This window comes from Triplophysa rosa, linkage group LG5 (genome assembly GCF_024868665.1).
Source record: "Triplophysa rosa linkage group LG5, Trosa_1v2, whole genome shotgun sequence".
NCBI classification, from domain to species: Eukaryota; Metazoa; Chordata; class Actinopteri; order Cypriniformes; family Nemacheilidae; genus Triplophysa; species Triplophysa rosa.
The window spans coordinates 10,527,051-10,655,599 of record NC_079894.1 but is presented as its reverse complement, the minus strand read 5'-3'; the positions used below and the strand labels follow the sequence as shown (position 1 = coordinate 10,655,599).

At 41.0% G+C, this 128,549-nt stretch overlaps 4 protein-coding genes and 1 long non-coding RNA gene across 9 annotated transcripts in view; all 5 read left to right on the top strand.

Annotated features, from left to right (window-relative positions):
- The window catches only part of LOC130554903 (uncharacterized), a 52,090-nt gene extending 41,851 nt beyond the window's left edge, over positions 1-10,239 (top strand). For 2 of the 5 annotated variants that reach the window (XM_057334791.1, XM_057334790.1), the window contains exons 2-3: positions 3,129-3,265; positions 3,608-6,443. In XM_057334791.1, the coding sequence (XP_057190774.1) occupies positions 5,526-6,377 (852 nt within the window). In that variant the 5' untranslated portion in view covers positions 3,129-3,265; positions 3,608-5,525 and the 3' untranslated portion in view covers positions 6,378-6,443. The other 3 variants (XM_057334794.1, XM_057334793.1, XM_057334792.1) reach the window with 3 other exon arrangements.
- Positions 10,240-15,683: 5,444 nt separating this feature from the next.
- On the top strand, positions 15,684-16,991 carry LOC130554098 (uncharacterized protein F54H12.2-like). Its single transcript, XM_057333534.1, has one exon. It carries the CDS (start codon positions 15,684-15,686, stop codon positions 16,989-16,991), a length of 1,308 nt encoding a protein of 435 aa, XP_057189517.1.
- A 61,181-nt stretch (positions 16,992-78,172) lies between these two features.
- Positions 78,173-79,591, top strand: selenof (selenoprotein F). Its single transcript, XM_057333533.1, has 5 exons — positions 78,173-78,184; positions 78,233-78,400; positions 78,507-78,570; positions 78,840-78,889; positions 78,984-79,591. Exons 1-5 carry the CDS (start codon positions 78,173-78,175, stop codon positions 79,113-79,115), a joined length of 426 nt encoding a protein of 141 aa, XP_057189516.1. The 3' UTR covers positions 79,116-79,591.
- Positions 79,592-81,206: 1,615 nt separating this feature from the next.
- LOC130554706 (uncharacterized) lies at positions 81,207-83,832 on the top strand. Its single transcript, XR_008963012.1, has 3 exons — positions 81,207-81,393; positions 81,630-82,982; positions 83,404-83,832. It is a non-coding gene; the product is annotated as an uncharacterized LOC130554706 (long non-coding RNA).
- A 5,201-nt stretch (positions 83,833-89,033) lies between these two features.
- On the top strand, positions 89,034-128,302 carry fam110b (family with sequence similarity 110 member B). The gene is made up of 3 exons (XM_057334990.1): positions 89,034-89,161; positions 118,016-118,106; positions 125,828-128,302. Exon 3 carries the CDS (start codon positions 126,147-126,149, stop codon positions 127,338-127,340), a length of 1,194 nt encoding a protein of 397 aa, XP_057190973.1. The 5' UTR covers positions 89,034-89,161; positions 118,016-118,106; positions 125,828-126,146; the 3' UTR covers positions 127,341-128,302.
- The last annotated feature ends 247 nt before the right edge of the window (positions 128,303-128,549 follow it).

Here is a 128,549-nt window from a genome sequence, read left to right as displayed (position 1 = left end):
TCTATGTCTATGTGTGTTAGTACGTGTGCATATTGTGTGTGTGGAGTGTTTTGTATGTGGGTATGTCTGTCTTCTGTGTTTTCAACCTTTTCTTGTTTCTGCAGGTACAACTTTAATTATTTTGCTTATAGTCAATATGTCTCATGTACAGCTGCTTTGTAACAATGAAAATTGTAAAAGCGCTATATAAATAAAGTTGAGTTGAGTTGAGTAGAGCGAGGTCGGTGGCGGTGCGGAGTTCCTGCGTTAACCCTGGGTCGGTCTTACCCTCGTGGAGCTCTTTCAACGCCTTGGCCTGGTGGACCTCCAGGATGGCCATGGTGTGGAGAGAGGAGGCAGCTTGGCCTGCAGCAGTGTAGGCCTTCGACACCAGAGATGCCGAGGTCCTACACGCCTTGGACGAGAGTCTAGGTCGACCTCTCCAGGTGGCCACCGTCTGCGGGCACAGGTGCACCGCGACTGCACGTTCCACCTGGGGTACATCAACATAGCCTCTAGCTGCCCCACCATCGAGGGAAGAAAGGGCGCCGGAACTAGTTTGACGTGTACGAGCCAAAAAAGGGGCGTTCCACGTTTTCGTCAGTTCCTCATGCACTTTGGGGAAAAATGGAACCGGGGTTGGGCGCGGCTTGGAGTCACGCTCAGAGCCCAGGAACCATGTGTCCAGCCGCGAGCGCTGGGGGAGAGGCGGTGCAGTGCACTGCAGCCCCATGCTCACGGCGGCCCGGGAAAGCATGGCTGACATCTCGGAATCCGCTTCTTCCTGAGCTCGACCCCCCATGGGGGGGAGCTGCAAGGAATCGTCGGGATCGGATGCCAGCAGATTGCCCTCCGATGCTGCGATCGACATCTCATCATCTTCACGCACCGCTTCCGTCCAGACAGTGTGCAGCTGCCTTCTTGGGAACAGTCAGATGAGCGAGACGGGGTGCGAGCGGTTGGCTGACGGATTTACGCTCACAGTAGCCCCCATATCACCCTCGCCGCTCGCCCTGGCGGATGGTATGGCCTTAGCCATTCTCATCACGGCCCGGGAAGCATGCGAGGTGGTGGCTGGTTCTCGAGAGAAGACAGCCACCCGTGACCACAACGTCTGGATGACCATCCGCCCAGAGTGCGGGCAAGATGTGTTCATGAAGGCTGTCTCAGTGTGCTGGAGACCCAAACACTTGAGGCAGACATCGTGTCCGTCCCCCTCCTCGATGAGGGTAGTGCATCCAAGAGAACAGCGGGACATGCCACGCTGGAGAAATTTGCTCTTTTAGTCTCGAACACCTCTGGAACCGCCGAGATGCCCAGGGGAAGTCGCCGCAGGAAGGGACAGTCCGCTGCACCACGTCGTGAGAAACCGGCAGTCTTTAGTTGAGATTTGTAGTCTCGAAGTCTGTAATTCATGAGCGAAGGCTCCGAAGAACAAAAGGTGAATGAATACAGCACGCCGGGCGGAGTCCGGCATGCAAATTTCATTCGGCAATTTCATTGGCCTTTTCTAAAGTAGTCGGAAGCGATAGGTTCTCAAGGACGAACCCCATCTGTCAGTTCGACACAACGTCGAGAGACCGACAGAAAAAGGGAACTGTATTTTTCATAAATTCCCCCCTTCAAATGTATGGAAGGTAAATCCTGCCAAATTTAAATAAATAAATTTAACGATGAAAATTGAAATGAAAACCAGATTAACAATGTCATTATACATAAATGCGCGCACAATATGTGCTTTACACTGACGATGTGTCGTCCCTGTCAAATTGAAAAAGAAAATGCAATTGGTGATTTGACATTTCATTTTCACTAAAATCGCGAGGCAAGACTGCCAATATGAAAATGAAAAGGCAAATGTGAAAAATGTCCCCACTCCCCCGCTGGCCTGCACTCACACTGTACATTAGCATCCGCACTCGAGCAAGCTTTCATCATTACATTGTGACTGCTTTTAAGAAAACATAAACAAAGCTATCTTTCTCAGCACAATAGAATCCATCGTAATGTTCGGTGTGAGGTTTATTAGGTTTGTTTAACTTCTCGTGCACGGTGCGCAGAACAATCCGCTTATGATATCATAGTCATACGAGAGCGATATGAGAGTAAACAGCTCAGTATATTTTTAAATCAGCCCTGCATACTTAATTATGATAAAGCCAATCGTTATACGAAGCGCTGCACTATGTTATGAATGCATGTTTTAAATTATGCGTCTGTTTAAATTCCTCCCTGAAGTTCAGCTGTCGTAGCAAAAAACATCTAATACGCACAGCACTATTAAGTGCAGTCGTGTGTCACCGCGCCGTGGGGGAAAAGAAACCATTCGAATGAACGTGTGTAGACCTTGCTAAGCACTTGGTCTTAGCTCTTTGTAATGATTACTACTGACAGTGCCTGGTGCAATACCGAAAAATTGCGGTGTGGTGTTCTGACGTCTGAACAGATGAACAAACTAAGGTGGCTTTCACACTTGAAGTTTAGTTCGGAATGGGGCACGGTTCGCATGAAAAATCGTTAATTTGAAAGCTGTCAAGCGAACCCAGGTGCGCACCTGGCTACCGAACCCGAGACTACCTGAAGGAGGTGGTCTGAGTTCGGTTGCTCTTGAACTGTGAGCTTCGCATAATAGCACCAAATTAATAAAAACACAATATATTGATCCGTGTTCTGATTTCTGTCATGTGCCTTGCACATTTTTGATGACGTAAGACGAACGCAAACGCACCAGGGTCGACAGAAACAAGTTGAGTCTGAAACCAAACCAACGCTGCGGGGGGAGCCGGGAACAGGCTCAAATAGGCGTCCTCTACCGTCACGGTAGTTGTCAACACTAGTCCTGTTTGCTGAGAGCACGTGGTTTGAGTCGGAGCTCTTTCAAACTTATTCTTAATACATCGTTTATTCTTGTTATATCTTAAGACTTGTGTTTTAAATTGTTATTCACCGAGGGTAAAACATATCCTTAAGTATATCCCATACCAAAAATCGTACTTAAACGCACAGATAATTTATTTTTATCGGATCACTCGCTATTAGCCTCAGGCTGTTAGCATTCCCAGCCTGCCTGCTTACTGCTTAACACACTGTTCTCGTTATTACATCACTAATGGCTAATGTTTCAGATGTGTTTGTACCTCTGTGTGCAGATGAGGAAACGATCGCACTTCAGTCGGAACTGGAGGCTGTGGAGAAGCAGATCCAGGATCTACTAGAGAAGCAGACACGGCTGCGAGAACGAAAAACGGCGCTGGAAACATCCAGAGCTGACGCTCGCAAATCCGCGGTAAGTTTTCATCGCGATTTTAATACTCCTTCCACTTCTACTCCGCGTGTTTCTCTGCACAGAGCCCAGGCTTCGAGAACACGGTCAGCCCAAATGAACTTCACTCCTGCACCGGCACACCCACGGCGAAAGGCGCGAGCCAGGACTGGAGCGATGACCCAACCGCCGCCACCGGTCTTCGAGATCCCGACCAGGAACCGCTTTGCCGCCCTCTGCGAGACGGAATGCAACGCTGTGGTCATCGGAGACTCAATCGTCCGGAACGTACGCGCTTCCTCCACTAAAGGTAAGGTGCGCACTCATTGTTTTCCTGGCGCCCGTGTTCTTGATGTCTCTGCGCAGGTACCTGCGATCCTGAAGGACGATGCTAACGTCGGAGCTGTCGTGCTGCACACGGGGGTGAATGACGTCAGGATGCGGCAGTCGGAGATCCTGAACAGGGACTTCAGGAGTCTGATCGAGACGGTACGCAACGCATAACCCACGGTGAGGATCGTCGTATCAGGGCCGCTTCCTACCTACCGACGAGGGAATGAAAAGTTCAGTAGACTATTTGCTCTAAATAAATGGTTGATGTCATGGTGTATTGAACAGAAGCTACTCTTTGTTGATAATTTTGATCTGTTCTGGGAGCAACCTAGGCTCTTCCGCCCTGATGGCCTGCATCCCAGCAGCATCGGAGCGGATCTTCTGTCTGACAACATCTCAAAGACGCTACGCGCTCGATGACATGACCAGCAAATTGGGCACTATTTTCTCTAATAAATTAGAAGCTGTCGCACCTATGAAGTCAAAAAAGATTAATGAGAAAAACGTAGCACCATGGTACAATAGCACCACTCGTGCCCTTAAAAGAGAAACACGCAAACTGGAGCGCAAATGGAAACAAACCCAATTAGAGGTCTTTAAAATTGTGTGGAAAGAGAGTGCAAACTGTTATAAAAAGGCACTAAAAGCAGCAAAGGCTGAGCACCTCCGTAACCTCATAGAAACTAACAAAAACAATCCAAGGTTTTTATTTAGTACACTTGCTAAACTAACAAATAAACAGACTTCACCTGACCTGGGTATTCCGCCGCACCTTGGTAGCAATGATTTCATGAATTTTTTTACAGAGAAAATCGAAAACATACGAGACAAAATAGTAAAAACTCAACCTCCAAGTCTGTCCTATAAATTAGTACCAACCATCGCCCCAAAAGAAAGGCTACAGTGTTTTTCACCTATAAAACAGGAAGATTTAATTAAACTTATTGCAATATCTAAACCTACAACTTGCTTATTAGACCCCATACAGTAGTGTCCACTCAGTTGCTCTTTCTTACAAAATAATGACATACACGAAAAATTCCAGTCAGGCTTTAGACCGCATCATAGTACTGAAACTGCGCTCGTTAAAATTACAAACGACCTGCTTATAGCATCAGATAAAGGTAACATCTCACTCCTAGTCCTGCTTGACCTTAGTGCTGCGTTCGATACTGTAGACCATAAAATACTTCTAGATCGCTTACACAATTATACCGGTATTCAGGGACAGGCAGTACAATGGTTCAGATCTTATTTATCAGACTGACATCAATTTGTCCATTTAAATGGGGAATCATCAAATCTAACGCAAGTAAATTATGGATTACCTCAGGGATCGGTTTTAGGACCCTTGCTATTCTCCATATACATGCTGCCCCTTGGAAACATTATTAGAAAACACCCAGGACACCCATTAGCCCCAAGGACAGGCTTTCTGTTACACTTCGGTTCTTGGCAACAGGTTTGCACAAAAATCTATTCACAAATTGAGACCCCCTTTCTCTGTACTCTCCTTTCACCTAGGACATTGACATTACGCATCATTTATCCATCTGTACATCCCAGCATTACTATTGTAAGGATGAGTTCCCTTTCTGTCGGTCTCTCAACGTTGTTTTAAACCGACAGATGGGGTTCGTCCTTGAGAACCAATCGCTTCCGACTACTTAGAAAAGGCCAATGAAAGTTGGCCAATGAAATTTGCATGCCGGACTCCGCCCCCGGATATCCGGGTATAAAAGGGAGACGGCGTGCCTCATTCATTCACCTTTTGTTCTTCGGAGCCTTCGCTTATGAAGTACAAAGACTCGCTACTACTTAGCAACAACAGACTGCCGGTTCTACGACGTGGTGCAGCGGACTGTCCCTTCCTGCGGCGACTTCCCCTGGGCGTCTCAGAGGTTCCAGAGGTGTTCGAGCATTCTAAAAGAGCAAATTTCTCCAGCGTGGCATGTCCCGCTGTTCTCGTGGGTGCGGTGTCCTCATCGAGGAGGGGGATGGACATGATGTCTGCCTCAAGTGTTTGGGTCTCCAGCACGCTGAGGCAGCCTTCGTTGACTCATCTTGCCCGCACTGCGGGCGGATGGTCATTGAGACGTTGCGGTCACGGGTGGCTGTCTTCTCTCAAGGACCAGCCACCACCTCGCATGCTTCCCGGGCCGTGACGAGAATGGCTAAGGCCATACCGTCCGCCAAGGCGTGCGGCGAGGGTGATATGGGGACCACTGCGAGCATAAATCCGTCAGCCAAGCGCTCGCGGACCGCTCGCACCCCGTCTCGCTCGCCTCACTGTTCCCTAGCAAACGGTACCACACCGTCTGCATCCTCATTCACGCATTCAGACACGATGCGTGAAGAAGATGAGGTGACTATCGCAGCATCGGAGAGCGATTTGCTGGCATCTGATCCCGACGATTCCTTGCAGCTCCCTCCCACGGGGGGTCGAGCTCAGGAAGAGGCGGATTTTGAGATGTCGGCCATGCTTTCCCGGGCCTCCGTGAGCATTGGGTTAGAATGCACTCCGGTGCCTCTCCCCCAGCGCTCGCGGCTGGATACATGGTTCTTGGGCTCTGAGCGCGACTCCAAGCCGCGCCCCACCCCGGTTCCGTTCTTCCCGGAGGTGCATGAGGAACTGACGAAGACGTGGAACGCACCTTTTTCGGCTCGTACACGTCAAACCAGTTCCGTCGCTCTTTCTTCCCTCGATGGTGGGGCAGCTAGGGGTTACGTCGACGTGCCCCAGGTGGAACGTGCAGTCACGGTGCACCTGTGCCCACAGGCGGCGTCCACCTGGAGAGGTTGACCGAAACTCCCATCCAAAGCGTGTAGGACTTCGGCATCACTGGTGTCAAAGGCCTAAGCTGCTGGGGGCCAAGCTGCCTCCTCTCTCCATGCCATGGCCATCCTGCAGGTCCACCAGGCGTTGAAAGAGATCCACGAGGGTAAGACCGACCCAGGGTTAACGCAGGAACTCCGCACCGCCACCGACCTCGCCCTACGGGCGACCAAGGTGACCGCGTGGGCCCTGGGTCGGGCGATGTCCACTCTTGTGGTCCAGGAGAGGCATCTCTGGCTTAACCTTGCGCAGATGAGCGATGCCGAGAAAGTCCGCTTTCTCGACGCGCCCATTGCGCAGGGTGGGCTGTTTGGTGACACTGCCGAGGACGTATGTAACTTAGCATTGTTTGCAAAGGGTGTCATTTGTATAATATAATGATATATTGTCCATCATGCAACAATGTCCATAGTAGCTTATACAGCATAGATTGTCATCAAGTTTATAAGGTTGTATCATAGCATAGCATACCACACGGGTGCCAACACTGTGGGCTGTACTACAGGGCTATACTAGCTACATGGCTACTACTATAGCTACATGGAACATTTGTTTTTACCCGAAACACAACGCATGGACTTGAATGTGTTTTGTAACCTATAGTACTTTTCTTTTGTTATTATATCGGAAGTCACTAAACACAATCGCGACCAGGCGTTGTGTTTTGTGTAATATATGTAATAACTACAGTCAAAGTATGAAAACAGCGCATAGCATGTACATATATATAATGACAACATTAGCCTAATCAACGATTGAACTGTTCAACATTTGCGTGGTTTACTGCTCTGAACAAAATAATCTGCTACTTTTTACCACAACACGTTTAGTGTGGTTTTTTAGTCTTTATTTACAAGCACTACACACATTCATGACGAGACACGACAACATGCTAGCTATCGACACCGGCAACCATATATTATCTCTCAGCTACCTTACGCTTATAAAGTGCGAACCGGTGTTGTGCCAATGACACAGACTAATAACAAATACGTTCAAAAGTACAGGACAGTAACAAAAAATGTACAAATAACACTTACAAATCCAGGAGCCGGACCGCTAGGTCCGCATCCGTTTTATAACCCGTTGCCTCTTGCTGCTCGCGCCACCGAGTGTAAGCCCGTCTGATATTGATTCGTGACCGGCCTCGTGTCCGATCACTCTCTCGCTTTCTTTTCTTTGCTTCCTCCGACAAAACCCTCTTTGATTTTTTGGCTGGCTCTGCCATGGTGATGTTTTGGATAGTTTCGTCTTACTGTTAGCTCTGCTGTTGGCCAACTTCTCCCAGGCTACGAAAGCAGGGGATAGGCGGGGCTTGTACCAGGGGAACACCAAAGTTACAAGTGCAATTTCAGCCGATAGGAGGCTGCTTAGGTAGTAACGGCAGTAAAATTCGTCCAGTTAAAAGTTGTCCTACACTAAAATAATTTTAGAGACATTATTTTAAGGTCAAAAAGTTACTCGTTGCCGCTTGGGGCGTATAAAGTATTGCAACCAAGTGGGGCAACAGTAAGCAAAAGTTAGAAGTGAATGGGGTGAAGGCATGAAATAATTGTTAGTATGCACTGTTTACTTGTAATTGGTTGTTGACAAAGTAAAATACTTGAAAAGTTTGAGCTTAATGATGATGGTATAATAATAATAGACTACAGACTAAAATTACTGATGTTCATTATGCTGATCATCATCTGTCCAATTTGCGTTTCACAGACACCAAACACAGAATCTGAGTGGAAGGCCATTGCAAAAGACTTTGCTGACAAGTGGCACTTTCCCCACTGCTTAGGGGCTGTGGATGGCAAACATATCTTCATTCAACCCCCTGCCAAGAGTGGTAGCATGTTTTTCAACTACAAGTCCAGGTTTTCTATCATCCTTATGGCTGTAGCTGATGCCAACTACAGGTTTGTTTATGCTAGTGCAGGAACCCAGGGCAGAGTGTCAGATGCAGGTGTGTTTGCCCAGTCAGACCTGGGGGTTGCTATGGACACTGGTGTACTGCATGTTCCCCCTGATGATACCCTACCCAACACTGATGCTGTGATGCCCTACATGTTCATTGGTGATGAGGCCTTTCCGCTCAGAAAGAATGTCATGAAGCCCTATCCTTTTCGAAATCTGAACATAAATCAGAAGATTTTTAATTATCTTTCCATGGCACGCCGTGTCGTTGAAAATGCCTTTGGAATTTTGACTAATCGTTTCAGAATTTTTAGGACAACTATCTGCCTGGATCCAGACAAAGTAGTACACATTGTCTTTGCATGTCTTTGCCTGCACAACTTTTTACGTGACCACAGATCTGATGCCTATGTGCCACCTGCCTACGTGGATTATGAGAATGCCAACCATCATCTTATTGAAGGAGCATGGAGGACTGAGGGAGCACTACAGACTGCATCAATGGGAAGGGCAAGAAACCCCCCAGTGGAAGCAAAGAAGCAACGAGACACACTTTGCCAATACTTTGTTTCATCTGCAAGGAGTGTTTTGTGGCAAGAGGATATGGTGTAGTATGGTGGTTGATTTTTAAAGACAATATATTTTTGTTTACAGTTATTAATAAATAAAAATAAATTCCCAGCAATGTGAATTGAAGAAGTGATTTTATTCCAAATAAAATACATACTTCACCAAATAGTCTTCATCTAACTGCACATAACAGCAGTTGTTAAACAAATTTATTTTTCCTTAAATGTGAACAAAAGTCAAAACCAATGTTTCATTAAGGCACATAGGGTTTTTTGGAGTCATACTGGAAGCATATTTTAAACTGACAAAGCTGTGTGCAAGGTAGCTTTTTGCAAAAAAATAAAACTTGTATTTACATTCCAAAAACCTTTCATTCAAATGAACTGCACTGGAAAGAACAAAGTGCTCACTCGAGTAATCAAAGTAATACACAGCTCTGCATACATACACAAAATGGTTACTGCTGTGTCATAGAAAATATTTTAATTGTTTACACATACAGTAACTTTGTGGTCTATGCATTTTCATCAGTTTGCGCACCAGTTTGCAGATGCAAATGCATAGCACATATTTACACGTTTTCCTAGATTCAGATTTGAATTGCAACCACAAACAGGCATCCACAACCTCTCAAACCTTTCACTGCAGTTTCAAATCTTCCCGCCTTGACTTTTGCTACTACTTTCGATAAACCCGTTGCAAAACTAACTTGTATGGAACGCGAACGGGGACAAAACATGTAACGCGAAACACGTGAAATTTGGACGCGTCAACATGACAATTTTGTACGCGTAAATACGAAGGTTGAGTTCGGGTGATCGCGTCAGACCGTACACCAGCCAATAGCGTTGCTCTGTTTAAGATTATATTTGCATTTGTGATGCGATGGCACGTTGCTATATACGTATATAAACATCAGACGAACATTTTTTGCGTGAGGGATGATGCGCTGTTAGGTAATCAAATACCTATGCAGACGTCACACGTAACATTTGTTCGCGAATGAGATTGCAATTGTACGTTGGCATGTACGTAGGCAAACGTATAAGTTCTGAGTGATACGTTGGTTGTGATGTCAGTCCTATGTCATGGGTTGTCATCTCATCTTTACGTCCCAGAATCCCCTTTTTAACTTTGGCGGTTTTTGTCTCCGAAGGTGGAAAAGTTGAATGCTCTCTAGGATGGCTCTTAGAAGTTTTTTATTAAACTGTCAAAGAACCTTTACGGACTGCATTGGATTGGCGTCCTCTTATCACACAGAGGATGATTTGAATATTATCATAAACAGGTATGTCCAAAAACATTACATTTATAAGATGGCTGACTTCTAGCAACTTGAATGCCATGCCATCATGGTTCATTTCTTAAGGGTGTTGTCATTGAGTTTAACAACAGCAAATATTCACATTACATTTTTTTACTAAACTAAACTTTACTGATATCCTCTTTTCAAAACGCAACATATTTTTTATTTGCCACTAGTAGTTATGCAGTATATTTAACTAGCCTCAAAGTCTAAGCCAGAGTACCTAATTAATTATGTTTATGAACTACAGAATGCAGACAATGGCCAGAAGTGTGGTATGGTCCAGAGTGCGACTCCTGGATGCAGAAACATCAAATGCTATCCTGGATCGTGTGTCTGAATTCCTGGATATTCTGGAAACTTTGCCTCAACTGCAAGGTATGGTCCACATAACCAGACTGACTGAAATATTAATCACTTGGCTACGATTTGTTTATGATTCGCAGCTCCACCACACTACAGTACCCATGCATACACATCTTTAAGATTAATATATTCGACCCAGAGTTCTGGATACAGTTGTTCGACATGTGGTGAATCTGGCGAACGTTTCTACCTTGCCTGCCTTCACATTGCTTCGGTTTGGGATAGGCAGGTTGGTGGTTTAAAGCCCTGTCCACCTTCTTACTTCTCATTGAACACAGGAGGACCCCTATGTGACAGCAGTATTCTCAAAACGGGTGTAGTAGTTAGTGCTTTGGGCATGACATTGGCAGGTAGGTGGTTTGAAGTCCCGGTCCTCTTTGACTTTGTTTCTCATTGAACATAGGAGAAACTCCCCTCACAGCAACATTNGAGAATCTGGCTCTGGCACCGAAAAAACCACGAGGGTATATCGGTCTGACAAAGTTTCTTCACGAAAATAAGAACAACGTGACGGACGAAATTTTGATGGAGAGTAACCGCGTGATAGGCTACGCATTTAACAAAGAGTCTCGAGTTGTAACCCTCTACAGCGCTGACAAAAAAGGCGAATACGTACCCTGACAAGACACCTGCGTGGCGTTCCCTGACAAGGACTGGACGTTGTTTTACAACTACGTCTGGAAGGATTTAAACGACAGTCGCGAAGAACCTTTGTACATCGCAGAGTGGGACTCGGTAACGCCCAACGGTCGTTACCGTGTGGTCGGCGATCATTCTAAAAAGAAACAGCATGACTGCGTTTACTTTTTCTTCTGCAAAGACAACACAAAGCTTCGCGATCGCACCGGGGCTATCCTCCACGACGAACATCACGAGCTGTACGAGATGCAATTTTTGTTAAAATGGGCTGACCTTTATGTCCTGGAGACCCTTTTTTCCAACATCAACAGAATGATCAAGTGGTGCGATATGCGCGATGGCTATTCCAGAGTTAAAGTGCAGCTGTTCCACCCCGAGAAGTGCGCGCGCAGCCAGTGGGCCGTCTGACCGTCCCCACCCATTTACTATAGCCATTATAAAAATCAGTAGACAGAGCCTCTCCCGCAACAATGTCTCAAGACTACGCTTCAGAAAACATCAGCGACTATTCTCTCCAAACCGTTCCTGACGCTCGCGATGACAACGCGGTACACCACATACAGACGGACGAACCTGCAGAATCGTCCGGGTCCCTAATGGAAGTGGGCGATACTCCGATCGATGTCACAGACGGATTCTTCACGGACCTCGGCTACAACGTCATTAAAGGCGTGGTCACCGTGGTACTACAGCACATCATCAATGTCAAGCTCAAAGAAGAGTGTCTGGGGTGCGAAATAGATCACCCGAGCCAGATGCAGCATTCCTGTCTGTTTGAACCTACATCGTACTATTTTGCATCACACTTTTTAGAGTTCAGCCGCAAGCTGTTTAAAGACAAACTTTACCACCTCGCCGCATCCGCTCTACTACGCTGCGGGTTTAAGGCAGATACTCGCGCGATACAAGGAGCAGCGAGTGCTATTTACTACGAACTGAAAGACGAGCCATACATCGTCGCAAAGCTAGAAGAAATCCGACAGAGTCTTCTGAACAGCGACACCGACGAGGTTTTCTGCGACGTCGTCAATACCTGGAATTCCCAAACGGATTCGGACAAAGACGTCCGAAGCGTCAGCACAGATGCAAGCAAAGCCTGAACAAGACAAGATGGGAAGCGGCTGCAGTTGCCAAAAGACCATAGCTCCCATTTTTAAACAGCATTACAAAAGACAGATGGTGGACCTGATGCTTAAATTAATCAACGCGTCTTGCGATTCAGAAAACGATTGCTCTGCGGATAGCGTTCGTCTGTCAAATCTCAAGAAAAATATGATCACGGTGAAAGGACTGTCAAATTCGTGGGGCGAAATGATCAGCTTCTGCACGATTAGTCAAGAGCCTATCTGCGTGAGCGTCAGACAAGTTTTGGACATAGTGTCTGAATGTAGCGACGAGCTAGATGTTAAAGAGATCATGTGCATGTGCACGTACGTAACAGAGCTGTGCGTGGCCCTGATTTCTAAAAATGAGAAACACAAAGTTGGTAAAATTGTCGAAACCCTGGTCGACTACATTCTCGACAAGAGCCTAATGTCCTGCGTATATTTTCTGTGTTCGTTGGATAATATATAAGGCTTTATCACACGTGTGATCATCATGTAATCGTGACTTATTTTAGCGTCTATGTAACCATTGTCTTATTATGACTTATTTTATCGACTATGTAACCATTGTTTTATTATGGCTTATTTTAGCGATTATGTATCCATTGTTTTATTATGACTTATTTTAGCGACTATGTAACCATTGTTTTATTATGCCTTATTTTAGCGACTATGTAGCCATTGTTTTATTATGCCTTATTTTAGTAACCGATTGTTTATCCTCTTCTATGTCATGTATAGCTATTCATTTTCTTTTAATAAAATCTTAAAACGTATACATTTTTCTATTCATTCTTTTATGGAGAGAGGAAACGCTAACATGGCAGAGCTCATGAAGGATGCTTATTACACGCCGTCCAACCCTGGAGCGTTAGGAGGTAAAAAACGATTAAAAGACGCCGTTCTAAAGGACACCGGTGTCCGCTTGAGCGAACAACAGGTTACGGAATGGCTATCGGGAGAGGACGCTTACACGCTGCATAGAACGGCTCCTATAAAATACAAACGGAATAGAGTCGTAGTGTATGGTATGGATACTCAGTTCCAGGCGGATCTTGTCGACATGTCCGCCTATTCCGCGGAAAACGATAATCATAAATTTTTACTAACGTGCATAGACGTATTTAGCAAGTACGCATGGACGCGCGTGCTAAAGAATAAGAGCGGGCCCGAGGTTACTAAAGCCTTTGAATCTATACTCGATGAGGGACGCATACCGCGCAAATTACAGACAGATTTGGGGAAAGAATTCTTTAATAAACATTTTCAAGATTTGATGAAAAAGCACGACATTTATCATTTTGCTACGGCTACCGATTTGAAAGCGAGCGTCGTCGAGCGTTTTAACAGAACGTTAAAAAGTCGCATGTGGAGATTTTTAACGGCCACTAATTCGCGACGATACATAGATGTTTTACAAGACATCACGCAAGGTTACAACAGCAGTTTTCACCGGAGTATTAGAATGCGACCGATCGACGTGTGCAGAGAAAATGAGGCTTTGGTGTTTCAAAACTTGCAAGGCGGTACAAAGAACGAAGCGCGATCGTTTAAATTTAAAGTCGGTGACGTTGTGAGGATTTCTAAAGTGAGAGGGGTGTTCGCCAAAGGTTACGAGCAGAACTAAATGGAAGAATTTTTCACCGTAGCGGTCTGCATACCGCGACAGCCGGCAGTCTACAGACTGTCCGATTACGACGGAGAAATCATCGACAGAGTTTTTTACGAGGAAGAGTTACAAAAAATAATCGTGAGCAAAGACAAGACGTTTAAAGTGGAAAAGATTTCAGGACAGAAAAAACAGGGCCGAAATACGCTCGTTTTAGTCAAATGGGTGGGGTGGCCCTCGAAATTTAACAGCTATGTAGACAAAAACGTTCTGGTGGACTTGCAAGCGCCCTAAAACCCTCGTAGAATCATTTGCTATGTCATTCGAGTCAACGACTAACATGGACGACGAGGGGTTCTACGTTACGCTCCCGTGCAATGCTTCCATGTCGGTCTACCCTGAAAATAGGATATCTAGTTACAGAACCAAACTAGCCTCTTCTATCAACTTGAAAGGCCGATGGCACGTAGGATTGTGCGAGATCGAATATCCTAGGAGCTGGTACAACTTTAATCGGGAAGATAGTGGTTTTACGTTACACATCCAGCCCACCAGCGCTGCCGACGGAAAAAAGATAGACTTTACCCCGAATCCCAACCGCCACGCAAAAAGCGGTTACTTATCCAGCTTATTTGTTTCAAAGGCGCTCAGTATAAACCCCGGGTACTACGCTAATGTTCAGGCTGTGATTCAAGTGATAAAAGAAGTACTAGCCCCGTCGGTGATCTTGGGCCACGACCGCTTGACAAACAAAGTCTTTCTGAGAGCGAAGCCTAACATTTCAATATCGTTCTACGGCAAGCTAGCCAATATCTTAGGAGTGCGACCTGACGATGCTTTGGGGCTAATCAACTACGATGAAAAAGCTGATTTTGAAAGAGATGTTGTCACGTATGCCCCTCATCAGGCCGATATCCACGCAGGATTCTATACGATCTATGTTTACACCGACATTATCGAATACCAAACGGTGGGCGATTCGTATGTACCCCTTTTGAGATGTGTTCATGTTTCGGGTAAAGATAAGGAATCGATTACGAATCGTTATGAGAAGCCTCATTACGTGGCAGTCAACAAGTCTGTCATCACGGACATCGACGTGCTATTGAAGGATGACCAAAACCTCGAAGTACCATTTACGCACGGAAAGGTCATTGTAAAATTACACTTTAAGCCGTCGAAACAATCCGTTCTCTGAAAATGAACTAACATAAGCACGTGTTGGTTACCGACATCCTCATTACGCTCCGGTCTTCACAGACGTCGACATAGAATTGAACGACGACCGATCCCTTGAATTTTCTGCGTTGACATTTGAAAAATGAATTATTATAACCACCACGCTATGAATACGAACGATTACGTCGACTATTACCGTAATCAGGCAGGCGGAGGATTGCCAGGATATGCAGGAGGAGGGGTTATGTACGGTGCAGGCCTAGGAGGTCTTTTCAGAGGTCTGTTCAGAATGGCCGTACCCCTGTTAAAAAAAGGATTCAGCATCGCTAAGCCGCACCTAAAAACGGCTGCTAAAAACATCGTGTCAGATGTCGTCACCACCGCCCTGTCGAGAGCTCATAAGACTCAAGACGGATCAGGTCTGATGGTCATGGCTCGTAAACGTATGACTAAACCGCCGGGGGTAAGGAGGCGTGGTTATTCGATAAAGAAAACAAATAGCGGCCTGAAGAAACGCTCAGTAGCACAAAGAAAGCGTAAGAAACCTGTTAAGCGAAGCAAGTCGGCTAAGAGATCCGTAAAGACCATATTCTAACATGGCATTACTGCACAGCATGTCCGGGGAATGTATCAAGTCCGAGCTGGATTTATTTACAGTTCCACCGACGCAGACGGTTCTCGAGAAAAACACCTATTTAGAAGTACCGCCTTTTTCCGCTATATCAGACTCTGCGCCATTGGAGTTTTTTATCGCAGGGACCGGAGAAGATTACTTGGACTTAAATAATACGCTACTTTTTCTCAGACTTAAAATAACAAAACCTAACGGCGGTGACATACCTGACCCCGCGTCGGTAGGTCTGATAAACTACCCCGGAGCCACCATATTTTCACAAGTCGACGTGAGTCTCGGAGACCGTTTGATATCGCAGAGTTCGAGCACCTACCCTTATCGCTGCATGATCGAGTGTCTTATGAACTACAGTGAAGATGCGTTGGAAACGGTTTTCACATCAGGTCTGTTTCACAAGGACGAGGCCGGACAGATGGACGAGAATGACCCGTTAGGCGATAACGAGGGTCTGACGAAAAGGTCGAACTACACGAAGGGTGGCAAGGTGGTAGAGCTACTAGCGCCTATTCACAGCGACATTTTCTTTCAAGAAAAATTACTGTTAAACGGTGTCGACGTTAAAATACGTTTGATCAGAGCCAAAAACGAATTCTGTCTGATGAGAAGCGACGATGTGGCCTACAAAGTAAAAATCGTCTCGGCATCCCTATTTGTCAAGAAAGTCAGCGTGTCGCCATCAGTGAGGCTGGGGCATGCCCAGGCTCTGCTCACCGCTACTGCAAAGTACCCTATAGACAGAGTATGCCTCAAAACCCTTTCTATACCTACAGGATCCCGCGTTTCAAATCAAGAAAACTTGTTTTTAGGAACGCTGCCGAAATCAATCATTCTGGGGATGGTCGATAATGACGCCTTTACCGGAGCGTACGATAAAAATCCATTCACTTTCAATCATTACGACATGGAGTTCATGGCCATTTATGTGGATGGTCAACAAATACCCGCCAAGCCGCTACAGCCGGATTTCGATTCAGGAGCCGCGGTGCGCGAATATTACCAGCTGGTGATGTCTACAGGGAGACATCTGAAAAACCACGGTCTCGCATTCGATAGAGACGAGTTTATGAATGGCTACAGCCTGTTCGCATTTAACCTAACACCCGACGAAGAGTGCGGACAGCACCTGTCGCTCGTCAAGTCCGGGAACATAAGACTAGAAGTGCGGTTCAAAAAGGCACTAGCTAAGACCATTACGCTAATCGTTTACGCGGTGTTCGATTCGATCATTCAAGTTTCAAATCGCAGACAGATCCTGGTCGATCATTATTGATCTATAAAATGAACACTTTACAGCTCACGACAATCATGGACAAAATTTCGCGTAACGCTCATTTTCTCGGTGTTCTCGCATGCGATCAACTACCCGAAAGACCGATAAGGACCTTACCGGCGATGGCAATAATCAACACTCACGCTTCGGAGCTACCGGGTGAGCACTGGTTAGCCGTTTATTTAGGTCGAGAGGGACCCGCGTGTTTTTTCGACAGTTTCGGGAATCCGCCCGACGATGAACGTTTTCCCCGCACCATCAAAAACTTTCTAGTAACCAACAACTCGGATACGAGGTATTCGACCAGACGTGTTCAGGATTTTACGTCGGACGTTTGCGGACAGCACTGCGTGTTCTTTCTCTATCAACTAGTCAAGGGTCTCGACTATAACGATGTGATGGGGCTGTATGGCGATGATTATATTAAAAATGATAAAATGGTGTCGCTCTTTGTGAAAAAATTATGGATGAACGGACTTCATGAAAAATCGTCTCGATGCATTCTGTGTGTGCAGACCTGTAATTCTTTTGCATGCATATTCAAGTAATAAACATACAATGTACGACTAAATAAAAACTCTTAAAGACATATGCTTTTTAAATTGTTTTTTATTATCGTGTTTGTCCATAGGGTACACTATTATCGTCAAAATTCTAGCCACGCGCTTCTATCCATAGAAGGGGAATGAAATGATGAATCAGAAAAGGCATATCGAGGCGCCGACGCACGTGATTGCCTCCTGGTTTTTTTAGAACGAGTTACTGGAGCGGTGGGTCGCAAAGGCGTGCCTCTTATTGAATTAATAGCGCGTCTAACGTGATGATTCGGAACTGTAGAAAACGGTATGTTTAATTCGGCGAAGGTCCGAAGAAACTCTGTCCATCCTACCGGTCTTCTGTCATCCCTAACCTTTTGCGGGTTGGTAACATTTTTTATCAAATCCAGCATGTGCGACCCTGGTATGACGCTCCCCCTAAACACAAACTCCCCCGTCGAGCTCCACATAGAGGTTCCTTTATCTTTAGACATTTTTTCTAATATGTAGCCGCTGTTTTTCACGCTTCTCGACGGCATGTTTTTCAACACTTCCGCGACCACCGTGTCCGTCCGAGGCTCGACGTCGTCATCGATACCGATCGACCCGTCTTTATGATCAGCGGCAGAGGGTTGTGGTAACGACAGCGTTAAAACGTTGCCCTCTCGATCCCCTTGCTTAACGATCGCCAAATACTTTGTCAGGATATTCGAGTAGAGTTTAGCTTTCACATACTGATCCATATCAGGTCTCAGTAAAATATTCCTTATGGAGGTGTCCAGATCGTTTTCGACGACTTGTTGAATGTCCTCGCGAGCGTTTTCAGATTTCAACCTGTCCAACTGGTGACGAGGCACCAAATACATTTTCTCCGCGTGCTCCATTCTCAGCCCTGTTTAGAAGCTATTAGGCTGGAAATAAAGGGGACAGCCACGCTCAGGAGCGGTAAAAGAAATCCGCCCTTTTGGTTGATAATGCGTTTCTTGGCTGATAGGCCAATTTTTTTATCGGAGACCAATTTAATTTCGGCTTTTCTCCTTTTCAGCTTGCGATAGTCTTTGGCGCTGATTGGAATCGTTCCGTATAAGATGTTAAGAGCTACTTCGCAGAGCGTTAGAATCAGTTCGTCGGAAGCCGATTGTAAAATAAGACGTCGCTGTTTAGGCTTCGCTTTATGTAGCAGTTTCAGCACGGGTAGATGTTTACAAAGCCGCGCTGACATGACGAATGATTAGAGTCTTCTTTTTTTAGGGAGATAAACCACCTGGCGGTCGGAAAGCAGCCCCGTTCTGAGACGATATTGTTCGGGAGTTTTTGGTTTATAGTCTATCAGTAAATATCCAAAAGGCTGACTGGTCGCGTCGTGATAACACTCCATAAAGTACTTTGCATTTCCAGGATACATTTGACGACCTAGCACGGCCACCTGGTTGGCGTCGCGGGGGTTTTTAAACAAAATCAAATAATTGGTGTTTAAGCTAATGGTCCTGCTAGATTTCCCTTGAACAAATAGATTCTGAACAATGTAAACAGCGCTGAGATTACGATGATGTACATACTGCGTAAAAACCTTTTGAATTTCCTTGTTTACACTGGCCTCTTGCATCATATCATCGATTATCAGAAGACATGTCTTATCAGCAGGCAGTAAATGATCGTCATTCAGACTCTGTGGTATTCCTTCGACAAATTTAATATTGTACAATTTAAGCAGTTCATCATACAGAGGTTGCCAACAATCGTACAGAAAAACAACGTGCTCAACCTTTTTAGAAATCACATTAGCAGCATTTTCCAACAAAAGTTTTACAAAATAAGACTTTCCTGAATTGGATGGACCGCTGATCACGCATGAGAACGGATGCTGAAGTCTGAAATCAAAATCAGAAACATCCCGCATGCCCCTGGGGTCAGTAGCCATAAGGTACCGTGGTGAAATCGGTCAAAAGTCTCCGTTTATCATACACCACCTTGAACCTTTTAACGACTGACTTGTTGTGCAACGTGAGATGCTTTTTATCCCTCACAATGTTTTCGGTATGGCCAAACAGTTGGTACAGTGTACAGTTCTTTTAGGGTGTTTGTGACAGTCGACGTCAAAACACACGTTACAGACACGGCTACAGTGATGATGTTTAACGTTGTTGTATCCTTTATAACAGTACGTACACGCGTAGTCGGTACCTACGAACGCCTTTAGATTAAGAATCATATAAAAGTGTTCATCGTGTAAATAGAGGAATACTGTTTTCGAATGAGGTTCCCTCTGATTTGCATACGTTTCTAACGCTCCTCTGTTCGTTCTGTTAAAAACGATTATTTTGACGCCAAACAATCTTTCAAACTTTGCTATGTCGTGAAGACCGATCTTGTCTTGAATCGTAAACCCCGCATCATTTTGGATTACTGCTGCGCGGCTTTCCAGATCGCTCTCAGGTAATTCAGGGTCGAGAAAATGGGCGAGACATATAGAAAAGCACAAATTATTCGCAATATTGATAGGGCAAAATAAACTCATCTTTTTTCTTTTGATCACCTGGTCGAGAGCCAAATCTGTGAGTTTACGACGATGGCAACCTCCCCCTTGTCTGTTCGAAGCCACGGTAGCTCCTATCTCAACCGCGTCGTCTCACAATAACCTGTCATCGCTCTGTAAATTTTTTTTGATTTGATCGGTAAACACATTAACGTCGTAATTGCCGGGTGATAATATCGCTGTAACGTCAGATTTAAGACTGGGCCCTCTCAGGGTTAAACTAACTACGCTACCATCGCCACCGATTTGTCTGGCAAACGTCGCGATTTCGTTCATGGTCTCGTGCAGTCGAACGTGATACGTCGCCAAATCTGTAGCGCCAATATCCCGTAGATTCATGGGTCTTCTCAATTCCACGCTATTGAAACGAGGACTCGGTAAAACACGATAACCGTTTATGGTACCGCCATCTCGTATCAAAGCATCGAGGTCGACGCTGCTAGTCCTCTGTGTATCGGAAGTCGAGGGCCATTCGTTATCGACATTACCTCTAGGGGGAGCCGAGTCAATAGTCGGGACGATTGTATCTGATAACCCACTGCCGTCTTGTTCGGTGTTTGTGTCCCTCGTATTTAATATTTCGCATAGTCTGATGCATGGATTAAAATCTGTACTTTCACGTATCGCAGCTTCCAAATATTCCAAATTAGAAATCTGTTGGGGCGGCGCGGTATTAAAAGTTTGCTCATGTACAGGGTGTGTATTTAACAGTAGTAGTAGTCTATCGGCGTTATGATGATGGGTCTCTGCGTGCATTCCGATCGCATCCTGTAACAGGTCTGAGAGAGTTTGATCTGGATGACAGCCATCCCCGGCCTCTGAACATTTTTCATCGGCCATCCCTCCCGTATGGTTTCGGCACTAACAAAGAGGAATTATGTCACGTTGCATAGCCAATACAAAAATAAATGGTGAATAGATGTAAAATGGCAAATATAAAACAGATATAAAAATATAAAACAGATATAAAAATATAAAACAGATATAGATATAAATGGTAATATAGAAATATTGATTGTAAGATATAGAAATAAAATTGTAAATGTAAAATATCAATTATAAGATATAGAGATAAAATTGTAAATGTAAAAATCGATTATAAGATATAGAGATAAATGTAAAAAACTTATAGCGATCATTGGTCAATATAAAAATAGTGACTATCTAGAAAATAGTACAGCGTTTATAGCACAGAGGAGTTCAACAATTAGACGCATTTCTCTCATCTGTTCATTTGATGACTCAAGCAAACGGTTGAAAGAATTCTCCAGCGCTTCGTCGCGATGATTAACACCTTCGATAAAAGCATACAATCTCATAAGAATCGTATGTATCTCACCGACAGAACCCCACAGTCTGTCAACGGACTCGTGTAAAGGAATATTAGACTCCCTTAAGATAGCGTTGAATTGATCTAGCGAGACAGTATTTTGAGTTTGAAGAGCAAACGGTGTCTGTCTACCCCTCGCTCCGGGTCCGGAACCGCTCTGCTGGAGCCAACCTCCTCTTCAGACGCTGTAATAGATCTATCGACGCGCTGCTGGAGCCAGCGTCGTCACGTGTCAGGTCAATATATACCGGTCGCTCTATAGACGCGTGTAAATCTAGACGGAGGAAATAGTAGTTAGATGGCATGTCATGACGTATAAAATAATTGATTAATAAATAATACAATACGGATAAAAGATTTGGATAAAAAGATTTAAGATGATGATTAGAATTGATTCATGATTCATTGCGACATGCATGTGGGTATAAAGAATGAAGCTATTTATTTTATAGATTAGTGTCTCAACGTTCGTTTTAAATATATATTAGTATAGCGTATAGACATTTTCAGATAGCAAAACATGTTTACTTTACCTCAATATACAGTAATTCTCAACACAGCAGTGTTTTTACGGATCGTATAGGCTAGCGGACTTCAATACCCAGAGTTCATAGCGTAGCATAGTGTTACGTCACATGCGGATGTTACGCAGGTTCCAGCATCCGTACATGGCGGAATGTTTTCTAATATGATATGAGAAAAGGCTATTGTACCTTGATTTGAAGCGGTGTCCTGTCTCGTATTCACTATCGAAAACATAACATAGTTATAATTTGTAATGCGATTATTTATAGAAAGTGACTCAGCATTGGTTTAAAAAAAAAGATCAAATATAAACATATATATATATTTTTTTTTGCTCGACAAACACATGTAAAAAGATTTAACTTACGTATTGTTCAATGTTGAAAATTCGTCTTGATCGTAATTGTTTGAACCTGCGAGACAATCCTATTAAAAAAATACACGCAATACATTTACGATTCATACTCGCAGGTACAAGCATAATGTATTTTAAGCAAATTACTTTGTATAATACGATGCCTGAAACGGTCTGGTTGATCGCGTACGTAGACAAAGCAAATACTATTTTAAAGCACATATTTTAATCAAAAGAATAAGGGCGTTTTAGATCCACATAAATAAAACTACCGCATTCTAACCGTCCGATTGAAATGTACGTCATCACTCTGCGTCAATACAATAGAATCAAATGCATCACTGTTATAATCATTATATTCTATTAAAAAATAATAATAATACAAATAAAAACACTTTTAGGGTATCGACAGCATCTTGGCAAGACTACGGCTATTTAAAAAGAATGGCATGCTCATTTGACAGCTCACAAGTCACGTATCCATAATTTAAATAGTCAGTATTCAATGATTCATTCATTCATTCATTCAACAGCACTGACGATAAAAAGTCACTTACCGTTATAATCCATCTTGAAAAAAAATGTCGGTTGATTTGGACCGATCGTGAGCTGTCTGTCTCTAAAAGCTTTTGGAAATGAGCCAGAAAACCTTGAGGAGCTGGTTATATAGGTTTTACTAAATGCCTGAAGTCAAGACATTGCACATCCAAAAGATGGAGCCTTTGCGCTATGGAAAAGGCATCTTGTATACAAACAGAGGGGCTATTGATCATGCATTGCTTTCAAGCTACGCGTTTAAACAAAACAGATAACGAGGAGTAAAGCGGATATGTTTTAGCATTTCGTTTTAAACACGGATATGTTCAGAATGTTCCGTGAAATGTGTTTTTTTTTTTTTTTAATTTATTTTAGATTTAGATTCAATTTATGTCATTGCACATGTCGTCAAGGCAAGAAATGTGACTCTGCATTTAACCCATCCAGAGAGTAGTAACACACGTACCCCCGGAGCAGTGGCAGTATCACACAGGCCGGGACAAGTAGGGGTAGGTGCCTGTCAAGGGACATCGTTGTTACCGCGCCCTGGAAGAACCGGCAACCTTCTGGTCATGAGTCCGACTCTTAACCATGGCCAAACTTTTGGTGGTACACCACAGTCAATTGGTCACTCATTGCCCGAGGGCGAAAGCCGCAGCTGCTATCCTAAACAACGCATCCCTGTGTCGAGATAATACGCTCGCTCGTAAGCTACACAAATAACGTAATCCGGCAAATTTACGTAGGATAACAACATACCCGATTAAAACGTCCGACGCTGTCGCCCTGCTGGATGAAAACGCTGAATTACGCACCGTTTAAACGTCACGACAATTTACGAGTCGGCGTGTTTGCAACGCTGGAATGTCTGAAACACGCCTTTCAGTATAACGGCAGGAATGTGATCTTTCAACCAACGTAAGTTTTACCACAGTTTTATCACAGCCTAAATACAGTATATATATATGTATAGAGAGAGAGAGAGAGAGTGCTTTATTTAATTACTTATTCATTCCTTGCTTTGTTTATTTGTTTATTTACTTATACATTACTTGCTTTGTTTATTTGCGTATTCATTATTTATTTAATCACTTATATAACCAATTCTTTCTTTAATCACTTATTCGCCGATTTATTGTTTTTATTTACTTAATCATGCCTTTATTTATTCACGCATAAGATACGTGTCAACATCATAAAAACATGTCCAAACATGATCTCCGGAGAAGAGAGAAAAATGTTCGGTAACCGTACGGGCAAAAGTTCAAGAGTTCAACTCCAGACGTGGGCAATCCCTCACGACGTGGACAGATACTGTCAAAGGCCAAAAGTTCAACACAAAGGGGGGCAGTCCCTCACAATGGGGCGGATATGGTCAAAGGTCAACGCAAAGGGGGAGGGGCCCTCACTACGTGGGTGGTCCGGAAGTAATTCAACCCCCCCGCAAAGGTCAATGACCCCATCAATCATTTTGACAGTATGACCCGCATATATACTACTATAGTATTACTCTTACGGTCAGGAACTGTAAATCGTAAAGATACCAAACCAGAATAAGTGATCTGTGATTCATTTTGGTTTTGGCTCTAGGTTCACTTTTAAGCAATCATCCTAAGAAAGTTAGTAAACTACAACCACATTATTAATTATATTCTTAAGTCAGGAGCTGTTTCCAAAGCATCTACATTATCTGTAAAAAACACAGTAACTTAGTAGCAACCATTGACAATCAAATTGCTGTAAAAACACAATAATTAACCTCCAGCCATTGATGAGTAACTTACTGTAATAAACAATCAGAGTTACTAACTGGCAGCCATTTACAAGTAACTTACTGTAATAAAAAACACAGTAATTTACTGGCAGCCATTGACAAGTAACTTACTGTAATAAACAATCACAGTTACTAACTGGCAGCCATTGACAAGTAACTTACTGTAATAAAAAAACTCAGTTACTAACTGGCAGCCATTGACAAGTAAATTACTGTAATTTTCACAATATATTTCTTACAGTGTACTGTACTCCACTGGCCAGAGGCTGTTGAGATTCCTGCCAACCAATTCAACCTCTAAGAAAGACACATGGAGCAGCTTGTCAACCCAATTGGTGGAAATGATCTTCTGGAGCAAAATATTGACAATGACGGAGAGTAATTTACAATAATACATTTCAAATAGAAACTAAGTTTTCATTTTGCTTTGTATAGTGTTTAAAAACCTGACAACCTTAAAGTGATAGTTCACCCAAAAATGGACATTCTGTCATCATTTGCTCACCCTCATTTCATTTCAAACATGTATGACTTTCTTTCTTCTGCAGAACATAAAAGAAGATATTTTGAAGTAAGTTGGTAACTGAAAATCAGTGGTACCCATTCACGTCTTTTGTATGGACAGAAAACCAATGCAAGTGAATAGGTGCCAGTTACCAACATTCTTAAAAATATCTTTTTTTGGTTCTGCGTAATAAAGTAATTCAGGTTTGAAATGACAAGAGGGTGAGTATATGATGACAGAATTTTCATTTTTGGGTGAACTATTACTTTTAAGTTATCAATATTTCATTAAGATCTTTTATAATGGGCATTAAAACAAATCAAAAGTCATTTATTTGTGTAAAATGTTACAAAAATAAAATAAAGAGATCGTTTTTTGCAATTGGTCTTTTATTGTTCCTACAGAAAACATCAAAAAAAAAAAAGAACATTTAATTAAGGTCCATTAATATGCACCATTGCCAAGTTAATGTCCAGTTAACAAAGTCTGTGCTAATTAAAGATTTACATTTTTCAAATACATTTAAATTTATATTTATATTCTGTTGCAATTTCACAATAACATATTAGCAATGACGTTTGTAAACAACTTTGTTGAAAACATTCAATTTCTAAATGTTCAACTATAACTTTAATAATAATAGCTAATCAAATTATCAAATTATTCAGATGTTTCCAAATCCATGGTATTATTGGACTTTAAAGGCAGTCCTGCATGTTCAAAAATTTGTACTGAGACGTTCTTCAAAATCGATTAGAAGTTTATTATCATATGTAAAAAGGAGTAACAAAGCTTTGGGTTGCCAGTAAATCACCACTCTCTCCAAAAAGCCAACAACCCAAAATATTCAAATACACCCATATTTATAAAGTATGTGACGTCGCTCGTATCTTCTGACTCCTCCTCTGCTTTTTGCTCCCTTTCCACCAATCACCGTGAAGTCCTTTTTCTTAGTTCCTGTAAAATAAAACCTTCTCAAAACATACATCCTGTGGTCAGTCGCTAGTATTGAGGAATGTTCTCCAGGGACACCCTCCCCCAAGGAGTGGTCTCCTAAAAACCAGTCTCCTGTGGCCGAACAATATACTAACATTCCCAACATTCTTCCAGTAAAAAGAAAACACTCAATCATCTAATGTTTTTAATTATATAGCGTTGTTTCTTAATCCTATGATTCATTAAAACACATCACAACTCATGATTATACTTAAAACATATGCAGTGGATTAATTCATACTTTCTCTTCTGTGTGACCTTTGTGTGTGTGTTTATCTAGATATTTATGACTCCAACCCCCAACTTTCTCTGTTTTCTTTGTTTGCCACCAGGAACTTTTCACTGAGTGAAATAGAAAGCACATGACCAAAACACACAGCTTAATGAAACAAATGAAAGAAAACACTTATTGATTATATTGATATTTAAATCATACTTTTATCTGAAAAATATTCCCACAATTCCCTCTCTTGACCTCGAAAGAGGTCACACAAAATATTCGTAATAGGTCATACATAATTTTCTTCCTCATTTTCTGTTAGATCACTTGATAACAAGGGCATACTGTAAGGGTGGAGATTCTTTTTTTCAATAGCTGTAACAATTAACTATTGACACAGTGATCTAATACAAGGAAACAACAAATGCCCAAGTACATATGCTAGAAACTCCTATTGACACTAAAATAGACATCACCATGCCTTCCATTTCCCCAAGGTCTATTACTTTACATTAAATCAATTTAATGAATGGTTGAATTCTGTCATAATCCTAATTCTATCCCCATTTACATAAATCGAATTGGAAATGAAGTGGTTGAATTCTGTTCATAATTTAATTCTATCCCCCATATTTTGTAAACACATGGGTCTGTTGATGCAGTTGATCTTCTGTGTCTAGTTGCAGTGTGGTGCTATTACCTTCCTGACTTTTCTGTATTCCGAAAATTATCCCTACGATGGTTCCTGCAATTATCCCTAATACGCACAACAACTTCCAATTTTCCCACAGCTTCATCTTGTTGCTGCTGTATTCACCCTCTCTAGTAATGTCTTGTTATCTTTACAAAATCAACACTTCTTTAATAAGACTGACCTCTTAATATTCACTAACCACATCTTCTACAACAAACATCCTCTAATAAAATTACAACTTAAACATCGCCTCGCCACCTATAAATATGGACAAAACAATTAAGACACCAACCACTCGAACAAATAAATTCCACACATTGTAATCGCAAACTCGTGAAATATGCCAATATAGCGGACGATAAGATAAAGTCGGTTAATTTGTAAACCTGCCTCTATCTTCCCGTGCTGAAACCACCGTAATCCCTTCTCGGTTTTAACCATATCCCGTTCCCTCCGACACATGTTCTCTTCACCCATGATAAACCGCTCTCCAGTGATTTGCACACAATTCAGCACTTACACACGAGTTTCGCCAATATGGTATCCTACGTACGTACAAGCTAATTAAAAATTGTGCCCAAGCGTGTATAAAAAATAGTCAGCCATTATTTGAGAGAATATAACCTAATTGCGAACTGAATCAAGATGAGTGAATCCACAAAAAAAAGTGCTAATTCTATTACAAAGTAGAATCTGGAATTTATTTACTCTCACAAGTATACCGCCATCTACTACCGATACCATCACCCAAAACAATAGCCCAGCAGAGAACCTAGTCCCACACGCCGGCATCGCCCTCGCAACCAAGCGCTACACTCAGCGACCTGGTTAACCAACATGAAACACCAAACTATCAGCCTTTTGTACTACGCTAGACTGCAAGCCAACAATAAAGTTAACCAAGGAGCGATAAGACTTAATACCAGCAAAAACAGGTCTGTAAAACTACACATCCTGTACAAATTCTACACCAACCCTTCTTCTGCGGAAGCATCCATATCCTGACCCCAGTACACTTGCGACTAAAGCATGGACACAGTTCCTATGCCTCATACCGAATAGACTCCGGTTACACCACGACTCAATCCCTGAAATCGGGAACTAAACATTGGACAAAAAACAAAACGAAATCAACTCGTAGTATCGATCAAATACACAATAAACAGGTATGATCAGACATCAACATTGACATAGACACTTCGTCCTAATCGCTCATCAACCCGGATGGAGAAGGCGTAGGACCTGAACACTTCCCTGACAACAACGCGTACATAAGCAACTCTAGCAGCTAAACAGTAATAAAGATCCATAAGAATTCCCTGTTGACAGAAGAACCGAATAGACATAAGAGCCAAAGAGTAAAGCTAAGACATCCAAGGTCCAATTCGCAGTCTAGTGCACGAAAGTTTTACAACAAATATAGAATTTAACCAGTCACAGACGCAATTCACAACCCTATACCTTGCTGCCGCCATGGAATAAACCGCCGCACCCATACCATCGTGTTATAGCCCTAGAAGCCCTGACCGTTCTCAACAAATCAATAAATGTGCACAATTCATCAAAAACATAAGCCTCCTGAGCCATGTCAAGATCTGAATACGTCATCGACAGCCCATAAATGGATATTCTAAGGATGAAGATTAACACATTTATAGACATCTACCCTGTTCAACTTACATGATCGTCAAACCACGAAGATACTTCTGGGCCACCAACCAGTGAAATAATCAACAATCACCAAAACATAGGTTTGCCATGTACTCGTTGTAGATCATGTCTGTGAATCAATCACAATTCTCCTCCCCTGGACCTGATGTCAAAGGAAACTAACCCTTTGGGTTTGATGACTGGTTTCACATTATGTTCCTGACAGATAGAACAACTTGTCACAGTGACCTGACACCATGATTGCAAAAATGGATGCCACCAATGTTCGACAGCTACTGCATCATTCTGTTTGTCATTGACATGGCTTACCCATGGCTTGGTTAACATTGAGCCGGACAGGACACAGGCAATGCCGGCGTCCATCTGGCGCTTGCCATAGACCATCACTAGCACAGATGCCTCCATGCTGTGACCAGACTGATTGTTCTTCAGGGGCAGATTTCTGTTGTTCTTTGACCAAATATTCTCGAGTGAAACGAGGCAAAANGCAATGCCACCATATACAGTATTGGGGTTGTGGGTTTACCTGGAAGTTTCTTTTCTCATGGAAGGTTTGGATTTTTAACAGATGAGCTTAAACATATTTAATCAATATTTAGTGTACAATTATTTTCTCATGTGATAATTACTAGCCGCAGGATAATGCATCCAGTCGGTTGTTATCGCAGAATAAACCCCTTCAGTGTTATACAAGAACTGATTCTGATCATTCTGATATAGGAGCCTTACACAATGACAGGCTGACTGTACATTTTCTGTTTTTAATTTTGGTCATTATCGTCAGCGAACTTGCTTCAGCTAAGTTAGGTTGTTAATTAGGTTGCTAATTTATACATCCCCCTTATCAGATTCAAGATCATTATTGTCATACAGTATGTACCTGTAAAAAAATTATATTTTGCAGATGGGGTAGAAAAGCAATAAATATATAATAAAGGACAAACATAGAACAAAGATATACTGCAGTAAATATAAAAGAGAATAAAATAGAAAAGTTCATTTATAGTAAAAAAAGTGGCCGTAAGTAGTATTTTTGTTAAGGAAAATGTATTTATTGATTTAGAGTTTCATCTTAAAGTAAATACTGCATTAGTGATTTAAAAAACTCCTTTCATTGTGGTTTTTCCCGCCATTAGGGGGCGGTGTGACTCAGCCACATGACGTCATCAAATGCCGTTCTTTCTCTCGCCTCTGAGCTTTCAAGTGCACAAGTTAGTTTTGCAACGGGTTTATCGCGAAAGTAGTAGCAAAAGTAAAGGCGGGAAGATTTGAAACTGCAGTGACAGATTTGAGAGGTTGTAGATGCCTATTTGTGGTTGCAATTCAAATCTGAATCTAGGAAAACGTGTAAATATGTGCTATGCATTTGTATCTGCCAATGTATGTTGTAAATGCCAGTTTACACGTTTGTGAATATTTTTCTGCAACTTCAAATTCAGAAGACAGATTTGTGAGTTTTGTCCACGAGTGCAAATCTCAACATTCAACTTCAGTTTTTTATTTGACAAGTTTTCACATTGGGGCTGTGAGTGTACATTTTAGTGTACAGGTACAAATACTTACTTTACAAGTTCACAAATTAAAATCTACATGCTCTCAAGTTTTGCTACTGAAATACCTTCATAGATATTGCACTGGCACTGGTGTATAAAACCTTGTCTGAACTGAAGGTGGAGCCACATATGGTGGTTGACACAGACTTGCTTGCTGGCCAAACACCTCCACCTCCAGACAGTCATTTCTTGTAGCAGACAGAGTGGAATGCACCTGTTGTAACAGTGCTAGTTTTGCAGCCTCAATATTACTCTCGGGTGGCTTTGCTTTAGCTCTGGCCACCCGGGGTCTTTTAGCAGTGTCATCATGTATTGTGGTTTCTGCTGTTTCCCCTTGCAATGTGGTATGATCTGGACTGCTTGGAGACTGACATTTCAGACAATTGTTTGTTGTCTCTGGTGGATAAGTCAAGCATGCGATTGTCCTCTGCTTGGCTGTCCTCTGTCTGTCCTGTTTGTCGTATTCAAGCTGTAACAAACAGCACAGATAAAGACAAAAGGAAAAAACGATGACCTTGTTGAGAAAATGCAAATACATCCATTTATTTACCTAAGACAATTGTTAATAGCAACTAGCAATTCAGTTCGCTGAACGATAATGATAATAATTGTATTTAAAACGTCAAAAGCCTTTGCATGCAATACATGCTGAGTATAAGTTAAGCCAAGGGACATATACATGAAGTATTGCAATATATCGCAAATGTGTATCGTATCGAAATAGCGATACGATACACATTTGCGATATATTGCAATTTAAAACATGCATTCATAACATAGCGCAGCGCTTCATATAACGATTGGCTTTATCATAATGAAGTACGCGGGACTGATTTAAAAGCATATCACTTAACGTTACATTCATGAATCCTAGACCATACTGAATGGACAAATTTCACTCAGATTTTCAACAAAAGTATCTGTTCATGCTTTTAACCACTAAGTTACAGTAGGCCATCCTGGCAAACATAATTTTCAACATATTGTGGAAATATTATTCAGAATATGAGTATGAAGGAATTACTATATAATCAATAAGTGAATTTCNGGCCTCAACCCTGGAGGGGAATCCGACGACCTCAACCCTGGAAGGGAGCCCGGCGGTCTCGATCCTGGACGGGGTTCCGGCAGTCTCGACCCCGGAAGGGAGTCCGGCGGTCCCGACTCTGGACTGGAGCCCGGCGGCCTCTACCCTCCAAGGGAGTCCGGCGGATTCAACCCTGGAAGGGAGTTCGGCGGCATCGACCCCTCCCACTGAGATCCCTCGTTTGTCTTGCCTATATATACCCTCTTGTTTCTTTGTCTTGTGAGGATGCTGAGACTGCTGGGCTTCACGGACATGATTAGGTATGCCATGAATCGGCCGGAGCCCAGGGTCTCAGTCCAACCCAATCCATCTCCCCTACCCGCGACCCCGGAGGGTCGCGTCATGGAGATCGGGGTCATCGGCATGGCCGCACCATCCGCCTCTCCCCCGGCAGCTCCTCCTCTGCCCATCAGCATCCGTGGCCGGCGCAAACGAAGGGAGTCGTGGGACTCCCTGTCCGACTCCTCCGGTACGGAGCTAACCGGGCTCCCCATCGCTTCTCAGCAACCGGCCACATGTCCTGTGGCCCGGTCAAGGAAGAAGAAGCTGAGGAGGGGGAAGCCCAGTCCGGTGCAGCCGGCGTCCAGCCCGGTGCAGCCGGCGTCCAGCCCGGTGTCCAGTCTTGTGTCCAGTTTGGTGCAGCCGTTGTCCAGTTCGGTGCAGCCGGCATCCAGTCCGGTGGTGCAGCCGGCGTCCAGTCCGGTGGTGCAGCCGGCATCCAGTCCGGTGGTGCAGCCGATGTCCTGTCCGATGGTGCTGCCGATGTCCTGTCCAGTGTCCAGTCCGGTGCAGCCGGCGTCCAGGCCGGTGCAGCCGGCGTCCAGTCCGGTGTCCGGTCTTTTGTCCAGTCATGTGTCCAGGCCGGCTGGATCGCCGGCTGGATGGCCGGCTGGATCACCGGACTGGACGCCGGCTGGATCACCGGACCGGACGCCGGCCTGGACACAGCTTGACGCCGGCTGGAAGGCCGGCTGGACAGGGCTTGGTCGGATCATTCTGTCTCTGTCATGAATCTCGGGTGAGGTGAGACACAGTGACAAGGAGAGAGGACCCAAACGCAGACAGCGGGTAAGGGGTTAACAAGACTTTTAATAAATAATTAACCAAACTCAAAACAAAGACCCATGTGGGGGTAAACATAACAAAACAGAGAAACAAGAACAAGATTAACTAAACTGACAAGACTAAACTAATAACACATCACAAAGGAACACTTCAAATTAGACTAACTAACAAGACAAGAACTCACCCGCACGACACAGTGCAACATAACAGTACAATGAACCAGCACGAGACAGAAGACACAAGGGCATTATAAAGGGGATAAATCAAGAGGGGACAGGTGCAGGACATGAACTAATTAACAAACAATAACGAGGAGACGAAAGGGCGGGAACAGAGACGCCACACCGGAGAGTGGAAGACCAACAGGGACAAAACGTCACTCTCCACATAAAACAAGAGGTTCTATCATGGTTCTGCCACTAGGTCAAGAGAAGCAAGACAAGGTGGGGCAGAACCATGACAGAAGCCCCTCCTTAACTCTCCACATAAAACAAGAGGTTCTATCATGGTTCTGCCACTAGGTCAAGAGAAGCAAGACAAGGTGGGGCAGAACCATGACACTTTTGTATACATGAATTGTGTATGTGGATTTTGGTTAACCACATGAGTATGGACTATAGCAGGAGTCTTCAACTAAAATTGCTTGAGGTCCAGTAAATGAACCCTCCTTACCAGCCGAGGTCCAGACAATTAAATACCTAAAAATATGAATAGATGTTTTTTTTATATCTATACAATGGCATAACAATGTCTGACAACAATATAATGAAGGACAATGTGCAAAATGCCATAATCTCTAAACCTGCACTGAACATTCATTCATTTCAACATTGACAACTTTAAAAGAAAACTCAAGTGTTGTTTTCTGCTGAACTGAGATTAATAAATAGCAGCATCAAGTAGGGCTGGGCAATATGGCAAAAAAGTAAACTTGATAGTTTTTTTCTATATTGATCGATAACGATATTTATTTAGATATATAATTAATTAAAAAACTGTATTTAAATTAATCTATTTTAAATACAGTTTATTAACAAACGTTAACCTTTAACCAGTTAAAATTAAATTAAATGAATGCACTGTTGCAACACAGGATATTAGGCCATAAACAACATGTACCAGTTCATTCAGTCTCATTTTGACTCAATTGACTCGTTAAGTAAAGGGAGTGTTCATTCAGTACATTCAACCAATGAAAGGGCTCCGTTACTGTGTACATTCGAACGCTATTGGCTCAGCACCTGCGCACATACATAACGCTGCAATAATGTCTTGCTCGAGTAGTGGGATTCATTCAATGCATTCAGTGAACCTTAGTCTTTCAAAAAGACATCTCACATAAACTGTAGTACATTTCTTTAATCATGCAAGCATCTTACATACAAGGTTCAATATTTTAATGTGCACACAAACTCACTTCATTACATCTCTAATCTGTACAGGGCAGCGCTGGTTTGTTTCATATGCACCAGCTCATGTAAGCAGATATGTTTACGATGGATATAAAAACGTTTGTGCTTGAGTTTCGAAGTAACTCGCTTGCAATTGCGCCTCAAGTTTGTTTTGTTTAACCGGCGATTGCGAAAAAAAAGACACTTGATAAACCGCGTGATGACAACTCGAGGTTGGTTTCACCTTTGTTTCCGCTTCCAGTAATGTTTTTCTCCTCATGTTGAGTTTTCTTTGCCAAGTGCAGTATGAAATGGACTTTGTACTTTGACGCGTATGATAAAAGCTGCACGCTGACTGACTGTTGTTGCGTTTATTTCTGCGTTCTGTTAGACTGTAAGATTAATCCATATCGAGTCAAAATGCCAATAGCTTATCATCGTTTTTGAAATACATTCTATCGCGATTCGATATGATATCGTTTATCGGCACAGCCCTAGCATCAAGTTGTGACTGAACATCCTCTGATAACATTTCAGCTCTTCTTGTGGCTGTTGCAGCTGAAAGGGGGGGTTGTTTAATATTTTATTTTAGTTAATGTCTTTATTTTCCTTCTAAAAGTGTTTCACAGAAGCCTCCATGCACTCTTTTACTTTTTTCCCATCAGTAAAGGGCTTGTTATGTTTTCCTAAGATCCACTGTATTTTTAGGGAACATTCATATGCTGGTTGTTGGGCGGTAAGTGAGTGAGGGAGGACCCGTGTAGATCGCTACTACTGGGCTTTGAGCTAATATTGAGCTCATATATTTCCGTGTCCTTACCTCGGACTGCTGCGGGTAAGTTTCTTCAAAGTGTCCACGTCTAATTTCATAATGCCGTTTAAGGTTTCCACTTTTGACAACCGCAACAGACTCCGAGCAAATGAGACAAACCGGTCTCGTGCATGTCGATGCAGGAAGAATAAATGCAAATCTCTCGACCCATTAATCTCGGAAAACATGGTTTTCGGCTTCAACTTTTCTAACTTTTGAAAAGGACGTTGTTTTTCAGTCACTGACAGTTACATCTGTCTGCGCGCTGTGCAGCGAGTCTGTCTCGGCTCTCTTCACTCAACGACGTCTGAACTAGCGACAGTGCGCATATGTTAACTGTCCGTGGCGCCGTAGGACCCAAACTGCTACAGAGCGGACCTTGATGTGCCTGGTATAAATTTGATTGCATTAGAATATAATGTTAGGCGTTCATTTTTTTATTATGTCAAAAGTCTTTGAGGTCCGGATGGACGCATCTCGCGGTCCGCATTCGGACCGGAGTCCGCTAGTTAGTGACCCCTGGACTATAGAGTAAAAGGGGAGAAAATGAAAGTCATTTTTGCTGTTATATCGAGTTGTGTTGGCTTAAAGGGTATTCACACCTGTCTTGTTTGGTCCGATTGAATCGAACTCAAGTTCGTATCTTACCTTGGTGTTGATCTTTTGGGCAGGTGTGAATATAGAAATCACACTCGGGTGCGGACCAAACAACCGTACCGAGACCCAGCTGAAGAGGTGGTCTCGTCCAGTTCCAAATAAACTCTGGTACGGTTCATTTAAGGTGTGAACATGGCCCGATCTCGATCCGATCCAATTACAGAAAGCACTGTACCTTTTGGACTCATCAGGCTCCTGTAATCAGAGTTGCATCATGGGATGTGTGCTGTGTTTGCTACATTCCCACAAGGGGGGCAAAACAAACAAGGTCCAAGATAAAATAAATAATAAATCCAAAAACACGACTGGGAAAACGACAAACAGGAACAAGGTTATCCAGACAAGACGACACGACACGAAGGAGGGTACTCAGGAGTAGACGCATGAAAGGTATATGGGAAAAAATGAACCGACATGGGACAATGAACACAAGGGGTTTATGAAAGGAACACTAACAAGGCGTAATGACATAGGGCAGGTGACGGGAATCAAACACTGATGGGGAGATTTACTGGGAAACATGAGGGCGGGGCCAAGGCACACGACAGGAGAAAAACGTGGCGCAAAGTGACCACAATGGCCACGTGTTTTCCACACATAACAAAACAAGTACACAAGACATGGTACTGTCACGACTCTGTCCACAGAACTAGAAAACTCATGACAAGAAGGACAGAATCATGACAGTACCCCCACCCCAAGGGACGCCCCTTGGCGAACAAAGGGAGAAAACTCAGCGGGACAAGACAGACAGGCACGAGGACAAACACCGCAGACAAAGAACCATACAGACTAGGGGGAAGAAATTATTATTAAATGGATAAATTAAATGCAGAGGATGAATGCGGTTAATAACGTTTAAATTATTATTATCTTTATTATTGTTAATTATAATGTCTGTTCACTGTCACTGTTCCATGGGTGGGAAAAATTGCACTACATATATAGCCTGACAAACAGTTATATGCCACCACCATTTTGAGTTTTGAACGATGATGTGACAATAATTTTGGTAAAATCACTGGCCAGAATCATAAAAGAATTACTGTCACCACACAATACAAGAAGCAGCGAGCACATTTACAGCTTCCTGTTTCCTGCATCGGGCTTCCTGTTTCCTGTTTGTATCAGTGCACTTACACTTCGCTCTAATATTAGTGTATTTTATTATCGTTAATTATTATTGTCGTTGCTAACTTATCCTGATATCTCAATAACCCTGTTCTTGTTATTTACTTGAAGATTCTAAACCAAAAGTGATAGTTAACTTAACGCCATTAGCATAGCAATAGCGTGTTAGCTTGCTTTCTGTTTACACTGTGGAATATCATCTTGCCTCTGGTTTGTCTTGTGTGCTAACTGTTTCTCTTTTTAAGCGAGTATACTACGATTCATCGATCAACCTTGGTAAGTTGGAATTGCACTTCAAATCCGGTGAGTTATGGCTTCTATTCCTATTATTGTTACTTGCACCTCATGTCATATGTTTAGCTTAGCCTTCTCTGTCAGCTGCGAGGGATTTATATGCGATAAATGCAGGGAAATAGTTAGGCTGACAGAGAAGATCTTAGAATTAGAGTCTCGCATCCAATCTTTATCTGAGGATAGTAAGAGTTTAACGACGATAGAAAACACTTTGGATGTGAGCAACATTAGCGCACACAGCTCGGTTCCGCTTGAAAATCCCCCGCAGCTGGGAAACTTCGTGACTGTGAGACGGCGTAGTCGCAGGACAAAACATCACTCGACTGTTCCGATTACAGTCTCGAACAGGTTTGCCCCGCTCAGTGACGCACCGACTGAGAAACCTGCTGAAAGTTCCCTAGTTATCGGTGATTCTATTGTTCGGAACGTTAACATAGAGGCACCAGCCACCATAGTCCAATGTTTACCAGGAGCCAGAGCACCTGACATCAAGTCAAATTTAAATGTGCTGGCTAAGGCTAATCGTAAATTCAGTAAGATTGTTATTCACGTCGGCACAAATGATGTTTGACTCTGTCAATCGGAGATCACAAAAGATAACATTAAAGAGGTGTGTGAGCTCGCAAGCAAGATGTCAGACACTGTAATATTCTCTGGCCCCCTCACTGCTTATCGTGGTGATGAGATTTATAGCAGATTATCATCACTAAATGGCTGGTTGTCTGAGTGGTGCCTGCAGAATGATATAGTTTTTATAAATAACTGGAAGAGTTTTGAGGGCAGACCTGACCTGTTGAAACGAGATGGTCTCCATCCCTCCTGGGCTGGGACTTCCATCCTGTCTAGAAATATGGCAAAAAGTCTTAATGCTAATGCTAAAACTTGACTCGCTGGGGCCCAGGTCAGGGAGCAGACAGTATGGCTTAACCAACTGTCTGCTTGCCGTCTCACGTCGCAGAATACACAAAATGTACAACATGTAGTAATCCGTTCTCCCAAACATCACAAAATAGAGACTGTGTCTGTCCCCCGGATTAGCAAACATAAAATAATGCGTAAACCTCTTGAAAGTAATTTAATAAACGTTAAACAAACTAAACATGAACAAAATACAGATAATCAACTGTTACGACTCGGATTGCTAAATATTAGATCTCTCTCTAATAAAGCACTTTTTGTTAACGATATGATAACAGATCATAAAATAGACATGCTCTGTTTGACAGAAACATGGCTAAAACCAGATGATTATATTGCTTTAAATGAATCTGTCCCCCAAGATTATTATTATAAACACGAGCCTCGTCTAAAAGGCAGAGGGGGAGGTGTCGCAGCACTTTACAATAACTCTCTTAGCATTTCCCAGAAGTCGAACTCTAAATATAATTCTTTTGAAGTCATGGTTCTTCATGTTTCAACACCTAATACTAAAGATAAAACACTTTCTGATTCCTCTCTAGGGTCGAGTTGGGCTTTTTGACAAGGGTTATAAGCCACTTTATATGCTTAGGCACATCTGTCATATGTCAGAGATGAGTTAATACCAAGAAAGGATCTATAATTCTGGAGCATCTCTCTTCAGTAGATTGTAGTATAGGGTCTAGCTGCATGTTGTTGATTTAGATGATCTAATAATTTTAGACAGCTCATCTACGTATAAAATAATTCTCATTTTCTCCTAAGGGTGTTGTAGTTAGTTTGTCAGCGGTTTCACTTTCTGATTGCATTGTTATATATTTTTTCTCTATCTGCGGCCAGTACTAGTTCTGATAAGAACCCACCAAATTCTTTAATAAAATCTGTGTGGTGCCCTGGAGGCCTATATACAATAGCTAGAATCAATTTAAAAAGAGTTTTATCTTTAGTATTAGGTGTTGAAACATGAAGAACCATGACTTCAAAAGAATTATATTTAGAGTTCGACTTCTGGGAAATGCTAAGAGAGTTATTGTAAAGTGCTGCGACACCTCCCCCTCTGCCTTTTAGACGAGGCTCGTGTTTATAATAATAATCTTGGGGGACAGATTCATTTAAAGCAATATAATCATCTGGTTTTAGCCATGTTTCTGTCAAACAGAGCATGTCTATTTTATGATCTGTTATCATATCGTTAACAAAAAGTGCTTTATTAGAGAGAGATCTAATATTTAGCAATCCGAGTCGTAACAGTTGATTATCTGTATTTTGTTCATGTTTAGTTTGTTTAACGTTTATTAAATTACTTTCAAGAGGTTTACGCATTATTTTATGTTTGCTAATCCGGGGGACAGACACAGTCTCTATTTTGTGATGTTTGGGAGAACGGATTACTACATGTTGTACATTTTGTGTATTCTGCGACGTGAGACGGCAAGCAGACAGTTGGTTAAGCCATACTGTCTGCTCCCTGACCTGGGCCCCAGCGAGTCAAGTTTTAGCATTAGCATTAAGACTTTTTGCCATATTTCTAGACAGGATGGAAGTCCCAGCCCAGGAGGGATGGAGACCATCTCGTTTCAACAGGTCAGGTCTGCCCTCAAAACTCTTCCAGTTATTTATAAAAACTATATCATTCTGCAGGCACCACTCAGACAACCAGCCATTTAGTGATGATAATCTGCTATAAATCTCATCACCACGATAAGCAGTGAGGGGGCCAGAGAATATTACAGTGTCTGACATCTTGCTTGCGAGCTCACACACCTCTTTAATGTTATCTTTTGTGATCTCCGATTGACAGAGTCAAACATCATTTGTGCCGACGTGAATAACAATCTTACTGAATTTACGATTAGCCTTAGCCAGCACATTTAAATTTGACTTGATGTCAGGTGCTCTGGCTCCTGGTAAACATTGGACTATGGTGGCTGGTGCCTCTATGTTAACGTTCCGAACAATAGAATCACCGATAACTAGGGAACTTTCAGCAGGTTTCTCAGTCGGTGCGTCACTGAGCGGGGCAAACCTGTTCGAGACTGTAATCGGAACAGTCGAGTGATGTTTTGTCCTGCGACTACGCCGTCTCACAGTCACGAAGTTTCCCAGCTGCGGGGGATTTTCAAGCGGAACCGAGCTGTGTGCGCTAATGTTGCTCACATCCAAAGTGTTTTCTATCGTCGTTAAACTCTTACTATCCTCAGATAAAGATTGGATGCGAGACTCTAATTCTAAGATCTTCTCTGTCAGCCTAACTAATTCCCTGCAATTATCGCATATAAAACCCTCGCAGCTGACAGAGAAGGCTAAGCTAAACATATGACATGAGGTGCAAGTAACAATAATAGGAATAGAAGCCATAACTCACCGGATTTGAAGTGCAATTCCAACTTACCAAGGTTGATCGATGAATCGTAGTATACTCGCTTAAAAAGAGAAACAGTTAGCACACAAGACAAACCAGAGGCAAGATGATATTCCACAGTGTAAACAGAAAGCAAGCTAACACGCTATTGCTATGCTAATGGCGTTAAGTTAACTATCACTTTTGGTTTAGAATCTTCAAGTAAATAACAAGAACAGGGTTATTGAGATATCAGGATAAGTTAGCAACGACAATAATAATTAACGATAATAAAATACACTAATATTAGAGCGAAGTGTAAGTGCACTGATACAAACAGGAAACAGGAAGCCCGATGCAGGAAACAGGAAGCTGTAAATGTGCTCGCTGCTTCTTGTATTGTGTGGTGACAGTAATTCTTTTATGATTCTGGCCAGTGATTTTACCAAAATTATNGGAACTACAGGCCTATATCGAATCTACCTTTCATATCTAAAGTTCTGGAAAAAGTAGTTTCAACTCAATTATGCTCCTTCCTCCAAAGGAATGACATCAATGAAGAATTCCAGTCTGGATTTAGAGCATGTCACAGTACAGAGACTGCTTTGATCAGAGTTACAAATGATCTGCTATTGACGTCTGACCGAGGTTGTATCTCGTTATTGGTGCTGCTAGACCTTAGTGCTGCATTCGACACCATTGAATACAGCACACTCCTACATAGACTCGAAGATTACGTCAGCATTAAAGGAATAGCTTTGAAATGGTTTAAATCTTATTTATCCGGCCGTTTTCAATTTGGAGCATGAACTCCTTTTGTATTACAGTCCTTCACGTGCATTACACTCTCAGGCGTCCTGTCAGTTGGTAATACCTAGAATTTCAAAATCAAGTGCAGGTGGTAGATCCTTTTCCTATCTAGCGCCTAAACTTTGGAATAGTCTTCCCTGCACTGTCCGGGAGGCAGACACACTCTGTCAGTTTAAATCTAGACTAAAGAAGCATCTTTTTAATCTTGCATACACTACTATTCCATAATATAAATCCTCTGAGGGTTTAGGCTGCATTAGTTAGATCAACCGGAACCAAAAACACAACTGATGTACTTGTTGCATCAAAGAGTGCAGAATAGTACTCTACTCTCAGCCAGTCTTGTCTCATTGATCCAAGGTTACCACAGCGAGCAGGATGCAGTTCATGGCCTGACCTGATTAGAGCAGAGAATGGTAAGCGGCGACCTGACAAGAGCTTAGATGATAGACCTGGATAAAGAAGGACGCGGTCACCTGACACGTCTTCACCACAAAATTTCAAATGCTATTAGATTATTAATGATAATCTTAAACTATAATTTACCTTATTAGTAAGTTTATTTATTTTATTTAGCGTTGTTGTGCAAGCTCTCTGGAGCTTATGCAGAGGCAGCAGCTTTTGCCAGAGGGGAACTGGAATCCCCTGGTTGGGCCTGGGTTCTCCCGAGGTTTTTTTTCTCGATTAGAGTTTTGGGTTCCTCGCCACCATTTGCATACTGTTTTTTGCACTATTTGCCTGGCCAGGGGTGCTGCTTTAGAATTTGCAGGTACAACTTTAATTGTTTTTCTTATAGTCAATATTTCTTATGTACAGCTGCTTTGTAACAATGAAAATTGTAAAAAGCACTATATAAATAAAGTTGAGTTGAGTTGTGAGGATTTGGTGCAGCAGCTAAAATTGTCATTACTTGTAATAATGAACATGATTTTGCAAAGGACAGCAAACATTTTCCATATTCTTCCCTTTTAATTGTTTTTCTTTCTTTCTTTCTTTTTATTTATTTATTTATAAAGCAATTTCACACAACTATCAGTTGACCCAAAGTGCTGTACAATACAGCTCAAAAGAAAATAAAAGAAGAAAACCACAAAACAACACAACACAATAGACAAAACAATTGACAAGGCTAGATAAAAGCTATTGACAAAAGGTGTTTTTTAAGCAGGTGTTTAATTACAGGAAATGAATGCGCAGCTCTAATGGAAGCTAGAGTTTATTCCATAGACTAGGACCAGCAGCAGTGAAGGCACGATCACCTCTGCAGTGGAAACTCGTTCTAGGAACAGTGAGGAGACCAAGATTGCTGGATCTTAGCGACCTACTTGGTTTATAATTAGAGATTGCCTCAGAGATATGATGGGGCTTTGTTATGCAAAGATTTATAAACAAAACTTAGAATTTTAAATGTAATTCTATGTTTGACTGGTAGCTAATTTAATGAGATAAGAATGGGTGAGATGTGATCGAACCTCCGTCTGCCTGTCAGCATCTCTGTAGCAGCATTTTGGACCATCTGTAAATGCATTATAGAGGACTGACTTATACCATAATAAAGTGAATTACAGTAGTCTAAATGACTGAGAACAAACAAGTGAATGATCTGTTCAAACTGTTTAACAGAGAGTAGAGGTTTGATTTTAGATAAATGTTGGCCAATGGAAACATTAAAATTTCTGTTTGTTAAAAAAGATTAGAACCATTTTAGCACCTTGCCCTGTAAGCCAATACAGCTCTCTAGCCTGGAAATCAAGATATTGTGGTCAACCATGTCAAATGCAGAGAGCTTAAGTCTAAAAGCACCAGCACCACAGCATTCCCTTTATCTGTTTCTAGTAAGATATCATTTACAACTTTTAAAAGTGCAGTTTCAGTGCTGTGAAGAGACTTAAACCCCGATTGGAATTTTTCAAAAATATTATTTGACATCAAATTTTCCCACTGCAGATCTGGGCTAGATTATTTAGGATTATGACAAAAAGGCTACCCTACCCTACATTGGTATATCAAAGTTGTCAAATTTTATTTACATATACCATATTCCATACCTAGCAGCAGGTAGGCCTGCAGTAGAATAGGCTGGACTGGGTGAACAAATGCAGACCTCTGACTCTGATGAATACTAGGCTATAAAGGCTAATAGAATATGTAAAGATGCATGTGTTGCATTCCTGATGTTGCCATATAGAAGTCTATATAGGCTACAGCTTTGTAGCATTCAGTAACATATTTTTGCCTTTTTGAGTGTAATGTTTTTTTAACGACAGGAGAAAATGGAATAGCATCCACCAATCCAGAACAAAATGGCCCCACAGATGCTCCTCTAACCACATCCACTGACAAAGAGGACAGCGTTGCTTCACCCAGTTGTGATGGGCAGAGTGGAGAAAGCAGTGGAAGACCGACAATCCCTGGGGCTCAAGCTAGGAAGCACCTAGGAAGGAAACGTAAGGCCAAAGATTGTCAGGCTGATAGTGGGCTGCGGGCTTATATTGTTCAGCAAAACAAGCAGCTACAGGTCTATGTATGTAGCTGAGCAAAAACGGAAAACACAGGAGAACACAGACCTTGAGAATCTGCTGAGCGCACATTAGGAGGCAGAGGAACAGAGATTTAAAGCAATGCAAGCCCAGCAAGAGACAAATTGTTACATGTTTACGCAGCTAATGGCCACTAGTTGTCTTCTGGTAAGTCACATCATCCACCCCCAACCCACTTGATTCCTCAGGCTCCAATGATGTCAACCCCTTCCAGTGCCTGTTCAATTCCTCGGCCACCCAGGGCCCACAGACCATGGCCCTGCAGCCCATGCAACCATCTATGTTCAGACCAGGTGAAGAGGCTCCAAACGTTTCATCTTTTTAATCACATGACAACCTGCCTATGTCCACTGTACTGCATCAGGTGAATGCTAGTGAGCGTTTCTACAACTGGTAAATGGCACAGCTGTACAGCAATCTACCTCATGCTGTCAGGGTCCCTGTCTAGCGTGTCTTTGTTTTTTCCCTGTGTTGATGTTTTGTTTTGTGTGAGCACATGGCCTGGTTGACATCCTGCCATGTGCTTTCTTGTCATTGTGGTGTGACCCCGCCCTCTCGTTACCTTGTTAATTATCTCATTATTGTTTCATTCTTCTCACCTCGGTTTGGTCATTGTTTCTCGCTCTCCCCCCCTGTCCTTCGTTTCTGTTCTGATTTCCTTCCCTTTATATTCCCTGCGGCTCTTTAGTCCTGTGTCAGACCCTTGTAAATATTTTCACTTACACTAGTATATTTCTACCTTGCACTGACTGCCATAGTCCTAGTCCTGTTTTCTTTAACCATGTTGGCATTTCCCTTATCCTAGCCTAGCCCAGCCCCTAGTTTATAGTTTAGTGTTCCCCCCAGTCTCGTCACTAATCCCCAGTGCCTTTTGCCTCAGCCTCAAGTTAGGCTAATTGTTGTAAAGAGGTTTACATGTGCGTAGTTGCACAGCTATGGTTTTGACTCTAGTGTTGCAACACTACTGTTGTTTTTATTATTATAATTATTATTTTATTGTATTACTTATATTATTATTATTATTGTTGTTGTTGTTATAAGTTTACTCTACATTTGTGAAATGCTGAGCAAAGAAGGGACGTTTTCATGAACAGAGAATTTATTATCTCTCTCACGTACCTTCTCGGGATCGGTTCCACATTTATGGAATGACCTGCCCGCTGCTACAAGATTCTGTAGCCATATTTAAGAACCGTCTGAAAACACATCTCTTCCGTCAACACCTGACTGATCAGTTCTGACTTTTGAGGGGCCACAACAAGTCATTTGACATGTGACGTAAATGTATCATCACTGCTTAGCTAAAAGAAGGTTTAACTATCAAAACATTTAATGGTGTTTATTAACAGTAATAAGGTGCCAGTACAAATTAAAAAATATTGCAGTATACTTTATTATTTATTATAGTAATTTGTGGTAAAATTCCGAGGTGCTACAGTGTTTTTTAACTGTACCATAGTAAATATTAAGGTATAATACAGTATTTTCAACAGTTTATCAATTTACTATTGTAGTGTATGGAGTGTTCATGACCATCCTAGAGACAGTAACTCTGTTTAGTGTTATGGTTGGCCACCAGTGTTGTGCAAGTTACTTCCAAACTGTAATACATTACAGATTACTTGTTACTGCTATTTAAAAGTAATCCCTTACCTTGCAATATTACTGTCTCAGATTTGTAATACGTTACATGAATCCTGTATTACTTTTGAGTAACTTTCACCAAAATAACTACAGAAGTAGAACTTGGCATTCTAAAATGACAAAATGTATTTGTATTTTTGTATTTTCAAAATACAAAATATTTTTTGCCAATCAACCTCTTTATTAGACTGCTGATTTCTTGAATTAACTAGGCTATACATATAAATAAATGTTTGTCTCTGTTTATTTTCTGTAACAGATTAATCCAGGCAGGAAGCGGATCCACATGCAGTAAAAGATTAAATTAAAATAATTTAATTAAATAATTAAATAAACAAAGACAAAACAAACCAAGGTAATCCACAGGAACGTAGGAGGCACAAAAACAAGCATGAAACACAGACTGGTTACAGCATAAAACAAAGACCGACACCAAACAAAGGAAACACTAGGGTTTATATACACTGGGATGACAAGGAAACAAGAAACACCTGGGGAAACTAATTAACAAGAAAAACTACAAAGAACTACAAACATGGCACACAACAGGAAGTGACAGAAAAGTTCACAAAGACAGGGGAAACATGGACTGGGATCATGACAACAGCATATGACGTAGTTTAGATATATTCTTAAAATGGAAAAACGCAATTTTACAGGTGTTGGCGACGTGGCTCTCAAATGACAGATTACTATCGAATAGAACGCCAAGATTCTTTGCTGACGACGAGGGTTTTTATGGAACATCCATCAATAGTTAAGCAGTATTCTTGGTTGTTACGTATAGCAGTTTTCGGTCCAATAAGTAACACTTCTATTTTGTCCGAGTTGAGTCATAAAAAGTTGTTACTCATCCAGTTTTTTATATCGACTATGCATTCCATTATTCGATGGAACTGCTGTGTTTCATGAGGCTTCGAGGAAATATAAAGTTGAGTATCATCAGCATAACAGTGAAAGCTAACTCCGTGTCGCTTTATTATATCTCCTAGAGGTAGCATGTATAATGCGAAGAGCAGAGGCCCTAAGACTGAGCCCTGTGGTACACCGTACTGGACTTGCGATTTGCGTGACACCTCATTGTTTATTGTTACAAATTGAAAACGGTCAGATAAATAAAATTTAAACCATTTCAAAGCTATTCTTTTAATGCCGACGTAATTTTCGAGTCTATGTAGGAGTGTGCTGTGGTCAATGGTGTCGAATGCAGCACTAAGGTCTAGCAGCACCAATAACGAGATACAACCTCGGTCAGACGCCAATAGCAGATCATTTGTAACTCTGATCAAAGCAGTCTCTGTACTGTGACATGCTCTAAATCCAGACTGGAATTCTTCATTGATGTCATTCCTTTGGAGGAAGGAGCATAATTAAGATGAAACTACTTTTTCCAGAACTTTAGATATGAAAGGTAGATTCGATATAGGCCTGTAGATCCCTAGTTCTCTAGGGTCGAGTTGGGGTTTTTTGACAAGGGGCCTTATAACAGCCACCTTATATGCTTTAGGCACATGTCCTAATGTAAGAGATGAGTAAATAATACCAAGAATAGTATCTATAATTTTTTGAAAAAATTTTTTTTTGAAGGTTGTGAAGAATCCTGCAGCTCGGAGTTGTATGTGATGCTCTTCTTATCCAAAAAGAGATGTCCAGAAGGCAGGCAAAGACATGGGCAGAGATGGTAGGGTCAGCTGGCTGAAAAGAGAAATAAAGCTGCATATCATCTGCATAAATATGGTATGAGAACCCATATGCCTTAATAATTGGACCCAGGGATGTGGTATATATAGAAAAGAGGAGAGGGGCAATAACTGATCCCTGAGGAACTCCAGTTGTCAGCTGGTGAGATCTGGATGTCTCGCCTCTCCAGGATACCTTAAAGAATCTGCCTGCTAGATAAGAGTCGAAACAGTTGATTTCAGTTCCAGAGATGCCCAGTTTAGAGAGACTGGACAGCAGGATCTGTTGGTTCACTCTGTCAAAACCAGCAGAGAGGTCAAGCAGAATAAGGACAGATGACAAGGACTGAGCCCTTGCATGCCATAGGTTTTCGATGACAGACAGAAGAGCGGTCTCCGTAGAATGTCCTTTCTTAAAGCCGGATTGCTGACTGTCCAGAAGGTCATTCTGTGAGAGATAAGCAGAGAGTTGGTTAAATACTACCCTTTCGAGGGCCTTGGAAAGGAAGGGCAGGAGTGAGATTGGTAGTTGCTGACCACTGAGGGGTCGAGTGTTGGTTTTGGTTTCTTGAGTAAATGTGTTACCAGTGCCAGTTTAAATGAGGTAGGGGTGGTACCAGTGGTGATGGAAGTGTTTATAATGTGTGCGAGTTGAGGCAGTAGAGACATAGCCTGAGGAGGTGGGAAAGGATCGGGTTGAGGGGACAGGTGGTAGGCCGGGTGGAAAGTAGAATTTTGGAGACATCAGTCTCCACCGCAAGGTTATACAGTCTCATTTCAGTTTGCTTCGTTGACTTGTGAGGCTGCTTCCTTTAAAGTCTGAGTCCTCGTTTTTAAGTCTGTAACCCGAGAAGGGTCCAGCCTACGAATTGGGACACAGCTAAAGTCAGAAACGTCTCTGCTGTGTCCCGCTGCTGTCACCAGGCAACAGGAGAAGCAGGTGACACAATTAGGAAATCCTCCAGAAGGCTAGACCATCTCATTTCAGTTCACTTCGAGTCCTTTAAAGACCGAGTCCTCATTTTTTAAATGGGTGATATGACAGGGCTAAAACGAATATTATCGTTTGTTTTAGATGTAATGCAATGTGTATACGCGATTTAAGGTTCAAAAACGCTGTATTTTCCACATACCATGCATGTTTGTATCTCCTCTTTGCCCCGCCTATCTGAAACGTGCAGATTTTTTACAAAGCTCATCGCTCTGAAAAGCTATGATTGGCCAGTTAACCAGTGCGTAGTGATTGGTCGAATACTGCAAGCGTGTGATGGAAATGTAACGCCTCTTACCATATTTGGAACATCAGGTTGGTTCCATCCGTAACCAAGACGTTCCCTTTCTGTCGGTCTCTCGACGTTGTGTCGAGACGACAGATGGGGTTCCTATGGAAAACGCCACAACACTGTGCCCTGTCACAATCTCTAGCGAAGCGACGGTGACTGGCCTGGGCGTGTCAGCCGTGAGCGCTACCGAGAAATTGTAACCTAACAGTGGGTAGGTAGGGGGTCCCAGAGCTTTACTTGAAAGGTGGGAAGGCCCCTGCCTTCGGCCTCACAGGCGGCGGCCTTGTTTCTCTAACAGCGAGAAGCCGCCCGGTACCGCGGTAGGAAGTGGTCTTTGTAGCGCATCCCCCACTTGAGGAAGCGCTACTTCCTCAAGTGTGGGATGCGCTACAGAGACCACTTCCTACCGCAGGGAGGAGTTTAGTGGAGATACCAACATGGTCTCACCGAAGGGGGAGAACTCATGGGAAGAATGTGCGGACTAAAGGAGTTAACCGCGAGGTGGAGGTCCACCTAGGGAAGGTCATGGGTTACCAAGGTGGGAACCAATCATGAGGATACATCAGACAGAACCGCCCTGCTGGGGGGTTACAACGTCCGGTAGCACTAGGTCCGGTTAGAGCTATGTTGTGGATAACTCAGTTGGTACCCGGCCTAACGGGCAGGGCTGCTCTGCCCAGCCCGCCCGCAGGAGGTGCTTGCTTAGTGATGGATAGAGTGCCTTTTCTTCACCCAGTGGGGGAAGAAGGGAGGCTAGTTTAGTACGCTGACCCCTTAGGAGAAAGGGGGGGTACTGTCATAGGCGTACACCCTACCGGCCACCAGTCTTGCCTGATGCCTGCAAGACTCGAGCTGATACTGGTTTTACGCGAAGGCTGTAGGACCTCGCGAAGGTGATGGGTGTAGCCCAACCCGCAGCTCTGCAGATGTCTGTCAGAGAGGTGCCTTGAGCCAGTGAGAGAGCTCTCACCCAGTAGGCGCGGGCGATCTTAGGACAGGTACGCCATAGTGACGGCGTCCATGATCCAGTGCGCCAATCTCTGTTTGAGACAGCCCTCCCTGCTGGTCTCCAAAACAGACAACGAGCTGCTCAGAGCTCCTGTGGCTCTGCGTGTGGTCCAAGCAGAGGCGCAATGCGCGTACTGGACACAACACGGATGGGGTTGGGTCTTCCTCCCCAGTGGGGAGCGCCTGTAAGTTCACCACCTGGTGTAGGGGGAGTGGTGGGAACTTTGGGCACGTAGCCGGGCCGGGGTCTCAGGGTAGCGTGAGAATCACCGGGACCGAGTTCTAGGCAATCTGTGGACACGGAGAATGCTTGTAGGTCCGCTATCCTCTTGAGCGCCATCCGGAGAGCCGTCTTCATCGTGAGGTGAGAAAGAGCGGCATCTCCGAGGGGCTCCAGGACCGCATCAAGGTCGCAAGAGGGTACGGAGCGCGGGTGATGCGGTAGCCTTCCCGCACCCCTTAGGAACCAAATGATCAGGTTGTGCTGTCCTAGAGATTACCAGCAACTGAGTCGTGATGAGCGGCAATGGCGGCTCCATACACGTTCAGTGTGGAAGGGGAGAGATTACTCTCGAGTCTTTGGAAGGAAAGCATGTACCCGATCGAGCAACTCCGCTGGTCTTCTCTTCGAGAAGAGCACCAGGATGAGAAGAGGCACCACTTATAGGCGTATAGTCGCCTAGTGGCCAGGGCCCTAGCCTGAGTAGTGGACTTAACCGCCGCAGGGGGTAGGCCACTCAGGATCTCCTCGTTCCATCCAGGGGCCAGACATGGAGGTTCCAGAGGTCTGGCCTGGGATGCCATAACGTGCCCTTCCCCTCGGAAAGCAGGTCCTTCGTCAGGGGAATCGGCCAGGGGGGAGCTGTCATCAAGAGCATTAGCTCCGAGAACCAAGTCCGGTTGGGCCAGTATGGCACAACTAGTACACTTGATGCTCCTCTTCCCTGACCTTGCACAGGGTCTATGCAATGAGGCTCACTGGGGGTAAGGCGTACTTCCGCTTGTCCCACGGCCAGCTGTGCGCTAGAGCATCCGTGCCGAGGGGGGCCTCGGGTGGGGAGTACCTTAGCGGGCAATGGGTGGTGTCCAGGGAGGCGAAGGGGTCTACCTGAGCCCGCCCGAACTGTACCCAATGAGCCGGACTGCGTGGGGGTGGAGTCGCCACTCTCCGCGAGGCGTGAACTGACGAGAGAGCGCATCGGCTGTCTAGTTCAGGTCGCCTGGGATATGTGTGGATCGCAGGGATCTGCTCACCTGCGGACTCCACAGGAGGAGGCGTCAGGTGAATCGTGTTAGATGCCGTGAGCGAACACCACCCTGGCAGTTTATATACGCTACGGCAGTTGTGCTGTCCGACTGGACCAGCATGTGCTTGTCCTGCACGAGAGGTTGTAGCCCCTTCAGTGCGGGTAGCACATCCAACAACTCTAGGCAGTTGATATGCCTGCGCAGGCGGGGGCCCGTCCATTGCCCCGACACTGCGTGCCCGTTGCACACGGCACCCCAACCCTGCAGGGAGGCATCTGTCGTCACCACGACGCGCCTCGACCTGCCCGAGAGGGACTCCCATCCGTAGAAAGGTCATTGAAGACCAAGGGGTTAGGGTGCGTCGGCAGAGAGGCGTAATCACCATCCGCCTGCTGCCGGTGTGCCACGCTCTCCAGGGAACTCCACTCTGTAGCCAGTATTGGAGCAGTCTCATGTGACCGGGACAGGGACAGACCGAAAGGGAGGACTCTGTACTAATATGCCCGACCCTCGAAAGCGAACCGTAGGAACGGGCGATGACGAGGGAGAATCGAGACATGAAAGTAAGCATCCTTCAGGTCGATTGCCATGAACCAATCTTGACATCTGATAGATGCCAGGATGCGCTTCTGCGTGAACATCCTGAACGGCAGCTAGAGTAGGTGCCTGTTCAGGTTATGCAGATCTAGCAACCCCCCTTTTGGGGGACGATGAAGTACGGGCTGTAAAACCAGTTGAACATCTCGGCTAGAGGGACGAGCACGATCGCTTCCTCTCCAGAGGGGTGGCGACCTCGTCCCGAAGCACAGGAGCATCCTTGCCTCTGACTGAGGTTGAGAGGATGCCCCGAAACTTGGGCGGGCGTCTGGGGAGTGACCGCGTAGCCGAGACGGATCGTATCCTGTAGTCACCGTGACGGTTTGGGAAGCCTTGTCAGGCTCCCAGGGACCGATACAGGGAGGCTAGGGGTACGTTCTGCTTCATCGACCTCCCGGGGGGTGGTTCGATGGCCGGCAGTGCGGATCCCTTGCCGTGGGGGGGCCCCCGGAGAGGAGATCGGCTCTGCTGTTTTACCTGCCTGGTGATGATGTAGCACCACGCACCATCGATTGAAAGTGCTTAGGCTGATGATTATCCTCAACATTGGGTCTCGCCTCAACGTTGAGTTGCCGAACACCGTCGTGTAGAGGGTGAGAGTGGCTGTGATAATACCTAGACGATGATGTAGCACAACGCACCGTCAATTGAGAGTGCTTAGGCTACTGATTATACTCGACATTGGGTCTCGCCATTACGCAACGTCGAGTTGCCGAACACCGTCATGTAGAGGGTGAGATCGGCTGTGATAAACACCCAGAGAGAGAGAAAACTTTTAGAATGGGCTGTTGGGATGGGGCAGGAACCGTCCCGGATCGACCAACCAGCGATGGAATGGCTGGGGTCGGGCCCGAAGGTATTCTCGATCTCCCTGGGGTCTTCCCATGAGGGCCGCTTTGGCTTCCGCCGCGGCTGCTGACGGGGTGGTGGTCTCCTCTTCGATGTCTGCTTCTGGGGGCCGCCTGCGTGGGGGGCGCCGAAACCGGAAGGCGTCAAAGAGGACCAGGGCTGCTGGGAAGCAGAGTGTGCACGGGATCTCGACGGCCAAAGGGCGGCCGAAATCGCGGCGAGGGAGGATATGCTTGATATCCTCTGTCTGCTTCTTTACTGTCGAGCGTGGATCGAAAGTATCACCAACAGCCCCCACTTGCGAGATGGGTGCATCGAGAAAGCGGACTTTCTCACATTACCCATCTGTGCAAGGTTCAGCCAGAGGTGTCTCTCCTGGACCACAAGTGTGGACATCGCCCGACCCAGGGCCCGCACGGTCACGTTGGTCACCCCGTAGAGCGAGGTCGGTGACGTCGCGGAGTTCCTGCATAAGTGCTGGGTCGGTCTTACCCTCGTGGAGCTCTCTCAACGCCTTGGCCTGATGGACCTGCAGGATGGCCATAGCGTGGAGAGAGGGGACAGCTTGGCCCGCAGCAGAGTAAGCTCTCGACATCTTGGGTGCCGAAAAACATACATGCTTTGGACGGGAGTCTAGGTCGAGCCCGGGGGGACATCGACGTATCCTCTAGCTGCCCCACCATCGAGGGAAGAAAAGGTGATGGAACTAGTTGACGTGCACGCGCCGAAGGGGGCGTTCCAGGTCGTACTAAGTTCCTCATGCACTTCCGGGGGAAACACGGCACTGGGGGCGAGTATGGCTTGGAGCCGCTCTCAAACCCGAGGTACCATGTATCCAGCCGCAAGCATTGGGAGAGGCAGTGCGGTGCACTGCAACCCAATGCCAGCGGCACGGGAAAGCATGGCTGACATTTCGACGTCCGCTTCTTCCTGGGCTCGACCCCCGAGGGAGGGAGCTCCGAGGAATCGTCGGAGTCTGATGCCAGTAGGTCACCCTCCGATGCTGCAACGGACCTCTCATCATCACGCATCGTGTCCGAATACGTGGTTGAGGAACGAGACGGTGGGACCGTCTCATGGGGAACGGTCAGATGAGCAAGACGAGGTGCGAACGGTCCGCGAGCCAGTGGCTGACGGATTAGCGCTCACAGTAATCCTCATATCACCCTCGCTGCTCGCTGTAGCGGGCGGCAGGGCCATAGTCCTGCCATCACGGAACGGGAAGCAGACGAGGTGGTGCAGACCCGTGATGCAACGCCTGAATCATCAACCGCCAATCGTCAAGTGCGGGCAGGACGTATCCACAAGGGCTGCCCCAGCGTACTGGAAGCAGACCTCGTGTCCGTCCCCCTCCTCGATGAGTGTGTTGCACCCACGAGAACAGCGGGACATGCCACGCTGGAGAAATTAGCTCTTTTAGAGAAAACACTCGAACACTTCTGGAACCGCCGAGACGCCAGGGGAAGTCGCCGCAGGAAGGGACAGTCCGCTGCATCACGCCATAGAACTGGCAGTCTTGTAGTACTATCTTGTAGCGAAGTCTGTTGATCACGAGCGAAGGCTCCGAAGAACAAAAGGTGAATGAATGAGGCACGCCATCTCCCTTTTATACCCGGATATCCGGGGGCGGAGTCCGGCATGCAAATTTCATTCGCCAATTTCATTGGCCTTTTCTAAGAAGTCGGAAGCGATTTGTTCTCAGGTACGAACCCCATCTGTCGTCTCGACACAACGGCGAGAGACCGACAGAAAGGGAACTTATAACACACCAAAGACACAGAAAAACACGTGTTCGCGCCATAAGACCCCTTTAAGTCTTCGACCTAAGAAGATTGCGGCCTCGAATTGGGACACAGCCTATGGGTGTGAAAGGAAGGTTGCATATCTCGACTGCCACATCATCAAGTGCAGTGGCAGAGGTGGGTAGTAACGCGCTACTTTTACTTCGTTACATAACTTACATTGCGTGACGTTCCTTCGTTCCTTCATTTTAAAATATGCTTTTTAAAACGCGTTGTTTATTTCAAGGTTGTCGTCTCTTCTTACGGGCATTCCCGAGTGATCAATTCTTTTGAGTCGATTCTTTTGAAAACATTAATTGAACAATGGGCAAAACCAATTGAATAGGCTAATGAATCAGTTCAAATGATTTGTTCAGTTCGCAGCACGATCTGAATCATCTGAAGCAGGATTACTCACTCCTCATAGCGCGAAACTTAAGAACACGCAGAACACAAAGAGCGCTGGATGAAGTGGATATTAATCTATATCTATACAATCAAAACTGCAAATGTGTCATATTGTTTGCCAGCAATGATAAATGCCCGCCATATGCGCGCACCCGCGCGACCTGTTCGTCAGACACAGCAACATGCGCGTTACCTGTCAGACACAGAGACGTGGGCTTCCAGAAATATACATTTGAAGAACAGAAGGAAGAAAACTTGTTGATGGGCGTGTGGCTCACTGTTTACTGTTTGTTTACAAGTAAGAGCGTTTCACAACACACACGTGACACAACACGAGAAAACACGAGCTTTGTTCAAAAATGTGTATTTCATTTAAGAGAGCACTGCAGATGTTCTAGATCATCTTAGGAGTTTAGTTCATGCTTTAGTTTGACATGGTATATTTGTCACGAAGAGAGCGGAAGAACCCAAGCGCAGGCAGGCAGTAAGGGGTTAACAGAGATTTATTTATTAAACAACAAAAACAGAACCAAAAACACCCACAATGGGGGAAAACAGAACTAAGAAATATATATAAAACAAAAGACTTCCCACGAGGGGGCAAAATGAAAACAAGAACAGTAAAACTAAACTAAAAGACACGACCAAACGTCATAAATCAAACACGACATGACAGGGTAGAACACAAAACTCACAAAGGGAATAAGGGTAATCCAAACACGAAATCCACAACTCGACACGCGGGCAGGAACACACACAATACAAGAGCCCAGGACAAAGGAACATGGGGGTATAAATAGGGAAGACAAACGAGGGATAACGAGCAAGGGCAGGTGTAGAACATAAGACACAAGAGGGAGACAATACAGGAAACGAGAGGGGCGGGGCCAATGACAAGACCTGAGAAAACACATGAGATGTCAAAAAACAAACATCTCATGGTTTTCTCACATAAAACCTAAGGTTTTGCCATGGCTCTGCTACAGGACCAAGAAAAACATGACTAAGGAAGCAGAGCCATGACACTATTATTCTAAATAAGTTGTGTAAACTACAATGACATCAGGACTAGATGAAATTTACAGAAATGCTTGTCTCTTCTGTGTTTGTCTATTCTTTAGTCTCTCTAGTATATTGCAAAGATATCTGCTTATGATTTTGTGATAATTAAAATAAAAAAATGTAATTATGAATGTAATTAAAAATTCAAATGTAATATTAAAATATTGGCGTTAATATTAATTTTATGTAGTAGGCCTATATAATCAGATACAAAGTAACTAAGTAACTAGCTACTTGAGTAGTTTTTTCATTGCATACTTTTTTACTTTTACTCAAGTAATTTTTAAACTAGTGACTTTTACTTTTACTTGAGTAACAATTTCTCTAGTTACTTGTACTTTTACTTGAGTAAAGATTTTGGCTACTCTACCCACCTCTGTGCAGTGGAAGGACATCTCAAATAACTTTCCTTCACAACTTTCAAAAAACAGCTCAAAACGTACCTGTTCTGCATTTATTTGAATAACCAATAACTGTCTGTCTGTCTAAAAAAATGTTTAAAATATTGTTGTTCATTCTCTCCTTTGCTTATTCCAGCTTAAATCCTTCTAGTAGCATGGCCTTTTAAACTAACGGTACTGTTTAGTGTGTTGAAACAATGTTTACATGCTCTACTACTTGTAAGTCGCTTTGGATAAAAGTGTTTTCCAAATGAATAAATGTAAATGTAAATAGAAGGATGCTTGGAAGGCAGCCTTCATTTTGTGTCCTTCGTTCAGTCTGTTTGAAGGATACATGATGCAACATTTGCAGGTTCGTTATTCCCAGATAACACCTCTCAAAACTAATAACACACGGTAACCTGGAAAATCATTTTGAGTTTTTTTTTGCCAATTTAAACGTAAATATATATTTTAATAACATACACACCGTTATGTTCCGTAAAATAACGGTAAAATGCTGGCAGCAGAGACGCCAGTAATTTTACGTTATTCATGCTGTGGAATTATTTTACGGTATATTGCTGTAAGAATTAACGACAGTACATAGCTGTTTTTTAACTTCATCTTTATTGCACAATATTGTCCTTTGAGCTACACATGTCTGCTTAACATAAAATATCTATAATAAAAAAATTAATAAAATTATAAGCAAATGTTTTAGAAAGGACATAAACAACTTTTTTTATTTAAGAGCAGCAACACAAAAAAAGAATGACTCAAGTACCAAGCAACCAAGTCAAGTTTTTCAGTAGCAAAACAAATAATTGAAACTTACAAATTAAAACAATGGCAATAAAACAGGTTAAATAACAGAGGCTACCCCCTTTAAACTTGACATATTTAAAACATGAGAGTACATTTATTAAGAGTCCTATGAGATACTGAAGGTGCTGGCATTCAAAAATGTAATTAGGAACTATCCATCAACCATCTGTTGCAGATGACCGTAACGTTGGTTGCTTGTTTTTCTCCCTGATGTATTCCATGGAACACTGTAAAACAGCAGAAAAAAAAAATTTCTCTAATTAAATTTAATCAACATTTAGATAAGCGTTGACACTAAACACTAAATATGCAGCGATATAAGGCTCAAATATGTCGGAAATGAGACGAGAATAAATGGCTAAATTTTCCATGTGACCAATTTCAGTATTATACGGAGCCCTTTTAGGGACATGGTGGTGGGAAAAAATGAGAGGGAAGAGAAAAATATTTTTTAAAGCTTTTGGGTTATCTCGCAAAACTTTTGCGTTCACGCGAGAAACATTGCGTTCCCTCGCAAACATATTTGCGTTATCTCGCAAACACTTCATGTTTAATGTCCCGCTGGCAGAATTTAAGACTAGCTCCGTAGGCTACATAAACATTGGTCTATAGTCGCAGATTCCCGGACCAGTAACTCGTGAGCTAAACGTTCTTATAACACAAATTACACCTCATTCTATGTAACGTAAACAATAAACTTTAACTTAATTTTCCACAAATCGAGCCTTTTATTGATCTCAGGCGGGAGTTGGCTGAGACAATACCGAAGGGATCGTCTGCAAAGTGCAACACACGAATATCATTAGGCTACTAATAATAGTCATTAACTTCAGTGTTACATACTGTAGTATAACTAAAACCAGTTTAAATTCAGCAGGAGAGCATTAATGTGTAAACTGAATTTGGTGAGACTTCAGTGTGTAACATTTAAGTTATTAATTACTATTTTTGTAGTAACGGTTTTCGGATTTACAGTCACTTTGCAGACGGTTCCTTTGGACTTGTCCATGTCGCCTGCTCAGATGATATCAATTTATATTCTCGTTTTGAGGAAGACTAGGATATAGATCCTAATCTAAGGAATTGTGTGTTATTTGTGTTATAACAACGTTTAGCTCACGAGTTATTGGGAATCTACTATAAACCGCTCCATTGTTAATGTACGGAGCGGGACAACAGGACGTTTGAATGTTTTGCAAGATAAGGCAAATATCTTTGCGAGAGAACGCAATGTTTCTCGCGTGAACGCAAAAGCTTTAAAAAATATTTTTCTTTTCCCTCTCATTTTTTTCCACCACCATGTCTAATCATTACGCAAGTGATGCTAAGTCAATCTGTATTTGCTAAACACTTAAACTATCAGTTTGCTTTCCTTTCAAACATATGCCACATTTAAAAAGAAAATCATCGCAATTTCAAACATTATGTTTAGTGGTGATTTGCAGCAACTGTTATTAGCATTAGCAACAGACTGTTTAAGATTACTAACGTTAGCCAGTTTGCAATAACCACAGATTTGAAAGTTCAGAGATGACAAAACAAGCCGATAAAACTTGGGGTCTGTAAAATGCAAGTAAATATGAACATTTGGGTTATATCTCGTTGATGACGAGCCCTTTTTAAATCGCGTAAGTTACTTACTAACTACAGCTTGTTAGGCAGCAATTTCAAACATTAGGCTACTTGATAATACTTACTTTCTGAACCACATAGGCTACTCTCGATGAAAGTTAAAAAATGCTTTATTTACCGTGTAATTTGAACGTGCAAATGCAGGTTGGTGCAGATAAAACTGCATTGTACTGTTTTTTACCCTCTGATATTTTCCTATGCTAAAAGGATATGCAAAAATATTCAGCTGACATTAACTGTTCTTTAATTTAGAAACAAATGTAAAAAATAGGATTTGTGGTAACTCACGATTTTGTATGTTTTTTTTCAAGTCCACAACACTGTAAACCCCAACTGAAGCAACATAAAATTGCATGTTTTAACTATGTGAATTATAATTTAAACCTAAACAGTGTGATAGAAGTCAAAGTAAAAAAAATGCTAACAAAATACATATTTATTGTAGGACTGAGTAATACAATAAGTATATAGAAAAAACTTTTTTTTGCAGTATTTCAGTCTGTGTACCACATGTGTAGCCTATATATAGGCCCTATATGTCTGATATGCCTGTTGGGTTTCTGTGTATACTTGATGGCTGATTTGATCATATTTATGCTTGTGCTTGGTAATCAAGGGATCAATGTTTGTGAAATGCCAATTGTGTGTAATGAGCTCTAGTGCAAAAAAGTCTGCCATTTTATTATTTTTAAGACTGCATGTCCACTGGGATGGACATTAAATAAATAAAATCCTGTGTTGTACAACTCTAAAATATCTTTAGATTTTTTTTGAAAAACATAACATAATCAAATAAAATATAACAGGGGCAAGACAATGAGATTACCATTAACTTGGTAAACAATCTGTGAGGTATTATTAAAATGATAGAAACATGCAGTTTTATTGGTCTAAACCAAAAAAGACATAATGTCCATTCTTATTGAAGCAGGGTCTGAAGGGGTTAACACAGCCCACAATGCATTGCATACTGTACAACAGTAGATTACCGTTGACAGAATGCTGTAAATTAACAGTAGTTTCTTAAACTGCAAAATAATGCCCTGGATGCATTGTTTTCTACAGTATATTACTGTTTTAACAAAAAGCGGTATGTTACTGTCAGAATTTGGCTGTTTTTTAACAGCAAGCCCAGGATGCATTTATACAGTATATTACTGTTTTAACAAAAAAACGGTATGTTACTGTCAGAATTTGGCTGTTCTTTAACAGCAAATTTTTACAGTGCAGTATATGACATTATATTTACAAATGATTAAAGGTGCCATTCTTTGGCTGTTTTCGAAGCTTTGATTATGTTTTTTGGGGTGTTTAAGAATGGATGTTCATGTTTCTAGTTTCAAAAAACGCTTTATATTTTACATATTTCAAGACTATTGTTCACCACTGTCCCTCTTCTCACAAAACGATTAGATTTTTTCCAGTTTCTATAAAGTCCCTCCTTCCGAAACGCTCTGATTGGTAAAGGTAACCCAATCTGTCTTGATTGGTTTCCCGCTTAGAGCGTGAGTCTGAAGATGTCCCACCCATACCATATCAGCAAGCTTCCGCTTCTCAGGCTGTTGTGATTGGTCGGTCCCCCTCTCAGAGCAGGACTTCAAAGGGCGTTTCATAGAAGTGTTTTGGAGTTATGTGCACACACACACACACACACACGCACACACGCACGCACACACACACACAATAGCAGTGTATTACACAGAACAGCTTTCACAGCTGATGTTAAAGTCATAGAAGCTGTTATTTGACCGTTGGTTATCTTAGAATGTGTGTAGCTGAATTCTTATTTCCAGCTGTAGGACTGTGATGAAAGTGAAATTAATTAAGTGCGCAGCTCAGTCAAATGTTTACAATCTCTGATAACCAAACACTACTCCAGCAGCTCTTACTCTTCTATAAGATAGGCCTCGCCCCTTTTTTGGCGTATTCCTTTGGGCGGAGGTTATTCAAAAACTCGGAATAGTGACATCATTTACCTGGGATGTAGGGCTGTAGTCCGATTCCAGCCGTTCTCTGCAGTCCTCTGCAGTCCTTGAAAAGCAAATTCTGTTAAAGACAATATCTCGCTTGGCATTGAAGTTTGAGCTTTATCGTTTTGCAGATATTATTTATGATCTAACAGCAATATTACACACTACATTCTGTGTGTTCGAACTAAAGTTCGAAAATTGGCATCACAGGGATTGGCACCTTTAAACCAAATTCCCAGCAAACACAAAACGTTCCCCTAACGTTAGTTTTTGGTTCCCTTTTGTTCTAAGAACGTTATTTTCAGGTTTTATTTATTTTTTCAACCAGAAAATAACGTCCCCAAAACGTTGCAGGCTGTTTTTTTTTTAAATAACCCGAAAATAACATTCCCTGATGGTTATTTATTGGTTATTTTTGCAACCAGAAAATAGCGTTCCCTGGTGGTAATTTTTTGGTTATTTTTTTGCAACCAGAAAATAACCAGAAAATAACGTTTCCTGATGGTTATATTTTTGGTTATTTTTTAATGGTAAAAATTGTCAAAACTGGTAAACGTCAGTGCAATACAAAAATCAAGATCACATTACCACATGTTATACTGACCAAATGAAATTAATAAATGTGCCCTTTAATGGCTGAAAATAATAGTTAAGATAAATGAAAAAACAATCGTAAATCCATGTGTATTTCTTTAGTGCGGTTGTCTGTGCGCTCGAGCACGTGCATTCTCCGCTCTGCCGCGCTTAACGTCATTTAAAAATGAATGGTCATTTCGTTTACCTCCCTCACTAACACATTAGTTAAGCGTTTTAATTGTTTTATTTTTTATTTAAAAACGTACATATTTGAGAGTAAACTTATATTTTCGTGATTTTCGATTGATTTGACACATCTAAATCAACAGACCATGATGTAAGGACTGAAACTCAGGGCTTTTGATTGTTATATCTAAAAACGGAGCCGCGCTATACTTCTGTGGTGAGACAAGAATATTGTTAGCCTGAAGATAATTAAATGTTTATTCTTCTGTCAATGAATATCTGCTTTAAATCATTATATTGCGTTGAAGTCATTGGTTATTTTATTTCAATGTCTATAATGTCTGATGCTGAGGTACACACAGTGTGGCTTTATTAGAAATGGTATACAGTGCTGTTTAAATCGAAAATTACTTCAGTAATGAAAAAGGATCAGGCTAATAGAATAATCTAATGCTGATTTTATCCTCCATATTTTGATGTATTTTACTTATTTTAATTAGATTAGATTAGCGATGGATAAAAACACAGCATGGATGACCTCATAACTGACATGTAGTGTGAGGCCAAACGGACCCGAGAAGTACACCCTTACAGGGGCGTAGCAAGCTTTTCAAAAGTGCGGGGGATGGATGTGGTTTGTTTGTTAACAATAAAAACGATGAATACAATGACAGAAGGGTACAAAAGGTATAACATACAAGATATAAAAATGTTACCATTTAAATGAGTGATATTACATGGGTCTGACAGGACTGTGACTGCAAAATTTTGCTTACTCCCATCTTGAAAAGGGGAGATATATAAAAAAAACGCCCACACAAAGCTTTTCTCTGGTGGTATAAATAATGTAACAATTTACTGTTTTTAAAAATTAAAATAATATACACTTTTCTTTCATAGTTCTTCAACAGGTATGCAAACAATGACATCATTTCCCACTTTTTTCTCCTCAACAGGTGCAATCAAACACAACAGGTATCCACAAAATGTCACGAACTGTGGCAGGAAGAACCCAAGCGCAGGCAGGCAGTGAAGGGGTTAACAGAAAATATTTATTTAAACAACAAAATCAGAACAAAAACACCCACAATGGGGAAAACAGAACTAATAATTATATATATACAGTATATAACAAAAGACTTCCCACGAGGGGGCAAAATGAAAACAAGGACAATAAACTAAACTAAAGAACACGACAAAACGTCTTAAATCAAAACACAACAGGGTAGACCACAAGACTCACGGAACAAGGACAAGGCTGAGAACAGGAACACTGGACAAGGCACATAAACCATACACAACGTAACATAGCGTAATACACGAGCACAGGACAAAGAAACAAGAGGGTATATATAGGGAAGACAAACGAGGGATAACGACATGGGGCAGGTGTGGGACATTAAACACTCAGGGAAAGATAACGAGGAAACGAGATGGCGGGAACAGAGACGAGACACTGGAGAGAACCTATATTATTGTCAAAAGGACAATAATATGTTTCTCTCCACACATAACCAAAGGCTTTGCCATGACTCTGCTACAGGACCAAGAAAAACATGACTAAATGAAGCAGAGCCATGACAGAAGCCCCCCCTTTAATGAGCACCTCCAGGTGCTCACCAAGGGGTAGACGGACGAAGACAAGGCAGCCCGAGACAAAGACAAAAACCAGACAAACATGGTGAACATGACAAGGGGTAGACAGGACAACAAGACTACAGGATTGGGGTGGGATAACAAGAACAACAAACATGGGAGGGGGGGTGGTGCAAAACAAGAGTTCACGGGGGGAAAACCAAAAGGGTTGGGGGAAACAGTCCCAGTCCCCGGCTGCGCTCGAGGGCGCTGAGTCCTGGGGGACTTAGGAGGAGTCCCGGGGGCAACAGTCTTTGGCCCTGGGAGTCTCCCAGGGACCGGCTGGACAGGGCTTGACGCCGGCTGGAGGCCGCAGGGCTATGACGCCGGCTGGAAGGCCGGCTGGACACGGGCTGGACGCCGGCTGGACACCGGCTGGACAGCGGCTGACCCGGCTGGAACGCCGGCTGGATCACGGCCTGGACGCCGGCTGGAAGGCCGGCTGGAAGGGCTTGACGCCGGCTGGAAGGCCGGCTGGACAGGGCTTGACGCCGGCTGGAAGGCCGGCTGGACAGGGCTTGACGCCGGCTGGAAGGCCGGCTGGACAGGGCTTGACGCCGGCTGGAAGGCCGGCTGGACAGGGCTTGACGCCGGCTGGAAGGCCGGCTGGACAGGGCTTGAGCCGGCTGGAAGGCCGGCTGGATCACCGGGCTGTGACGCCGGCTGGAAGCGGTGGACACGGCTGGACGCCGGCTGGATCACCGGACTGGACGCATCGGCCCGGACTGGACGCATCTGGACCGGACTGGACCGGATCCTGGGCGCTGGATCACCGGACTTGGACGCCGGCTGGATCACCGGCCTGGACACATGACTAGACAAAAGACTGGACACAGATGACCAAGATGGACAAGACGCGCGCCGCACCGGACCGGACGCCGGCTCGCACGGACTGGACACTGGACAGTCGGAGCCCACGGCTGACGGACCGGCGCCGCACCGGACTGGATTCCGCGCCGTGAACCGATCACCGACTGGACGCCCCTCCGCTGCGCCTCTCCCTCCTTCTGCGCACCACCGGATCCATAGCCGACCTTGGCGAATCCGTGGGGACCGGAGTGAGTTCCGCAGCGGAGGAATCAGCCGAGTCATCCCCGGATCCCCCCTCCCGCCCGCTACCGGCGCCACCAGAGTGAACGGGACCGTGGAGCTCAAGCCGAAGGGTACCGAGTCCCCCCGGGCAGCGGCAGTCAGGTCAGGCCCTCCGGCGTGATCGACCGCGAGGTGGAAGTCCCACGTGGAACCCCACCCCCGGGATCGTCCCGGTTGGCCACGAACCTGACCATTGCCGCGAACCCTAGGGGACCCAGCAGCCTCTTCTCAGACGGGGTGAGGCGCTGAGTGAGGCAGCAGTTGAATATCGTCTTCAACTCTGCCTCGTTGAACTCAGCCCTCTCAGCCACCGCCGAGAATGCCCCGGCGAACTCCCGATTCCCGTAGTTCCCCTGGCGGAAACCTAGCAGCAAGCGGGCTTGAGCGGACCGTGAGGACGACGCCGTGCCTCCATCTTGCTGCCCGCTGGGTTCTGAATTGGCTCTTGTATTCTGTCACGAACTGTGGCAGGAAGAACCCAAGCGCAGGCAGGCAGTGAAGGGGTTAACAGAAAATATTTATTTAAACAACAAAATCAGAACAAAAACACCCACAATGGGGAAAACAGAACTAATAATTATATATATACAGTATATAACAAAAGACTTCCCACGAGGGGGCAAAATGAAAACAAGGACAATAAACTAAACTAAAGAACACGACAAAACGTCTTAAATCAAAACACAACAGGGTAGACCACAAGACTCACGGAACAAGGACAAGGCTGAGAACAGGAACACTGGACAAGGCACATAAACCTTACACAACGTAACATAGCGTAATACACGAGCACAGGACAAAGAAACAAGAGGGTATATATAGGGAAGACAAACAGGGATAACGACATGGGGCAGGTGTGGGACATTAAACACTCAGGGAAAGATAACGAGGAAACGAGATGGCGGGAACAGAGACGAGACACTGGAGAGAACGTATATTATTGTCAAAAGGACAATAATATGTTTCTCTCCACACATAACCAAAGGCTTTGCCATGACTCTGCTACAGGACCAAGAAAAACATGACTAAATGAAGCAGAGCCATGACACAAAAGTATTCAGCTAATCAACAAACAATGCTCAATGCAATAAACCCATAAATACACTGCTTAACAATGACAGTTTGTCCGCTGAACAATATCCCAATTAGCAATTACCATTAGTCTAAAAAACGAAATATAATACAGAACACTCGACATGTCAACAAAACATAAACAGAACATCTTCCCAAACACATATCAAGCTTATTTAAAAACCTCGAAAGCATAAACACTCATTCAAAGTACCTGGAAAAGGGAGATGTAAATAACCATAACCATAAGTTCCCGCCTCCTCAGCACGAGCTGACCGATAAATCTAACACACCAAGAGAGGCGGGACTTAAGGCAGAACAGCCAATCATCAGCCGGTCACACTCAAAGCCGGTGTCATGTTTGAGAGGGAGGGGAGGCAGCCGCAGCGAGCGCAGACACACAGCGGCCAGAGAAACGGAGGAGCGACTGGGCGTTTGTGCAAAACTGTGGAAAAACATGCAGAAAAACGTGCGGGTGTTGAACCCTCTCACCGGGAAAGTGCGACGCCCCCCTTAGGCTAACCTTCTGAGAACGTTCCCCTAACGTTAGTTTCTGGTTCCAAGAAAGTATTTTTAAGGTTTGTTTTTGGTTATCTTTACGGAAATAAAATGTTAGTTTCATGGTTTCTCGAACGTTATGGGAACCATGACTAACGTTCAATTTCCGTAAAGAAACTTTCCTGGAGAACCAAAAACGAACCTTATAAAATAACGTTCTGGGAACCAAAAATTGTTAGCTGGGTTGCCTGTTCGTGACATTTAAACGTCGTTTCTTACCTTAAAATCGAAAGTAAACGACTTTTCTTCACAGAACGTCTGCATTCTGTAAAAATGAGCTAATGAAATATTTCAAATTCACATTTCATGTGCAGTTTTTTTCTCATGTGGCAAGTAGCTGTGTAATAAGCGGGATAATGAACAGCTGGCTTTTATCGCGAAATAAGCCCTGTGGTACAAGATCACACCGTCGGGGTATATTTCTGCCATAACAACCGGCTGCCTGTACATTATCCCTTACATAATGATATAGGCTACAGTATAATATGGTAAATGACATTTTTAAAATGAAAGGTTGTATCTGTTAATATTATTTAACTAACACAAGCTCAAAATGAACTGTTGCGTTGTTAAGCACAACATTATTATGCACGACTGAAAATAAAATGAACAGTAGGAGGTGCTCTGTCTATGATTTTATTTATTTTTCTGTGGTCACACACGACTTCTCTCTATAAAGTAACGGAGGCGGAAACAGTAGTGTTAGGATGTGGCCTTGCATTTAATAAAAACATCCCTGCGTTCCATTCAGAAGTGATCATCTATGCCCTACTCCCTTTGAAGAGTAAAGCCCTTGATGTGTAAACTCTAGAGGGAAAAACGCAATTGTATCTTTTAATGTGTGAGTTTAAATTCATTTGGAAAAAGGAGGAATAAAAAACAACGTAATTTTCTCTTTATTTGGAGCGACGTTTTATGTGGTGTCCCNGATGTAAGGACTGAAACTCAGGGCTTTTGATTGTTATATCTAAAAACGGAGCCGCGCTATACTTCTGTGGTGAGACAAGAATATTGTTAGCCTGAAGATAATTAAATGTTTATTCTTCTGTCAATGAATATCTGCTTTAAATCATTATATTGCGTTGAAGTCATTGGTTATTTTATTTCAATGTCTATAATGTCTGATGCTGAGGTACACACAGTGTGGCTTTATTAGAAATGGTATACAGTGCTGTTTAAATCGAAAATTACTTCAGTAATGAAAAAGGATCAGGCTAATAGAATAATCTAATGCTGATTTTATCCTCCATATTTTGATGTATTTTACTTATTTTAATTAGATTAGATTAGCGATGGATAAAAACACAGCATGGATGACCTCATAACTGACATGTAGTGTGAGGCCAAACGGACCCGAGAAGTACACCCTTACAGGGGCGTAGCAAGCTTTTCAAAAGTGCGGGGGATGGATGTGGTTTGTTTGTTAACAATAAAAACGATGAATACAATGACAGAAGGGTACAAAAGGTATAACATACAAGATATAAAAATGTTACCATTTAAATGAGTGATATTACATGGGTCTGACAGGACTGTGACTGCAAAATTTTGCTTACTCCCATCTTGAAAAGGGGAGATATATAAAAAAAACGCCCACACAAAGCTTTTCTCTGGTGGTATAAATAATGTAACAATTTACTGTTTTTAAAAATTAAAATAATATACACTTTTCTTTCATAGTTCTTCAACAGGTATGCAAACAATGACATCATTTCCCACTTTTTTCTCCTCAACAGGTGCAATCAAACACAACAGGTATCCACAAAATGTCACGAACTGTGGCAGGAAGAACCCAAGCGCAGGCAGGCAGTGAAGGGGTTAACAGAAAATATTTATTTAAACAACAAAATCAGAACAAAAACACCCACAATGGGGAAAACAGAACTAATAATTATATATATACAGTATATAACAAAAGACTTCCCACGAGGGGGCAAAATGAAAACAAGGACAATAAACTAAACTAAAGAACACGACAAAACGTCTTAAATCAAAACACAACAGGGTAGACCACAAGACTCACGGAACAAGGACAAGGCTGAGAACAGGAACACTGGACAAGGCACATAAACCATACACAACGTAACATAGCGTAATACACGAGCACAGGACAAAGAAACAAGAGGGTATATATAGGGAAGACAAACGAGGGATAACGACATGGGGCAGGTGTGGGACATTAAACACTCAGGGAAGGGTAACGAGGAAAACAAGAGGAATGGGGCCAATGACAAGACACTGGAGAGAACGTATATTATTGTCAAAAGGACAATAATATGTTTCTCTCCACACATAACCAAAGGCTTTGCCATGACTCTGCTACAGGACCAAGAAAAACATGACTAAATGAAGCAGAGCCATGACACAAAAGTATTCAGCTAATCAACAAACAATGCTCAATGCAATAAACCCATAAATACACTGCTTAACAATGACAGTTTGTCCGCTGAACAATATCCCAATTAGCAATTACCATTAGTCTAAAAAACGAAATATAATACAGAACACTCGACATGTCAACAAAACATAAACAGAACATCTTCCCAAACACATATCAAGCTTATTTAAAAACCTCGAAAGCATAAACACTCATTCAAAGTACCTGGAAAAAGGAGATGTAAATAACCATAACCATAAGTTCCCACCTCCTCAGCACGAGCTGACCGATAAATCTAACACACCAAGAGAGGCGGGACTTAAGGCAGAACAGCCAATCATCAGCCGGTCACACTCAAAGCCGGTGTCATGTTTGAGAGGGAGGGGAGGCAGCCGCAGCGAGCGCAGACACACAGCGGCCAGAGAAACGGAGGAGCGACTGGGCGTTTGTGCAAAACTGTGGAAAAACATGCAGAAAAACGTGCGGGTGTTGAACCCTCTCACCGGGAAAGTGCGACGCCCCCCTTAGGCTAACCTTCTGAGAACGTTCCCCTAACGTTAGTTTCTGGTTCCAAGAAAGTATTTTTAAGGTTTGTTTTTGGTTATCTTTACGGAAATAAAATGTTAGTTTCATGGTTTCTCGAACGTTATGGGAACCATGACTAACGTTCAATTTCCGTAAAGAAACTTTCCTGGAGAACCAAAAACGAACCTTATAAAATAACGTTCTGGGAACCAAAAATTGTTAGCTGGGTTGCCTGTTCGTGACATTTAAACGTCGTTTCTTACCTTAAAATCGAAAGTAAACGACTTTTCTTCACAGAACGTCTGCATTCTGTAAAAATGAGCTAATGAAATATTTCAAATTCACATTTCATGTGCAGTTTTTTTCTCATGTGGCAAGTAGCTGTGTAATAAGCGGGATAATGAACAGCTGGCTTTTATCGCGAAATAAGCCCTGTGGTACAAGATCACACCGTCGGGGTATATTTCTGCCATAACAACCGGCTGCCTGTACATTATCCCTTACATAATGATATAGGCTACAGTATAATATGGTAAATGACATTTTTAAAATGAAAGGTTGTATCTGTTAATATTATTTAACTAACACAAGCTCAAAATGAACTGTTGCGTTGTTAAGCACAACATTATTATGCACGACTGAAAATAAAATGAACAGTAGGAGGTGCTCTGTCTATGATTTTATTTATTTTTCTGTGGTCACACACGACTTCTCTCTATAAAGTAACGGAGGCGGAAACAGTAGTGTTAGGATGTGGCCTTGCATTTAATAAAAACATCCCTGCGTTCCATTCAGAAGTGATCATCTATGCCCTACTCCCTTTGAAGAGTAAAGCCCTTGATGTGTAAACTCTAGAGGGAAAAACGCAATTGTATCTTTTAATGTGTGAGTTTAAATTCATTTGGAAAAAGGAGGAATAAAAAACAACGTAATTTTCTCTTTATTTGGAGCGACGTTTTATGTGGTGTCCCCTTCCAGAAGGGCCCTTCGGAGGGCGATATATCCCGTTTGGAACGCACCGCCTACGTTGAACTTATGTTTAAAAGTTTTTCTATCTGGATAAGTTGGTGGGGCGGCTCCCCTGCGCCCTCTATTGACCAGTCTCCACTTCACGCTTTGCTTCTTTGCCGAAGGAGATAACGTATTTATGAAACACGCTCTGTAGAGCAGTTTGTCCATTTAGGGCTACTGTTGAAACAACATGAATTCCATGCAAGGGGACCTGTGGTGAATGTAGATAGAAATAACTCATTATAAGATAATAAAAACATTACGTAAGGGCTTTATACACCTCTGAAGACATAGTTATGTATATTATATTGCATTTCTGTCAGATCCTCCAAAAATGACACATTGGACCTTTAAATAAAATATTCCATATTATGACTTGGGGACTCAAATGGCTCTGAACTATGGAATGATACTGCGGACTATATTAAAAAGGAATTGCAAACTGCATTTGCGAATGCGTTTTCTATTTGTTCGTGTCAAAATTGTGACATAATTCAAACGCAATTGCAAACCGTTTGCATTTGCATTTACACGAACGTACAATGTCTGCCAAATTTCAAAAGGAAAAGCAAAGTCTATTTGCAAATGAATTACCTGTGTCTTATGAGTTACGACCCTGCCATATTTAAATCGCAATAGCAATTCCCCATATGCTATTTCACTTCCTCTGGCGTCGCGTATTAAGCCTGCCAAAACTCAAATGAAATCGCAAATTCCTTTGCATTTGCATTTCCTCTGACTTGTACAGAAACCTGTCAATCAATGGCGGGGGTGGGCTTATTCAACGGGGTGTGTTTGTATCGGGAAGTGACATCCTTCACCGTCGACTGGAACTTAAGTAGATACATAGATGTGATACAGCTAAACACATTAGGAGTGAAGTTACAACTGCACTCACAATCGGCATTGAAAACAGTGCAGTTTTCAGTTTTTTGTTTGGAAATAACTCGCGCTGGAACTCTGGGCTCAGAGCGGCATCACTTAGCATGTGAAACTTCGGTGCAGGATGGATAATCATCACCTTCTGCAACATTCCTCTAAACATGTTTGTTTATGATATTCCTTTTCACAGTACTCCGAGGACATGACATTTCTTGACAACACTGTGACCGTATTTTGCATCATGATTAATACGTGTTGTAAACCATAACAAAACATGTTCACTTTGTATGAATAAACAGCATCCTGCATTATCATTGTTGTTCATTATGCATACAGTATAACAAGTTAATAATAAATTACAAAAGTACGTGAATTCTACATCTCTTTATTTGTGTATCATAACATAGTGAGACAAAGACAAACTTGTGCTCCAGTGTTTTAGTGAGTTTGCTGGACACAGAAGTAGCTGTCATCTACAAATTACTGGATGGAGTTGTTGCTGTATTTAAAATTTAATTTCCGAACAGCCTTTTCAACAACATGTGCAGTAAATGAGCCCATCAGCTGATGCACCAACCTGAGAAATTAATGTAATTATGATGAATCCACACGGCTTCAATATGACTTTTATTGGTAGCTCATTGAGATCACCAGACCACTGTTTGTGTTCATCTGTTTATCGAGCCCGTTGAACTTCTTTAAATTATACTTGTTAAATACCGCAATTGTGATTCATTGTAAAGATTTTCTCTATATGAAACTTTGCATCTGATCCTCATTTGTTCCATTATTGTTATTTTGGCTTTTAGCTGTAGCTGAAACCCTTTTAGCCACAACCGGTGTCACCTTAGTGTTGGACTGACTGCCACCACTGCGACGGTGAATGACGTCACTTCCCGATACAAACACGCCCCATTGAATAAGCCGCCCCCGCCATTGATTGACAGGTTTCTGTACAAGTCAGAGGAAACGCAAATGCAAAGGGATTTGCGATTTCATTTGAGTTTTGGCAGGCTTAATACGCGACACCAGAGGAAGTGAAATGGCATATGGGGAATTGCTATTGCGATTTAAATATGGCAGGGTCGTAACTCATAAGACACAGGTAATTCATTTGCAAATAGACTTTGCTTTTCCTTTTGAAATTTGGCAGACATTGTACGTTCGCGTAAATGCAAATGAAAACGGTTTGCATTTGCGTTTGAATTATGTCACAATTTTGACACGACAAATAGAAAACGCATTTGCAAATGCAGTTTGCAATTCCTTTTTAATATAGTCCGCAGTATAACTCCATACTGAACAGTAGGAATGACCCTGTCGCTATCCGATCCGTCCCGGAAACACGATTTGTTCCGCGCATGCGCGACACTGACGCCACGTCCGGTCGATACAATTTACGGCAGTTAAAAAAAGTTCGTTCCATACCGGAAATAGTTTTTAAATAAACTATTTATTTAACATTGCATTTAACATCAAAAGACATTAAACACATTACAATTTGTAATGGTTTGGAGAAACGTACGAGGGATACACTAAGAATCCTGTTTAGAGCGGAAAATAGTTTTTTTTCTGTTATTTTTTCTGTTGCTTTTTTATTTTTTAATACCAATGAAAATACAATATGACAAAATGTTATATGTCAGGAGTGAGAAATATATTTTTATTTATAAAAAATGTTTTTTGTTTATAGTAAAACTAAAAGTTAATTTTTTTATTAATGATCCTCTTCTTAAATACTTTTTTTGAAAAATATGTAAAGGTTAATATGTGGCACAAATTGTTACCCCAATTAAATAATTGAAAAATTAAATACAAATGTTAACTATTAAGTTGAATTTTAAGACATCATTTAGTAAAGTGTGTGTTTTATTTATATGTTATGCTCTATATATACATACTTAAACAAATGTCTGTATTTAACACAGAATTTTCTGAATTCATTCAATTTATTTATTTATACATTTGTTCCTTCTTTTCTTTAGTCATTCATTCACTCAATACCTTCCTTCCTCCCTCCCTCCCTCCCTCCCTCAGTCACTCACTACCTCCCTCCCTCCCTCGCTCACTCATCTATTCATCTACTTAAATTGCTGATTGAGGAACATGGCATTGACCTTTAGGCTGTGTTGATCAATACAGTATGCCAAAAAATGTTTCCATGTCTTCTTGATACTGAAATACAAACAAAAAGTCATCCTTCGCCTTGGACCCCTCAGGACCTTTCTGATGACATTTTGTTGATCATCCCTGTGCATCCGCAAAAATACAGGCTCTGTCACCTCCCCATGCAATAAGTCTCTGTGACGTGGTACTCAGTCCCATGCTGAATGTAGGTCTCTGACAATGGCTGGCTGCTGCACCTGGTAAAGTAAAGACACAAGTTTGTATTCATGTATTATGTGAATGCATGTATATAGGCACATATTCAGCATACATGCAATAGATTTCACTCCGCTGCCATGTTGAAATCGAAAAGGTGGGAAGAAAACCGGAAGGACAGATAGACTGCAATGGTTTGGACTACCATCGGGTGTCTGTGACATGAATAAAACAAATAATGCGTTTAAAAACAACGTTAGATTGGCTGTGTGCGTGCGAATGAAATCCGCAAATGGCAGTTTAAACAGTCACTAATATGTTCTCACTTTACCAACAGTGACTTTACAGACTTTACGGATAGTCTATCATACACTTGTTGAATGCACCACCACTGGCAAATCAATGGAACCTCCTCCTAAAACACACACATGCACGAACGCACACACAGTAGTTTGATGGCATATGTTTTCTTGTGTGAAAATCCAGCTTACCTCTGAATGTTAATGGACACGATGTGCAGGTGCATACTGTGAAACACAAATAACACTGTAAGAGTTTGCTTTTATTAGCCAACAGCTCTGACAAATGAAACATTCTTACCATCTGCATGCAGATAATTAACTAAGGCCTAGTCCTGGCGTAAGCTAAGCCTTGTCTGAGAAACCGGGCCACAATAGTACACAGTAAATGTTGTCGTGCAGCTTCTTCTACAATCTTGAGGCAAGCATTTCCCATCTGAAATTAAAGGCAGATCGGTTACATCCTTGTGAAAGCTGCCATGTTTAAAATTATGCATTATCTCAGCTTCAGCTGCTGTCTTAGACTGCATGGGTTCTGAAAACACCCACTTGGTGTACAGGTCAGTCATGGTACGGACATGTTCTGGTAGTGGTCCAATCAATCTAAACCAAGCACCTCCCAAGCTTCTTTTACCTGCATGGGACAAAATTAGCATCAGTCAAATGCTGGTAAACTGTACACAAGCTTGAGACTAGCTTGTTAGTCTCATGAGTATGCACAAATATCGTAAGCAGTACCTTAATGGAATGCAAGACTGGCACAACAGTTTGATGGGGTCATTCAGTTGGCAGCAGTGACAAGATCTCACCTATAAGAGCAACACAAAAATGTCTAGGTTGGCGAGAACAATAAACTAAAAATAACTTCTAAATCAAGAAGGTACCTAACAACCTGAGGTGGCAAAAGTTCTTAAGTACAGATATTTTAAAAAATGAGGATGTCACTTCCCGATACAAACACACCCCGTTGAATAAGCCCACCCCCGCCATTGATTGACAGGTTTCTGTACAAGTCAGAGGAAACGCAAATGCAAAGGAATTTGCGATTTCATTTGAGTTTTGGCAGGCTTAATACGCGACGCCAGAGGAAGTGAAATAGCATATGGGGAATTGCTATTGCGATTTAAATATGGCAGAGTCGTAACTCGTAAGACACAGGTAATTCATTTGCAAATAGACTTTGCTTTTCCTTTTGAAATTTGGCAGACATTGTACGTTCTGCGTAACATTAGCAATATGTAAAACGGTTTGTCAATTGCGTTTGAATTTATGTCACACATTTGACACCAAACACAAGTAGAGAATCGCATTTGGCAAAATAAGCAGTTTGTCATTTCCTTTTAACTATGTAGTCTCCGAAGGTACTCATTCCCAGGTAGTGGATGCTGCCTTTTGCACTGCGTAGCTACAATGATTACGCTAATACCCTAGAACGGTCTAAGATCGACTGTTCTTGGAAAACTGGATTACCGGAAGTGGCGTCAAGATGAGAAAAGAGAATGCAAGAGATCAATCACGAAGGAGATCGAGATGAGCTGAAACACACATAGTATAATACAACTGGGCTAACTATGGCTATAATTAAGAGTAATAGAAGAGAGAGATATAATCGTATATAGAATAATAGATTTATAGAGAGAGAATAGCGAAAGAGACAGCCATAGTAGGTGGGACAGTACGAGAGATGAAGAACTTACGCCAGAGGATATGAAAGTCAATATGAGTATGTAATTAAAAGAAAGTAGATAATATATGAGATAACTATCTAATAATAAATTAAATACACTTAAGAAAGAAGTAAATACATATAATATACAATACATTCTTAATAGAGTCAAATAATAAGAAGGTATATCCATATAGAAGATATATATATAGGATAGAAATCATAATGAAATCTAATAGAGAGATAGTACGATAGTCGAAGAACAGAGAACAAGAGAATAATATTATTGGATAAAGATCCTTTGTAGTTAAAAACTCAACAATATGTTTTGCATATTTCTTGTAGATTTTTTTTCTCTCAAACACAACACAACCAACAGTTACACCTTCTTGAATCCTTCAGTGCAAGTGCACAAATCCAGTTCTACAAATCACAAACTGAGATACTCGTGCACTCACATTTTTTGCTACAAATGCTGCAGTAAATATGGTGCAAAACACATTCACACACCTGCACCAAAAGACGTGCGTTCACAGACGAGTTTTGCACATCCGCAAACAGTATGTGAATTCATGCAATGAGAGTTGAATGCTTGTCAAATATTTTCTCACAAATTAAAGGTTTTATTCTTGCACATTGTTCTAGCACAAACACAAGAGCATAACTACAACTGCTTGAATCTGCTGCTGCGAGTCTCTGACACAAGTTCGCACACACTCTCATTTTGCACCACATATCTGTGTGATATATGGTGCAAAAGTGATTTGTGCATTTCAGCCAAACGAGCTAGTTTTGGCGGCCAGCAGGTGGCGCCCTAACGCGCAAGTGAAAAACTGCGAGAATCATCCTGAGCTGCTTTATTTTCCTGAAATCACTAATCGTAATAGAGTACAAGTGCCGAACCTAGACATCTGGGGGCCCTAAGCAAACCTTTTTGAAGGGCCCTTGTCATAATAGTTCAAACTAGATATAAACATAGCTGTAGACTATAAGAAATAAAACATATAAATCAATTAACACACTTAAACGAATAAAGACTGAAAGATAAAAAACATTAAACAGACATGTTTGACATGTAAATTATTATTTTCCTTAATTAACACGTGGCTTGGAACCATCTAGCTGTAAAAAAAACTTTAACGTTATGTGGTGTGGCATAACTATAAGTGGTGTGTTTTTCTAACCAAATGAGTGATTAACAAAAATAAAGCATGATAAATATAGTTTACTTAATAAAGCCAAGTATACGAAAACACATCAATAATTCTCTAATTTTTTTTACATATTATCATAGGCAAACCAAATGCAGTGGATTGCAGTGGTGTGCATTATAGCAGAAACTCACATGAACAATGTAGTTGTTTTAGTCCTGTAAATCATTCCCTCTAAATGTTATTGAGCTGTAAATATATATCTTTTGAAGGAACCCATATAGTAGATGGGTATAATATACACAGCAAAACACATGGCAATATTTACTTATGACTTCACAGTTTGCTGTAATAATCAAAGTATAAAAGTATAAGTATAAAAAATCAAAAGGTGTGCATTATAGCTGACACCCACATGAACACTGTAGAGCTGGTTTTGTGGTCTAAGTTATCCCCTTTAAATGCTACGGAAGTTAGAAACGTGTATTAATGTGTATGTAACATTGGAGACGGTCCCTAAATTCACGAATATCAAACTTCCAACCTCAAGCAACGAACTTAAGTGTGTCCATACTTAATTTGTAAATACGTTCTTGCATAATTTGGCAAAAACTAAACAAGAGTTTAAAATACTATGAAAACACATGCCTCTCGTTCTTTTACTTTGCGTTGTTGGCGTTTACCTTTTTTTTCGCTCCAGACGGATGGCGCCGTTTAAAACCATGGCAAGGGACATCAGCAGCACATCACGCGCATGTCATTCCCTGCCCCGCACTGATGTCCAAGAATGTCACAGTCATTAAATAAATTAAGTACTTCAAGGAAATTTCCAAATAATGCCTCTAAAGTTGGATCCACAAATTATAAAAATAACGTCTTAATTGTTTACAATAGTGTTTTTGATTCGGTACTCAAGGGGCCCCCTGGTGGTTTAGAGGCCCTACGCAACCTGCGTAGTCTGCGTATAGGCAGGATCGGCTCTGAGTACATTGGTTTAGTTTAAATAAATATGCTGGTCCGCTACATGACAATCCCTTACGAAAACTAATCATTCTTTTTCTACAGCAACCATATTTTTGTTGTTGTTTTAACTGTAAGAAAAACGTGTGTTTTGTTTGTTTAACTGTAGGCCTGTAATTTTCATAAGGGATTGTGAACGTAGCTGACCAGCACACTTATTTAAACTAAACCAATGTTCTCTATTACGATTAGTGATTTCAGGAAAATAAAGCAGCTCAGGATGATTCTCGCAGAGTTTTTCACTTGCGCGTTAGGGCGCCACCTGCTGGCCGCCAAAACTAGCTCGTTTGGCTGCAAATGCACAAATCACTTTTGCACCATATATCACACAGATATGTGGTGCAAAATGAGAGTGTGTGCGAACTTATGTCAGAGACTCGCAGCAGCAGATTCAAGCAGTTGTAGTTATGCTCTTGTGTTTGTGCTAGAACAATGTGCAAGAATAAAACCTTTAATTTCTGAGAAAATATTTGACAAGCATTCAACTCTCATTGCATGAATTCACATACTGTTTGCGGATGTGCAAAACTCGTCTGTGAACGCACGTCTTTTGGTGCAGGTGTGTGAATATGTTTTGCACCATATTTACTGCAGCATTTGTAGCAAAAAATGTGAGTGCACGAATATCTCAGTTTGTGATTTGTAGAACTGGATTTGTGCACTTGCACTGAAGGATTCAAGCAGGTGTAACTGTTGCGTTGTGTTTGCGGGAGAGAAAAAAAAATCTACAAGTTTGCAACTTCAAATTTTGACTACAAATTTACTGATACACATGTGTGGCCGACCTTTAACTCAACTCAACGCAACTTTATTTATATAGCGCTTTTACAATTTTCATTGTTACAAAGCAGCTGTACATGAGACATATTGACTATGAGCAAAATAATTAAAGTTGTACCTGCATAAACAAGAAAAGGTTGAAAACACAGAAGACAGACAAACCCACATACAAAACACTCCACACACACAATATGCACACGTACTAACACACATAGACATAGAGACACACACACACACACACACACGGATGCGCACGCACACACACACAACACACACACACGTACGTACACAGACAAGTACGCACACAAACACACACACACACACACGCTCAGTGAGAGCACACATTCAGGATAAAGGAGTGAGAAGCACAGGTCAAATATAACAGACTATAAATTCCTATATGCAATATTAATTAAGTAAAACTTTAAAATTCTAAAGCAGCCCCCCCGGTCAGGCAGATAGTGCAAAAACAGTATGCAAACGGTGGCGAGGAACCCAAAACTCTAATCGAAAAAAAAACCTCAGGAGAACCCAGGCCCAACCAGGGGATTCCAGTTCCCCTCTGGCAAAAGCTGCTGCCTCTGCACAAGCTCCAGAGACTTGCACAACGAAGGCTAAATAAAATAAATAAACTTATAATAAGTAAATTATAATTTTAAGATCTATCATTAATAATCTAATAGCATTTGAAATTTTGTAGGTGAAGACATGTCAAGTCAGCCGCGTCCTTCTTTAATTTTTATCGGCTCTACGCTCTATCATCTCAGCTCTTGTCAGGTCCCCACTTCCCATTCTCCGCTCTACCATCAGGTCAGGCCATGAACTGCATCCTGCTCGCTGTGGTAACCTTGGAACAATGAGACAAGACTGGCTGAGAGTAGAGTACTTGTTCTGTACTCTTTGATGCAACAAGTACATCAGTTGTGTTTTTGGTTCCGGTTGATCTAACTAATGCAGCCTAAACCCTCTAAAGATTTATATTATGGAAGAGTAGTGTATGCAAGATTAAAAAGATGCGTCTTTAGTCTAGATTTAAACTGACAGAGTGTGTCTGCCTCCCGGACAGTGCAGGGAAGANAGTGGCGGGAGTGCCGGGTCACGTGACCTGCCAGTGGCAGCTCCTGCCAGCCAGCTGAAGATTGAACCCCTACTGGAGTATAATCTGATGTTTCGTTTTGTGCTGAGGTGTGATGTCTCAGCAGCTACAAACAGCATACACTTGTTTTCATAGTTGTAACTAAAGCCTTTTTTTGTTGCAAAACTTGCACCTGTGGTTTACTCTCCATTTGCTATTTTCTTTGGTTTTTATGACCTTTGTATGTCAAAGAGGCTGTCTGTCAAAGAACAGCTGAGAATTTCAAACGTGTATATAAAAGTTGTTGAAATGACTGTGTATGTATACGGTTTTTAAATGTGTTTTAATGTCTTTAACATTTTTTTTCAGCTCGCAGCCTATGGAGCAGAGCTCTCCTCAGAGGCTTGCAGGGAGCTGGGTTTCTCCAGCAATCTCCTGTGTAGCTCTTGTGATCTCCTGGGTCAGTTCAGTCTGAACCAGTTAGACCTTCCCTGCAGGCAATGCTGTCAAGAGGAGGCTCAACTGGAGTCGAAGAAGGTGTGTGTAACTTTTCACCCTAATGGCCCGGTCAATGAAACACATATAATTCAATAAATTCAACCTTGTTAAGACTCATAAATTGTCTTACACATTTTTTACCCAGCTTTACCCCGGAGCCATCCTTGAGGTCTGTGGATGAAAATTGGGGAGGTTCCCTCAAGTCCAAGGTAGATTGAGGATTTTTAAGTATGTGTAACAAAAGTGGTCAATACTTTAAATTTAGTAGTTGGTTAAACAGTCGCTCAGTTTGTATATATAAAATATATACTTATCAAATGTTTGATAAAGTTCTTGTACATTTAAAGTGCTTCAATGGTTGTTTTTCTTATAGCAGCTGTTTCACTCAGCTTGTTGTGTGGCAGAGACCACTGCCTGGACTAAAGTGTTTGCTTTTTTACTCTTTTGGTGTCAAATCACTTTTGTGTTTTTTTTTAAGCTTTTGTCAGGAGTGACAAGCCAAAGATGTTCAGGGGTCTTCAAGTCAAGGTTAACATTTGTTTGTAAATAATTTCGAAAAAATGTATGCTTTCATTTTTTGCTTCAACTAAATGTTGATATCTTTCCTTTTGCACTATTGTAGTATGTGAGAGGCTCAGACCCTGTACTAAAGCTGCTGGACGATAGTGGGAACATTGCTGAGGAACTCAGCATCCTCAAGTGGAACACAGACAGCGTTGAGGAATTTCTTAGTGAGAAGTTAGAACGAATTTAGAGTCACATTTTCATGGTTTAAATTTGTTTTTCTGTGTCCTTTATTTGTTTAGCTCTTCATCTGAATTACAGGATCACAATTATTTTTTTCTCTATAATGGACATACTGTAAGTGGAACATCCCTCTACAATTTCACATCTTTTCTTGTGTAGTTTCTGAAACAGAATATATGTGTCTGGTTTAAATTTAAGTGATTGATACATATTTGATACATATTGTTTTTTATTGATGGTTTAGATTTTTTTTACATCAAATGTCTGAAGTGAATCTTGTTTGGAAAAGCTTAGTTTGTCTCCTCAGAAGCACATGTTTGTGTAGATTTGCACATTAGTGAAGGCCTGACAGTAAACCAGTCGCTGGAATGTGAGGCTTGAAGACCGTGTAACTCTCCAAGCATGTTGTTATGGTGGAATCTTCAAGCTGTACCCCAGTATGAGATGGTTAATTTTATTCATTAAAGTTTGTTAAAAAAAATACTATTGAACCTTTGTTTTCTTGGTGCACACACGCATTGAACTTACACAGTTTGTTATGTTATTGTCCTTAATTTCTAACAAGTGCCCTGATTTAATATTTAAACCTCTTTTTTTCATACTGTTGGTTTTATATTTTTCTGTCTTTGTGGTAAAATTGGCATCAAGGATTGCACAGACAGGTATCAGTAGAAAAATACATGTTTAAACATTGGCAACACTTTGGTCCAGTTTAATGTGGACAGGTTTATCCCTAAAACAACAAATTCCTAAAAAGTAACCTAGTATTCCACAGTCTTTTCAGTACCTAGCGTACTTTTAAGTTTAGGTCTGATTGATTTGATCATGAGATGATGTTTTATGGCAGGCGTGTCCAAAGTCGGTCCTGGAGTGCTGGTGTCCTGCAGAGTTTAGCTTCAACTTGGCTCAACACACCTGACTCTGGAAGTTTCTAGTCTACCTAGCGAGATCTTGAATAGCTGCTTCAGATGTGTTTGATTAGTGTTGAAGCTATACTCTGCAGGACACCGGCTCTCTAGGGCCAACTTTGGACACCCCTGCTTTATGCCATCTTGTTGCTTAATGTGAAATAATACCTCACATTAGAGGGAGCCCCAGTGTCATGCAATGAATACTTCCGTTTGGAATAATTATAATAATTTCCTTATTTTAAATGTTTCAATGAATTTTTTTTTACCACTAGATGTCAGCAGACAACTTTGACACAAGTTACAACCCAAGAACCTAACCTAAATATTATACATTTTATTACAGGCTTATAATAGACAGATTCCCTGGAATCTGTAAATATATCTATTGGATAAAGACAACTGCAATAGTTACAGCCGTGAAAAAAAGATTTGATTTTAAAATGTACTATTTACTGTATAGGTATATGTTTAGACAAAATGATAATTTTTTCATACTGTAAACTAACAATATTTCTCCATATTTAAAATAAAAAACAGTTTCCATTTTCAGAAAATGAAAACTGGCGCAACAGGTCGAAATAACAGAAAAGATGCTCTGTATTTATTTCAGACCTCAAATACTGCAAAGAATACAAGTTTCTTATTAAATTTTAAGCAATACAACAGTAATATTTGTACACATATTTAGGAAAAGCTCAACAATTTTTTGTGATAACCTCAGTTTTTATCACAGTTTTCATGTGTCTTGACATGCTGTCAATCTTTCACATTGCTGTTGGATGACTTTGTTACTCCTGAGGTTTGATATCGAAATTCAACAGGCACTGGACTGGAATGGCCAGAATACATCTAGAAATGCTGGTTAAATGAAAATATACGTAATAGTTATCTATTACATTCCCATTTATTTTAGTGTATTTTTTCATAATTCTATAACTTGCATATTTAATTGTTTTGCCCATCTTCTGAAGTTTTTAGAAAAATTCAACCATTACATAAAAATAAATAATTTATTTATTAGTTTTCTGAAAACCAAATAAGAAACTGCAAATGATATGATATATTAGGTTTATAGGCTAATCTGTGTTTTTCATTTAAAAAAAAATCTGTAACTTGTAAAAGTAACTGTAAAAAACTGTAAATCTCTGTTTTATTGCATTTGTCTGCACTGTAAAAAAAATCTGTACATTGACAGTTAAATGACTGTATATTTTAACGGACATTTTCCGTACAACACGTGTTACGGGTGTTTTTCCGTTTATATACATTTTCGAATTGCATTATGGGACTGTGATCGCGCCTCCGACAACTTTTGATGGTCATGGACGTATAAGCACAGCCGTAACACAACATTTTACCCAAGTTTTTACACTGGTAAGTACTCTTAATAAAATATTAACACGACATTTCAATAAAACGACTGCTTTATTACCATTATTACTGAACCGGCCATGTAAAGTACAATAGTGAATTTCGTTGGATATTGTTAACAAGAACCGATGTTTTATCAAGTACAAACTGAACTATGAGTGATTATTTGTAATACTTATTGGTTTTTACTTGTTTTTGCCTTCTCCCCATCAGTGAATATGCTATCTGTTAATTTACAGTTTATTTGTCAGTATTTTTAACCTGCTTGGTGCGCGCCCGGGAAGTAACGTCCCATCCCCCGCTGCACTGTGTGACAGACACGGTGAACTTCATCTCCGCTCTGTGTGTAAACGGTATGTTTTTAATGGAAATATAAAATTACTGTTTTCTTTGTACTGTACAATTAACAAGGGCTAGCATTCAAAGGTAGGTTAGTGATATTGTATAGTTTGGTTGACAGTTATCGTGGTGTATTTCAAATGAATTTACAATGAATGCTATTTTAAACTTAGCATTTGGCCGTCTGTGTTTCTGTTTGCATATTAATAACTTATTTTATATTATATGTAACGTTATATGTATCTATACAGTAGACACTGTGTAACGCTATATGGGGAATATACACACATGTAAAGTTAATATACATCCAGACGGTTGTAACAAAAAACCTGACAGGATGATGATCAGACATCGACGCGAAGCGGGGGCGAGTGGGTTTTTTTATGCAACAACCACCGCAGGTAAGTTTACTTACTTTAGTAAGGTTACGGTTATCCCGCTTAGACTGATTTCACGCCACCGCCATGTTGAAATCGAAAGCGAGGCAGAGGTGGGAAGAAAATCGGAAAGACCGATATACTGAAGTGGTTTGTACAACCAACCTAAAATCTTAAATGTGACAATATAAGCATAGGATGCATGTCACACGAACTGTTTTACTTGACCACTTAGCCGTACCATCACATATTAGTGACTGTTTAAACTGCCATAAACGGGTTTCATTCACGCGCACATTTACTGTAACGTTTTTTTAAAGTAAACGCATCATTTGTTTATTCATGTCACAGACACCCGATGGTAACGTTAGTCCAAACCATTGCAGTCTATCTGTCCTTACGGTTTTCTTCCCACCTCTGCCTTGTTTTCCATTTCAAAATGGCAGCGGAGTGAAATCAGTCTATTAGACAGCTACTTGCCATATCATGAGTGAGAACTTATTTTTCTTTCTACTGTCTTACTGATAGTTCTTTTCTAAAGGAGAAGAGGAGACCACTACCAAAGACAGAAGACATGATCAGGATCAGCATTGAAGACTTGCTACTGACACCAGACACACACACGCACACTTTCTGCATCTCTAACACACTCACACACACTTTCTGTATCTCTAACGCACACACACACACTTTCTGCATCTCTAACATTTTAAAGTTTATTTAATTTTTCCAAGCCAAGTAAGGTGATACATTTTTGTTGTGTTTAGAACAGGAGCCTGCAGCAAAAAAGGGCGCCAAGCAGTATAACATACCACCTAAACTCCTTCGATCCCTGTCAGACCTGAATGACTTTCAGAATCCTTGGAAGATTTAAAGGTAATTAAGCATATTTTTTTCATCATACTGCTTCTCTTTTGCCACCTATTGTTCCAAGTATTGTTGTCAAAAGTACCTACACTTTATTTGGTAAAATCTTATAGTGATAGTTCACCCAACAATGAAAATTCTGTCATCACCGAAGAGTGGCGGCACCACCCATTCACTTGAATGGGTGCCGCCACTCATACAATGCAAGTGAATGGGTGTCGCCACTGTTCGGTTACCAGCATTCTTCAAAATATCTCCTTTTGTGTTCTACGGAAGAAAGTCAGTCATACAGGTTTGAAATGACAAGAAGGTGAGTAAATGATGACAGAATTTTCATTTTTGGGTAAACTATTGACATGCAAGTAATCACAACAGTTGTAAGTTAAATGTTAGTTTGTATTATTAGTGATGTTTACTTTTTGTTTTACAGCCATATAAATACCAGTTATGGAGAGAAAGAAGACGAAAGACGTGGATGTGATATTGCAACATATCCTGCATGTTCATCAATGTAAAATGGAATTGTAACTATAGTAGTTGAAGGTTAAGTGTTTTTAACTTTTCATTTGTATGCCTTTTCAGTGGTTCAGTCCTGGTTTAGGTCTGGAATTACATTGCATCTCAAAGTTGACTGTTGAAGATGTTCCCAGTTTTCTTGCCATCTTGGAGTTAACTTGGTTTCTTGAAATGTATTTGTAATTTGCCCACTTGTCTTACACATGCACCTTAAAGTAAAATTTTACAGTATGTTTTTCTATTTTAGTCATTATTACTTATTTAGTGATTATTTGTAATTACAAATTATTTGTATTCATTAAAGAATCTGTTTTTATTACAAAGTTGTTGTTGTTTTTAATAATAATTCATATAATCATTGTAGGTACACAGTTCACTAACAATTCTTTACTGTTTCTTCACACTTATGTATACTGTAGAAAAAGGGTTTTGTTTTACTGTAGGTAAACTATACATTAAGAGTTTTTTTCCATTTTTTAATTACAGGGGAAAGTCAGTGAGTGTTGGTATACCATTAAATGAGTGAAATTGCCCTGTTTATTTATTGTAGGTATACCATTAAAACACAGAAAATGTCCACTTTTCTACTATAGGTATACCATTAAAACACAGAAAATAACTGTTTTCTTAATATACAAAACTTTTAAATAATAGAAAATGTTTAGTTTTTTTACAGTAGTTATACCATTAAAAACAGAAAGTTTCTTGTTTTTTTATTGTGGGCACACTGTCAATTAACAGAAAATTTCCGTTTTTAATTACGGTAAAAAGTCTGTGTAATAAGCTGCCAGTACTTTTTCCATTTTTTTACGGATTTTTTTTTACAGTGTGCAGATAATTTGCAGTGAATCACTAATGTCGCATGTTTGGCAAATCATGCTTTTCACAGATTTACAAAATATGTTTGAAGTAATTTTTATACATTTTTTCTAATAGTGTTAGTCATCAATCAACAATAAGAAGACAGACATGCCTATCTGAGTCTTGGATAAATTGTTGTTCAATCCATGCATCACCAGCATTTCCTGTTACATCTTTGATTTCTAACTCAAACCACATGTTTGTGTCCTCATCCTCAATACTGTCTGTATTTAAATTAAATTGTCTTCACAGTTCAACACAGTGAACTTCACAGTTCAACTATTGGTGCTGGTTTATGCATTTATCTATGTTTTCCATCTACCATCTGCTTTACATTTCAATGCCAGCTGTACTAATCTCGATGCATATTTCACTGCAGCAATGGTCAAGATGGAGAATATGTAGATAAATGCTAACACTATTTTAAATCTAAAACATGCAATTTTGGAATTAAATTTATCATATTCAGTAAAGGCATAAAAATGAGATAAATTATACACTGAAAGACCACTGGATATTTGGTATTTATAATGTAATAGTTGTTAAACATGCATGCACACGAACAATACACTATGAAACATGAGAAATTATCATTGTATTGTATGGGAAAATTGAATGGGAATTAACACATACTCGCCCTCCCAGGGTCCAGGGTTAGTAAGATGTGGCAGATCTACTGCCAAGCAGGACTACAAACACTCCTCATCTCTGATGAATTCCATATGTGCTCTGTGCTGCACTTCACGTCATAGCATATTTCTTCCATTACACCTCATTATTTATCTCAGTTTCATCCAAAATAATGACACATGCAAGCACACACACAAGAATACACACACAAAACACACTAGATGTCAATCCGTCCATATACACAGAATAATATTTTGTAGGGTATTCCCGGAAGTATTGGTTGATTATCATGATGTGGACAAAAGCACTTAATTTTTGTTGCTTTCAGCAATAATACATCCTGTTTATTCTCATACCTGGATTATACGTATAGTAATGCCTTTATACACATTAAATGGAACACTCATATAAAAAGAGCTTTTTTCCTAACTGTTTCATGCTTTCTGTCTAAAAACATGTGGAACACACACATTTACAGCCTGAACTTTGAGGGGGTTTCTCATGGTGGAACATTGGGGGATTATACAATAACAGTGAGTCCCTCCAACTGATATTGGCTAAATATCAACACCCCTTTGGCCTCTTTACACTGTGTTGTGTGCCTAACCCGTAGGTGACCTTTATTTGAAACATCAAGTGGAACTGACTCTATACTCACTGATTTTGATTATAACCAAGAATATTGTCCTCACAAAGCCTCGATTGTGTCTGTCAGACTCTGTCGAGGTAATGCAGATGCACAGGATAAAAGCTTTTTTGTACTCATTTCTGAATAAGAAATTCTCTCTCACTCTCTCTCATACCTCTCTGTTTTTTTATGCATCTGTGTATTTCTCTGGACCATTCAGCCTCCTGGCTGGGCTGCAGTTTCAGTAGACGCTTCCTTCCTGAATGAGGGCTTGTTGGATTCATGATCACTGAGGCTGTTGTTATGAAGTATGTTGAAAGTATAAACAATAAAATGAGCCTGAGCCTTTCTATCTTTTGGATTCTTTTGGAGGTCTTGCTTTTCTGCCTATCTTTTCAGTCACCTTTCATCGGTCAGTTCAGGCCTCGCGTCCAGCAATTCATTTATTCATCACTTCTTATCACAATCTAATGCACATTTCTTGTCCTCAGATCAGAGTGCCCATTTTTTAATTCCAGTTGTGGGAACTGTTCAACAATGAGTTCTAGCTGAAATCCCTTTGTGTAATGAGAGCAGGAAATTTTGTGGATGTGCCAGAGCTCAGCCAGTCTATGTGCAGGCTGGTGGGAACTTGACCTACATAGTGTTTTGGATTGGTTGCAGATGCTGCCCGTTGAGGGAAAGATGTAGCCTGAAATTAAATCAGTAAACGCTCAAGGAATCGAATCTTTTTGCAAAATCAGATAATAATCGTTGAATATTGAAGGGACAAATCTAACAAAGCATTTAGTTGAACTTTTTTATATAAAAATGTAAGCAGTTCTGTTAGGTTGATATGACAGTTGTCTTGGAGTTATACTGACTCTTGTGGCATTGATGGAGCATCACACAAAAGTGTTTTCGTTGCTAATTACAGAAATTAACTTTTAATTCAGTCGGTTTATTTTTTTATCAATATGGAAGGAGAAGCCAAGATATAGTCGAACCAGCTGGACATGTGATCTAAAAATGGCAGCCACTATGATGCAGCCCAAACTACTGGCATGAGTGGAATCTAATCTCATGTCATACTGTATGTGGTACTAATTGGTAAAACTTTTAATTATGAAAATTACTGAGTGTAGTCCTGTTTTTTTCTGCTAAAATAAAAGGTATTTCCTTTTTTTACCATGTTTTTTCACCAGCAACATATACTCCAGGGATGCACAGAATCAAACCAAGCAGTTGTGCAGCTCTGGGTCATTCTGTTTTAAAGAGAGCTTTGAGATCACTGACATATGTTGAGCTTCAGTACAACTCAGCCACAATTTATGGCCCAGAGGGTGGAATAAAAATTAAGCAAAGGAGAGCAGAGCTCTTTATGGATAAAACATTGTTCTTTTCTCCAAATGGATGACTCAGTGAGAAACTACACTTTTTTCCAGTTCTGTGGTTTTCCAGAAGGTTCATATCTTTTTCCACACATTTCCGTGGAATTAAATCAGATGAGCATGAATGTAGCTGTGGTAAGTGTAAACTATGTTTGCCTTATATTCAGGTACTTTATTCAGGTCTTTCAGTTTTGTGCCCTAAGGTCACTTGTTTTTTCTATGGTTTTTTATTCTCTCATCAAACAGTATTACATTTTTGTACAAAAGAAATACATCTATGACATTTGTTTCTTAGGTCTTAAGTGTGGTTGAACTGCTGCAGATGAACATAATCTGGTAACGTGTTTGACTAAATCATCTGAATTGTAAAAATCACAGTGCATTCCAGAAGCTCAGAGACAAATGTGTTTAACAATACAGGCTGGTTCAAGAGTGGGTCATCTAGGGCTTTTCCCCATGGGACTAGAGGCTGAATGTCACTCGTAATCTTCTCTCACAATGTCAACACTCTAGCAGCTCCTTCAGCGCAGCGTGTAGTTCTCTTGGAACAACAAATCCACATACGGAGAACATATGCTAATGTCTCACTCAGCATTTACAAGAACATTATGTAAGATTTTAAAGCCTGATACGAAAACAATAACTGAATAAAATGAAGCTGTAATACATTTTAGATCGCAGTTTTACGTGCTGATATAAAAACGAACATATTTTTGTAACATTCTGCACTATTTCAGCCTTTATATGGTCAATTCATTTCAAAACACGCAACAATTGTCTAGGCAAATGTCATGCTGTTATAACTTAAGTTTAGTGATGTATAATGATGTTGGGTCTGCCTCTGCCTGACAACAAGTATTCCAATTTTCAGCTCAGTTTAGCTGTTGCCTGGTAACAGAGGAAGGTCTGTGAAGTGAAACCACTCAGAAGCCCATGCTACTAGTCCTCCCATTTAGAGCATGCTATCACTAATACTATTTATTATTTTAAAATATGTTTCTCTGTTGAACATGACAGGGGAAAAAAATAAAAATGTTCAAATTAAAATGTTTTTTTTTAATTAAAAATAACTTTTGATTTGATTAATGACTCTCATATGTTGTATGCTTTTATAAATGAATGATGAGAGAATACCATTTTAACTAGCTACTTTTTGTACTTTTATAAATTAATAGTGAAAATTTATATATGGAAATTAATATAATACTTTTTTAAAGTCCCCTCACACTTTTTACTTCTTAATAATTATTTCTTTGTAGGCCTACATAGATATGAAAAGATACAACAGCTTTGGTATGGGGCAAATTAAATATTGTAGTTGTTTGTCTAGTCGTAAATCTTTACTAAATAAAAACTTTGCATGGACTTTTTATCTTAAAGATATCAAAACCTAACCAAGGCAGGGCATGAATGCTGTAATGTTTTATCTTATAATGTGTCTTAAATTGTATCATTTACAATTTAATTTAGGGTTTACAAATGCATAAAGTAGTAGCAATATATATTTTTAACTGCTTACCGACTATTCAGTTAAACCTAAAGTTTTAATGTATTTTGAATGTATATTATTATTTTTTAAAAGGCAAAACAATTATTTTAGAATAATAGAATATATTTTTTGCTGTAACATCAGAGACTATACTGAGAAATTGTAAACGACGGAATAAATGTGCTTTAAAAAAAAAAACTTCACGGTGTTTAAGTTTTACGCACATGGCACTTTTATTATTTATGCTTGACATTTCATGTAAGGGACCACAAGCTGTGCTCATCAGCTGTACGTCGTAAACCTGTAGCGGCCCCTTTAAGAAAATTGGACCGCAGCATTTTCTAAGCAGGGGTGCAATGTCAATTCAAAAACGAACAATCATTTGTTTTAAAAAGTACATAAGAAAAGCTTCACATGCTTACATTTTAAACATGAGTTTATGTTCTATAATGTAACACAAAAGATAATTAAATTAAAACAAACTAGAAGAGATACAGTCTGTTTGGGCGATCCTCCCTTTTCGCACAGCAGTATGTTCTGGATCATGGACTCATGATGCAGTGGGGATTCAATAAGCTGGTAGGAGGTGCAGCTTCCAAACGTGAGGCTTTCAGCTTTGATCTAATGCGAATGTGCACGGAAATATGCCGCAGCATCCTCATACATTTTGAGTTATTACATCTGGATCATAAAGGTAAGTCATTTGTTGTGTTGGTCGTTTCGATCCGCGATGTTTTCAGGGTTTGTCAGTGTATGTAAAGCTCATAAGCGTCATGTACCATAACAGTCTGTAGCATCCCTTACTTACCTATTGTTTAACTGCAGACATCAAGCTTTCACGGACATGAACACTGCTGATGACATGTTGCCTGTGATTTCACAGCTTTTCATTTATTTTCCCCGATTGTAATATTTTGCCAGCATTTATAAAGAAGTTGTCGTTCATTATAGCCAGCATTAGGTCTGTAATCTTTCTCATAAATAGGTTTTGCAGCAAAACGTGAAAATCTGTGGTCATGAAACCGCATGGATCCTTAAAGCATCAAGACAATTTTAGGCTTCAGAGTATCAGCAGTTTTTTAACATCTATGTTTATAATATTTAACTTTTTTAAAGCCATCTCTCCTATATAACTATCCCATAATTTAGATGCACAACCTTTCACTTGTAATGTGTTGACTTGGCTATTGATTGTCTATCAGGGCTGTTACTAAGGTAATTGCACCATGCCAAAAACAGATTCAGCAACGCCTTGATCCTCAGCCTGCTTGTTGTCCCCATTGTCCATGTTGTCATGCTAGTGGTTTGATATTCCTTATCTTTTGGAGCATTGTAGTGATTTCTCATCTCAATATATTAGACAAGGGTATGAGACAAACCAAATGAAAGCATGCTCAAGTCAAGGTGGAACTATTGACCTGTTGTGTTTATACATTATTAAACAGATGGTGTAAAATACTTCTTGCACACACTCAATCAACCAAAATCCTTGCTGTGGTACACAGCTGTTGAAACCAAGATTTATACGCAGTTAGATTGAACGGGGCTGTTTGGATTAGAATACCTTAAATGGATGGCATAAGGCCTATAGATGTTCGTGTTTGAATCTCAAATTCTTATTTTGAACATATGGTTAGTCATTAACCAAAGTACCATTCCGTGTTTGGTCATTCAGTTTGAGCAACCACAGACTATCCAGTTCAGAGTTCATGTTCGCTTCTCTTCAAAAAATGGCAAATGTGACTAGTGCAGTCTCAACCAAGGTTTCACTCTCTAGTAACAACAGACAGTTAGTTTAGGTTATGTCTTGTGGAATTCTTGGTTCAAGCTTATGGTATCAATGAAGACTCTTGCTGTTTTCTCAGTGTAGTCTGTAAGTGACAGGTGCAGAAGCCTGGAGTTAGTATCCATGAATACAGCAATGTAGCACTCTGATTTAAGCACTATGAAGGGATCTGCAAAAAATAGTGCATAGCTGGAGCCTGGAACAGTGTCATGGGATTATAAAGCCATGGTTATACGAGGAATGTCATGATGACTTCAGCAGAGATGCGGAAATGAACCGCGTTTAGAGGCAACTTATGAAAATGCAGGAGTTTCTGTCGGCACTCCACAGGGCTTGAGAAAATAAAGATCTTTAATACAGTGTCCACTTTGACTAAGGGATTATCTAAAAAAAGAAGAAAAAAAAACAATTGCAGAATGCAGAGTGGTCTATGAATAGCTGACAGTTGTTGACATCATATTGGCAGTGGCACATTGCATTACATAAACAAAGCCTAATAGCAAGCCACATGCGACTGGATCAGAGTTTAAGTAGATGATCAATTGAGTCATTCAGGGTGAGTTTTGGGATGAGAGGTGAGTCATGGGATTAATCGTGAGAGTAATTGAATGCAGTCAGCATTTCAGCCATGTTTTCTTTTAGATGGTGACTCTGCTGCTTTAAAAACCTCCTGAAGTGCTTGAAATGCACAGCTTCGTTTGATGCGTTGATGTAACTTCCACTTGAACAGGAAGTTTGGGTGGAGCATATTAAATGGCTCCTCCCCCTTTACAAGTAGCCAGTGGGGTTTAGTTTACCTCACAGCAGAATCTAATGTGAAGGTGCAGAATGATGTCAAAAATGTTTTGATCATTATTGGTCCTAGAGACGGTAGGTTTTAATTGATTATACTGTACGTTCCAAATGTGAATTTTGTCAATGGTTTTGGAGCACACTCATTTATAGATATCATTAAGGCTAACGTATCCATAGTAAAAGCCAAAACAATTCAATTTTGGCTTCATGGGGGCTTAAGCAAATTTGGTTTGATTCATTTGTGTCCGGCTGCCATATGACCATTACTTGCATAATTTAAATAATAAATGCTTAACCTTCAGAAAATGTCACTTTCAACCTTAGAAAGTCATTTTTCTTCAACTTGTTGCCAATGTTTGGGACAGTGAGTTGATCTCTAGTGGGAGCAGATGGCTACAAGAGAACAGATCCATGTTGTCATATCTGAAAACATAATGATGTGTCTCAGATTGGACTTGAAGTCATGGAAAGGTTTATTAATGAAAAAATTCAAAATCTTGTCATTTTGTTATGTCTGTAAATAAAACTTTATATAAAAATGTGAACCAGTTTGAGTGACTTGATATTATTTAGGCTACATACATGATCTTTCTTTTAGTTTTATAACTGAGATGAACCAAAAAAGATTTAAAGAGGAACTCTGGCAAAAGAGGAAAAATTTCCCATGAAATACTCACCCCTAATTCGTTGGACAAGCCTAGCGCATCCGTCCATCTTCACACAACGCAAATTAAGATAGTTTTGATGAGGTTCGTGAGCTTTCTGACTCCTGCCTGTAGACAGCAACTTTTAAAGTGCAGAATGTCAGTTACGATGCTGTCTACGGGCAGGAGTCAGAAAGCTCACGAACCTCATCAAAACTATCTTAATTTGCGTTGCGAAGATGAACGGATGTCCTAGGCCTGTCCAACGACTTAAGGGTGAGTAATTCATGGCAGAATTTTCATTTTTCAGTGGAGTTCCCCTTTAATGCAGGCAGCTCCAGAATAATTTGTCTGTCTTGACAGATTTCACAGCACAGACTACTAGTCTGGATGCCCACTGGCTGAATAGTTATCACTTGAAACCTTTTTTTTGTGCTCAGGTTGACTGTGGTATGGTTATTGTGGTTTCATGTTGCCTTTGTATTGTTTATTCTCTAGGGGTGGTTTAGACCCATCTGTTTGATTATTTACATCAATAGGGGCCACAGCTGCATAGCCTGACCCCCGGCAGGCCTTTGTAATATGTCCAGGCGTGGCGTGTGTTTGTGTCTGTGTGTGTGCACGTGTGTACCGTATGTAGGCATAGGTTGGGGGTGTTCTAAAGGGCTCTTGGTGTAGCTGGTGTGTTACAACAAACAACAAGATGCAGTGTTGTTTATAATGGGGCTGAACAGAAGTACATGTGTCAGGAAAAAGCACATCTCTGTTGTTGACTTGTCTGCATGCATGATCACTGTACGGGTTCTTAAAGGAACCGTTTATCCATGTTGAAACATGACATTGAGTTAAATTGTTTCTGGATAGGTGGGGTACACTGGGGTTAAACCTTTACATGTACCTTAACTAGCAAGAAAGCCCAACACGAAACCATTGATATTGTTTCATTATGTAACGTCCTGATTTTAACCTCCTGTTTTGATAACAAATGGCTGATAGATTTAGATGCCCTATTCTCAGATCACAACTTCAACTGACATTTTAGCAATACAATACATGTTACTAAATATTGCTTTGATTTTACCAAATGCATCATCACAATAATTTTTCAAACACAGTTGATCAAGCCTTTATTTGTCTCATGCCTTGTCGGCTCATATGGTAGAGAAATATAATCTGTTATAGGCTCCTGTGAAATATTTTTGAAATTAAAGTGGCCTAAAGCTGGGTCAGTTGAAGGAGGATTAAAGCCATACTGCTGTGAGTGTGAACAGCTCAACAGAAGGTGTTGATGAATGCAGCCCTATGGAGGTGCACCACAGCAGATGGCATACATGCTGGGGTCTGATGTTGGTTGCCAGGTCAAATTCCTTCTCCCATTTCCTGAAGATTATTAGAAATCACTCAATATGACTCTGTATTGTATTGTTTATCATTTTCTGTTGGACAGCATCATAATATCCTGCTTTTATTGGTGAACTGCTTAACAGATGACAGATGTGGACACTGAATTGTTGTCACTGTTATAGTCCCAATAATCAATATTATGAATGCATGTTAGCCTTCCTTACCTCTAAATACCTCAAGAATAATAAAAACGAAATGGAACTGAAATTGTTCTGATGTTCTCAAGCACAGTTTTGCTTCAGGACCCATGTTTCTACATGATACAGGGCTGGGCATTATGAAAGATTAAAATGTCAAATGTAACATGTTTTTTTATTTTGTGTATAACATGGTATGTAAATAAGGGGGTGTGGCACTTTACATGAGACTGAGGAGAGGAAAACATATATACATATATACACAGATAAAGATGACCCACATCCTGAGTAGAAGGAAACACATTAAAAGAGGTGCGACATTTGTGGTGTGAATAGTGGTATATATTTGTTACCATGAAATGAATTTAGTCTTAGTGTGAGAGAGGTTTTTGGTCATGCTGCCCACTTGTAAATGAACATGAATGCCCTATTGTACACTATGGTTGATGAACCAATCAGGTCTTGACATTAAGCATTGTCATGTGGTTGTCCTTCGGACAAGTAAATTTGTCAATCACAATCAAAATTACTTGTCCAAAGATAAAAAATTATATTTCATTTGATTTCTCAATATAATTGTTTCGGATTTAGATCGGTCAAGTTTGCTTCTAAGCATTTTAACTAGTGTCTGCTTTGGCCGCCTGAATTTGGTTATAGGCCTACTCTCCGTGACTGCTATTAAACAAAGGCAAGCAGTAATTATTATGTTAAGGCTTTTTTGAACATAGCACTGGTGCTACAGAGGTTTAAAGTTTGGTAGCACATGCCAAACAGTAGGAGCACAAGTAAATCGTCTGTTGTCATCATTAAAAAAAAGTTGCAAGTGCAGTTCATCATAAGATACCCAGCTTTACTTTATTAAAGAATTTCCCCTTCTCTTTGAAAGTTAATAAGGCATTTTATTTTGCCAGGCCGATTATAGTGATGAGACTTGCCACCCTCTGTTGGGTCGTGACCAGGGCATCATTTGTGCCGGAATAAGATGGATCCGGATCCGGCACCTCATTTGGCAGATCCCTCTCATCAAGCGCTAATGGAAAACGTTTGTGCTGACCTGTTGCGTGCATATATTTAATTAAAAATTACATAAAATAGTTATTGCCATTATAATTATTATATTTTGGTAATGAACAGGCTGTCAAATTTGAGATGCTGGAATATTGTGTGTGCGCGTAAGGCGCCGGTGTTGTGCTGAGAAATGCACCCCTGCCAGATTATGCACCCCCCTCCGAACAATGGTTAGGGTGAGGATGAGGTGTTAGGGGAGGTGTTAGGGTGAGGATTAGGTGTTAGGGGAGGGGCTAGGGTTAGGATTAGGTGTGGGGAGGGATTAGAATTAGCCAATCGGCCAGCATGTTATTGAAGGAGGTGCATAATCCGGCAGGGGTGCATTTCTCGGCACAACACCGGCGCAATCGCTTGAGCTGTTACTTATAACGGCATAAACAACTTAAAAGTACGTCATTAGATACTGCAAAGTTACCTACTTTTAGTCGTGTGCACAAACTGAACCAAACTCATCTGCATATTGTAACCGTTTTTTCCCTTTCTTTTTGTTAATCTGTTAATTGTCAAATATTCTGCGTATATTTATTCGCGTCGCATATTTTGCATTATATATTGAAGGGTACTTGTCGTGATGGACACTTTAGAGAGAGATATTTCTTGTTGGACAAATGCTGCGAAGAGACGCAGAAGAACTGATGAAACCGGATGGATAATGGATGCTAATGGATGATTAAATGCTTAAATGCGTTATACACGGCAGCATACACCTGCACCCGCAGGTGTAATTTAAATTTAACGGTAAAACTTCTGAATTCTACACAAATGTTGAGGGCTGTGTTATATTTGTTTACATTCACAAATATTCACAACATCATCATTATGACGATTAACTGTTTCCATCACCTTAACGGGCATTTGCACTAAACTCAAGATAAAATTCTGTAAAATTTCTTTGATAATTCTGAGATTATCTTCGCATGTCTGTTTCCATTTAGACTTATTTTGTGCAGATTTTCAATACATCTAAATAGTTAGTTATAAAAACCCACAGAGATTACACATTCCGTTACTTATTCCGGCACCTCGGAATTTACAAATTAAGCCCTAGTCGTGACTCGTGACCTACAAATTGAGAACAACATTGGCTTGAATCCCTCATCAGATGACAACCAAACATAAATGTTCAATCTAAAGCCAATTTTTCATAAATATGTGTATTTTATAAATCTGAGAGCATTATACATGTAATGTTGATTTAAAGTAATTAACTGTTGAACTGTGTGAGGTATGCAGGTATGTGCTTTACAATATCAGGAAAAACAGGCCGTTCCTGTCGTAGCATGCCTCTCAGCTTCTAATTCAAGCTCTGGTCATTTGAAAAGTGAAAGTGACCTATTTGTCAATTATGGTGACCCATAACCAAAATTTGACCTCTGCATTTAACCCATCCAGTGAGTAGTGAACACACACACCCGGAGCAGTGGGCAGCTATCACTGCAGCGCCCGGGGAGCAAACGGGGGTTAGGTGCCTTGCTCAATGGCACGTCAGTCACTACCTGCTGGCCCTGAGAATCGAACCGGTGACCTTCTGGTTACGAGTCCGACTCTCTAACCACTGCTGGCCTAGTTCAAGACTGGCCACAACTGCTGGTTCATATCAAGACTGGACTACTGCAATTCTCTACTGGCCGGCCTTCCAACAAATGCAGTCAAGCCCCTGCAAATGATCCAGAATGCAGTAGCACGTCTGGTTTTCAATCAGCCTAAAAGAACCTATAATACCCCTACTGATTTCACTTCATTGGGTGACAGTTGCAGCCTGCATCATGTTTAAATCACTGACACTGGCCTTCAGAACGATAACGGCAAATTCCTCCCTTTACCTTAACTCACTGCTCACTTGTAGACCACATTCCCTCCCGTCATCTTCGTCTGAAAATGAGCGACGCCTGGTTGTTCCATCACAGCGAGGCACCAAATTGCTTACAAAAACCGGTAACACTTTACAATAAGGTGCTATTTGTTAACAATTATTTAATGCATTAGCTAACATGAACTAACAACGAACAATACTTCTACAGCATTTATTAATATTACTACATGTTAATTTCAGCATTTATAAATACATTATTAAAATCAAACGTTGTCACTGTTAACATTAGTTAATGCACCATGAACTAACATGAATAGCTGTATTGACATGAACTAACATTAACAAGGATTAATAAATGTTGAAAAACGAAATTGTTCATTGTTAGCTAATGTTAGCTAATGCATTTACTAATGTTAACTAATAGCACCTTATTGTAAAGTGTTACCCAAAAACCTTTACTCACGGTTCCCCTGTGGTTTAATGAACTGAACTGCAGCAGCCTTCCCAACTTTCAAAAAACAACTCAAAACATACCTGTTTCGCATTTATTTGTCTTAACCAATAACTGTCTATGTTTTGTGTCTTCATCTTGTTCATTCTCTTCCTTGCTTACTTCAGCTTTAATCATTCTAGTAACATGGGCGACAAAATGTTATATGCTCTCCTACTTGTAAGTCGCTTTGGATAAAAGCGTCTGCCAAATGAATAAATGTAAATAAATGTAATGTAAATGTGAGGTTCGTCTGACTGATTGGAGGATTAAATGTGACCCAAGTCCTCCGGATTGGATGAGGAGCAGGCCTGGACCTGTGATCTTTTGTATGGAACGAAGTCTTAATTACGAAGTTGAACATGTTGTTGTTCCCAGTAAGGCATTTTCTCCAAAGATTCATCTAGGTGACACATGCCTGTTTGAACTTCATCCTTTGAAGGAAACATTTGATCTTTGAGATTTTTAAACCTGTTATTTCCCATGTTCATTCCTGTTTCCGTCTCTAGCAACATCCGGATATTTCCACACACAAACATTAGGATTAGTTTAACACGAGGGGCAGAAAACCGCTCCATTTTATAAATGATCAAATTGTAATGGGTTTATCCTGTGATTTGATTTTTTCTTTCATCTGTGCTGAATATCTGCCATCTTGCTTGCACACAACGACATTTATAGAAATCAAAACTAAAGGAATGATAGAAAATGAAGAGGTTTGGCAGATAGCTGACAACATTGGCTGAGGGCCAACCATGATAGTTGAACACTGACCTAATTTTATGTTGTCCGTAATGTGCTTGACTAGAGGAAAGATGAATTAGTATCCCCGCTGCCCTCACATTTCTGTTGCCTCACTGTTTGTTCTGGATTTTGGCTTTATTTCTCTTTCACCTATAGGTAGTATTGGCTAGTTGCCAACGTCTTTAGTCGCCTGCCTTAGGTTAATGGTATTTGCAGTTTCTCTCAGATGAACCCCAGGCTATGGACCCTCTTATGACGGAGTTTGCGCGTCATAATGACCGCTTGCTCTCCTGCCAGGTATCTAGCAGCAAAAACATGGTTAAGTGTCCACTTTAATGCACCCTGGAGGTTGGATAGATGCTTGAGTTGACTCGATGTGAGTCAACCCTGACCATGATAAAATTATGCCCCTTTGGGCTCAGTTGGCTTGGCAGTGCATTAGCACACGCCAAATGCTAATTCTCATGGTGACACAGCTAAGTTTCACCTTGTTACATAACAAACACAGCACACAATATACACACCTGAAAGGCTTGCGGGAGGTTAGGCTATGATGCAACTTTAGCTGCTTCCTGTTGTTTTACTACATTTTTCCACAAATAAGATTTTTTTTTAAATTTATGTAATCAAATCAGTAAGGCATGGCAAAAACATATAGTTTTGCATTACTTTAAAAACAAGTTGAACAATTAATAACTTACTATTTTAAATTTAGCCAAAATTTAAAATGGTAGGGTTGTCACGGTACCACAAACATGTCTTACGATAAGAATTCATTACATTTATATAGCGCTTTTCTAGGTACTCAAAGTGCTTTACATGGAAGGGGGAATCTGCTCAACTACCACCAAAGTATCACAGTACCAAGCCATAATGCCATGTTAGTAATTGAAATCTACAAAATAAACCAAATTTCCTTAATACAGAGATCTAGATTTAACATTTTGTATTTACTATAGTAAACTGTGTTATACACTACAATATTTTGTAGTATTAATAACTATAGTAATTGGATCGATTGTAGCAAATACAGTAGCATACTTTAATATTTACTATGGTAAGACTAAAAAACACTATAGTGTCTAAGAACTTTAGTAAAGTTTACTGTAGTAAGTACACTAGAACATTTTCCACATGGGAACTAATTCAAATGTGCGACAAATTTCATTTACAGCAGTGTTTATAAAGGGAAATGTTACTTAGGCCCTGCAACACTATAAAATAGTAAGTTGAAATGACTTACAGCTAATTTGATTTGTCAGTAGTGACTGGTTTTCATCACAGCTCTTAGTTGTTAAACACCCTACATGTAAATCACTGTCTTCACTGTGTGTTCTGTTTAATGCCACAGTTTATGTCCTCCAGTGAGAAGCTTTATAGATGATGCTGAGATGAAATCCCTTCAACTCATCCTCACCTGATGCTGGCAGTTCCTGCATCTGATTGGTCGATAGCTGTCACCATGTAGTGCAAGCTCACAAAAAGTCCTCAGATCTTTTTAGCTGAACTTTCAGTAGCTAGTAAAACCGGCAATGACAATGTAATCCCATAGAAATCTGGTTTGCAATCTCCACGGACAGGATTAAGTCGTCCCTTAACTCTCTCTTGGTTGGGTGATTCTTTAGAGCAACATTTTCGGCTATATCTGCGTGAACCTTTTAAACATGATCCTCTGGCTACTACCTTTAAATGTATTAGTTTATCAATAACATTTGGTAATCTTTAAAGTGGAGATTATTATTGTCATTAGTACTGACCACTTAAAGGAAAGAGGGTAAGCACTTTTATGTTGACCAGTGATTAAGCAGTCAGACTGTCTTAGGCTAATAGATGTTGATAGATCCTGCAGAATGCTAGCTTGCAAGACGCTCTAATTCTCGTGGCACAACTGTGAGTCTAGCTCTGCAATGAAGTATGTCAAACGATGTGTACTGTGATCTTGTGCTTCCTTATACGCCAGCTCTGGAAATGTCTCATCTCTGTGTGGCTTTCAAAAGAGGTGTCAGCACGTAAGTGTCTTTTGATGATTTTCTTTAAGCGAGTTAACTTTACTGCAGGTTTGGAGATGATGCTTTAGGATATTGAATACGACAGCAGTGTTACAACTAATTAGCATTTAATTAATGCATTAGCGTATTGCGATTGTGCAGTCTCGCTAATGGTTCAGGTCAGGAGTAGACCTGTAATATTGTTTATCTGGATGGATGACGGGCACATTAATCTCTTTGTAGATGTGTGTGAGTGGATTATTTAGATTCAAATCCATTTTATAAGGATCAAAGATATCTGATAAAATCATTTACTCGCCCTCGAGTTCTTCCAAATCTGTATAAATGTCTTTGTTGTGATGAACAACACAGAGAAAGATATTTGGAAGAATGCTTGTAACCAAACAGTTCTTGGCCACCATTGACTACCATAGTAGGAAAGATTGCAAAAAGCATTCTTCCAAATATCTTTCTCTGTGTTCATCAGAACAAAGAACTTTATACAGATTTGGGACAACTTGAGGGTGAGTAAATGAAGACAGAATTTTTACCTTTGGGTGAACTGTTCCTTTAATAACTTGGTCCTGGTGGTTGCCATAAGCTCTTTACGATACAGTCAACAAACCTAATGCATTTATCTTGTGGACACTCCTAAACATCTTGAATAGAATAACACAATTTTCCCACTTGTGTTTTCAAAATTGTACATTACTACAGATGACTGAGGTTGTGTTTAGACAGTTTCTTTAATGATGTATGTGCAGTGATGTAGTGGGAATGTAGAAAAGGCAAAACAAACATTCGAAACAAGCTAGATATTCTCTAGAGAGTGGAAAGTACATTCTCATGTACACAAGCTTGCTTGGCACTCTGCGTTCGCACAGTGTTCGGAAAAACGCAGCTCAGAAAAAGGTGAAACTGGGCTTATGGAAGGATTAAGAGCTGTGAGTCACAGTGGCCTTTCTGTGAGCCAACCTTCCCCCATACTGCTGCAATGAGAGAAATCTTCCACAAGCTCATGATATCAGCTGCACGCACAGCCACTTCATACGAGTTGCTCAACTCTGCTGTTGGTTCATTTACGTTTGAGTCGCCTCAGTTGTGTGTGGCTAAATAGGCTAATAGCAGGCTAACTGATGAGATTTTCTTAAAATTATTGCCAAGATCATTTGAAATGACAGAAAAGATGGCTTTCAGATAAGAAAAACTTTGAAACGATCTCAAAAAGTTCATTTTAGTCTTGTATGTGGACACCAGAGAACTAGTAGAGATGCGCAGAGGAATCCCGACGTTTTTTAACAGTCACTCTGTACGACCCGTTCTCTGTTCTTGCTCCATGAGGTCATGGAAGAGGAGCATCTGACACCACGCTATCTGACAAGATCGCTAGATGTCTGTTGTTCCTGCCATGGTTTTAAATTGCTGAGAATTCAAGATGTGTGTGCCGTAACAACAGCCTGCTCATTGGAGACTGTTCCTCAACATATCGACTCAAATGTGTTGTTTTCAAAAGCCCTTTAGTTTGTGTAGAAGTGCATTTCGAAGGTGAGGTTATGACGATGACTGTGGTTTTAGTGAATAGAGAGGGTGAGGTCTAGATCCACAGTGCTTTTGTCCACCCGGTCCACTTATTAAAAGAACGGCAGTATCAGGTTGTCCTCGGAAGATTTGGTTTATGAAAATTTAATATAGTTGATATTCTGCACCGGCCTCGGTTGTGAATCTGCTGTGTGCCGACACGAGCAGCTGTTTGAGGGACTGTAATTAGATTAGAGAGAGAGAGAGAGTGGGTGGCAGTGGGCAGATAAGCGTGCATGTGTTTGTGTGTGTCGTCTCTGCTAGTGTCAGAGTCACGTATGAGGCTGATGTCACGACGGCTGTCTGTAATCCTGCACACAGAGTTATCCCCCTCAGTACCCCCCCCATCTCTCTCTCTCTCTCTAACAGACAGATTCAACCCACTGCTTTTTATACTAATTTCTATAACTTTATCAAGGTTATTGAAGGCATAGTTCACCCTAAAATAAAAATTATTTTATCATTTATTCACCCTCATGTCATTGCATACCTGTATGGCTAGCTTTCTACTGCAGAACACAAAAAAGTTTTTGAAGAACAATTCCCCATTGACTTCCATTATATGCACATAAAACCACTGAGACATTTCTCAAAACATCGTCTTTTGTGTTCTATAGAAGAAGGAAAGTCATACAGGTTTTGAATGACACAAGGATGAATAAATGATGACAGAATTTGTATTTTTGGGTCAGCTATCCCTTTAAGCGAATTCTCTTGGACTATGTGGGATTGAGTTTGTCGCAGTGCACTCTGGGATTGCCTTCTCTACAAAAACTGTATTGCCTTGGTAGGCATCTCACAGGTTTGTGTGGTATCTGTGTGTGTTCTATCCATGCGGATGTGAGGGGGACTAATTCTTGCCTCTGTTTTTCAACATTTTGGCTGTAACCTGTCATATGTTAGTGGGTGGTTGTTTTTCTTTCTTTTGATTGGTTACTGAGGTGTTTTGAGTACCGGAGGAGCGAAGGAAGGAACAGGGATGACCTCCAGAGCTATTTTTAAAACTGCCAAGTAAAAATGGCTCTGATTTAGTATTTGAGTACATTTTAAATTAGATTAATTCACATTACTTGACCTATAGCATTCCTCAGTAATGTTGGCATGGAACATTATGAAATACTGATTAGCTGACGCACTAGTCTGAGAAGCTTTTGTCTGGGTTTCTAATAAACAGAGGCCCAAATATCGTTAGTCACAAGGGATAATATGCACCAGAGACTTTTTATAGACTTAATTTACACAAAAATCTGAATTTGGTTACTGTTTACTCACCTGCTTGTCAGTATGTATCTATGCTGTTTGAAGTTTTTCAAAATTCTCCTTCAATGTTACAAAACAATCACAGTTTGGAATGAGAAATAAATCATGACAAAAGTTTCTGTTTAGGGTGATCTGTTTTCTTAAACCAGTCTGAGTGAACACATTTGAAAGGCTTTATAGGTAGTTTACAAACTGTTAATTAGTGATGCACAATATTAAATTTTTGCCGATATTTTTCAAGTCATTTTAGCTGATACCGATAGACTGTAAGTCTATAAGTCTGTTTTGATGATGATAGAGCAAAAGTTGCATCTCTTAAGTTTTTTCTATCATGGCATTTCCAAAAGTGGCCACTAGGATGCTCTAAAACCACTCATTACCCAAAATTGTTAGTCTGTAATAAAAAAGCGTATTTATTTACGTGTCTCTGTTATATTTTACATTATGTAAATATCTGAAAAACTTTTGTTAAATTTTAAATTTACGTAATTGCATGAAGTTTGTAAAGGCAGTTTTACTGTTTGACAGCAATAAAAGAGCACATAGTAAATAATAACGTCTAATAAAACCTTTAAAGACAAAACCAACTGGTACCAAGTTATTTCCATACAGACTTATTGAGAATCATTGAGAAATGATCAAAGAATGGCCAATAGCTTTAGCTGTAGCTTAGTGTAAACGACTGCTGTATTTACAGTGATGGGCGACACGGAAAGCCTTCATGCAGCAATCTGCCATAAACAATGAGCTTTTGTCCTCATAATATACATTCATAAATACCTGCAGACTCTATGCTTACTGATTATGGCTCACTGATAGAGGGAATGTGGATGTACACGACTGGAGTACAGGACTGTGCTATAGCATTAGCCTATAGCTGACAAACTAACAACACAGCTGTGAAATAACAAACTTATCGTGTGTTTGTGAAACATGAATCGTGTGCGTGGGCTCATTATATACACTGCTCAAAAAAATTAAGGGAACACCTGATCATCACAGCATAACACCAAGTCAGGAATATCAATCAACTTTGTAGCATAAATGATTGTGAACCATTTTCACTTGTTTTGGTGCAAATAAAAGTGACAACAGGTACACCGGAGAGGCAACAGCAAGGGTGGTCTGGGGAGGACCATTCTCAGAGGGTCTTACAGACCTCCACGTGCTATAGAGTATCGGGATGAAATCCTCAGATCTATTATCAGACCTTATGCTGGTGCAGTGCAGAGCCCTCCTGGTGCATGATAATGCCTGACCTCATGTGACCAGAGTCTGTAGGCAGTTTCTGGATGATGAAGGCATTGATGCCATTGACTGGCCCTCACGTTCCCCAGACCTAAATCCAGTTGAGAACCTCTGGGACCTCATGTACCCGAAGCTGTCAAGTAGCACCATAAATTGTCCAGGAGCTCACTTATGCTCTGATCAAAATCTGGGAGACACCATATGCCAGGAGTCTTCAACTAAAATTGCTTGAGGTCCAGTAAACAAACCCTCCTTGCCAGTCGAGGTCCGGACAATTAAATACCTAAAATCATGAATTGATGGTTTTTGGCAGACCAAAGAAATAAACATGTCTTTTCATATCTATACAACGGCATAACAATGTCTGACAACAATATAATGAAGGAAAATGTGCAAAATGCCATAATCTCTACACCTGCATTGAACATACATTCATTTCAACATTATCAACTTTAAAAGAAAACTAAAGTGTTGTTTTCTGCTGAACTGAGATGAACAAATAGCAACATCAAGTTGCGACTGATCATCATCTGATAACATTTCAGCTCTTCTTGTGGCTGTTGCAGCTGAAAGGAGGGTTAGTTTAATATTTTCTTTAGTTCATGTCTTTATTTTCCTTCTAAAAGTGTTTCACATGCAGGCTCCATTCACTCTTTTACTATTTTCCCATCAGTAAAGGGCTTGTTATGTTTTCCTAAGATACACTGTATTCTTAGCCGAACATTCGCTCGTTGTTGGGAGGTAAGTGAGTGAGGGAGGACCCGTGTAGATCGCTACTACTGGGCTTTGAGCTAATATATTTTCCGTGTCCTTACCTCGGACTGCTGCTTGTAAGTTTCTTCAAAGTGTCTCTGTCTAATTTCATAATGCCGTTTAAGGTTTCCACTTTTGACAACCGCGACAGACTCCGAGCAAATGAGACAAACCGGTCTCGTGCATCTCGATGCAGGAAGAATAAATGCAAATCTCTCGACCCATTCATCTCGGAAAACATGGTTTTCAGCGTCAACTTTTCTAACTTTTGAAAAGGACATTGTTTTTCAGTCACTGACAGTTACATCTGTCTACTCGCTGTGCAGCGAGTCTGTCCCGGCTCTCTTCTCTCGTCGAGACGTCGACGTCTGAACGTAGCGACAGTGCACATATGTTAACTGTCCGTGGCGCCGTAGGACCCAAACTGCTACTGAGCGGACCTTGATGTGCCTGGTATAAATTTGATTGCATTATAAAATAATGTTAGGTGTTCATTTATTTATTATGTCAAAAGGCTTTGAGGTCCAGACGGATGCATCTCGCGGTCCGCATCCGGACCGGAGTCCGCTAGTTAGTGACCCCTGCCATATGCCATCTCATCGGGAGTATTTCCAGACATTGTTGGGAGTTCATACGGGCACGTAGGGCCATACACATTATTGACTAACATTACAAGTTACTGTGATGAAATTCAAACAAGTTGAATCAGCCAGTATATCCATTTTTTTAGTGATTTTACTGTAATTCCTGCCCTGAATGAGTTTATGATTTTGGCCTTCATTGACCATTGCATAATGTTGCGAGAACAAAATAACGTGACAAAGTATATAAGTGAAGAGTTCTAACCTAATATTTAGTTCATTGAGATCTAATACAGTGTGATTTAGGTTGATAAACTTTTTTTATCGACCTAAACTGGAGGTTGATAAAAAGGATCACCGCGCTTTTTTTACCGGAGGAACACCGCGCTGTCTGCATACTTTGTTGAAAAACAATGATGACAGATGGTTCTTTCACAAGAAATCCAGTGTACACAATGGGAAATATATTCACAGTTCTCTGATTTACTATGTTTATGGACTTAAAGTGCAAATGGATGTTATATTGTGAATGCTTGGCATGAAGGATTTAGCAGTTTGAGTGAGCTCGTCTGGATTTCTGTGTGACGTGCAGTATCATAATAAAGGTATGTTGCACCATTATGAATGTATGATCTGATTTGCACTCCTCGCTCAAATTATTATATTACTGCTGCTTGCATATATTTTATAAAACTCTGTTCGGATATCAATGCGAAACAGTATGTGATGTTTATTACAGTCGTTTGAACAAAAATACTAAGTAAATTAAAAAGTTGAGAAACAAAAATACGCAGGGCTCTTAATGATAACATTAGCACAAAATGTCAGAACACCGGCTTAACCTAAAACCTTGTGTGTTTTTAATACAATGACAGTTCATACGCAATAATACACGAAAATGAACTTCAGTACTCATCTGCTATGTGACAGCTGGTGTCTTTGCGAGTGCACGCTCATGTCAGAACGCCCAGGCATAATCAACAGTTTCATTGTTAGTTTTTTCCAGAATTTTGCTGTCACACCATAGGACACATGTACCGTGCGGTATATTTGTCAACTACATGTATACATGATTACATTTCTTAGCCTGCACATGTTTTGTACTGGAGCTGTCCCCTTAGTGAGTCTTCTTTGGAAAGTCTTGTGCCCCTGGTCTGTGTGTGAGATGAAGTTGGCCAGCTGAGCTCTGACAAAACCTATAAAGATAGTGAGGCAGCAGTCGCCTCTGCAGCACTCCTTACTCAGCACAATCTCTCTCTCTCTCTCTCTCTCTCTCTCTCTCTCTCTCTCTCTCTCTCTCTCTCTCTCTCTCTCAAATTTTTTCAATTTCAAGGTACTTTATTGGCATGATTGCGTGTAATACAATATTGCCAAAGCATTGAACATATCACAAAAGACATACAATAAGTACAAACATTAGAGTAAAATTAAAATAAGGTGCTGAGTAAGGCATAAATATAGAATGAAATATAAAATAAAGTATATGGAAGTAAACAAATGAAATATGGAAGTAAAATATCAATATCAAATGTAGATTTCAGACAGAAACTCTTTCCTTCTCTTTCTCCTTTCCTCCTCTACCTTTCCAGTGCTGTTCTGATTCTTCCCCAGACTCCTGTTTGTCTACTCTACAGGGGTGCAAACTTGTCACCTTTCGGCGAAATTCACCGTTTTCACCTTGAAATAGGTCATTCACGTGAATCGTGTAGATCTGTAAAAAAAATCGTGGGGGGGTCGTCGGTCGTCGTCGTCGTATCTGCGAGTCATCTGTCTCATGTCACCTGTAGCGTTTTTTCCCCCTGTTGGCAAAGTGATGGACCCGCCCTACTCTGCCTCTGATTGGCTCACTTAATGTTCTTTCCCTCATCTTCCAACCAATCTCACTCCTGAAGCCTCACTTTCAGACGCTGCAGGCAACTGTCCCTATTTCCAGAGGCTACGTAAAACCAGTGTTGCCAACTTGGCGACTTTGTCACTAGATTTAGCGACTTTTCAGACCCCTTTAGCGACTTATTTTTCAAAAAGCGACTAGCGACAAATCTAGCTACTTTCTGAATGAGCCTTGGCGACTTAGCGAAACATTCTGGTTCACGAGTTTTTGCCTTCCCAGCGCAGCACCGCCTCTGTTCAGTGAGCGGCAGGGAGAAGCAGCACATTCAGTTCAGACCGCACTGACGCGTGAATGAGAGAGGCATGTACAAACAGTGTTTCCAAGAACTAATCACTTATTGACCTTGTTTGAGCATTTATGATTTAAAACGCGATTACTGTATGGACACATGAACACAAACGGACTTTAGCTGTTCAACAAAAGTGACTGCTAGTTTTAAGTGGTTGAGTTCACTCACTATTACATAGTTTTTTGATGTCTGCCAACAGAAACAGAAAAATAAGTAATTAAGAGCCTATTTATTGTGCATTTGGGTGTATTTTTTAATATAATATTTTAATATAATACTGTATACAACCGCTCAGAGAGTAGAGATATGAAGCAGACCTGAAGCGCTTAGCTTGTCAGATACTACGTGATTACGTCACTATATGCAAACTAGCGCGTGACGTCATCTGGCGACATTTAGCGACTTTTCGGGTAGGCTTTAGCTACTTTCCATTGAAAAGAGTTGGCAACACTGCGTAAAACATGAAGGAACAAGCTAACGGTAAGCAACTTATTTTTTGAGGTAAATGATGGTTAGATTAGCCTGTATGTAGCCAGCTAAATTAAGTTCGCTGGAGAGCTGGACGGAATGCATTTGTATCTGCTGTAAATTATGGTGTTCCAGTTTAAATGGTGATTACCGCGTGAGGCTGGGTTTATTTTTTTATTTTTATTTATTTATTTATTTTTTGGGCGCGAGGCTGCTGTTGTGATAGCTATGAAGATTGTAAGTTACGTTATCGCTACAGTAGTTCGCTAACGTTACCCTTTGCAAAAATGCTTCTCAGTCTCGACCTTAACATTTGTCTCACATATCAGTAAGCTGTTACTCTGACATGAAGTCGATTTTAGAACTGTTCGACCTACAAGTAAAGCACATCGTGTAATGTACAGTAATATTAGTATCACTCAGCTCAAGTGTCAGCCTGTAACAGCCTGTTTCAAGACGTTTAGCCCGTCAGCTATGGCGTTATTATAATGACAAATGTCGCGAGCGCATTATTACAAGGCGAGAGCGCATTCTTGTCATACGAGCGCGCGAATCTCTCCGCTCGCACGCCGATTTCCTTTGCTCGTGCACAAAACTGGACGCGCGCTTTCAACTATACGCTGCTCTCTTATGAATTTTCTCTCCTCTCGCTCAGTGAGCGTGTGCGCACTCAAAATGCGTTCCGTGCGTCCACGAATCCTTTGGTACTCTTGCTCTCGAGAGGTCCTCCTGCGTGTTCCAGGCATTATAGGCTGTCAAAAGTAGTCAACCAATCAGGGATAGGCTTCCACGGCGGGCCAATGAAAACGCGACCTCTTACATGGCATCTTATTGGTTGAAAGTGACTCGACGTTTTCAACGAAGCAAGATGGATCCACCACGTTCTCAGGTAACAATATTAATATATTTGATGCAACATTATTAGTCAAATGTGTATTAGAAATGAACGGGGCATTAGGATGCTTTGTAGGCTACATATAAACGTCAGTTTAACTACCATGTTATTCAGACAAAACAGGCCAACACCCTCAAGTTCATGTGGTCCTCATGCATGTCCTACACTAAACATAGTATTGTCAAAATAGTACTAAATTGATTACCGAACAATTTAGATTGGTGTCTTAAGTTAGCTTTATTCTAAAATAATATTTACTACAAGTAACGGTACATATCAAAACAATAATAGCACTGGAGCATTTGGAAAATCATATAATATTCTATACCTATTTGGTTATGCATTTAATGCGTTTGCAGACAGACACTGTAAGTGTTCTGCATTCAGTGTTCCAGAAGTTCAGGGCATAAAACTGAACTTCTATGCAATATACCAAACGCTCCCTTACCGTTCATTTATAATATACATTTGATTAATAATGTTGCATCAAATATATTAAAATTGTTACCTGAGAACGTGGTGGATCCAGAGGCGTATTAAGACCTCATGGTGCCCCCCATCCACCCACCTACCCACACGCAAGAATCCACTCATTAAAAGATTTATATATTAAAAGATTTTATAAGAATGAAACTCAGCAATTTACAATATACTATTTTACAAGAATTACACATTAACATGACACTTTTGTAGAAAAGAACACAAAAAACAACTCTTTTCATCAAGCATTTTTAACAATTAGGCCTACTGTAGTTAAGAGGTCGCGTTTTCATTGGCCCGCCGTGGAAGCCTATCCCTGATTGGTTGACTACTTTTGACAGCCTATAATGCCTGGAACACACAGGAGGACCTCTCGAGAGCAAGAGTACCAAAGGATTCGTGGACGCACGGAACGCATTTTGAGTGCGCACACGCTCACTGAGCGAGAGGAGAGAAAATTCATAAGAGAGCAGCGTATAGTTGAAAGCGCGCGTCCAGTTTTGTGCACGAGCAAAGGAAATCGGCGTGCGAGCGGAGAGATTTGCGCGCTCGTATGACAAGAATGCGCTCTCGCCTTGTAATAATGCGCTCGCGACATTTGTCATTATAATAACGCCATAGTCAGCCGCTTCAAAAATTTGAGTGCTGAAATGAAGATTCACAGTGGTTTATTTGCCCTGACTAAGTTCATGTAACATCTTAACAACAATCCTTGTTGATTTTAGACCGTAGTTGTCGCTCAAACGTTTTTTAATCTTTTAAAGGTGTTTATCCTTGAACGGTGCACTGCAAAAAATGCTTTCCTACTTAGAGTTTTTGTCTTGTTTTCTAGTCCAAATATCTAAAAATTCTTAAATCAAGAAGCATTTTCTAGCCAAGTAAAAATTATTGTCTTGTTTTCAGGAAAAAAAGTCACAATTAAGTGAGTTTTACCTTAAAACAAGCAAAATAATCTGCCAATGGGGTAAGCAAAATAATCTTAAACAAGATTTTGACGTTTGGTTTATTTTTTTCTGAAAAAAAAAAGATTTGATTTAAGAATCATTAAATATTTGGACTGGAAATAAGACCAAAATGTAAGAAAAGCATTTTTTGCAGCGTGTTACATTTTCTCCCTATAAACTAGTTTGACTTGCCTTTGCATGTGAAATGTGCTATGTGAATTAACTTGCCTTTACCTACGTTGGCATTTAACTAGCAGGGCGGGGCTCGGGGCGGGGTTTAGTTTGTCACCTTTTTCACCCCAGACGAGTTTGCACCCCTGACTCTAATAATGTCAAGACATTCTCTCTATTGTGTTATTCCATTTCCTCAGCAGCCATACTGTAAAGTTCACGTGACGTGTCAGTCCTTACTTAAAGGTACAGTTGAGTTCACCTAAAAATTCTGTTACCATTTACTCATGTTGTTTCAAAGAAATATTTATAGTGATGCACCGAAATGAAAATTGTGGGCCAAACCGATAACGAAAATTTAGGATGCACTCAGCCGAAAACTGATACCGAAAATTACTTAAAAAAAACTTTTTACATTTACATTTATTCATTTGGCAGACGCTTTTATCCAAAGCGACATACAAGTAGGAGAGCATATAAAAATTTTGTCAACACGCTAAACAGTACCGTTAGTTTACAAGGCCATGCTACTAGGAGGATTAAAGCTGGAGTAAAGGAGAGAATGAACAACAAGGCTTTTTTTAACAGACAGACATACATAGTTATTGGTTAGTCAAATAAATGCGGAACAGGTATGTTTTGAGCTGTTTTTTGATAGGGCTGTGCACGATTAATCGCGATTACCAATAAATCATGCTGAAATCGAGCTGGCTCGATTATGCAAGGCATCGACAATTTTTTTATGCGTAGCTTGTCCGTGAAGCACGGCTCTGGGATCAGTAGGAAATTCTGCTCGATCTAAAAGCAGTGCGAGTTTGAGTCGCTTATAACGTGGAAGTAAAATGGCTTGAGGAACAGTGATAAAAAAACATGTCCTTAGGCATTTCCTAGAACTACGTGTGTTATGGTCTTCTTCTGCAGTGCGTATTTGGAGTTTCTGCACGAGAGCGCCCTCTGGCTTTTGGGTGCAGCAGCATTTTACCGTACTTCACTCACAAGCTGTGCATAAATCACGTGATAAATATTTCGGTTAATATATTTTGGTGCACAGCCCTACTTGTGAAGGATGCTGCAGTTCGGATGGAGGCTGATAGTTCACTAGTTTTGAAATAGTTTTAATTTAATTGTATTAATTACACACACTAAAAAAAAATTAAGAAGAATAAATTTAAAAAAAATAAAAATATATATTATTTTCATTGGTCATTGCAACACAATCAAATATAACTTTTACCAATCATCTAAACGTGTAGTTTTATAATTATTCTGGAATTATATTATATGCATAACAGTAGTCAAGTTGAAGTCAAACTCAGCAGCTCTTGCTTATACACGAAGTTTATATATGGTGCAAAATCATTTTAATGAAAACAACACGCAGAACACAGAGGAGCAGTGAGTCTGTTCATGTTTGCTGCATTTAAAGTTCGGCTTTAAAACCCGCACGAGTCGATGCGTGTGATCTCCGACAATAAAGAAACGAGCCGGTCACGAGCAGTCGCGCAGGTTTGAAAAACGAGTACTCGATTAATTGGGGGCGTGTCCCCCATACCATGGTGACAATGAAAATATTTTAATTACAATCCTGATACGAAAATGTATGTTAATAAAACTATAAGATTGAGTAAATAATCAATCAAAATAAATTGACACTGTTAGATTATTAAAAATTCACTATCAATGTTTTTGAAAATAAAGTAAACATTTAAAAGAAATATCAGCGTGAGATGAAACGTCATCTCTGCCCTGTCACATTTCTGTCTGATAGTGTCTGACGGTAAAGTGTCTTATGCTCGTCTGACTTGTCTCTCTGATAGTAGTGGTCTCACCTGACATTTTGTGTCCAAATATACTGGTGCGGAGCGGGGTGACCGTTTTTAATCCATTCTTATGAATTTAAGCGCACGTTAACGTGGCGCTCGCGGAGAAGAGGAATGCTCGCTTTGCTCCGCGAGCGCAACGCGAGCTCAGCTTCCATGGGAATGGATTGAAAACGCTCGCCCTTCCCCACGAGCCGCGCGAATACAACACTAAGCCATTATAAACAGAAATTCTGTGCCCACTGGATGCAGCGCAAAGAGACGCAACAAACGTCCAGTTTCTTTTTGCTTTCGCCATGTTGCATCGCGCCGCTCGCGTGCGGTGTAACGTTAGACAGAGTGTAAGATGATAACGGATCAAACTTGTAGTTGATTTGTATGTTTTGTATGCTGCTTGGCGCCGTACATTTTGCACTTGACTGTATTTTCGTCAGGTTTATCAAAGTGAAACCAAGCATCGCTGTGCGCTTTCAATATGTCCTTCTGTTCTCCGGACTTGACTCTGGACCGCAAACTCTCGCAACGCAACAATCAAATATCTGGGCACAACCCGAAATGCCAGCATAACCAATCAGAAAGAAAGAAAATAATTTTAAAAAGTATTTATAGACCCAAACGATCATCGTTTTCACCATCGATTGTCGCTGTCGCTTTCGAGTACTCAAGTGATCGAGTACTCGTGCCCATCCCTTGCATCACTATCATTTTCTGTCCCTGGTTTTGAGCTGTTCTTGTTATATTTATTAGTTTCATCCTTTGTTATGGCGCGCTTAAATTATCGTCCTTTGAGAACAGCTAGAGTAAGCGCGAGAACTGAAGGGAGAGGCGCAGGCGCCGGATATTTCAGCTTTTTTTCTGCCGAAAACTTTGGGCAGCCTAAATTTCGGTGCATCACTAAATATTTATATGCAAAGAATTTGTCTTAATTCACATGCAGTTGGAAGGTAAAATTGTCTCTGTCTTATTAAGCAGATCTGGTTGCCGGCCCGGGCTTGGCCTTTTTCTCACAGAAAAAATGTTTTAGTGAAGAGGCACTCTTTATTTCCAGCTCCTGACATACTAACAAACCTATTCATTTTCCCCTTTAAATGAGGCCAGCCTCTCCCACACCGGCCTTGTTTGTAAACAAAAGGGCCTGTGCAAAAGCTGCAACACCACCAACCTGTTTTCGCCGACGAAACCTTACTATGATATGTTCCTTAGTGGTTTGGGACTGTTCTGCTTACCTGTAGGAGAGCTCGGGTTAAAACGATCTGTCTGATGTCCCAAGACAAGCAATGATGGTTCCTTTTGTGTTTTCACTTTAGATGGTCCTCCTTGGTGGCATTTGAACTCCCTCTTGTGAAAGAGCTCTCAGATGTTCTCTGCTTCTTGCTTTTCTTGCTATAGCCTGTTGCTCATTAAAACTGAAGCTTTGAGAGAGAAGTACTGATGGTTTGGCATCCGCAGCTACACTAGTGAAAGGCATGATGGGAGTCCAGCAAAGAGAAGTAGCATTTAGATATCAGTCATTTCCTGGTAGATGGGCAACGCAACACTTTTCCATTTGAGAAATGCTCAATGGAACACAAAATGCAAGGGTCTTGAGAACCATGTTTTAAAACTATTTTTAACCTGACATGGCATCCTAAAAACGCAACGCTCCAGGCAGCACTCTCAAAAAACAACCCAAGAGCAAAACAACAGCAGTAGTCTGTCTAAATGTGTATGGATGTACTGTACTGGTGCTTTGATAGGGAGGAATTTAAAGGGATAGTTCTCCCCAAAATAAAAATTCTGTCTTCATTTATTCACTCTCATGTCATTCAGAACCTGTATTTGACTCTTTTTTTTTCTGTGGAACACTGAGAATTGTCTCAGTGGTTTTGTTTATACAGTGGAAGTCAATGGGGTAAATATTATTTGGTTACCAACATTCTTCAAAATAACTTCTTTTGTGGAAAAAAGAAAGTCAATCAGGTTTGGATTGGAATGACATGAGGGTGAGAAAATGATAAAATAATTTTCTTGTTTTTCTTGTTTGGTTGTTTTAATGCTGATATTACAGCATCCTAAATTAAGAACCACCACTAAAATATCAAAATAAGAAATGGCATATGTAGTAGTAGTATGTTGTTAGTGTGTGTTAAAGAACGAAACACCGAGGAACCCGGAACATTAATAAGCACAATGTCAGCAGCATAATGGGGCTCTTGGATGTAACTGATTTTGCCTTTTCTTTTGATGGCTATATTGTTTTATCTTTTATTGATATCTAAAAATGTACCTTCCCTGGACTATTACTACAAACGTTTGTTTCAGTTTTTAACTATTGTTTTTTTCTCTATGTTTTTTGTTTTATATTGAAGTAGTATACAGGTGCTGGTCATATAATTAGAATATCATCAAAAAGTTGATTTATTTCACTAATTCCATTCAAAAAGTGAAACTTGTATATTATATTCATTCATTACACACAGACTGATATATTTCAAATGTTTATTTCTTTTAATTTGATGATTATAACTGACAACTAATGAAAATCCCAAATTCAGTATCTCAGAAAATTAGAATATTACTTAAGACCAATACAAAGAAAGGATTTTTAGAAATCTTGGCCAACTGAAAAGTATGAACATGAAAAGTATGAGCATGTACAGCACTCAATACTTAGTTGGGGCTCCTTTTGCCTGAATTACTGCAGCAATGCGGCGTGGCATGGAGTCGATCAGTCTGTGGCACTGCTCAGGTGTTATGAGAGCCCAGGTTGCTCTGATAGTGGCCTTCAGCTCTTCTGCATTGTTGGGTCTGGCATATCGCATCTTCCTCTTCACAATACCCCATAGATTTTCTATGGGGTTAAGGTCAGGCGAGTTTGCTGGCCAATTAAGAACAGGGATACCATGGTCCTTAAACCAGGTACTGGTAGCTTTGGCACTGTGTGCAGGTGCCAAGTCCTGTTGGAAAATGAAATCTGCATCTCCATAAAGTTGGTCAGCAGCAGGAAGCATCAGAAGCGTCTCGCCTGGGCTAAAGACAAAAAGGACTGGACTGCTGCTGAGTGGTCCAAAGTTATGTTCTCTGATGAAAGTAAATTTTGCATTTCCTTTGGAAATCAGGGTCCCAGAGTCTGGAGGAAGAGAGGAGAGGCACAGAATCCACGTTGCTTGAGGTCCAGTGTAAAGTTTCCACAGTCAGTGATGGTTTGGGGTGCCATGTCATCTGCTGGTGTTGGTCCACTGTGTTTTCTGAGGTCCAAGGTCAACGCAGCCGTATACCAGGAAGTTTTAGAGCACTTCATGCTTCCTGCTGCTGACCAACTTTATGGAGATGCAGATTTCATTTTCCAACAGGACTTGGCACCTGCACACAGTGCCAAAGCTACCAGTACCTGGTTTAAGGACCATGGTATCCCTGTTCTTAATTGGCCAGCAAACTCGCCTGACCTTAACCCCATAGAAAATCTATGGGGTATTGTGAAGAGGAAGATGCGATATGCCAGACCCAACAATGCAGAAGAGCTGAAGGCCACTATCAGAGCAACCTGGCCTCTCATAACACCTGAGCAGTGCCACAGACTGATCGACTCCATGCCACGCCGCATTGCTGCAGTAATTCAGGCAAAAGGAGCCCCAACTAAGTATTGAGTGCTGTACATGCTCATACTTTTCATGTTCATACTTTTCAGTTGGCCAAGATTTCTAAAAATCCTTTCTTTGTATTGGTCTTAAGTAATATTCTAATTTTCTGAGATACTGAATTTGGGATTTTCATTAGTTGTCAGTTATAATCATCAAATTAAAAGAAATAAACATTTGAAATATATCAGTCTGTGTGTAATGAATGAATATAATATACAAGTTTCACTTTTTGAATGGAATTAGTGAAATAAATCAACTTTTTGATGATATTCTAATTATATGACCAGCACCTGTATATTGCATTAAGTTACATAGACACTGTTGGCTTTAGATTTGGGAACTGACTCACCCGCATACTGTTCTATGTGATTCATGGCTCTGGACCCGTTTGGAATGATAATCCATCCTTTAGTGTTTGCTTACAGATAAATGAAGCTGTGAAAGTCGTCTGCACGCTCTGTGAGAAGAATGCATGCTGTCTGAATGGAATACACAATGTCTACATCAAAACTGAAGACAGACCCATGTCAGTTTTTTTTAACATCTGAAGTTGTTCTCATTGGGACTTTTTAAAGTTTTTAAACACGGTCACACTTCAACATGTAAAACGATTGCAGCCCTTCAGTCTGATGTCAGGTTTAATTGATGGTTGAAAATATGTCAGCCAGTGATTTTAAAGATCCCAGACAGTCTTCCTCTATTCAAGAAGATAGGACTTTGTTTTGTATGTCTGAAATAGCTGCCCAGAGGTGTTGAAAATACGTCTAATGGGATGACCTCCCTAAAGAGACTTCGATAGTGTCCTATAGGGTGTTGTGACATTAGAAAGAATGCGCCTTTATAAACAACACGTACAACAAAAATAAATTGGTGGAGAAAAATCTGCAAAAAGTAGCATTAATTTGGCGTGAAGTTCAGAGTTTCGCAGTCAGGTTGTGTACTTGTCAAAACTCTCACCGAGGTGCAAATTTTGTTCTTGATCTCATGCGAGAAGTGCTGCATCTCATTCGAGCCCTGAGTAGCGTCTGGTTTGCAGCAGAAATCCTTGAGTTTCTCACTCCTAACATGTCCATGTATGGAGGAACTCCCTCATAAAATGACAAACTTGTAACCCCGTGAGTCTGCAAAGCTCCAGCATCTGCTGGTTTTCTGAAGTGTCATGATGATTCATTAACAGTGATAGGCAATGAACACTGTGAGCTCAACGCACGAATAATCATCATTCACTCTCTGTGTTTATGTGGTCTGCTGTGAATTCCCTGTGAATCCATAGACTTCAATCAATGACAATGATGTCAATTATAAAGGTTCTTATGAAAGAAATTCTAACATCTGTTTGTGTAGTTTGTTATGAAAGTATCTCTATTTTCTATACAGTATATGATGCATGGAGTTGCCCATGCACTGTAGACCATCCCAGTTGGCTGTTAAAAGCATTCCTATTTGCATAATAGCTATAGTTTAGTTTTCAATCTAAAAATAAGTAAACAAAACAAAAACCTAACCCTGTGATCCTTAGCATTATGATTCCCATAAACTCCATTCTCCCATCTCACTAAAGTGCTTTTAAAGGGGTCATATGACACGGCTAAAACCAATATTATCATTTCTTTTAGATGTAATGCAATGTGTATACTATTTAAGGTTAAAAAATGCTGTATTTTCCACATACCGTGCATGTTTCTATCTCCTCTTTGACCCGCCTCTCTTAAACGCGCAGATTTTTTACAAAGCTCATCGCTCTGAAAAGCGAGATGTGCTATGATTGGCCAGTTAACCAGTGCGTAGTGATTGGTCGAAAACTGCAAGCGTGTGACGGAAATGTAACGCCTCTTACCATTATAAAACACAACATTTGTTGCCTCTAGTTGGAACATAATTACTGATTATTAGGACTTATGTTGTCTTTTTTCACGTTGCGCGCGTGTCTGCATTTGCAGATCACAAACACACGACAAACTCAACTGGCGTTAGTCCATAACAAAGTCTTTTACAATGAAAATTTACTTACAGGCTGCGAATCTGAAGCGCAAGACTGTCCTTGTGAAGTTGTAATGGTTGGAATTTCCCCACCTTTTAACAAAAGCTTTCGTTCACAGCCGGCCTTGATCTCTCCCAGGTTCATGAAGCAATCATCTGTGAAATGCGCTGCACACACTTGAATATTCGGATTGTACTGTTCTGGAACATTATTGTAAATAAAATGTAACCATTCGTTTTTAGTTGTCTCATCTTTTGGAAGGGCAAACAAAGAGGCTTTCTTTTCGCAACGAAACACGCAGCGTCTCCACGACATGGCTGCGGCGGTGGCGATACAATGAGATTTACAAGTACGCCCACCTTACTTGCGTATACATTTGGGCGGTCTTAGTCAAGTCATATCATGAAATGACGTAGATTCGTGGGGGTGTGGTTACACAATGCTTTTCCGGCAGGTCTGGGTGAGCATTCGCTTTTAGATAGAATGCATCTTTTGTTCCGACACTTTCATTTTGAAATTTTACGTGTCTAATACATGCATGGGCAACTTATAACACCAAAGACACAGAAAAACATGTATTCACGCCATAAGACCCCTATAGCATGCAAGAAATGCTTAGGGGTACATTAAAGATTTATGTGGTGTATGTGTAATTTGATTTAGGTTGTAATGGACTTATGTGCTGTTGTGTCTTGTGCAGGTGTCACCCCCACTGAAAACCTACAGCAGCTGGATGAAAACGGCGACTCGGACAGCCACTCAGAGACGGTTAAAACCTGAGTCATTCACAGGTTGGTTACTTGCTCTTTAGCAATTGTTGTTTTATACAAATAAATATATTTTTAGAACTGAAATCAAAATTTTCTTTCACTGTAGACAATTTTTTTATATACCATGCTTGTCGCAGTGTATACTGGGGGTTTGTTATCTTTCAAAAGTAGGCCTATATGGTGCTTAAAATTTGGTTTAAAGAAGGAAGGTGTTTTAGAATTATGCTACAGACCTTTTGAATATCCTTCATGTTGCACACCAATAACTAAAATAATAATAATATCCTAAATGCAATCTAGGTCTGTTTCTAAACCCAGCTTCCTATAGAGTTAGAGCTCATTGCGGAGAGTTTATTATTGCAGTTTCTGGTCCTGGTTGTTGCTTTTGTGTGTTTTATCAGATTTAACCTCCCTGTGCAGCGGTTTGAAGAACACTAGTTACCTAAGGGACCAGCTTTTACTGCAAAATAAGTCTTTACCATGTCATTTCTTCTTAAGCTTATGAGATGTACAAGCCAAAACATTCTCTTTGAACAGTACCAACCCTGTACATCCCCTCAGCAGATCTGCTGGTAAAGGCTCACTAACAAGCCATTAAAAAATAATCACGCAATATTTTGAACACAGTATTTCATTGTCTACATTTTGTTTTGGCAGTGCAGACTGGCAGTTCCTTGCAGATTTTCAGTACAATGAAATTGCTTCAAATTTTCAAACTGTAAAACTAAACTTAAGCCTTAGTAATGACACAAAATAAGGAGTTCTCCACCATTTGGTTACTTCAGTTAGCCTTGACGAATGAAGTACAGTAGTTACTGTAACCTGAAGGTATATTTACAAACCATCCTTTCCCCTGCAGTAGTCTTATACGTTTTCTTGCATCAATGCACTTGGAATCAAACTCATGTTTTGAAGGTACCAGGCCAATAAGCATTTTGACGGGATAATGACTATTTACCAAAGACATCAATTCATTTTTATGTTCTGTGCTATCTATTTGCAGCGACTATCTTTTAGTTCATTTCAGATGAACTCATCTATAAACAACACGTAAATACAGAACAAACTGTGGTCTATCACTTCTCTTGTGAGCCAGACGGTCTTTTCCTGTCTAAGTGGGCTGCGCTTGGCCAGTAGGAGCTGCAATGTGGACCAGACCATATGCCGTTTAGTCAAAGGTCTGGCTGCGCGAGACTACGTTCTTTCCAGCTACATTTTCTAGTCAGAAAAATCTTCCAGAGAAGCGTAATAGAAGCTAAACTACATCATTATGGCTTTAGTGTAGGTGTCATGATGAGTCATATTAACATATATGCTGAGACAGCAACGTGATATAGTGAGAACCAATCCACAACATGACCAGCCAATTGATATCATCCTTAGTACTCGGTCACTGATGTCCTCTTGCTGCTCCCTGAGTAACCCTAACTGGATTATTTATCTTGCATTTGGGACAGATAAAGCATTAAGTGCAGAAAAGTGCTTGCTATATTTTTGATCGGTTATGAAACATGTGGGTTTCGCACTGTAAGTATCTGTGGTAAAACTGTGTGTACATTTGCTTTTTAAAGGAACAGTTCACCCAAAAATGAACATTCTGTCTTCATTCCAAATCTGTATAAATTTCTTTGTTCTTCTGATGAACACAGAGAAAGATATTTGGAAGAATGCATGTAACCAAACAGTTCTTGGCCACCATTGACTACCATAGTTGTGTTCTACTGAACACAAAATAAAATATTTTGAAGAACACAGCCTATTTAATAGCCTTAGAGTCTATTTACAGACAGAGATTTGGGCTTTTGAAAGCGGGTTAAAGGTCATTTGTTGAGGGTGATCAATGTAGCACAATTAAATGTTCCTAGAAAGTCAGAGGGAAATCTAGAAGTACCCTCTCTTACGCTTAAAAAAACCAAGAGCTCATCTCCAAGCTTGCCTTGAATGCATTGTTTTGATTTTGTGTTGTGACTGTGTCCTCAAAAGATTCACTGTTGCGACCTACGCTTGCCAGGTAGCCCTACACAAATCACAGTATGTCCTTTTAGTCTAGACATCAGACAGTGTCTTTTTTATTAGATTGGCTATTTACCTTTGGCTTTATTTTCAGACATTTACTTCCATCACAGGCCTTTAAGACCTGAAACACAGAGGATCTTGATCTACAGCGGAGACACGGAGTTCACAAATATGCTACAAAAACCTTTAAACCTTTCAGCACCAATGTCACAAATAAAATGAAGTGTCTAAGACAAATATGTTTCTGTCTGGACATTTTGTCAGATGATGAAAAAAATGCACACTAGACGTGGTGCCAGAGACGGATTTGTGTCACTTCGTGTTTTTTGCGCATTTCACATTTCTTTCAACATCAGAGTCCTTTATTTTTTTTAGATCTGACCCACGCCCATTGTTTGAACACATGCAGTTAGCTGGAGGGGATACGCACACAAATACACATTTATTGTGTGAGCTAGTAGTGTTTTTGTTGGTTTTGCTTCAGGACCCAGATTTTACATGGGAACCAAAATTATACAAAATTGAATTTCAAATATTTTTGCACTTGGTAGCCAATAATTTGTCACCCAAACACATTGTGGTTTGCACAAACATGGCCTAGTTTCAAGTGAATCAGTTTTTAAGGTTGTTTCTAAGAATGAGGGCATGTCATGTAAGCATGTCCTGTCTCTGTTTGCATCTGCCTAGCTACTACTATAAGTAAAATAAATTTCCAGCAAAAGTGTAGTCGAATAGGGTGCATGGCTTTGAAATCAACAACAAAATATATTTTTTATTTACTAACTGCTTTGACACATCAGTTTAGGATGATTAACCTGTTTAATTATGACAATAAAACAAACATGCTGCATTTGTATTGGGTTAATGGGAATTTATCTTGGCCTTTACTGATGCAGTGCATTATTGCTTGGTAAACACAATGACAAAATGAATGCTAACAACTTACACTTTTACAAAGACACTATTCAAAATGCCAGTTGAATATTCTTTTCCCATCCCATCTGTATCTGTACAGTTTCAGGCCTAAGGGAGTCTCGTGTTTATTTCTGCGGAGTGCTGGTTCTCACACACACCTGCTATGCGGGTGGGCCTAGACCTGGATGAGTGACTGGAGAAAAGAGCCAATGGGGCGATCTCCCCTGAGGAGAGAGCGCTTATCTGCTGGCTGGATGAGTCACTAGGCCAGCCTACTGCACATAGCACCCAACCAGCTCTAATGTCTCGCTTCTGTCCTGCTGCTGCTGTTGTAAATCAGACAACAGATGGACGCCAGAATCTGTTGCTTAAATAGCAGTTTATCAACAGACCGACACTCTCAATATTACAGCTTGTTCATTTTGCTCTAGATGTGTGCCACCTTGTCTAACTTGGATGTAATTGGATGTAATTATTTAAGGGAAAATGTATATACTGTGTGGGTGTTATTTCAACTGTGGGTACATGTTAGTAGTAGTGGAAATGATGCTACAACCTTGTTGCCTGTGTAAAAGTCAGTTTTGATAAAAAACAAACACCATGTGGGTGACAAATTTTCTTCTTTCCCTCCTATCATACTTATTACATTAGTATTTTTAATAGCTTTCAATCATTCTGATTGCAAATTATTTTTTATATTGTATAACATTTGAACAATTTAGCAAAAAATGATTTTGCCAAATCGAAAGCGGTCTAAATAAAAAAAACATCTCGTGCTAAGAAGCAGCATCTTTTAGTTTCCTCACCCTCAGGATTGTTACTAGAGGAAAGGCCTTTAGGCAAATACGATAAAAGGATTTTAGCTGAAATCCAATCTTCTCTTTGTTTTATACATGACGTCGTAACCCAATACACCCAGCGGGACACTGGTGCTTAATATCATCTCAAAGAGATTGCTGATAAATGCAACAGACTTTGAATTTAATCTGCATCTAATGTAATGCTCATTTGCAAGCATTTTCCTGTTGTTATTTTGAAGTCATATGGCTTCAAAGGGGCAGGTTTTTGTGTCCATTGAACTGCCTGCGTGAGAATCGCTCACATGATTGTCATGTGTTTGGAGTTAAAAGAAAATTTTAGCTTCTTAGACATCAAGAAGGTTTTAATGTTAATGTTGCAACGTTTAACGTCGGTTAAAGGAGTAGTTCATTTTCAAAATAAATTTTCATGATAATTTACTCACCCCCATGTCATGCAAGATGTTTATGTATTTTGTTTTCGAAAAGAAATTGAGGTTTTTGATGAAAACATTCCAGGATTTTTCTCCATATAGTGGACTTTAATGGACTCCAAACGGTTGAAGGTCAAAATTACAGTTTCAGGGCTTTAAACGATACCAGACGATGAATAAGGGTGTTTTCTAGCGAAACGATCGGTCATTTTGTAAAAAAAAAGTATATGCTTTATAAACACAAATGCTCGCCTTGCTTTGTTCTGCGATGCGCGTTCATGACTTCACGTAATTGCGTTGAAAAGGTACTCGGTACTTCCGCCAAAAACCTTAATTTCTTTTTGACTAAAGAAACAAATACATGAACATCTTGGATGACATGGGAGTGAGTAAATTATCATGAAAATTTATTTTGAAAATGAACTACTCCTTTAATACAGATATGCTTTATAGCCTCCTAACTGTAGTGTAAGAAATATTACAAACTTCATACAAAAACTGTTTTGCCACCATATTTAGTATTGAGGGAGGAACATTTTGAGGCTTTCATTGGATAAATCGTTGTGTATGTCTGAGTTGGAGATCAATATTTATCCATTTTTTTATATTTACCCAGAAAAGATTATGTTTGTAATGTGTGTATGTGGGTAGTTGACGGATAAATCGTACATGTGTCCTATGTTGTGACGCATCTAAATTTAGAAAAAAAACTGTTAATATTACATTGATTTTTATTATAATTGTTATATATTTTATTATTTTATATATTGTGTTATATTATTTATATTATCATATAAAATGGCATAAGAGAGATTTATCTTCATTGTTAGTTTTTTCCCTTCACAAAATAGGACAAATTTGAATGTTAGTCTGTCAACTACCCATATGTCTACTGAAAGGTTTTTGTGACATTTTTGGAAATACTCTATCAACATCTACATTTACATTACATTTATGCATTTGGCAGACGCTTTTATCCAAAGCGACTTACATTGCATTATACAAACCCATGACCTTGGCGTTAAATAACCTCTAAGCTAACAGTGATGTACCACAATCCACATAAGTTCACCATTTCATTCATACAGTGAAAATTAAAGGTGAGATATATTATTTTTGCACCACTTGTGTCAATAAACAGATTTGTTAAAATAATGATCATTTTCAAACACAAAAAGCACACTTTTGGTTAAGCGGCTTTTTGGTTAACATTTTGATACCGCCACAGTGTTTCAGTGTTTAGAAAATCATTGTCTAAATGGCTTACATACAGTGTAGTTGTAGGCAGGGGTTAGTGGATATCCAGGGCTTAGCCCAGAGACACCGTATATGTGTCAGAATACACATAAGTGTCTAAAACATGTTTAAAATAAAACGCAAGCCACGCTACTTTCTCGTTTTTTCAAAGCGCTCGACTGCGTTGCTCTCTATTTGAGTGTGCTTGTCGCACATCTCCATTTAAATTAACGAACTTGTGCACGCAAAAGACGCAAAATATGAACTGCTCCTAAGTGATTCGTACAGGGTATGGTAATACGGGGCTTTACTGAAACATTTGGGGCTTTAGCCCCCTTAGCCCACCCCTAACGCCGCCCCTGGTTGTAGGGTAGAAATAAAAAAGATACAAGTATGTTTCTGATAACGAAACGATAATTCACAGAGGTCTTCTTGTATACACACCTGCATGGATTCCTGATCATTGTGTAATATCCGTCTAATTTCAGAAGGCAATCTCGCAAAAATGGTGCGATGAGGTAAAGTGTTATTCTTACATGACCGATAAGGGTGAGCGGGTGTGTTGAGCAGACCATTGGGAATTGTCTTGGGCTCTGGTAATTCAGATGGGTTTGGGAGGGGGATGAGATGATGTGAGATGCTGCTGGCTGAAGTCCCACAGCTGGGTATACTCTGTATTTTAGGGGGAGGGGCTACGGCACTCAACAGAGGATTTAAAGCCGCTTTTTCCTTGTGGGGGAGTATGGGGAGCTGTTACAATTATTGCTCTCTGTGTGACCCGGGTTAGACTCTGTGTTCTGTAATTATGTTTCATAAGAAAGGCCTCTTTCCCTTATGCCGTTTAGGTATAGAATCACGTTCTGAAACCGTCATAATAATGGCATTAATTAAAGATTTTAATTAAAAGGTTATTGCTAATACCGTTGTGCTTATCCCAACTAGGGCTGGTCGAATATGTATGTATGTCAACAGTTTTTTAATAATTATAATAATTTTCTGTGAGAATCAACAGTATGCTGCAGATGTTGCTGATATAGTTTAACTTGCATATTACCCAGAATATTTCCTTTAAAGGCTTTATTTTTCTCTTTTCTCTGACTTTTCCCTCACTGACATTTACCAGAAATTAGCAATGCCTCAATTCAGCTGACAAGTGGCCATGGGGATGTTTTAAGTGGCTCATATGGGAGAAAAGGAGTGCTTTTGGGCCCAGTGGGTCCTTGCTTGCTAATGTGAGCAGGGTAATTCAATTATATAAAGTTTTTACAGAAAAAAATATTTTAAATCCTTGGTGAGCTTGTGACAAAGATGCATGTATGCCAAAATGGTGAAGCGCTGTCTTTAATAACTGTGATATCAGTGTTATATGATAAGGTTTTTAGGGCCTTGCAATGTTCTAATTATTAAAACACTACTTCATTCTAGACTCTTTGACAAATGTGACTTTATTATTTTAAATAATAGGCCATTTCCTACTATGTAAATGGGTCTAGCCATTGCAATACACTGAAATAAAGGCAAACCTCAAGAGCAAAGGCTTTTACAGGATTAATGTGGGTTAAAATAAAAGTGGTTTGTCTCTGTTAGAAGCACTACTGTTGTATATTTATTTATTTTACTCCTGAGATTGATAGAGAAGATTGTCACAGGCTGTTGTGCCATAAACTGCTTTGTCATAGCAATTTCCAGGTCTATTGCGGCCCCCGTGAACGCTATTGTCTAATAGCCTCTGTAATTACTTTTATTTATGAGACCAGTAAAGTTTTCCACAGTTTTGTTTTTTTCTTCTCTTCCCTGGGTTTTGTCTTGTTCCCCCGCAAACAGCCTCAAGGTTTTGGCAGGAACATGAGCGCTGATCTTACATCTATATGTCTTTATATATCAAGATGCACAGAGAAAATCTCTCACTCGCTGCTGAATCATCATTTCTTTGTATGTTTATGAGAATCATTTGCCCCTTGTTGCTTTGCAAATCTTACTCGATATGAAGCAAAGTCTTTCAAAGTAGTTATGAAAAACATTCTGTTTTGTTTCATTGGATGATTATACAGACAAGTTGAGTAAATTACTATACAACGATATAGGCTACAGTGTTTACTGTTTAGTTAAGGATATTTTTATACAGGCTAGATAAACCCCCAGTTCAATAATCTACACAAACGTTATACAAAACCTAATATGTTATTGATCCCACGTATAATGAGGTGTGCATGTGTTTTCATTAGTTGTTTTCTAATGCTTACATCATCAGCCAACAGCATGACTGGGACCCAGCTCTTCCTGTTGTTGCTAGGAATGTGATGTCACCTTCTCCCTTAACAGGGTTGGTCCTTGTGTGTTTCAGATCCGCTGCCTTGGCCAGGAACAAAGAAACAGCAACAAGGCTTTTCCCCACGATCCTCCCAGCTGGCAGAACCTGACGGGGTGAACTGACACTGACTTGAGCTGATTGCTCTTTTTTTCTGCCGTGCCGTTCAGGGCCGGGCTGCGTGGAGGAAGCAGGACTAATTAATGAGCTGCGAGTATGAGGCCTCACTACTGACAGCCAGTGGAGACAGGATTAATAGTCCGGTCATCTGGCTTGATGTGTGTGCCTCCAGGCTGCCCCTTGACGAGAGTCCACTGCGGAATCCACCACGGCGGCCGCCGAGAGACCAGCAGAGATGCCCACCGAGACTCTGCAGGCAGATAGCAAGCCCGCCGGCCCGGGTGGGGCCTTCGCCTCTGCCGTCCCGCTCCGCATCCTCAACAAGGGCCCCGAATACTTCCGCCGCCAGACCGAGCCTAACCCCAAGCGGCTGAGCGCGGTGGAACGGCTTGAAGCTGATAAGGCCAAGTACGTCAAGAGCCAGGAGGTCATCAACGCTAAGCAGGAACCCATCAAGCCACAGGTTCTGGCCAAGCCTCCTGTCTGTCCGGTTCCAGTGAAGAGGAGCGGTGGCGTGGGATCTGGCCTGAAAGCCTCCAACAACAACGCCAAGTCAGACACCTGCGCTTCCACCACCAAGCGGGAGAATCTCAACCTGGAGATCTTAAAGAACATCTTAAATAGCTCCTCCTCATCCGAGGGGCCTGCAAAGGGGACGTCGCACAAAGTCGGGGCACGGAGTTGGGCGCCGCACCGCTCGTCCGAGTTGACGGAACCTGGTTGCCGCTCCTTTGCTGGGTCACTCAAGGTACCATCATCCGCGCAAGGCCGACACAGTCCTCAGGGAGGCAACCTGAACTTGAGTCGCAGGCTATTGGAGGAGAGGTCGTATGAGGTCGAAGGTGAGAGGTCGTTGCTTCACGCCTCTCACAGCTCCTCGGACATTCGCCGCATGTGCAATGGCAAACCGCTCAGAGCGGCTCGCAGCAGCAGCTCTTCTGCACCACCGCTGCCGCCCAAGCCTAGCGCCAAAGCGTTGGCCGCTTGTGACAATGCCCCCCGCTCCCCTGAAAGAGAGACATTGCCCAGTACCTTAACAGAACTGGAGCTGGGCAGTTCTGTGGCCCGCAGACCCTCTCTGCATCGCTCCAAGTCAGACCTGAGCGACCGCTATGCTCGGGCCGGTGCGGACGTAGAACGCTTCTTTAACTATTGTGGGCTGGATCCCGAGGAGCTGGAGAGTGTGGGCGTGGAGAGCTTCGCCCGCGCGAACTCCGACATCGTTTCGCTCAACTTTCGTAGTGCCAGCATGATCAGCTCGGACTGTGAGCAGTCACGGCACAGCAATGACGACCTGTCCGATGATGAAGACGACGCCGGTGAGCGGGTTCCCTATGGCATTTCTGCTGTGGAGCGGAATGCGCGGGTTATTAAGTGGCTGTACAGCATCAAGCAGGCACGGGAATCTCAGAAAGTCTCCCATGTCTAAAAGAGGGAGCAGTTGGACTTGGGTGCTTATTTTTGCTATCCATGCACTGTCTTTGAAATCTTGAAGGATTAAATGGGAAATTCTTTTGAGTCGATGGCTCTTTTTGCATTCAGTGTTCCTCGTCTGAATCTGCATGACTCCTCAGACACTCCTCTTTGCGGCCTGCAGATACTGCAGCTCATGTAGGAGCCTCTTTAAAGATGTCTGCGTCACCACCATCGATCTGCAAAGAACAACCGCGCTTTTTATTTTTCTGTTCTTTCTGCCTGTGTCTGTCAAGCTGATGTATGATGTCAGCGCCTTTTTCGGTCTTTCTTATTTCACTTGCGCACACTTAGCCGGGAAGCCATAGCAGTATGAATGCAGAGCTGCGGTGTGTTTACTATTCTTTTGCTTCTCTTTATCGCTCACTACTTTTTTTTACTTGTTCTTATGATGGATATGAGCTGTATGTATATAAACCTCTGTGAATAGGCTCAGCAGAAGCATGTTTTAGTCTATTCTCGAGATCTCCACCACCCCACTTCTCAGCCCTGCACTGGTCATATTGTTCCAGCAGTATCATGACACTGTTCGGCTTTATGTGGTTTGTTTTCACTGTCTGTCGTCCATAAGGTTCCTGTATGCCGGTCGATTATTTTTGTGGTACTGTTGTTTGGAAAGGTGTAAATGCTGTAGGAACATGTATGTAATTTTTTGGAAGGCATTGTGTGATGATGACACAAGTCTGCTGTGCTCCTCCATAGCTCTTGGTCTGTTTGTTACATTGTGAGGCTGTGTGAGACTTTGTTCATGATCAAATCTGTAAGACACTGTTGTTGCGATGACATGTATGTTCGGTATATTGAAGTTTGAGCTGTTACTTAAAAATTTCACCACAAAATGTGTTCACATTTAGTTCTTTTTCATTTCAATAAATAGCTAATTTTGCCAATCGACCTCAAATGTTTCAATGTGTTTTCTGTGGGATGTTTTGGATTAAATATTACTTTAATATTTGTGATGTTTGATAAAGGAATAGTTAAACTAAAAAATTAAAATAAACTTTTTATTTACCCTCCTTATTTCAAATCCACAAGATACTGTACAAGATCTATGTTCTTATCTATACCATGACGGTGTGTTTTAAGATCAAAACGATGATGATTAGGCATGCACCGATACTAAATTTCTCCACCGATATCTTATTATTCAGAGTGATATCTGCTG

Bases quoted from the DNA above. Each gene is read 5' to 3' on its own strand.
- LOC130554098 (XM_057333534.1), top strand. From the start codon at position 15,684: ATGGCATTACTGCACAGCATGTCCGGGGAATGTATCAAGTCCGAGCTG.
- fam110b (XM_057334990.1), top strand. From the start codon at position 126,147: ATGCCCACCGAGACTCTGCAGGCAGATAGCAAGCCCGCCGGCCCGGGT.